At 44.4% G+C, this 144,179-nt stretch overlaps 1 protein-coding gene across 1 annotated transcript; it reads left to right on the top strand.

Moving 5' to 3' along the window:
- The first annotated feature begins 42,337 nt into the window (after positions 1-42,337).
- MRPS9 (mitochondrial ribosomal protein S9) lies at positions 42,338-132,069 on the top strand. The gene is made up of 11 exons (XM_088454165.1): positions 42,338-42,536; positions 70,517-70,696; positions 103,615-103,677; positions 106,051-106,081; positions 109,276-109,355; positions 123,515-123,603; positions 124,418-124,493; positions 127,945-128,113; positions 128,951-129,059; positions 129,921-130,090; positions 131,815-132,069. Exons 1-11 carry the CDS (start codon positions 42,435-42,437, stop codon positions 131,904-131,906), a joined length of 1,161 nt encoding a protein of 386 aa, XP_088310291.1. The 5' UTR covers positions 42,338-42,434; the 3' UTR covers positions 131,907-132,069.
- The last annotated feature ends 12,110 nt before the right edge of the window (positions 132,070-144,179 follow it).

The following is a 144,179-nucleotide window of genomic DNA, read 5'->3' as shown; positions in this document are numbered from 1 at the left end:
AGCAGAAAGTAAGTTTATTTGACTTTGTTTTTCATGTTTATCTTTGTGGCCCTAACTGCGTGTGCATGTTTTCTTGTATGGCCTGTTTATTATTTGTACTCATATCTGCATGTGCATGTTTTCATGTATGGCCTGTTTATTCTTTGTCCTCATATCTGCATGTGCATGTTTTCTTGTATGGCCTGTTTATTTTTTGAACTCATATCTGCATGTGCATGTTTTCTTGTATGGCCTGTTTATTCTTTGTCCTCAAATCTGCATGTGCATGTTTTCTTGTATGGCCTGTTTATTCTTTGTACTCATATCTGCATGTGCATGTTTTCTTGTATGGCCTGTTTATTCTTTGTCCTCATATCTGCATGTGCATGTTTTCTTGTATGGCCTGTTTATTCTTTGTCCTCATATCTGCATGTGCATGTTTTCATGTATGACCTGTTTATTCTTTGTACTCATATCTGCATGTGCATGTTTTCTTTTATGGCCTGTTTATTCTTTGTACTCATATCTGCATGTGCATGTCTTTATTTTTTGGGGTTCAACAATTAGCCTTTAACAAGGTGATGTTCTAAACTAACCTCAATTTGTTTTCCATCATTTAGGGGCAGAGCGAAGACTACGGCGTCATCGCCGTCAAAGAAGGCGCTCTCATCCCCTCTCCCCAACCCCCAGCCAAACATCCTCTCCCCAAAATTCCCCCTCCTCCCCAGCCTGCCCAGACCCTGTAGCCCATCCCTCTGTGCTACTTCCCCTCCATCCCAATTCTCCCTCCCCTCCAACCACCCCTCTCTTGACCACCCCTTCACCGGAATCGGTCATCACCCCTCCCACCTCCTTGGGAAATTTGCAAACCTCCAAGGAGGACGAGGGAGTTGTTTCGGGGACAGCCGTCATTCTGAACGGTATGTTTCCCTTATATCCTTTTTTGTTGTTTAAAATGTGTTGATCTAATCCTGTGTCTGTGCCTTTTCCTTTTTTTTGTTTGCCAAAAGTTTTGTTATATATCTGTTTGTATTTACATTTTACTGCTGATTTCCCCATACACATATCCCACATGGCAAAACAGTCAAACTTGTCTGTATGGTTTTTTTTTTGTTTTTTTGTGTGTCCATTTTTTGGTCCTTCTGGGTTTTGTTAAAAATGTGTTTTTGATCACACTATTGTCATTTTTTGATAACTCTCTTTTGCTTGTGTTTTTTGGGAGAATCTTAAATTATGTAGTAAGCCCCACAATTTTCTAACCCACAGAGGACCAGAGGCGTTTGGCGGATCTAGCCGGGTGCGTACAAGTGATGCGGGGCCACGTGATCGGCCTGCTGGTGGTCCTGGATCATATGGCAGGGATCCTGCGTCCATACATTTTGATTTTTCTTTGCAAATTATTTTTCCTAATTAAAAAGTTAAATTTTGAGGTCAGTCTCATTCCTTGTCTCCAAATCTTAGATTGTTTACACTTACATAAGTAGACTCTTGCAGCAAGTATTTGCAACTAATGTCACTAAGATTGTGTGTTGTTGATTTTTAGAAAACAGGCACATGAAACAGCTAACACTAACAATCGGTTTGGGGCATTTTTTGGGTTTACATTTTTTCACTTAGTACATTTTACATGTTCCAATTTTGGGTGAAACCTGCTTAGACTGAGATTCCAAAGCATACTGATTCTACATAATACCTTTTGGTGTTGGTTTGGACCCAGAAAGCATAGTTAAATATTGTGCAAATTGCGACATTACAGGATTAACCCTTATGCACATTTAACGTGGGTGAACCTGGTTACACTTGCTTGTAATGTTCAAGAAAATTTTGGAAATTACAAAATCAAAAAATTTATTCACCACATAATTAAAAAACAAAAGTGTTGGGTCACAAACAATACACACAGTGATAACAAAATGTAAAAACCATCAAACACCATAAGAAAAAATTAAAGATAAATCAAGAACTGGTTGACGAATGAGCATGCCAACATGATTCAACAAATGTGGCGTTGCAATATTGGGTCCAGAATACATATCCAATGTGTCCCCATGAAGGTTTGTTTTGGGTAGCAGGAAGTAGTCATCGTTTCAGTCCAAAAGATTATGAAATCAAACAGAAGATGGGAAATAATAAACAAATTAATTAGATGGTCTCCAAAAATCCGTACCACATTGTGTCAAAAAACTTCTTTTGTGCCAATCATTACCTAAAATATCTGGCCACCACATCATCACGTATGGCCCCCCCACATACTGACCTCCGACCAACCTCGGGGGGGCCATCCTCAGGCAAGGCATCCTCTGGCTGCATTGGGACACCACTCCTTATGGCGATGTTGTGAAATATCCCACACAGGACCACAATTTTCGAAACCATATCCGGCAAATACATGAGCTCGCCACCAGAGCGGTGGAGGCATCTGAATCGGCCTTTTAAAAGGCCGATACAGTGCTCCACCACTTGCCTGGTGGCTGTAAGTGCGGAATTAAAATTACTTTGTGGCCCTGGTGTGGGTGCCAAATAAGGAGTGAGCAGCAAGGGCGTGCAAGGGTAGCCACTGTCTCCTGTGAAAAAGAAGTGACAACATCAGGATCACTGTGTATCAAGCTTAACATTGTTATGTACTAAAGGTCTCCACTTACCCAGAAGCCACGCATCACCAGCTTGTAGGTTGTCTAATTTTTGCCATATCCCTGATTGCCGGATGACGAATGAGTCATGTGCACTCCCGGGTAATTTTGCATTCAGGGACAGGATCTGGAGGGAGGCATCACATACCACCATTACATTCAGGGAGTGATAGTGTTTACGGTTCCTAAAAATGGCCTCCAGCCGTGCTGGAGGCTGAAGTGGTATGTGAGTACCATCCACAACCCCTATGATGTGTGGGAAGCCAGCTATTTGGTAAAAATTGGCCTTGGCCACACTAAGGGCACCCATATCCAAAGGCATTTGAATAAAATGATGGAGGTGCTTGAAAAGGGCCTCCATCACTGCCCTCAGGATCCTGGAAAAGGAGGATTGGGAGATTCCCGCAACTATTCCCACCGTGGTTTGAAAGGATCCTGAGGCACAGAAATGTAACACCGCCTTAAATTGCGTAAGTGGTGGTATTGCTGTAGGACTGTCAATTTGCCGCTCAAGATCACTCTCTATTAATGAGAGAGTGTCTATGACGATTTGGAGCGGAAGACGGTAGCGTCTTAACACCTCATCATCGGGCATTCCAAAAAGGGTGACACGTGTTCGATATATCTGGGGCCTTGCACGCCTACGATGCCTATGCCTGGGACGAGATTGAGGTTGGTCGGCTTCCGGGAGCATGGCCACAACAATCCGACCAAGATCAACCTGAAATGGCAAGAATTGAATGTAAGGTTTGTTTGCCCCCCAAAAAAACCAAAAATACTTATCTTTACGATACAATCCAATGATGCTTACATGCCGGGGTATTGTCATGATTTACCAAGCCTAAAAAAAAAAAAAAAAACAATGGCAAAATTTTGGGTGGTCATTTAGGATTCTAAATTGGGTAAAATACAAAACATAAAAGGGGATAAACACACATTTCTCCAAAGAGCAAAACGACACTGCACAGATTACCACAATTTGGGACCCAAAAAAACAAACAAGATTGCGAACGGTAAATCTCAACCAATTTAACTACAGAAAATAAATAGACAAAAATGCGCTAATTAGTTCGCAATTACAATACAGAAAAGAAGCAGACAAAAATGCGCTAATTAGTTCGCAATTACAATACAGAAAAGAAGCAGACAAAAATGCGCTAATTAGTTCGCAATTACAATACAGAAAAGAAGCAGACAAAAATGCACTAATTAGTTCGCAATTACAATACAGAAAAGAAGCAGACAAAAATGCGCGAATTAGTTCGCAATTACAATACAGAAAAGAAGCAGACAAAAATGCGCTAATTAGTTCCGACATTTAGGAAACACAAAACCAAAGGTAAAAACTGTAAGGTGAACCCAAGTTGCGAAAAAAATGACATGAACATTTAATAAACAAGTGAAAATCCAAACTTACCAATACAGGATATATAAGTCACCGGAGAAAAAGGTCGTTGGGGCAGAGCCAAAAGAAACCTACCAAAGGATAATTTAAAAAAAATTAGAGAACAAAATTAAAAAAAAAGAAGGATAGCCAAATTGAACAAAAGGAAGACGGCCAAAAACTTACAAAAAAAATACACGACAAATAAAAGAACCACACCAAAAAAAGCGAACGGAAAGATAAACTCCAAAAAAACGCACAGAAAAAAACGCCAAACACCGCCAAATCCAAAACCCGCCAACAATCCACTCCTCCAACAACCAACACCCGCCACCTAGACTCGAGACAGCCAAAGCCATAAATAGTGTTTATTTTCCCGCTCAAATTAAGGAGGGCTCATAGGAACGCACAATCAATGATGCGGCCGAAAAATAAGGACGCATGTATAAATACGTCACGACCCAAAAAAAACGGTCTGGTGTATTTCTTGTTTTGCTATAAGAAATGGCTACAGACCAGCCAAACAATGGCCAAGAGGCGGCCGGTAAGTTTTTCAGGCATTTCCAAACAAGGATTATTTTGAAACATAATATAGTGAAAGTTTGCACGCTACAATTTCTCAATTTTCTAACAAATAGGTGTGGAGGATGACATGGAAGAGGCTGCTGGGCCCAGTATTCCGGGCAAAGCAGGGAAAAAGAAAAGGCAGCCACAATTCACAAGAAAGGAGATGGAGGTTTTGGTTCAGAAGTGTGTGGACATCCTGCCACAGGCAGACAGGAATATGGGTGCAAGCCAGAAGTGGAGAATGTGGGAGGAGATAGCCAGTGCTGTCAATAGGGTGGGTGATTATGTCCGTCTAGCCCGGGATGTCAAACGGCGGTAAGTAAAAACTTGACCACCCTAAAACCAAAAAAAAAAAAAAAACAGGAATAATGGCTACTTTTTCACCCACAGATGGCAAGACTTCAAATATCGCCTGAAACAAAAAATGGCGGACAGGGCTAGGCATGCAAGGGGGACAGGTGGGGGTCCCACCCCTGTGTCATTGGAGTTTAATGATTTGGAAGAGCTGGCACAGGGGTGTGTGCAGGATGTGGAGGTGTTTGGCGTGTCCAACATGGATACGGACATGCCAGACTTTGCGGCTCCTCATGTTGTCCCAGGTAAATCTTGTGATGTAACAACTCTGAAATGTTATTGTGACAATATGTAGATTGTAATGTTCCTCTTTTCTCTTTTTTCTCACAGAGACACAGGCGGATGAGTCTGCTCCAGAGGGGAGCCTTGGCCGCCAAATTTCTGCTGGCTCTACAGGGGAGGAACCAGTACATCCGGCTGAAGACCCTGCAGAAGCCAGTCCTGGGTAATCCCCCTCGCAGGCAGTGACACTCCTCACAGAACTCAATTTTAAATCGGATTCCCATAGGGATATTCTGCAGAGGATGGACGCCAGTCTGCTACGGGTGGCTGAGGCCCTGGAGCAAAATGCGGCGGCCAACGTGACCATTGGTCAGGCCCTGGCTGAAAATACCAGGGCCAACATCCGAATCGCCAATGTCCTGGAGCAGCTCGTTCGTCAGCACATGGTGGAGCCGACCTCCCTTCCTGCCGGAACATCAGGATCCTCCACCTCTGGCACAACAACAGCCATTCCTCCAAATGTGCCTAGCCCTGTGCCTAGTCCAGAAGCCACAACATCTGCCTCTGGACAGGCCAGCCAGAGGACATCCTGGAGCCGGTCTGGCGCCCACCCTACCCCAGCCAAACGGGGGAAAGAAACGATGACAGCACTGGCTACTTTGCCCACACACCTTCTGTGCTTGCCCCATATTCCTTTCTGGCCAAAACTTCCCTCTCCTTTCTTGTGAATTGTTTTTAATTTTTTTTCTGTTTGTGTACAAAAAATATCATTTAATCCAAAAATAGGTCTCCAATATTAGTGGGTAACAAGGACCCCAAAAATGTACATGACAATGCACATGATTTTTTGAAAAATGTGTTTGGCAAATAAAACCTAGAAATTGTTCTCAACTGTATTGTGACATTAATTGACAATTGTTTTATAGTTAATTCTGGCCCACAAGGGAAAAACGAAATCGGAGTTTGGGACTTTCAAAAAATCAAGGGTTAAATCAAAATGTTACTTTAAACAAAACTTTGGAATAAATGTAAAAAAAAAAAAAAAAAACAATGCAAAAGGTTACAAAACACACAAAGATGAATACAATATTGTTAGAAAATGCAAAAATAGAAACCAAATTGTAAAATACATTACTACCAAAAAACGCTAATTGATTGTGTAATCCTGAAATTAGCAGCCGAGATTTTCAGCTGCGTACGGTTTTGTGCTATTCCAAAGTGAAAAAAAACAAAACAAGCTGGTTTTCAATCCAAAGTTGATTGTTTATCTGACAAGCCGTGATAAATCGATGAAACATCGAGGAGGCCCGGGCCAGAGGACAAGGCCATCGCCATTGTGGTCGAGTAATCCAGACCCTAAGCTGTGCGAGCAGTTTGAACGGAAAGAGGATCAGCCAGTGACGTATGAGTTGGTAGGAACACATTGGACGTTCGCATGAGCTAATTTATGTACGCCCCAAAAACGCCTCGCCACGCCTGCGTTTTTCCATCTCCACCCCCGTCAACGCCCAAAAACGGCCTGTTCTGTCAATCACATTTGACATGTCACTTTCTGTTCGCAATTTGCCGAACGAGTGAAAAAATGCTCGCAATCTGCCGTACGCACATGCGCAGTGTTACACCGGCGCATGCGCGGTTTTACAACATCGGAGCGCAACGAGCGTACTGCTGTTAACGAGCGGCTCTGAATGAGGGCCAATGTCCCAATATTTATGCACCTAACTGTATATATAATATATAAAAAAGTCCTTTATAGAAAAATGTCAGCAATGAAGAAACACTTGCTGACAAATTTAATAAATAATTTGTTTTCTATTCTACAAACTGGTGAGTGCAGCCTATTTTTGATATTGATATATATATATATATATATATATATATATATATATATATATATATATATATTAGGGGTGTGCACCGGCCACTTTTCGTGTTTTGTGTTTTGGTTTGGATCTTTCTTCGTGTTTTGGATCTGGATTGGTTTTGCCAAAACCACCCTTCCGTGTTTTGGGTTCTGGGTTTTGTGTTTTGGATCTGTATTTTTTTTTTAAAAAGCATAAAAACAGCTAAAATCACAGAATTTGTGGGGTTTTATGCTCCTATTCAATTATTAACCTCAATAACCTTCATTTCCACTCATTTACCTAACACCTCACAATATTGTTTTTAAGGCCAAAAGGTTGCACCGAGGTAGCTGGATGACTATGCTAAGCGACACGAGTGGGCGGCACAAACACGTGGCCCATCTAGGAGTGACACTGCAGTGGCAGACAGGATGGCAGTTTGAAAAACTAGGCCCCAAACAGTACATACTGCAAAGAAAAAAAAGAGGTGCAAGATGGAATTGTCCTTGGGCCCTCCCACCCACCCTTATGTTGTATAAATAGGACATGCACACTTTAACAAACCAATCATTTCAGCGCCAGGGTCTGCCACATGACTGTGGCTGAAATGATTGGTTCGTTTGGGCCCCCACAAAACAAGCTGGCAATTAATGTGTCCCTGCACAAACTGGCTCTATGGAGGCAAGATGTCGTCCTCATCCTCCTCATCCACCGATTCCTTGGATAAAACAGGAAAAAGGGATTTAGGTGTCCCTGGACTGCTTACGGTCTTAGCCAAAGTTTCTGAACTCGACAGTAACTTTTTATGAATGCGCTGCAGGTGCCATATAAGGGAGGATGTTCCTAGGTGGTTAACGTCCCTACCCCTACTTATTTCACCTTTACATATGGTACATATGGCAAGACAGTTGTTGTCCGGATTTGGATAGAAATATTGCCAGACCAAAGAGGTGGAATGTTTGGTCTTCTGCCCAGGCATGACCGTGATGAGCTTTTTCATCCCACAGACAACAACTGTCTCACCCGGAGCCTGATTTAAACAAACCACATCACCATCAGAATCCTCCTCGCCAACTTCCTCCTCAGCGCCAGCTACACCAGTATCCTCATCCTGTTGTACTTCAACAGTGACATCTTCAATTTGCATATCAGCAAGTGGACTGTGGGTGCTCCTTTCAGCACTTGCAGGGGGCGTGCAAATGGTGGAAAGAGCCAGTGCTGGGAAGGTCAGGCATCGCAACTGCCACCACACTTGGACTCTCCTTGGGGATTTGTGATATCGTCTTAGAATGCACAGTTCTTTGCTGTGCTTTTGCCAGCTTAACTCGTTTGATTTTTTTAGCGGGAGGAGGGCTTCCATCGTCATGTGAAGCTGAACCAGTAGTCATGAACATACTAGTCATACTAGTATGACACACACTAGTCATAGGGAAAGACCTTAGCCGTTCCTTGCCACTCCGTGTCATAAATGACATATTGGCAAGTTTACGTTTCTCTTCAGATGATTTAAATGTTTTTTTTAAGGTCATTTTCCTGAACTTTGTCATTTGGGATTGTATGTGGCCTCTACTATGACATTGGGCATCGGCCTTGGCAGACGACGTTGATGGCATGTTATCGTCTATGTTATGACTAGTGGCAGCAGCTTCAGCACTAGGAGGAAGTGGTTCTTGATCTTTCCCTATTTTATTTTTATCGGAGAAAGTTTGGTCCTCCATTTATGTTATATCGATTTGATATATACGTGCGGCTAAGGCGCACACAAACACAGAAAATATTTTTTTATTTTTGCTGGAGAGTAGTGCACTTTGTGGGTTACACCACCCTTTAAGAAATAAGCCAGTCGGCTCTTTACTTATGGGACACAGGCGCACGCTTGGAGCTGCTCCTTTGTTGATACACGTGCAGTCACAGTGCACACAATTCACAAACACAGAAAATATTTTTTTATTTGGTTTGGAGTGTACTTTGGGCGTTACAGCACCCTTTAACGGACAAGCCAGCCGGCCCTTTACTTATGACACAGGCGCACGCTTGGCGCTGCTCCTTTGTTGATGCACGTGCGGCTACTGCGCACACAATTCACAAACACAGAAAATATTTTTTTATTTTGTTTGGTGTGTACTTTGGGGGTTACAGCACCCTTTAACGGTCAAGCCAGCTGGCCCTTTACTTATGACACAGGCACACGCTTGGCACTACTTTGTTGATGCACGTGCGGCTACTGCGCACACAATTCACAAACACAGAAAATATTTTTTTATTTGGTTTGGAGTGTACTTTGGGGTTTACAGCACCCTTTAACGGTCAAGCCAGCCGGCCCTTTACTTATGACACAGGCGCACGCTTGGCACTACTTTGTTGATGCACGTGCGGCTACTGCACATACAATTCACAAACACAGAAAATATTTTTTTATTTTGTTTGGAGTGTACTTTGGGGGTTACAGCACCCTTTAACGGTCAAGCCAGCCGGCCCTTTACTTATGACACAGGCGCACGCTTGGCACTACTTTGTTGATGCACGTGCGGCTACTGCGCACACAATTCACAAACACAGAAAATATTTTTATTTTTTTTGCACTTGGGGGGAGCACCCCTGATGGACAGAGCACCCCCTGGACAACACTACAGCACCCCTTTAGGACTGGGACTCTGCACAGGACTTTGGAGTGAACACAGCCCCTATGGACAACTGACTGCACAACACAGTCCAGCCAGCCTCTATGGACTTTGGAGGAGTGGACACAGCCCCTATGGACAACAACAGCACAGCACAACACAGCCAGCCCCTATGGACTTTGGAGGAGTGGACACAGCCCCTATGGACAACAGCAGCACAGCACAACACAGCCAGCCCCTATGGACTTTGGAGGAGTGGACACAGCCCCTATGGACAACAGCAGCACAGCACAACACAGCCAGCCCCTATGGACTTTGGAGGAGTGGACACAGTCCCTATGGACAACAGCAGCACAGCACAACACAGCCAGCCCCTATGGACTTTGGAGGAGTGGACACAGCCCCTATGGATAACAGCAGCACAGCGCAGCACAACACTACACTGCACTACACTACACAGCCCAACCAGCCCTAACTCCCACCCTCCCTCTTCACTGTCCACAGCCGAGTGAGAAAATGGCGCCGACGCGGGTACCTTATATAGGATCCAAAACCCGCGAGACCCGGAAGGCGGGATGATGAAGTTTTGCCTCGATTTCAGATCCGAGTCAGGCGGGAAAAGTCGAGCCTGACTCGGACCGGCCTCGGATCCGGGGGGGTCGGGGGGGTTCGGATTTCAGAAATCCGAACCCGCTCACCCCTAATATATATATATATATATATATATAGATAGATACATACATATATATATATACACACATATATATATATACACATATACACACACACACACTCAGAATTAAAAAGCTTTCATTTACTATTTGCAGGAGCAGGCAGTGCTGGGATGTGATGTGATGTGCAGGGCTGGGCTGGCAGGCAGGGGCCAGGGAGGGAGGTTCTTCTCCACTGGCTACCATGGTCTTTATGCCGGGGACTTCAGACTCCTGACGGTGCCGTGGAAACAGCAGGAAGTGCGGAGTCGCACCAACTTAGAGAAGAGGCGCCGGGGTGTGATGAGGAGAGGGAAAGGGAGGGACTTCCTCTGCCTCTCCTCCGACCCGACTGCCTCCTAGCTTTTCCCGTGGCAGCCACCACCATGCCTTGCTTGCCTGCTGTTACCAACACTGGCCACGGGTCCATTTATTGTGGCGGGCTCCAGTGCAATGCACTGGCTGCACCGCCGCTAGTTCCTCATGACCCTGGAGCGGTCCTGCGGCACCCCCTCAAATCTGTGACCCGGTTCACACATTCCCCTAGCCCCCCCTAGTTGCGGCCCTGGTCGGTGCACGTGCGTTAAAGGGAGACGCAAGGAATTGTCGTATACTGAGATTTAAGCACACTGTAGTCCTCCTTATTTGAGAGAATGTTCAAGTGATTCCATGTTTGACCACAAGCTGGGGTACTGGAGCATACAATATCTATAGCAATGAACTGGAAAACTTGGAAAATGAATTGATACAGCACTTTTACTTGTGAAATGTCAACTACACAGACTGTTTATGGACAGTATCTCCGTGGACTAGAGGGGCCAATGCTATATCATAACTGAGGCCTGTCTGTGAACAGAACAGTGTGCTGGTGTTCAGATCTCGCAACAGATATGTGGCATTCTTGTCACAGGTGGCTGGACTGGATCTGTCTGGGCTCTTTCACAGGCTAGGCCTCACTGTGTCTCTCTCCAAGGCTTACCCCAGGTACTGGCAGCGCAGCTCCCCCGGTCTGTCCCTCTGCAAGGTGTCGCAGTTCAGAGCCTCTTCACTCAGCTGCTGATAACTACAGACCACGTTCCTGCAGCTATCTCACACTGCCCCTTTTTCTGCTGCTTCCAGCCTCTATCACATAGGGCCAAATGTAATAGGGTGAGAGTTTAGAAAATTTGAGAGTTTAGCAATAAAACTATCACACTAATGGGTCTATTTACTAAGCAGTGTTAGGAGACAGAGTGAAAAGTGATAAGAAAGTGATAAGGTGCCAGCCAATCAGCTCCCAACTGTCATCTCACTGGTTGTGTTTGAAAAATGACAGTTAGGAGCTGATTGGTTAATACTTTTTCCCTCGCAATTTTATCTCTCATCAAGCTTTGACACTTAGGCCCCTAAATCTTGAGAGTTTTTTTAGTCTGAAAAATATGCACGTGTGTATGTTCTGTGACTTTATAACATTGGCTGAGTTTAAAAATGTGAAAGTTTTCGCTCATTTTCTAAACTCTCCCCCTATTACATTTGGTCCCTAGTTTCACTTTCAGCTCTGCACTGAAGCAGACCCTGCTCAGTCTCCTGGGTTCTAGAGTCCCTGCTCACTGCAGTTCCAGAACATTCCCTAGCACAGGGCAGCAATTAAAAGTCCACGAATATTGGGGTCCTTATGGGGTATCACAGGTGTATTTATACATTATACTTTTTATTACCATAGCCAGCATATGTTATTGTCAATTTTATTGGTAGGGGCACCCATGAATTAGTTGCCCTGGGGCCCCCACAAATCTTAATCTTGCCCTGATTAGGGGTAGCAAATCGACAACATGCCATAGTAGCTGTTTTCCACTGGACAGGCCGCTACCTTGGTCATTACACTTTTCCATTTGCTTGTTTCTCTTACCAAAGTCTTCCTATAGCTTTGCCAGCATCTATTATTCTACTCTCTTCTGCTGAACTGTGTAGCTGGTTACTGTTCTGTATTAGATTCTTTATGCAACTATTGTATTACACATGCTGTTGCCTGGTATTTCTGCATTCAATTATGGAACAGTATCTGCTGGTTGCTCTTGGTACCGCATCCATAATCTCTTCACTGGTACATTATTGTGGTACCTTCAAATTAGTCATTTGTAGTTTCTGGTCTCCAATTCCATGTGAAACTACCTCTGATAAATGAGTTCCTGGAGGCAACCAAATACCGGTGAACACATTGCATTCTATGGGAACCGGAATTACTATACTGTAGGTTAAATACTCAAGGTTGGTGCTGATTTATCGTGTGGAAGAGTTGTGTAAGTACAATTAGGTTTGTGACTAGGGGAACCCAACAGCTACTATATCTTCCAAAACAATTGTTATTCTTTTTCAGGTGTTATAGGTACAGAAGATGGTGGATATCTATCTGAAAGGATAAAAAAATGCACTTCTGGCATGTCTAAATCATAGGCCTCATACCCCAACAAAGAATGCATTAAGGCTAGCTATTTATTTGTTCTACATATAAACCACATAACATAAAATGTTGTGCATATTGACTCTTCCTATATTGGTATTAGGCATCATTTAATTGTTTGTATTATTTGAGAAAATTTAATTGATTTTGAATTTGATACAAAGGTTGCACATGGATGGTAGCATTCAGTATTACAGGACATCAGAGACACCAGAGAAAAGGCATACAATTATAATACTGTGCATAAACAAAACAACAATACATTAGAAATACCAAAATGTATTAAGGCTATTTTTAAAGATCTGTGAAAAATAATAATGATGGCACACTTACCATAATAAAATATTTTATTTGCTGTACTCATTTTATATGACTCCATTTAAATAGCTAAGCAACTGTACTACATTGTATGATGGATGCTCTGTTCAAAAATATGTGTAAAGCCAAACAAGTGCTGTAAAGTTTTTCATGATAATTTGCCAACTGAAAAGTATAGTTCTCTTCCTTATGAATTACATTTCACCTTAGCTGGGCATCAAAAGCAACATAGAACTTCATATAAAACTAATTTTACTGAAAACTAAAGTGGTAAGAACAGTTTAGATTATGCCACATTACAGTGCCCCCTTACCATTTTAACATTCACTACACACCTCTCACTAAAAATGGAATGTCACCTCATTCAGGCTGGGAAACAGGTTAAAGCCAATTGCTTAGCAGGCAAATTGGTAAAATTGGTACGCAACTATATAACGTCCCACCATAGCATTGGCACCCACTATAGTTACGCCCATGAGTAACAAACATTTAACAGTTTCTAAATAAAGTAAAAACCCACCTTTGACAGTGTAAAGGTGCATACACACGGTACAACTTGAACAACCATAGATATCGTTGATAGATTTCCCTCCAATTTTCTGTAGTGCAGGGCAAACAATTTTGGTTGTACACACTGATAGATATCTATGATAGATATTTCAGTGAAGCAATCTTTTACAGGCAAATCTTTACAAAATCGTCCAAGTTGGCCTGCATACATGAAAGACAGGGCCGGATTAAGGGGGGGGCGACAGGGGCAGTCGTCCCTGGGCCCCCACACACAGAGGGCCCCCACACCAGTGGCAGATCCAGGGGGGGGCGATTGGAGCGATCGGCCCCCCTAGCGCAGTCCGGATCATGCGCTGAGCCTGTGCTGTGATCGGAGCCTGTGTAATGCGCGGGCAGCGCATTACACAGGCTCCGATCATAGCACAGGCTGAACCACAGCCTGCTCATCTCAGTGCATGATTCGGGGGGGGTGTCAGTGTCACGCTGAGGAGGCCGAGTGCACAGCCAGCCAGCTCCCTGCACCCTGCTGCTGCTGCAGGTCAGCTAGAAACCACCCCCCTGACGACCAGTCCCCCCTTCTGTTTTTCCCAAAATGGGGACAGAGCCAACATGGCAAGTGAGCAGCAGCCTGCATAGAATGTAAGTTTACTATAGTCTATATGTGTATATGTATGTGTTTAAGTGTATATATGTGTTACTGTATACAGTACTGTATATGTTAGTGTGTGTATATGTGTATGTGTTATTGTATATACAGTATGTGTTAGTGTGTGTGTGTATACTGTGTATGTGTTAGTGTGTATGTATGTGTTAATGTGTATATACAGTATGTGCTAGTGTGTGTACACTGTGTAGGTATATGTGTTAGTGTGTATGTGTTTGTATATACTGTACATGTGTGTGTTAGTATGTATGTTATAGAAAACATGTTTGCTACATATGTATTATATGTGTGTGTCCGTGTTTAACGTGTGGCGGGGGAAGGGGTATGCTCCATGTGGCTTGGTGGTGGCCCCCACAACTTGGTTGCCCCAGGGCCCCCACAAGCCCTAATCCTGCCCTGATGAAAGACCATAGATATCGTTATCGTTCATGCGGGAACGCGCATTGTTGGTCATTGGTCAATTGTTCACTGCATAAAAATTAATGATATGAGCAATTTATCGTTGAACAATATCAGTATCGTTCATATTGTTCAGGAAAATCATCCCGTGTGTATGCAGCTTTAGTCTATCCCATCTTTCTATGTGAGTTTTTTGCCATTGAGTGGTACATGGGGCCCTTACATATGTTGCTATTGAGCACACTAATGGTAATGACTAGTTATACAGTATCATGCATCCTGCAATGTAAGGGGTGCAAATATTTTTTTTTGTACATGCAGGGTAGCCCACAAATGCTGAGCAGCCTTATTTTCACACTGTAACATCATTTAAGTTTGGACATGCCCCTCTCAAACAGGACCAGAACTAAGGGTATGCGAGCCAGTGGCAAATGCAGGATTTCTAGAAGGGGTTTCCAAATGCTTGATTTTAGAGTGAGTGTAGCCAGTCCATGAAGAGGGCATAATTAGCACTTATCCAGCTTTAATATGCTTCATACAAAGTGTATTGTGTGTCATAATTCCAGCATATACAGGACCAGCGATCACTGTAAGCACTAGGGACCTCATTCAGAGTCGGTCGATGCGGCCGCACGGTCGTACGCCACCGATGTTCACTATACTGAGCATGCATAAAGTTTGCAATGCGCGTGCGCAAACTAGCCGCTACGATCAGAAATTTCTCTCTCCTTGAACGCAGCCAGGTCAGTAGTTTGAGTGACAGATTGAGGCGTTTGTGGGTGGTAACAGGGGAAGGTGCTTGAAAACGGGGGAGTGGAGATCCGAACGCAGGCGTGCCTAATTATGCGAACGGCGTTCTATGGGAGTGCATACGGTGTATGGGAGTGCATAATTAACAAAGTAGCGTCATGGCACATGTGACATGGGAGGTTTTTACACTGACATGATCGTAGAGCTTAAGAGAGGGTATGGTCAACCTTAAGCTCTACGACCAGTTCCGATGATTCCCGATGGTCTCAATTAATCCTTATATGCCCGGAGATGACGTGCAATGCGTACGAGAAGGGGGCGTATTTTTTTGAATTCCGGCCGCTTCCTCCCCTTGGTCAGCCAGTTACCGATCCGAACTTAGGGACGCAACTTGCGAGGGAATCATTTGCATATCCGGCCCCTTTTCCCGTACGACCGTGCGGCCGCTTCGACCGACTCTGAATGAGGTCCTAGATGATGTGGCAGCAGGGCCATCCTGCCTGTGGTAAATGTTTTTATGATAAAGCAGCAAAAGAAAAGCAAAGTATTCCTATAATGGGGCACACACGGACTAATCTAAATGAAACAACAATATTTGATGACCCATCAAAAAGAGAATATAAGAAATTATTAAAATATAACTTTTATTGTGTACTAATAAAATAAATAGGCGAACATTGTATTATGTATAAACTGATTAATAAAATCAATAGTCTCCACTAAACCTAGCTGTATCAAAGTGTGTTGAGAACTAATTACCACATATATCGCTATCGTTTATATACTGTGAATCAATCTACATACAGTATCCTGTGATAATAAATTAAAGTGTATGCAGGGTACTGGTCATCAATAAATAGTGAACCATTAAATCTAACTATATCAAAATGTGTTGAGGATTGATTACCACACATATCACTATCACTGATATATTATGAATCATTTATCATTCTGTCTACTGTGATGATATAATGTGTGCAGGATTCTGACCTTCAATAAATTGTGTGCCACATTATTGTGTCTGGTTCCACTATATTGTCAGTAAGGCTGAGTAATTGTGCCTTTACCACTGGGTGCATATCATACACCGTACATAAGGATATAAAGTGTCACTGTACAGAATCAAATTCGTACTAATTAGGATATCCACAATATTATAGAATTTAAGTATTGAGGCTATACAAATAGCAAACCAACAATGTCACTATTCACATACTGGCGCCAGACAGCGCTCAGAACGAATATTGAGACATATGTTTATACACTCTCATATTAGTACTGTGAAGCGAAAGGGCTCAGACAGGATAAATAAATAGACCTTATTCCTCTCTTCTATTGCAACACTTTAGAACATTGTATCAGTTACGTTATTAGAGGATATTAAATAATCATCCCACTTGCTGTTATTATATCACATATATTGTTGCTGCACATAGTTTCATAAGCAGTGTAACTCTGCCCAAACAATTAACTATTTATCTGGGAATGGCCTCTCCTATTTTCACTATTCTTATGGTAAAGTGTGATCACCCTGCTGTTCTATATCGTTAATTCTAACAAGGTTGCTCTATTAAAATAGGCAGTCACTCATTATCTCAGCTCTGCTTCCCACCGCTCAGAGATAACCACTCTTATATCACAGTCCTGTGTAGTCCAGTATGACCAGCCTGCTAGTCTCTGCCGCTTCTGACCAACAACGTGGTTCAGCCGGGACCCGGAGCGCTCTAATGTACAATCACTCGTATAACAACTTTGCGCTCCGCAATAACCCAGCACATCAGCGGCTCGCATCACACATAATATTCATATAGATCTTTATTCATACACAGTAGGTTAGTGTGGAGACATGTGTATTAAAAATCACAGAGCACGCTATGCATCGCATGTCTCTGCATTCCTAACGCGCGTTTCGCCCAAAGTGGCTTAATCATAGGTGCAACCTATGATTAAGCCACTTTGGGCGAAACGCGCGTTAGGAATGCAGACACAGGACTGTGATATAAGAGTGGTTATCTCTATGAGTTAAGTTAACAGTGTGGGCAGAGCTACACTGCCGGAATTAAATGTGTGAGAACAAGATATAGGATCGGATAACAGCAAAAGAGATGATTGCGTAATACCATCGAGTAATATAATCATCTTTGCACTTACTTATTGAGAGTCTAATAAATGATTTTATAAGAACATCATGTGAGATGAAAACCATGGCTGTACTGTGTTAGCGGTGGGAAGCAGAGCTGAGATAATGAGTGACTGCCTATTTTAATAGAGCAACCTTGTTAGAATTAACGATATAGAACAGCAGGGTGATCACACTTTACCATAAGAATAGTGAAAATAGGAGAGGCCATTCCCAGATAAATAGTTAATTGTTTGGGCAGAGTTACACTGCCTATGAAACTATGTGCAGCAACAATATATGTGATATAATAACAGCAAGTGGGATGATTATTTAATATCCTCTAATAACGTAACTGATACAATGTTCTAAAGTGTTGCAATAGAAGAGAGGAATAAGGTCTATTTATTTATCCTGTCTGAGCCCTTTCGCTTCACAGTACTAATATGAGAGTGTATAAACATATGTCTCAATATGCGTTCTGAGCGCTGTCTGGCGCCAGTATGTGAATAGTGACATTGTTGGTTTGCTATTTGTATAGCCTCAATACTTAAATTCTATAATATTGTGGATATCCTAATTAGTACGAATTTGATTCTGTACAGTGACACTTTATATCCTTATGTACGGTGTATGATATGCACCCAGTGGTAAAGGCACAATTACTCAGCCTTACTGACAATATAGTGGAACCAGACACAATAATGTGGCACACAATTTATTGAAGGTCAGAATCCTGCACACATTATATCATCACAGTAGACAGAATGATAAATGATTCATAATATATCAGTGATAGTGATATGTGTGGTAATCAATCCTCAACACATTTTGATATAGTTAGATTTAATGGTTCACTATTTATTGATGACCAGTACCCTGCGTACACTTTAATTTATTATCACAGGATACTGTATGTAGATTGATTCACAGTATATAAACGATAGCGATATATGTGGTAATTAGTTCTCAACACACTTTGATACAGCTAGGTTTAGTGGAGACTATTGATTTTATTAATCAGTTTATACATAATACAATGTTCGCCTATTTATTTTATTAGTACACAATAAAAGTTATATTTTAATAATTTCTTATATTCTCTTTTTGATGGGTCATCAAATATTGTTGTTTCATTTAGATTAGTCCGTGTGTGCCCCATTATAGGAATACTTTGCTTTTCTTTTGCTGCTTTATCGTGATTATTTATTCCTGGGAGCACCTCCCAATATAAGACAGATAGTTTAATTATTTGAACAATTGAAAATTGGGAAGGATAATTTAATTAACGAGTCTGTGCGGATATTCTTTCATTACTGTAAATGTTTTTATTTCAGATGTGGGTACCATTCCAGAGTATTGGAGCAAATCTGAGGGAGCAGCAGAACTTAGCACTGCCCTGCACATATACTTTATGTACATATTGGTCTCCTTATGCACCGGATAGTGTATAATATAAAGTTTTAATAATTAACTTGATTGATGGTGTATAGCTGTGCACCCCTAACAGTGCATGTATTCCAATCTCCTAGTTGGTGCACAGGTGTATTTATTACTGACTGACACATATTAAAAGATCCACAAGTGGTGCTAATTATTTGTGATACTGAGAAGAACATGCAGTACATGCAGAAGGTTATTCGGAGGAGTCTAGAAGCCAAGCTGCAGGGGGTGTCGGTGAGTTCAGCTCTGATCCCGATTGGGGGGTTTCTTTGCATCCCTCTGAGGGTGACAGTACAGTTAGTTCAAACTCTGAGGTGCTAGAGTGGTCACGCGGGGAGAGTAAGCGGATTAAGACAAAAGGTGCCTCTCATAGGAGGGCCTGTAGTTCCTCAATCTCCTCTACGGAGTCTTCTGAGTCAGGGGAAGCGGGGTAGAAAAAGTGGTGTAAACATGGAAGCGCAAGTGGTGGTCTAGCAGTTCATCATTGTCCTTGTATCGGGTCCACTTGATTTGGTAAAATGTGCTAACACCGCAGTTTTAAGAAGTTTGCGGCCTAGAATTAGAGATGGGATTCATGAGGGGAGGTTTGTCAACATGTTTGCGTTGACAAGTAAGACTAAAAAAGTGCTAGTGGCTGTGAGGTAAAAGGCTGGCATAGGTGAGGAGACTTACATGTCTTACTCTAATTAGCAAAAAGGCATGTTTGTATTTGCGGCGTGCTATTTGTAGACGCGGCCTGAAAAGCACATGAATTTTTCTCCGGTATATGTATTTGATCCATGAGCTGGTGCATTCTGCTAGAGGCTTTGCTTGGCGGGCTTATGACGAGGAGTTCAGGAGACAGCAACATGGGAGACATATTATTGACTTTGGTGTGAAGTATGTCAACGTTTTTGTTGAAGTGACTCAGCCTCAGCAGTTTCATAGGATTTGGGACAGCAAAAACATCTTTCATCGAGTGTCAGACCCCTGGCCATGGAAAGTGCTTTGCATTCAACAATAGGACCTGTGCGCGTAGATCACGGTGTCGTTTTCGACACCTCTGTATCCGCTGAGGGGGATCACACCCTATTAAGGGTTGCTCACATCCGGGGGGAGGGGGCATTGTTGGCAAGTCCCAGGGCCATGTCTCAGTGGTATCTGGATCTACAGTAAGTAGGGCTCCCACTCCCGTCAAGGTGAATGAGTTGTCCGGTTGGTTGAACCCTTATCCTCTGAAGGAGGTTGCAAAGTTTTTGAGGGCAGGTTTTTCTGAAGGCTTCACATTACCCATTGAGGGGGAAGGGACAGTTAGGAATTTACGTTCTGCAGTGAAGTTGCCGGGGTTGTTGGGTCGTATGAGCGGACCTTTCCAGGATACCCCTTTTCCTGATTTAGTTTTATCACCAGTGGGTCTTGTACCTAAAAAAACACCAGGGAAATATTGTTTAATACAGCATTTGTCGTGTCCTTGGGGTTCGTCTGTCAATGACGCCATCCCGGAGACCCTTGCGATGGTTGTGTACCAGTCTTTAAAGGAGGCATTGCAATTGGTTCAGTCTCTTGGCAGGAGTTCCCTCATGTGCAATGAATCTGCTTTTCGTTTATTGCCCCTTAAGCCTGATTTTTTTTTTATGTTTTATGTGTTTTAAACTGAGTGACAGTTTTTAGGTGGACAGGTGTCTGCCAATGGGGTATTCCATTTTCTGTGCGGATTTTGAAAAGTTCAGCGTTTTTTTTGCACTGATACGTTTCTGTGGACTCTGGCGAGAAGAAGTTAGCGCATTATTTGGATGATTTCCTTTTTGTGGGTCCTGCGGGGTTGACCCGGTGCAGTAGGCTTTTGTCTAGGGCATTTTCGTTTTTTGATAGGTTCGGAGTGCCTATTGCAGCTGATAAGACTGTTGGTCCCACGTGTATCGTTGTTTACCTGGGGATACGTCTGGTTATTTTTGTCGATTACCTAGCGATAATTTTGTTTACGACACAAAATTGTTTTGGCATTAGCACACGGGAGCAAGCAACACCAATGTACGTAGGCCTGGTCATTTAATTCAGTTGTCTGGGGAAATGCGGAGATGTTGGCAATCTGGGAGAAGTTTTTAAATGATTTCAATGGCATTCGTGTCTGGATCTCTCTGCCTGTTTACAACATTATTCTTCTTCAGCTGTTTACTGATGCTGCTGGGACTTCTGGTTTTGGTGCCTATTTTGGTGGGAGATGGCGTGCAGCCCCATGGCCTGCAGAATGGGTGTCTGACGGAGAATTTGCTTCTGTTGGAACTTTTTCCTATTATGGTCGCCTTAGAGCTTTGGGGTGGACAGCTTAAGGATAGGTCTATTATATTTTGATGCAACAATCTCAGGCTAGTACATGTGGTCAATAGGCAGCTGTCACGATCCGCAGGATGGTACAGAGGTCCGTCCGAGCTGCACGCTGTGCCTGGCTGATGTTTGGGCATGCCGATGGTTCTTTGTGGCTTCCTACTCCTAACAGATTTCCCCAGCATGTTGACACACAGGCCGCATGCCGGAGTTCCCTCCTGAATGGAGATATGGGCACGGCCATCTTGGACTCTGTCATCTGACGCTATGCCTCCATTCAGAACACTACCTTCTGACCTGCTGACCGCAGTATCCAATCATCAGGGATCCTGCCCTATAAATTCCATTTCCTGACTGGCCTTTGTTGCCAGTGCAACACTGCTTATCGCTGAAGTTACAGCTCCCGGATATTCCTTATCTGAATAGTGAAGTCCATCCTATTCTATTTCCTTCATCTGGAACCAGACTCCGATAACATCTGCTACAGTCTGGAAATTGACATTGAGAATTATCTCTCATATCACCATCAGTCCCTACGGATCAACTACATTAAAGTATCACCATCGGTCCTTACCGATCAACTACACTAAAATATCATAATAGGTTCTTACCGAACAACATTAATATTCTTCAAACATGGATCATCAGCAAATCAATTATTATTCTTCAAACATCAGATCTTCAGCAAATCAATTATTGTTCTTCAAACCTCGGATCCTCAGCAAATCAAATACTATTCTTCAAACATCGGATCTTCAACTAATCAACTTATTATCCTTCAACATCAAATCCTTATTAAATCAAGTTATTGCTCTTGATCATCGGACTCTTATCAAAGCAAGTTATATTATTCAACATCGGACTTCTGTCAAATCAAACTAATAAACTCCCAACTCAACTTATTAATAAAATAGACTTTCTTTATTCTGTCATCGCCTTCGGACACCTCATTCACTACCATATCCTCATATCCCTATATGAGGAGGTCCTAGTTAAAGCCATCCAAGTTTATCCACACTCCTTCAATCTCTCCTTCAGCCTCCCACACCTGTTCCTATCCAAATCAATCCTCAGGCGTGCACAGCAGCAAGCATCTGGGTTTCTGGTGCTTAGCCTTTTAGCACAAATTGTACTTAGGTGTTTACAGTACAATATTAGTTTTTCCAATAAAGCATGTTCCTGGGGTTGACAATTGCATAGCTGATGCTCTCTCGCAATTTAACTGGTTGAAGTTTTGCGTTTTGGTTCCGTGAGCTAATGTGCATGATGATCTGTGCCCTTCTTATGTCTGGCAGGTTATCCAGCAGACTTTGAAGGCCTAGCAAAGAGGTCCTTAGCTCCATCTACTTTTCGAGTTTACGCAGCAGCGTGGGAAGAGTGGGAACGATTCACCAGTAGGCGGGTCAGTCAAGGTAAGCTTCAGAGTGATTTTATTCTTACCTTTGTATGGGACTGTTAGTTGCAGGGGCAATCAAGAGCTGCTATGGGTTCAATTCTAGTGGAGTTTTTTTCTTCAGTTACAGGGAAAAAGGGATTTCACTAAATCGTTTTTTCTTTCTCTGGTCATGAAAGGATGGTCCAGAGTGATCCGCCTCCCCCTGACTCATGGCGGCCCATCAACGGGTTTTTACTATGGTGTTTGGTTGAGGTGCTGTCATTGGTATGTGTGTCGTGTTATGAGGCGTTGCTATTTGTGTTGGCTATATACCATGGCCTTCAATGGTTAATTTCGGGTGTCCGAATTCATTGCGTCGTCAAAAAGTGTGCCCCATCCTCTCTTGCTGAGCCATATAATGTTGAACAATGAAGCTACGCTTTGCAGGGTGCAATATTCGAAGACAGGTCAGAGAGGCCTGGGTGTGTGGATTACTATTAACTGCTGCCAAAGAAAAGTTTATTTGTGCTGTGAGTTTGGCCGCTTGTTATATGAGATTGTGTCCGTCCTGTTCTAGAGCCTAGTTGATGCATCTTGATGGGTCCCCAGTCACCAGATATCAATTCACCTGGATCTTTAAACATTGCATCATGTTTTGGGGCTTTTCACCGGCCGATTTTGGAAAAAACTTGTTCCGGTTTGGGGCGGCGTCAGAAGCAGCTGTGGCGGGGTGGTCGGTCACAGATATAAATGTTTTTGACAGATGGAGATCTGGTGTATATCATCGATACATCAGATTTTAGTCCGTTTTTCTTTGATTTTCTGCACTCCTGACTTGGGGATTAGCTACCTGCCATCCTTTATGGAGGTCTTGAGGAATTTTTGTTTCCTGCTGGGTGCCTTAAGCCCTGGGTTTTATACCCACCTGGACAGGTTTTGTGTTTTTGCTTCTTGTCAAGTCAGGATTCACGCACGTTACATACACATTTGCTCACATGTCAAAATTAACAGTTTGTGGTCTTGGAAATTTTAGTTTAGGGTTTCTGTTGGCATATACTTTAGTTATGCTGGACATGGTTTGTATTTGTGTTTCTTTTAGGGTGCCCTTTGAATTCCTCTTTTATTTGGGTGATTGGCAATTCTTTAGTTTTCTGGGCATGGTAGTCTCAAGAATGGCTGATTATGCCACATATCCCGAACTTCATTTTTTCAGATGGATTGGTCAGCGGGGGATGAGATGAGAAGCATTCTGGGAGTGGTTTTGGCAGGCAATTTGCTCTTATGGTAGACCCCTGTTTGTGCTGGTTCATCTGGGAGAAATAGACCTGACCTCCAGGACCTGTCTGGACCTGAGGGTTTGCACTGGCATGGGGCCTTAAACCCTCTTGCCATTGAGGCCGCTATGTGTCACGTTAAGGGCGGGTTAATTCCGTTGTTGGGAGGGCCCTTTTTCAAGTTAGGGGTTTTGTGATAGAACATCAAGGAATCACTTTTAGAGATACTCCTCTCTACAGAGCTGACTGGGTGCACCTGAACGGTATGGATATTTTCATTGACGACCTGGTTCAGGCGGTTAGGGCTCTTGATGTTCCTAGGGTGGTTGAGGACTTCTTTGGACTAACTGGGGGAAATAGGGGGAGGGGAGGTTTTTCAGTGAATTTATTTTTTAATGCACGTCATATGAGTATGGTGGCGGAGTTTCGGAAGAACCTGGTGGCAGTTGGGATGGCCTTCTGGAGGAAAAAGGCTATTTTGAAGCTCCTGGGGTGCAGGTGCTACAGTAGGGTGATGAGGGGAAAGTACCCTGTGTGGTATGCTCCAGGTGGGCTCCCTTTCTCACATGGGGAACCAAAAGGCTGCACCTTGGGAGGTTGTAGGATGGGCAGACAGCCACCATCTGTGATTTCTGTCCCCAAAAAGGGGGAGCAGCAGTTGGCTCTCCCCTTTTTAGAGGGGTTGGGCTGAGTTTTGGCTCATCCCTCTTTTATATGTTTTGATTCTTGTATTGGTGATTGGTTATGTTCATTTGGCTGCATCTCATATGCACACATATTCATTAACAGGCCGTCCCATTGGCCTCTATACTCACGTTACAATACTTCAGTAAACATTTCTTTGCATTAAAATTTGGAGCAATAATAAGAGCTGACAATTCTTTAATTGGCAATCTGGTGTACGTGTCGTTATTTTATGTTGAATAAGAATTGTTGGGTAAGAAGACTGAGTTTGGACGATAGAGGTTTTATAGTGTGTTTGTGTGTGTGTGTATATATATATATATATATATATATATAAAAAATACATCAGTATTCAGTAATCTCTTTTACAGGTGCACACAATGCAGAAATATGCGGGTCAGGACTTGATGCGCTTATTATGGGTTGCTGTTCCGTTCAGCAGTGATGCAGTTAACCCGAGCTCATTGGTAATTCCTTTACAATTCACATTAAAGAGGTTTTTTATTGGAGGTCTTGCTGAAGGGTCTAGTAAAGTATTTGTCAGCGGCTCCTAGTAATAACTCAGCAAAAAGACATATATCAGAAAAAAGCAGCTAGCTTAGCTGGAGCAGCAAAGAGCACCTAGCATTCAGCGTTTATGTTGTCCCTCTGTTTATTAAAAACGGATGGGAGCACTTGACAGAAAAATCAAACTTCTGGTCATGGCTCATTAATCTCTGTTGTATCTGTCAGATATGTGTGTCTGGAGTTTTAACAAGGCTGTAGGATTTAGATTACTGGTGTGCCTTGAAATAGTATCCAATTTGTGTGTTTGATAGAGGGAGAGCAATGCATATAGAAAATAGGTGGTTTATGGCCTTTGCTTGCCACTCTGTGTTTTCTCTCTTCAGAGCAGCCAATTCTGTGTAGTCCTTGTCAAACTGTTAAAATATGAGTTATACTTGAAATATTTGTGTTATTGGTACTCTTATAAGTCTATGTATGTTAGAAGTCAAATCCATGGACCATATAAAGGCACAATCTCCTTACTGAGTGCTTTTCTACAAGTCACAATGCTTAGGTGACTTCAGATTCAAGGCTCTATTATTGTATAAAAAGCACATTAATATTATACTGGTATTTGCAGGCATGAGGTGGGATTGAGGTGTTTGGTACCATGTCACATGGTAAGCTAACTAGCAAAGCTTATGACTAGATAATTTAACCCTGTTTGAAATGTGAAAGAAGGGGAGGTGGCCCAGCAGCAGGGGGGATATGGGAGGAGATATGATGTGATCAGATGCAGAAAGTAGATGTCGGGTCTCAAGAGGTGTATCGCAGCCACAGAAGAGCGGGAAAGGCACCTCTCCAGCCCAACACCCCCGGCAACGCTTAACCTGGTTACAGCATTGCACCAGCCTTTGCACTCTCTGGCACAGGTGGATGTACAAACTGGAGCACTCTCCAGCACAGGTGGTTGTTGAACTGTTGCAATCCTAAGCCCAGCTGGTTATAGAACGGTTGCACTCTCTGGTACAGGTGGTTGTAGAACTGTTGCCCTCCTCTGCAAAGGTGGTTGTAGAACTGTTGCACTTATTGGCCTCGATGGTTTTAGAATAATCGCACACTCTGGCACAGGTGGATTTAGAACTCTTGCCCTCCTCAGCAAAGGTGGTTGTTGAACTGTTGCCCTCCTCTGCAAAGGTGGTTGTAGAACTGTTGCACTTCCTGGCATAAATGGTTTTAGAATAATCACACTCTCTGGAACAGATGAATGCAGAACTGTCACACTCTCTGGCACAGGTGGCTGTAGAACTGTTGCCCTCCACAGCAAAGGTGGATGTAGAACTCTTGCCCTCCTCAGCAAAGGTGGTTGTTGAACTGTTGCCCTCCTCAGCAAAGTTGGTTGTAGAACTGTTTCTGTCACAACCGGGCACTACGGACACCTCTGTTAAGGCCAAGAACCGGGGGGTTAGAGTAGTAGAGCAGTAACTGATGGGGGTGACAGTGGAAATGTCTTCCTATTGTGGCTAAACCTGCCCAGAGGCGCGGAATCTAACCCACTTGGTGGTCTTCACGAGTGACCTCTCCTATTGGGATTTGGGTTTCGCCGCACCAAGTGAGCAGGTTGCGGCCCTTTTGACAGGTACCTGGGAGTGGCAGAAGACAGAAATAAAATAACACTAGAAATTTACTGAAAGCTGTGGTAACACTGGAGATAACTAGCAATGGGACATACTGGGGACTTCGTAGAAATAGGATGGCACTGGGAAACACTGGAAATGGAGGGGTACTGGAAATGCTGGAAATTAACCAGACACAGGTTTGCTCTGGAAGACACGGAAGATCCTGAGACTGACTTGCTGTGAGGAACACCGGGAATGCAGACACAGGGATGCACTGTGAATTGATATAGATATAATAGCAGGCTTGCTCTGTAACTATGTGAGAGATGAACATTTAACTCAGGAAAATCAGCATGAGTAAACTCTGAATACTGGTAATCAGCTTACAGCTGAAGCATGTAACACAGGGAGAGAGCTGGACATGTAACGCAGAAAAATCAGCATGAGAACAAATAATTATAACTCGGAATCAGTATGAATAGCTGAACTGCACACTGGAGAGAAAATCGCTGGAAAATACTGGAAGTTGAAAACAATGGGGAGCCTGGAGTGAAGAAGTAGTACTCAGTCTCTGGAACACTGAAGACTTGAAGAAGTTAATGAAGACATGAAGTTGATCAGGTGACTTCCTGTTCTTGGAGTCAGACCTAAATACCACTAGGAAGTTGGTCATTGGATCTGGAGATCAGCTGAGTGACCGCAGGCCTACCATTGGGAGAGACTAGTCAGGTGATATGGAGCAACATGGCTCCGCCCATGCTCGCTACCACAGGAACCAGGATGCATGCACCGAAGCCCTAGCAGACCCCGGGGTGAATACTCTGTCACCACTCACCTTCACTGCCAGCGACTGAACACCTAAGCCCAAGGACTCCAGGCGGAGGTGAGTAGCGGCCGATCCTAGGCCGCAACCTGACAGTTGTCCTCCTCAGTAAAGGTGGTTGTAGAACTGTTGCCCTCCTCAGCAAAGGTGCTTGTAGAACTGTTGCACTTCCTGGCCTAAATTGTTTTAGAATAATCGCACTCTCCGCCACAGGTGGAAATAGAACTGTCACTCTCTCTGGCACTGATGTTTGTAGAACTGATGCACTTCCTGGCATAGGTGGATGAAGAACTGTCACACTCCCCGGCACAGGTGGATGTAGAACCAACACACACCCCAGCTCAGGTACATTAAAATCTTGGCATTGCTACAATATCAAATTTGCAAATACCCTTTGTGTCTAATTTATGATTACCTGGTTGACCCGTTAGAATCTATTATGCTCTAGCTGGAACATTGGGCTTCTAGTAACCTGTAAAGCTCATAAAAACATGAATTTGTGAGTACTGTTTAAAGTCTTTATCAATCATTTATTAAGAACAACTTAATAGGACAACAATATTATTATTTTTTAACAAATATCTTTTCAATTAGGTCTCATGTGTGAAATAATGAAAATGTACTTGGATGGCAAAATGTAGTGGATCATTGGTTGAATTTAAATCATAGCAGTTAGTTAGGTAGCGTATGCACCTTTTATAGTGTTGTATTAAAGGTTTCTTATTTGAAATCATTCTGAAATTTACAAATCGACGGTCAATGCAAAAACTAACTCAAGTTCAGTTAAATGTTTTTGTATACTAGAAACCAGCAGGTCCATAACATGTAAAACAGAATTGTGAGTATTTTTATAACCAAGCACAGCTGGTGCACTGAGTTATAGCATGCAAAGAACAGAACATGAGACTTATTTAACTAGGTGTAAGGTTTATTTTTCTTTCTCAATTCTTTCTCTTCGTGAAAAAAGGAATAATAATTAAGCTGCACTTGACAAAGACCACTCACACAGCAGGAACATTGTTTGTCATATGGCTGAAAAATATAATGTTCTAATCAAGCACCAACTTTGCATTAATTTTCACAAGACTTGATATTAATTAGCTTTGACTGATTAATAAAGTGGGTGCAGTGTGCCTTGGCACAAACCCAAGATGGCCATGGATTTAGTCAGCTCTGGCTCCAAAGTCTCCCACCATTCTTTCATATGCCTACCTGTACCTCTATAGTGTGGACTTCCAGTCTTCCCTGTTCAGCCACAGCACCCAGAACCTGGCCAGCTATAAAAAGAATTGGACCTGGGGAAGCTGTGAACTTATTTCATGTGAGCCCCTCTTCAATGTCTTGCACCACATAGTTCCATGGTCCTCCATCCCCCCTACAGGTAGTTTCAGGCTTATCAGGCACATTCCCAACCCACCAGGCAGGGCTTAAGCCCAGGACCATAGCAGAAAGGATGTGCCTGGGTGATGTGGGAGGCATGGCCAAATCGTAGGGGCATTGCTACAACAACCAAAAAATAGAATGAAAACACTTTTTAATGCACGTCGAAGATCTGGGCTTTTTTCCCCATGCACAGCAAACCCAGGTTCCTGCCGGACCCCTTAAACAAGCCCAGGCCTGGGTAATTAGTATCTGCTCCCTCTCCCCTCCCAACACCCCTAGTTAATCCACTTACAAATTTTTTTTGGTCCAATGAGGTGAAGGATCACTGGAAATATCCACCTAATTTAACAATGCTAAAAAACGGTTTGATTGTTGCTCTCCAGTTTGACCAATCTGATTGGGCCAGAAAGTTGAGAGGCCTCTCCTATTCACTGCTGCTCTGCACAGTGGCCATTGCTCTCTGCATTGAAGGGGATATTATTAGCATAAAAAGAGGGTGCTGTGATCAAAAGTGCCTGGCATACTCCGATGGGGCATGACCAACTAAACTTTATTTTTTATAAGGTGGGGAAGGGGTTAGATTTTAATTCGCTAAGCTATTCTGAATAAGTAGAGATAAGAAGGAAATAAAAGCTACACACTCTGGGCCTAATGCTGAGCGCTCGCAAGCAGGTCGATGGTGCCCTAGTGCGCATGCACACGGTGGAGGGAGCTCCGTCGTGCGCATGCGCGAGACCCGCATAGCGACAGCCAAGCCGTTGCTATGGGTCTCGCACCAAAGGGGGCGTGCTGTCGATGGTGAGTGACAGCACGCCCCCCTTTGGTGGGCGTGCCGGGGGCGTTGCTGCCCAGACGGAGGCGTTCCATGGGAACGCCTGCCATCTGGGTCCGGCCCCACTGACATCACTAGTGATGTCAGTGGGAGTGCTTTTGGCTCTGAGAGCCAAAAGCACTCCTGGGCTTGCGGCAACGAGACCCTACCGCAGGGTCTCGTCGCAAGCCCAATGGTCGCGATGGTCATAACCATCGCGACCATCTTTTTGGCCGCTCGCATAAGCTGTGGGTGGTCACCCACAGCTATGCGAACGGCCAGGAGGCCGCTCCATTTTTAGGTAGGAGGGCCCTGATTCAGAGCGAGCGCTCTGGTCAGAGCATCTGGCTCTGAATCAGGCCCTCTGGGTGACCAACGTGCATACAGAATAATACTACAAGTAGAAAGCATTTAGGGCTGATATGAATATATTACCAGTCTTTAATTACTTGATAATCTTTACCATAAGCAAGTAAGAAAAATTACCTATTAGTTTTATTATCACCAATGTAAATTAAAAATGCATCTATACTTAAAATGCAATTGAATAGCTTTGAACACCTTACCAGTAGTGGTACGGCTAAGCAAATAATATTAATGAACCATACTAAACATATTCCACTTAAAAAAAGTGCAACAGTTCTAAATTAATTTTGAAACCTAATTTTGAGCTTGTAATGTAATTTCTTTGGTTTTAGAACAATTTCTTGTAATTTCAAGAGCACTTGTTGAATAATTTATTTGACTGAACCTAATTAATTCAATAGCCTGTGCTTAATAATCTTGTCTTATAACTGTCTGAGATCAGAAATTCTCCAAATTAAAAAATCCGTTCTTATACATAGTTTGAAAATAGTGGCATTTTAAACTTCACTACATGAACCAATTATTTTTTTCTCTTTACAATTTGTTTATGCAGATCAATAGGTGTAAATATTTTATGATATTAAATGCCATTTAGTCCCAAAGAAATTTGCGGTTGCTGAAAACAATCGTTTATGGATAAAACTGTTAATTTTCTGCTTTCCAGCTAAATTTTTACAGAGCAGGAAAAAAAATCTGATATATTTTCATATGCTTTAATTTAATGCCTCTGCAACAAGACATTAGTTATGCAAGTCCTGTTCCATAAATTAACAGTAATCTACATGCTACCATGTTAGTGTTTTTGACACTACATCACCCCGTATATTGATATGTCAGAAAAACATCTATTGTTGGGGAAGCAAGAAAAGTGTAGGCGTGCTGTTTCATAACTAAAGGGTGCTGGTCACTCATCATGGGTGTCATAGTGCACTGGAGCCTGATTCCTACTTATCAGGTCCAACTGCATTTGTGCTCCGGGTTGCAGGAGTCCAGTTGCGGGTAGGCATCAACTGGCCATCGTTGCAGTAGTCACCCTCATTGCCTCTCCAAACCTCTGCGAGAACTGCCGACATCACCTTTTCTTCCAGCAGATGACTGCAGCACCAGTAGGGATGCTCTGCTGAAATTTAATAGGACCATCACATTTGGTGCTAAATTCAAACCCCCTCCCTATAAAAGGAAGTCTTTGGGCACTATTTAGTGCCAGAGTATTAGGCTCATAACCTGTAAGTCGGCGTCTGGTTTATTTGCCTCCCAGTGTAATACCAAAAGTTCTGATCTGGTCCGTCTGACGATTTTTCCTGTCTGCTCCCATGGTACTGCTTCTAGTGAGTCTGACTTTGACTACATTTTGACCTGATTCTACCTGTTCCACGGAATCGCATTGCCTACAATGTTCAGACCCTATTTTGTTGACTACGCACCAGTACGCCTCACGGTGACTAGTCACACTCTCTGCCCTCAGTTCCTCCTGAGTCCACCAACCCCGTACAATAGGACCCCAGTCAGAGAGCCGCAACCTGTATTTGGTTAATCAAAGTCCAATCCCCTCTGTGGGGGTCGCTGGTGGAAACCAACGATATGTTAGACTCTGCGCCTCTGCTCTGGATATTAGAAATCCTACAAGTACGGTCAACATCCATACCATCCCTGTGAGAGCTGTGACAATGGCTTATTGACAAGCACTTCTGATGCACTGGACATCTATTTCCCTCCCCCTGCATACTTTACAGCCTAGCAATATTTAACCCTCGGTCGCCCGCACACACGCTACAATTATCGGGCCGGCGGATCGCCCCGATAATTGTAGCGTGTATGGCCAGCATTACCCATATTGTGTAACCTTTTGCCATTCAGTTATTGTGGAACTACAGGTATGTCCTCTATGCTTATAGTTCTACAAATTAAATGTGGAGCATGGGGGCAGTTGTAGGAATATATTGTCTGACTGAACTGGATAAGCCATCACCCTGCCATAGGTTATCTCTGGTTGTAAAGCCTGTTTCTTCCTTCAGTTCTGGACATTTTTCTAGAATATATATATATATATATATATATATATATATATATATATATATATATATGTGTGTGTATGCATCATACATGTTTACTTTTGAATAAGTATTTAAGGGAGATTGTGAAAGCACAATCTATGCGCGCGGAGTTAAGGTGGACGTGTATTGCTACATCTAAGAGGCGTGCCATAAAATTTACTTACATCCAAATGTAAATGAGCTCCAAAGCAGTTAGTAAGATCTACTTGATAAAAACACCTGATACTTTTCAGGACTTGTGTTTTACAAGTGGTTCCATAAAAGTGGCCATGAGAAACCTTATATGAAAATACATGTAGCCATAGGGTTCATTGTGCCTTATAACCAATGCAGGGACATTACACTGACTGTACTATTTGAACAGTGGCAGATTTTACCTAAGGGCTGTGGGACTACAGCCCCCCCCCAGTAAAATCCACCAGAGACTGCTTAGCAGTGGGACTAACTTCCCATTGGAAGCACTCCCTGCTGATCACGGCTAGACAGACAGTCCCACGGGGAGGAGTTTTCTCCCCCTGGGACTGCCATCCTTAGATGGCAAGAGCGATACAGTCCCCATTGCTGGCAATGAAGACCCAGCATCAATCTTTACAGATTTAGGCACTGCCGTGTCCCCGCTGGGTGAAACTATCTCGCATATGCGCAGACTGACCGTCGCGCATGTGCATGACATAGAAGATCATCGACGGCAGCAATAGGTTGCCAGCAGCTGAGCGGTGGACGCTGATGACGAGGGGGACATTGCTGGACCTCGCCCGTCAACTCTGATGCAATCATGTACTCTTTTGCTTCTCAATAAATGTAATGTGAGCCTAAGCACCACTGTATAGGGGGATACGTTTAAGATGCCGGCGGATGTGATCCCGGACGTCAATATACCGATGCCCGGCACAATGCCAAACATGTAAGGAAACCGATGTCTGGCATCCCGAACATAAGGCTGCGGGTAACTATTACACATAGCCTGGGGATGGGGGGTGTGATGAAAAAGTAATTTTTTTCTTAAAGAAGTGGGGCCTGATACAGAATATAATGTCAATATATATGTGTCTCTCTGTAGGAAGGTGTATCTGTAAAATGTCATGCTAAAGTCTAATGTGAGGTGTCAAAATCCTTAATGTAGTTCTTTGAAGCTGGGATGAATGTTAGAAGGGCTTTCCTTCCCATAGCATCATAAAACTTGGTCAACTGTTAAAATCTGTGGTTGTGAGTATTGAACACAAAGTACAGGGTCTGTTCATAGCCCCAGGGGGCCAGGTCTATAGACCCTGGAGTCAGGATGTGCAGCTGGCATAAAAAAGAACCTTAAATTGACCTGTATAAGTGGTACGAGTTTGCTGTCCCACAACTACAAGCAGATTGGGTGAGCCAATTGGCCACTCTTTGCAGGGAGGGTTGGGGGGGGGGGGCGAGGGGGAAAATAGCTGGGCACCCACTGGCTCACTGCACAGAGGGTGTGATTCTCTGCTTGAGGCGGTCGACAAGACACAGGGCACCTGAATTCATCATTGGGAAGGCCTCATCCCAAAGCTGTGAATAGTCTGTTTTCTCCCACTTTATTATTTTCTTTGGTTTGCTTGAAATTGTGATTAACTGTATTTGTGACTTTTTGTAACATCCTTATATCCCTTGTAATTTTTGTACATAAGCTTTGAAGATATTTCTTGAATTAAACTAAACTAAATTTTAGTTCTTGGGATCTGTGTTTTTATGACCCAAACGCCTCATGTTTGGCATGTTACCTATGTTTAAATATTGATAAGTTGTGTGTACAGGTGAGAGCAGAAGCTTGCATTATACTTTAGCGTTAAATTGGTCTTCTGCTGGTGGCAGATACCGGAGTTAAGAACCACACGCGCTGAGCTATTGGTGTAAGGTCACGACGGCGACTCTCAGATTGTCGTATCTGGGAAGAGTCGTCACGTGACAGGGGGGTTAGGTTTAGGAAACTCCGCAGGTGGGTTAGGCACCATCGGGCGGAGGTTAGGGTTAGGCACCACCAAAGGAGGGTTAATATGGGGAGGGTGGGGGGAGAATGGGAGGGTTAGTGTACTTAGGGCCTGATTCAGAGCCACTCGTAAGCGGCTGCTCGTTCGCTCCGAGTGATGTTCGCACAACTGCGCATTCGTATGGGTTGTAATACACATGCGCGAACCAGTTATTGCGGTCGGAAATTGTGTGCTCACAAAATAGCGAATGCCTGCCAATTTAAGTGACAGAATGAGGCGTTTGTGGGTGGTAACAGGGGAAGGTGCTTGAAAACGGGGAGTGGAGATCCGAACGCAGGTGTGCCAAACGGTCAAAACGGGCGTTTTAAGGGTGTGCATAATTAACAAAGCAGCGTCATCGACCATGTCACTTGGTTGTCTTTTAGCCTGAACTGCTCGCATGATTGCGGTAGGAAAATGCTACCACAAGCACTGCGAGCAGTTCAGATGCCTTTCGATGTACTCGATTAATCTAATAAATAGCGGAGATGACGTATGATGCGAGCGGCCAGGGGGCGTTTTTTAAAAAATAGCGAGCGCATGTTTCGTTCGCTCGTTCAGACATAGAGGCGTCAACAGACCGCAAAGAGCGAGCGCTCTATTTAAATATCTGGCCCCTTTTTCTGAACAAGCGAGCACAAATAGCGTCCGGCTCTGAATCAGGCCCTTACTTCACTCCGTGACAATTGGTTAGCAGCGATGGGATAAAAAAGTGTATTATTTTTATAAAAACAAAGTGAAAAAGGGAGTACTCGGAGGGAGGAACCCAATTTCACCAGATTCCAGAACTCAAAGCTTATATTAGTAAAGTCACAGAGTGAAAGCAATTTCTATTCCCCTCCCCTGTCCTTTTATTTTTATTTCACAAATCATGCCCGTGAACTACAGAAAGCTCAAGAAAGAAGAGCTTGTGGAACTATGGGCCTGATTCAGAGCCGGACGCAATTAGCGCTCGCTCGTCCAGAAAATAGGGGTGGCTATTCAAATGAACCGTTCGCTGTTTGCGGTCTGTTCACGCCTCTAGGTCTGAACGAGCGAACAAAACTTGCGGTCATTTTTTGGGAAACTGCGCCCCCTGGCCGCTCGCATCCTACGTCATGTCCGCTATTTATTTGATTAATCGAGTACATCGACCAGGGTATGAGCTGCTCGCTATTCTTGTGGTTGGTTTTTGCTACCACAATTTTGCGAGCAGTTCTGGCTATAAAATAACCCAGTGACGTGGTCAATGACGCTGTTGCTTTAATTATGCACACCCATAAAATGCCCGTTTTGACCTTTAAGCACGCCTGCGATCGGATCTCCACTCCCCGTTTTCAAGCACCTTCCCTTGTTACCACCCACATACACCTCATTCTGTCACTCAAATTATCAGGCATTCGCTATTTTGCGAGCACATGAATTTCGACCGCACTGACTGGTTCGCGCATGCGTAGAACGATCCGTATGAGTGCGCAGTTGGGCAAACATCGCTCGGAGCGAACGAGCGGCCACTTACGAGTGGCTCTGAATCAGGCCCTATGTGTGGAGCGGGGTCTGATCACTTACAATCAGACCACTGAGCAGATGATTCAAGCCCTCAAAGACGCAGACCAGCGGCAAGTAGTGGGAGGGGGTCAGTTGGACTCCAGGTCTGTTGTGGAGGGGCAGTTGACACTGGATGGTACGGGGCCCACTCGTCGTAGCTCGGACTACTCCAATACCTCCAGTGGAGACTCTCCCATGGATCGGTATCTGCAGTAAGTTCTGAAGTATGTGAAAGAGCCCGACCCGACTATGGTACTGCAGCTGGTGGAGAGGTTCCATACTACAGTGGCTGCAGAGCATAAGGCCACAAGGGACCTGGAGGCTGCGGACCGCAAAGCTGCCATGGACCGGGAGACTGCAGAGCATGAAAAGGAGGCTGATCGCAGGCTCCAGCTGGAGTTAGCTAAACTTGCCCATCAGCCTGTAACCGGCGACTCAAATGTCCATCGACCGCGTCGAGTAAAATTTCCAGTGATGGAAAAGGAGGGTGAACTGGATACTTTCAGGACTTTTGAAAAGACTTGCAGTCAATATCAATTGGACTCAAATCTGTGGGCCAGTTACTTAACCCCTGGCCTAAGAGGGCGAGCGCTGGATGCGTTCGCCGACCTTCCACGGGAGATGGATGAGAATTATGTTGAAATCAAGAAGACATTGTTGGCACAATTTAACATCACCCCGGAAGCTTACAGGCAGAAGATCATATGTCTAACACGTTGCGCCTCTGATACTTATGCAGGACTGTCCGCACAGCCAACAACCTTCCTGCAGCAATGGCTGGATGAAGGGCAGGTGACAGACTTTGAGGTGTCAAAAGGACCTCATTCTGCAGGATTAGTTCATCTCGATGTGCCCAGCTGAAGTCAAGGAGTGGGTCCTGGATCGCGAACCCAAGACGGAGAAAGAAGCTGCCAACCTGGCAGATCAGTACACTGCTACCCAGAACACAACTGCAAAGAAAAACTGGGGATCGCCAGGGCAACCCGCCTGGAAGGTGAAGCAACATGGAGGAGCCGTCCCATCGCCTTCCCCTGCAGCTGCGGTGCCTGTTTCAGCACCAGTAAAGCAGGTGGAGGAAAAACTGGTTTGGGCCACGGGACACCGGTGTTATGTATGTGATGACCCTGGGCACCTCAGTGCCAGTTGTCCAGTAAAGAAGAAGATAACACCATCTCCTGCATGGGCCTCACCAATGAAACCCACACCTGCAGTTTTGTATGCACGAGGATCGCAGGAGGGTGCCTGTGTAAACTTGCAAACTGTGGTTGTAGGAGAGCAGGTAACTGTGGGGCTAAGGGATACTGGGGCTGATTTGACTTTGGTACACCCCATGTTAGTGGACCCGGAGAGCTTTATTCCCGGAAAGACAATTGCCGTACGCTGTGTTGGGGGAACCCACTCCAAAGTAGCCCTGGCTCGGGTATACCTGGACTGGGGGGTGTGCAGAGGTTTCCGGGAGGTAGGTGTGTTGCCCCATTTGCCTGAAAATGTGTTGTTGGGTACAGACCTGGGCCACCTATGTGACTGAACCTGATGACTCTAGCGAAATGTTACCAGTTTCTCCCTCTAACCCCATGTGTGAGAGGGGGGCAGTGATTTCATGTAATGTTGAAAATACTCATGTTGATTGGCAGGTACCCAGCGAGGATACACCAGGTTGGATTAATGTTGGTAAGGCTGATAATGTATTTTCCTGTGCCCCTGTAGAAGGTAATCTGGCTAATACGTGCATTACTGCTGGGAATGTGTCTATGTGTGGGAGGGACCAGGGAAAACCTGTGTGCATTACTTATATGTCTGCTGAGGGTGCTGCCTTACATGTGTGTATGGTCACTGCACGGTCTCAGACCAAACATTTAAAGGGAGAAGTAGGACACACTGCAGCTGTGACCCCCCCCCCTGATTTCCCCTGTGAGAGCAGCTCACACACACAGGAAGAACTCCACCCACGCACTGAGATTGCCTTAGAGAGTCTCGCTTTTCAGGCAGAAATCCGGGTTGACCCTCCCTGCTCCCCCTCAGAGCAGAAGCTGAGTCAGACAAAACACAAACACAGCGTGTACTGGGAGAATGGTTGCTTGTACATGGAGCACTCTGTCCATGGTACCATCCCAGGACAAGTTACAGAGCGACAGTTGATAATACCCCAAACTTACCAGGAGAGTCTTCTTAGGGTAGCGCACAAAATACCCCTAGCAGGGCACCTTGGCATGAGCAGGACCAAGGCATGCCTGATTCCCAAGTTCTACTGGCCAGGCATGCTGCAGGACATACCAAACTACTGTATGTCCTACCATACCTGTCAGTTAGTGGGGAAGTATGGGGACATAGGGAAAGCCTCCCTTATTCCCCTTCCCATTATTGCCGAACCATTTGAGCGGGTGGCCATAGACATTGTAGGGCCCCTTGCAATTCCCAGTAGCTCAGGCAAAGAATTTATCCTGACTGTAGTAGACTATGCCACCCAGTACCCGGAGGCTGTAGCTCTCTCCTCCATTAGGGCAGACAAAGTAGCGGACACCCTTATCACCATCTTCTCCCGGGTAGGGTTCCCGAAGGAAAAGCTGACCGACCCGGGCCCGCAGTTCATGTCCAGCCACATTCAGAGCCTCTGCAAAAGGATGCAGGTGAATCACCTGATCACCTCGCCTTATCACCCGGCTGAGAATGGACTTGTGGAGAGGTTTAACTGTACCTAGAAGCAAATGCTCCGTACAGTTGTGGAGTCCCAGGGAAGAGACTGGGAGCGATTCATGCCGCACCTCCTTTTTGCATACGAGGTACTGCAGGAATCCACTGGCTTCTCACCCTTCGAACTCCTGTATGGACGCAAAGTACGCGGTCCCTTGGATTTGATCCGAGCAGGCTGGGAAGGGATAATAGCCAACCCAGAGACATCGGTCGTTTATTAGGTCATGCAATTTAGAGAAAAGCTGCAGACCTTGATGGGGTTGGCCCAGAGCAATCTTAAGGCTGCGCAAACCAGGCAGAAGCTCTGGTATGACCGTAACGCTAGGGTCTGAAGGAGGGGCAGAAGGTTCTAGTATTGATTCCAACGAGGCAGAACAAACTGCAGCTGCATGGGAATGTCCGTACACGGTAGTCCAGTGCATAAAGGATGTGAACTATGTCATTGCCAGAGGAGAGGGCGGAAAGAGAGTCTATCATATAAATATGCTCAAAGTCTACCACGACAGGGACCCATGCCTGCTAGCAGTTTGTAGCCTCCCGGAAGAGGAACAGGGACCGGACCCACTGCTGGACCTCACTGCCGCTGCAGCATCAGATGGTACCCTGGCAGATGCCCAGTATGTTGAAGAGTTAACCGAGGTGCAGCGAAGTCAGCTGTCTGACATGATGCACCCCTACCAGACCTTTTTCACAGGAAGGCTAGGGTAGACGCACCTAGTCACACGCAACCAAACCCCACTTAGACAGCCAGCATACTACAGAATTACCTTAGAGGTGTTACAAGCAATGAGGCGGGAGGTGGATGAAATGCTGCGCCTAGGGGTCATATAGAAGTCATGTAGTTCGTGGGCTGTGCCATTAGTTCTGGTCCCAAAGAAGTGTGGGGGCATACGGTTCTGCATGGACTACAGAAGGTTAAACGAGGCCACAGTATTTGATGCATATCCCATGCCCAGGATGGATGACCTGTTAAGTCAGCTGGCCTGGGCAAGATACATCACCATTATGGACCTCAGCCGGGGTTACTGGCAGATCCCTTTGTCACCCGAAGCCCGTGAGCGATCTGCCTTTAATCTCCCCATTTGGGCTGTATGAATTTTTAGTCATGCCCTTTGGGATGAAAAATGCCCCAGGCTCGTTCCAGCGCCTGGCTAATCACCTGCTAGAGGGCCCGGGAGGGCCTCGCAGTCGCGTACTTGGATGACATTGCGGTGTTCAGTCAGACCTGGGAGGACCACTTGATCCATTTGGAGGAAGTTTTGAAACAGATCACTGGGGCCGGCCTGACCATTAAACCAGAGAAGTACCGGCTGGCTATGAGAGAGGTACAGTACTTGGGGCACAGGGTAGGTTGTGGTAACCTATGCCCAGAACCAGGGAAGGTTGAAGCGATTGCTTCCTGGCCTACCCCTACCACCAAAAAAACAGGTCATGTCTTTTTTGGGGACCACAGGGTACAGCACAATTGCAAAGCCTCTGATGGATCTCACAAAAAAGAAGCTTCCCCAATTAGTAAACTGGACCGAGGCGTGTGAACAATCCTTTCGCCAGTTGAAAACAGCCCTGTCTGAAGCACCAGTGCTGCAGGCACCTGACTTCCGACGCAGGTTTCTAGTGTAGATGGACACATCTAACTTTGGGCTGGGGGCTGTGCTCAGTCAGGTTGATGACCAAGGTGGGGAACACCCCATTATGTTTTTAAGCCGGAAACTGCTTCCTTCGCGAGGTAGCATATGCAACCATTGAAAAATAGTGCCTTGCCATAGTCTGGGCCCTCCAGAAACTGCAGTCCTATCTGTATGGATGCGATTTCACAGCAATAACAGACCACAATCCGTTAAGCTAGCTTCATCACGTCTCCGGTGACAATGGAAAGTTGCTCCGATGGAGTTTGTTGCTCCAGCAGCACAACTTCTCCATCCAGCACAGAAAGGGATCCCAGCATGGGAACTGCGATGGTCTGTCTCATCAGGGAGAAGACAGCAGCCCATCCACGCAGGGTACTGACAGCTGTCAGATCACGGCACGGCAGTCTATGGCATGCAAAGCCAATGCTCCCATACCTGTCTTACGGACAGAAGTGTGATGAAAAAGTTAATTTTTTCTTAAAGAAGTAGGGCCTGATACAGAATATAATGTCAATATATATATCTTTCTGTAGTAAGGTGTATCTATATAAATGTCATGCTAAAGTCTAATGTGAGGTGTCAAAACCCTTAGGGTCTAATTCAGAGTTGGGAATAGAGAGAGATATCTCTTTCAACTGAACATCTTGGTGAAACCATGCTGCACTGCAGGTGGGGCAGATTTTAAATGTGCAGAGAGATTTAGATTTGGGAGGGTGGTGTCCAAACGGACTTCTAAATTGTAGAGTAATAATAAAGCTGTGCAGTATTTGTGGGCTACATGTAAAAGCAGCCAGTATTTACCCTACATGCAAAAAAAAAAAAAAATTATGTATTTACACCCCTTGCATTGCAACATGGTTTGTCCAGGTACACAGTTAAGGGCTATCTCTCTCTTTATTCCCAACTCTGAATCAGGCCCTTAGTGTAGTTCTTTGAAGCTGGGATGAATGTTGGAAGGGCTTTCCTTCCCATAGCATCATAAAACTTTGTCAACTGTTAAAATCTGTGGTTGTGGGTATTGAACACAAAGTACAGGGTCTGTTCATAGCCCCAGGGGGCCAGGTCTACAGACCCTGGAGTCAGGGTGTGCAGCTGGGCATAAAAAGTAACCTTACTTTGACCCGTATAAATTGTATCAGTTTGCTGTCCCACAAGTACAAACAGATTGGGTGAGCCAATCAGCCACTCTCTGCAGGGAGGTTTAGTATCCCCCGGGGGAAAATAGCTGGGCACCCAGGGATAAAATAATGTCTCACTGGATAGAGGGTGCGATTCTCTGCTTGAGGCGGTCGGCAAGACACAGGGTACCTGAATTCATCATTGGGAAGGCCTCATCCCAAAGCTGTTCTGTCGTGATCGGAATGGTCTGTTTTCTCCCACTTTATTATTTTCTTTGGTTTACTTGAAAATGTGATTAACTGTGTTTGTGACTTTTTGTAACATCCTTATATCCCTTGTAATTTTTGTACATAAGCTTTGAAGATATTTCTTGAATTAAACTAAACTAAATTTTAGTTCTTGGGATCTGTGTTTTTGTTTTAAACGCCTCATGTTTGGCATGTTACCTATGTTTAAATATTGATAAGTTGTGTGTACAGGTGAGAGCAGATGCTTGCCTTACACTTTAGCATTAAATTGGTCTTCTGCTAGTGGCAGATACCGGAGTTAAGAACCACACGCGCTGAAGTATTGGTGTAAGGTCACGACGGCAACTCTCAGATTGTCGTATCTGGGAAGAGTCGTTACGTGACAGGGGGTTAGGTTTAGGAACCTCCCCAGGTGGGTTAGGCACCATTGGGGGGAGGTTAGGCACCATCAAAGGAGGGTTAATATGGGGGGGAGAGTGGGAGGGTTAGGGTACTTACTTCACTCTGTCGGGATTCTGCACGACCGAGATGCCGGCGTTGGTATTTCAACCGTCAGCATCTCATACAGCGGCATATCAAACTCAACCCCTGCATAGTCCCTAAGTTGTCAAACCCTGCTCTAAGCTTCTTTTTTTTTTTTTTTTTTTACACAATTGCTAGATAAATGTAAAGAATGAGTATGGCAGGAGAGCAATCAGTACAGGTCACCCATGATGCAAAACTAAATACTGTAGGTGGCCATCCTAATAATTCCTCAAATACACACTTTTTGCATAATGTTTGAAAAACATTGCAACAAAAACGTCCATCTCCTTACTATATGGAGATTGTGATTATACAAGTGTGCTAGTTATTTATTCCATAGTAAATAGCAAACAGTAGGAATATAAATCGAACGAATTACTTTCTCATATCTGTAATGTACCAGTCTCCTACACTTAACTAATAGACCACTTTCACATTGGACAGTCACTTCCGCTGTGGTTCCCGGATGTAGTAGTTGGATCCTGAAACCACTCTATCGCTTACTGACAAGCTCCGATGGCTTCTCCTCTGGCTGCAGTTCCGTATCCGGGTTATCACCCCAATCTGTCCTCAGCATGGCTGTGGTCTGTCGCAGCTCGGGGCTGGGAGCTTCTACGCTGCGAGCGTTGGGAGCGTGTCCTTGGAAGCCGGCAGTGGCGGCTGCAGCTTGCTCTGAGGTGGGTAATGCGGGCATCCTGGTCATGAGTCTATTGGTAACAAGCAGTCGCTTCCATTGTCCTTATAAATGGCAGGACGATCCCTGACCCATTACATATCACCCACACCGACCTTTTATCACGTCTTGTGTTACTGCTCCGGGTCACCGGCCGGGGTTAGAGCCGCGTACAGTGCATACAGTTTACTAATCACTGGCTGCAATGCTTTGGTCTCATTCATACGGGCTTGCAGCACGTTCAGGCTTATACTACACCATTCATACAGTTATTACACAGATGCCGTTATCACAAGAATCGTAAAAAGAATGTCACTGACACAACAAAGATGACAGTATTATGTGGGAGAAATAACACTAACGTGATGCACATTAATGGATATGTTGGATTAAAAATCGTTTAGCATCAAATAACCAAAAATGTAACCGTATATTTAACGAGTGTTTTTGTTTCATATGTTAGAAGACGATAGGTGATTAATATAAGCTATATAAGTTTGTAGACAGAGCTGCTTTAATAATTACTCCCAGACTGGGGTATACCATGCTGTCCCATGGATTTGCCCATTCTTGAACCATTTTTTCCTTGTATCTGTGCTCCATTTACTACATAATTGTACAGTTCTAAATGAAAAGTGCAGCTGCTGGCAAGTTAATAGTACAAGAATGTATCTCACCATTTCCCCCATCTTTATATTTTACTCTAAACTCTTCTATATATTTAGAATGGATTGGGTGGAGACAGTGGCATCACTATGGGGGTTTGACCCGCACCGGGTGACAAAAAAATAGTGTGTCACTGAACAGCCCTGCTGTGGTGATGGAGACGCGTTCATGTGCACATCGGGATCCAGTCAGGATACCAGCGGATGGGAGACTGGACGCCAGTATACCGATGCCGGAATCCCGACGCCCATCAGAATGCCAGCGCCGGCATCCTGAAAATAAGTATGCGGGTTACGGTTAGCGTTATACTGGGGATGGATGGGTTCAGTTTAGGGACCTGCCGGGGTGGGTTAGGCTGCGGAGAGGAGGGATTACTCACCACTGGGGGGAGGTTAGGGTTAGGCACCACCGTGGGAGGGTTAAGGGGGGAGTTATGTACTTACTGGCCCGTCGGGATTTACAACGTGGGGATGCTGCTGTCATTCTTCTGACCCCCGGCATCTCGTCCGCCGGTAAATCATACCGATTCCGTTCACATCATCCTCATTGTGCTGGGAGAGGCATGGGGCTTCCCAGCAGCTCCCAGAGTGCTGTGCAAAGCTGCAAGCCCTCAGCAGGACATGTCACGCCCCTTAAATGGCACACATCAGGGGGCGTGAACAAGAGACCATGCCCCTTTCTGCACGCACGTGCTGATGGAGTAGATTAGTGCTGCAACAAGTGACACCTCACTCGGTGATACCTCTGGGTGGAGGTGACTCTGGAAAGAGAGATAAGGGTGGAACGTTTCTTTGACATGTGGGAAAGTTATATATCCACGTTATATATTGACATGAGATGCCAAATTCACCATTGTTTAAACAATACCTCATGGAACCTATTGCGCATAATAGACAACTGCCAGCCTGTTGATCTTTAACCGTCTATCGTTTAAGATAATGGACGGCACAAAGTTTCTCTGGGAGGGGGAATAGAGTTTATTCTTATTTCTCTTTCTTACTACTTTTATTTTTGTGTATTACCATTCAATAACATCGCTGTTTGATGTATTGATTACTATTGTATGTTGTGACAACAATAGGATGTTCTTGCAGGCATACTAAAAAATTTTTTTTTAATTATATAAAATATCTGCTTTCTGTTGTTACTTGTAACATTATTTCAATGTATGTTTTACAACATTTATTTTTTCACTTATTAAAATTTTTACTGTCGTTATTGCTTCTTATTGCACATATGACTTCTAAATCTGGATTTTTTTTTATTGAAGCACTGACTTCGAAAATTTGAATCACCTAAAAGGCATTCTATAGCTTTGTGTAAGACAAGAGTGTACATGTATGAAAATGGCTGGCTGTTGCCTATATGTTATTTGCCTACAGATGAGATGGGAGCAAAAATAAACACTAATGAGATTTTATTCAAAGATGAATAGTAATTTGTGGACGTTAACTTGTCTCTTAAATTTAATGACCCCAATTATTGAAGTGGATGATAATCCCTCCAAAAAATAAATAAATACAATTAGCTTTTTCTAACCATATTTTTCATAACATTTTTGTTCTTGTCTATACCTTCTTACCCATTGTTGACAATGCACATCACCCATATACTGCCACCAACAATGGCAAACAGTGTAGTGATGAAACGTAATGAGACAGACTGTACAGGAGAAGGTCTTAGATCTAAATAAGGAGTCTCCTCTTGAGTGATGATTGGTGGAGGGGCTCATACCTTTCTTGAGAAACTAGAGCAGTGTTGGCTAACCTTGACACTCCAGCTGTTATGGAACTACATAACCCAGCATGCACTGCTACAGTTTTGCTTTTAGGGCATGCTAAAACTGTGGCAGGGCATGCTGGGATATATAGTTCCACAACAGCTGGAGTGTCAAGGTTAGCCAACACTGAATTAGAGGAATCTGGGATGTTCCTAATTCTCTGAGTTCATGGAAATTCAAAGTTTCAAGCACTGTTTCTCAATCTTTGTTTTACTGTAGCGTATAGTACAGTGTTGGCTAACCTTGACACTCCAGCTGTTGTGGAACTATATATCCCAGCATGCCCTGCCACAGTTTTAGCATGCCCTAATAGCAAAACTGTAGCAGTGCATGCTGGGTTATGTAGTTCTATAACAGCTGAGTGTCAAGGTTAGCCAACACTGGTATAGTAGGAAGCCACTAATACCCCATTTCCACCACACTTTTAACCCGGGTTATTGCAGGGGCAACCTGGATCGAGGTTTGGTGTGAAAGGGTTTCAGAAAAATTACCCAGGTCGAAGTACCTGGGAATATGACCCTGGTAGCTACCAGAGTCGAACCCGGCACGGTCCCGGGTAACGGTGCGACAGAGGTTATATGACCTGGGTCACGCTAAAAGCCGCTGATTGGAGATAGAAGGTGCGCTCAGAGATGTCATATAACAAAAAAAGTCAATTTCGAATGACATATAAGTTTTGCTAAGCAGACACGGGTTCAGTGTGAATGGGTCTGACCTGGTTGGAATCGTGTTTGAAAACCTGAGTCGGACCTGGCATTTTGGTGGAAAAGGGGTATAGGTGATAGAAATGTATAGTCTATTAATGTGTTTTGTATTTTGCTGTAGCACTGCAGATTAATTTCCTAATAATGTGACTACTGCACATACTGTATAACAAGAGATATGGTAAGAACTTACCTTTGTTATCTCTGTTTCTACGAAGTCCATAGGGTCCACAGGGTTGACCTTGGGGTATAGGTTGGGAACCAAATCCGGGCACCACGCAGTTAAAGCTTTTAGCTCCCAGGATGCACTTGGGTCCACTCTCCCTATAACCCCGCCCCCCAGCCAGAGGCACCTCAGATTGTAAGTAGCCAAAGGCCGGAGGAGGAGAGAAAAAGAGAGAGAAAACTGGAACACTCTAGAACCATACTCACAGAAAAGGAGACGGGAAGCCGGTGACCAGTAACACAGCCCATATGAAGCCAGGTGCGTCAGGGCGGGCGCCCTGTGGACCCTATGGACTTCGTAGAAACAGAGATAACAAAGGTAAGTTCTTACCATATCTCTTGTTTTCTACTTCAGGGTCCATAGGGGGTCCACAGGGTTGACCTTGGGGATGTCCCAAAGCAGTTCAACCAAGGGTGGGGACGCTCCTGTGCTGAGAGGAGAATCCGTCGCCAAAAAGGAAGCATCCTGAGAGGCAAAGGAAACCAATGCCTAGAACCTTAAAAAGGTATGGACAGAAGACCACGTGGACACCTAGTAAGGCAAAACAGCCGAGGCGCCACGACGAGCCGCCCACGAGGGTTACACGGCCCGAGAAAAAAACAAGCCTCAACGACAGAAATGCCCACCCATGGGTAGGCCCCTGAGGAAGACATACGAGGCCATCCAGTCAACATTTCATTATAGGCCGGCCATCGTTTCCTGTTAAAACCAGAAACCGCAGACCACCAATAAGGAGTCCGCTTACCATAAGGAACTTGAACGGATCACATAAAGCCAAAGAGGCCGGACCACAGTCCATGAGGCCACAACAGCCGAGAGGACTGGGAACTGAATGGCCATACCATAAGTTCCAGAATAATATGGAACCTAAAAACCACTTTAAGAAGAAACACAGGGCGAGAGCAACTCACACCCTGACATGATGCCCTCCAGAAGAGGGAGCCACATGAGAACGCTCCCCATTCAGACACTCTCCTGGTTGATTTAAACACCCTGAGAGAGAGAGAGAGAGCTTAAACAATAGACCATGTAATGGCTATCACAACCAGCGGTTCCATGGACTGTCCCCGGAGGGAACAAAGAACCACTACTAACTCCCCAGGAGTCCCTAGGGAGGATAAGTGGAGACATAATCCAGAAAACACTCCAAAGGATGAACTGGATACCAGAGCGGAGCAATTCCATATCTTAACCATACCGACAGTGTAGAGATCCGCACTGTCAGGAAGGCCAGGCCAAGGGTGAAACCCAAGCCAGCTGGAAGGAATGCCAGAATATCTGGAAATCCTGGACACCGGAGGATCGTATCGACAGGTACGATACCATAAGAATTATGTATGCCACAGTCCGTGGCAGATCCCAGCAAAGTCTGGCCTATCTGCTCTAAACATCTCAATGAAGACAGAGCCAGGGAAGCCCGAGGACCACAGTAGGGGCGCAGTTAAAGACAAGCGATCCAGATCCAGGGAAAAACAAGGACCCTGAGACAACAGGTCCAGATAGTGAAGCAGTAGGAACGGAGCATCGAGGAGGAGACTCCGAAAATCTTAGTACCAGTGATGTCTGGGACGACCTGGAGCCCCCAGAAGGAAAGCCCCTCCGTCTCGAATTAAACTTCCGAAGACCTCGAGGAAGAAGGGAGACCGGAGGACACAGGTACACAAAGTGGAAGGACCACTTCACTGACAAAGAGTCACTGAAGGTAGCTTCAGTACTCCTAGAGCTGGACTGTAACACCGGTAATGTGTGATCGAGTCAGAAGGCCATGGGGATCAATCCCCTCAGGGAGGCCCCCTCTGCTCACCAGGAGTTGAAACCTCTCTTGGAGAAGAGACTAGTCCCCGGGATGCACGCCGTGACGGCTGAGGAAGCCCGCTTCCCAATGGAGAGCTCCGGGAATAAACACCGCAGAGTTGGCCAGGAGAAGACCCTTGGACTATGTCAGAATGGGTGACATTCCTAACATTGCCACCCAACTACCAGTGTTGCCTAGATGGAAGCCACTGTTGTGACACTGTCGGACTGAACCTATTCAGGTTAACCGTGACAAATGGGTTAGGCCAGAGTGAAAGTCCAAGACAGCTTAAAGTATCAACAAGGTAAGTGGCAGGGCAGAAGCGACAGACGTCCAACTGCCCCGAAATGAATGCGGACCAGACACTGTCTTTAGCAAAGAACACCCTGGACGAGATGGCCATAGCCACCCGGACAGAGACCAACTCGCCTCCGTAGAAAGTATCATCGTTCGAACAGTGATCCGATGGAAAAAACTCGATCCATCTGGAGGGGAGTCAATTATGGCAAGGCCTGGAATGGAACTGAGCACATTCCACCCTACCAAAAGGTAGACACTCTGGTAGACCGCGCATCACAAAGAGTAATGACATATGTCGACTGCGTAGATATCCGCACCCTCGAAGTTGAAGAGTGGAGATCTTGTCTTACGCCAGAAAAATTCTCAGATTCTGAGAATCCAGCAGTGCTCCCAGATGAAGAAAACCCTGTGAGGGATGCAGGGAGGACTTTTCTGTGACGAGAAGAAGCCCCGGTTATCCTGACCTGGCGGTAAAGTACCTTGGTGATCCTGCTAAAAGTAGGAGACCGTCCAGAGAAAGGAGCATTCGGATACACTGAACAGGTGAACTGTCAGAAAATCCATAAAGCTGGTAAACCCCGGTGGAGTTGAGGACAGCCCCAAAAGGCAGAGCCCGAAACTTACAAGTGTTGCTGTGGCACAGCAAACCTGAACCCATGCTGATGAGAGGGCTCTGTATGTACCCGTAGGTACGTATCCTGAATACTCGGATATACCATAAAATCCCCAGGTTCCAAACATCGGATGATGGAGCATGGACGATTCCACCTGAGTCAAGGCACCGTTGGAATCTGATTCAGGGATTTGAGACAGAGTATAGGCAAAGGAGGACCAGTCGGTCACCGCCCCAAAAAGAAAGTAGAACAACCAGTCCCTCACTGAGATAGTGAGGTTGGCCGAAATAGCTCTGCTTACCACAAAGACTGTATAGCTTTCTGGGATTGTAAGGCCCTGATCAGTTCTGAAGAAGGGCCCGTGTACCAATGCCTGTGAGGAGGCTGCATGAGCAATGAGAGGCCGTTGAGAATCAGTACCTCACTCTGGAAATTCCCCAGATGTAGACCTGTCCCGTCAGGCTGAGGGTATATCCTCAGGTGTAGAAACAGGGTCGTCCGGAAGTCCAGGACTGCTCGGTACTGGATATGGTGGCCCCCGTGGAGGCCGACAGCCTAGGAAAAAACAGGCCTTTAGGCTGACCCTGAGGACAAAAAGACTTAACAGAGTTAGTCCGAATGTAGTGGGAGTAGCTAAAGACGGTATCTCCCCATTAGTGATACTGCCAATGATGCAACGATCTTGTCAAGGTCAGGACCAAACAAGAACTTCCCCCTGGAAGGAGTGTGCACCTCTGCTTTCCCATAACGCAGCCATAGGGTACTGCGGCGGATACAGATGCCGCCGAAACCCTGAAAGTTAGAAGACCGGCATCCCATGAGGTAATCCCACATATGACCACTGCATATTTTGTGAGCGGCAAAAAGATATTTGAACCTCAGACGTGTTGGAGGGGAAAAACGTCACAAAAGCATCACCATGCGATGGCCATGGTAGGATGGGCAACAGGCCCTGAAAACGAGTACATTGATTTCAGGCAAAGTTACCACCTACGGATCCGTAAAATCCGTCCAGGCCGGGATGGGAGGCGTATTAATGCCTGTAACCCGATGATTAACATACAAATCCATCCCAGAAGGGGATTTCCATTACTTGTGAGGACCCTCAGGGAATGGGAAACAGGAGGCCTTTGTGACTCCTCGTATCTGGGGACAGCCAGACTCCCGCTATGAGATCCACCCGCTGGGCAGAAAACGGGAGATGTATGATACAGGTGCAGGATCGACATTCTCTATATCCAGAATGAGCCTGGCTACCAGCCCCAAAGCAGGGATAATAATACTTGAGATCGGCTCCCCCCCATGTGAGAGGGAAAGAGCCGAATATACCATCCAGTTCACGGCAGAGCCACTGGTCAGTAACCACAGGGCGTATATCACGCCAATTAGTATTTCGTATAAAACGACATCCACCAGGGTGGCCGTTGTGGTAATCCCTGCAAGGGGAATGACAGACCGATGTGGTATCGGAGGTAATTCATGTACTGTGAAAAACCCCGGCAGGGAGCGATAGTCTGTGACACAGGGGTAAATTGCAAGAAATTGCGAGATACCCCGAGTTCAAAAGGGCAGTATGGTGAAGTAACTCCAAGCGAGTGACGACAATGGGGCCCGCCCGGCGATCCTCAAAGGAGAGGATCCTGAGAAACAACGCCCTTTAAGGGGGTCGTGCAAGGGGCCCGGCCCCAGATGGTGCCGCATACGTAAACCTTTCTGAGTTAAAATCCTCCGCACTAATTCCTGCAGGCTATGACTTGCAGGATAGCAATAATGGGTGCAGTATCGTGTGCAATCTCCTGGTCAGATATATCTGACTATCTTGACGGAAATATTAAGCAGCGCCATACCGGTCCTGACTGACGCTAAGATTAGCTGCAGGAACCCATTATCAGCGTACGCAACTCACAGTTCCATCTAAAATATGGCAACATGCAGCACGCAACAGTATGTGACAAACCTCACAGATATTAACAAATATATATATGTGAGGTCTCAGAACCACCCCAGGTACACCTGTATTAGGGCAGATAAAGAAAAGGGATAGATATACACTGACAGGTGAGAGAAAAAGCAGACAGTCAGCACTAGCATAAGTCACATACAATGCAGAAAAATATATATACATACATAAGCATGACATATAATATACTGCACAATGTCGCTACATTCAACTGCCCAGATTCAGTGTCTGGGAAGGCTATAGCGCTGTGTACACTCACCCAAAATGGGCAGGTACGCAGGGGGACTGGGCTCACTGACATCCTAAGAGTTCTGCAGCACCACAGAGAGAAAATGGCCGCTGGAGACCTCAGAAGAAGCGTGGCCCGCGGAGGAAGCAGCTCAGCGACGCCAGACTGTAGTATTGAAAGGCGCGCTGAGCTGAGGGGAGGAGCCGCTAGACAGGGAAGGCTTCCTCCCCTGGCTAGCAATTAACCCCCCGGGATGCCGGCTCCCGCTGCCGCTATAATCCCTGGTGGGCTGTGGACACGCGGGGTATGCCTCCATGGAGGGGGAGCCCGCCGCCACCGCTAGCGCCTCCGGTCTGTCCCCAGAGACCGGAGGCATAAGGCTGCATGTACACGCAGGTCACCGCAAGCGGTGACCACGCGACTTACCTGTCCCCGTCGATCCGGCAGCAGCCCAGGGATTCCTCCAGAGCCCGGCTAGTACAGACTCTGGGGTCCCGCTGCGATCCCCAGATCTGTACTGGCGTCGCAGCGCCGGCGGGGTGTAGGAGCGGCAGCTCAGACGTCCATTGGACAGTCTGATGCTGCCGCTCTGAAGAGTAGTAAAAAAATAATAAAACAAAACTCTTTTAAGCTTAGAGGCTGCTAAGCAGCCCCCCTGCAGTAACGGTGACCCGACTCCGGCCGGGCACCAACTTAAACTGAGGTGCCTCTGGCTGGGGGGCGGGGTTATAGGGAGAGTGGACCCAAGTGCATCCTGGGAGCTAAAAGCTTTAACTGCGTGGTGCCCGGATTTGGTTCCCAACCTATACCCCAAGGTCAACCCTGTGGACCCCCTATGGACCCTGAAGTAGAAATAGAGAATGTACTAACATGGACCATGACATAGACCTGTGCAGTGTATTGGGTACCCGCAGACAACCTTAAATGGGTTGTAACACTCTGCATTCTCTGAGAACATTTTTAAATTCTAGCAGGTTTGCCAAGTGTAGGGGAAGAGAATAGGAATTTGGGGTCGATGTTAAGGTCTCCTGTGTTTCACACTGTGCATGCGACACCCCAGGCAGGAAGGAGGAACTGCACGGGTTGTGACAAGTGCAGAGGTGCTAGAATGAAATCTATAATTATGACTGCTATGCAACCAAGCATACAGAGGTGGGTGATCCAGCTAGTTTGTCCCCCTCGCAGCCCAATCTCTCCCCAGACTTACATTTTTGTCACCAGCCCTGTGGGGCTGCGAACAAAATCAACCTTTATAAATGATTTCAGTATCATCTTGATGCTTGGTAAGTAAGGCTTAACATTTGCAATTAAGCCCCTTAATCTTTGTAGTGTGCTTTGCTATACAATTTAAGTTTTGTATTGAACTTTCTACTTCAGGGTCCATAGGGTATCCACAGGGGTATAGGTGATGACGTCAGGCATCGGGCACCATAGAGTTAAGTTTCAGCCTCCCAGGATGCACTAGGGTCCCCCTCCTATACCCCACCCCCGAGTCGAGGCATCTCAGTTTAGTTTGGTGCCCGGCCGGAGTCGGATGCACCTGTTAGAGGGGGGCCATGAAGAGCCCCTGAAGTTTCTTCAATGCAGCTGTGGCTGCACATCTGGAAGTACAGCATGGACAGTCAGTCCTGACGTCCATGCTGTCTTCCCTACACCCCCGCCGGTACTGATCCGGGGGTGCTGGTAGGCATCTGGGGTCACAGCTAGCGGTGACCCCAGATGTTTAGGACCATGGCCGGAATCAAGGGGGACAACAGGTAAGCAGCGGGGTCCCGCGGTGGGTCCCCGCTGATACATGGTCCCGAGTCCCCAGGCAGGGGGCTCCCTGGGGACTGGCTGCAGCGTGGAGCCAGGTTCTAACCTGCGCTTCCACTACCCCCCTGGGACAGCAGGACCGCGGCAGAGCTGTAGCGCTGCGGCGTCCCAGGGGTTAAATGCATGCCAGGGGAGTGCGCCTTCCCTGTCTCACAGCCGGCGCCTCCCCCGCTGCACACAGCCCTCTCTGCTCTATCTGACTGGTTCTGTGTCAGCGCTCCTCCCCCAGGCCAGCCTCCTCTCTGCTCCTCGGTGGCCATCTTTGGAAGAAGCATGGTGAGCGCTGCTGGACGCTGATGAACGGTGGCATCGCGGTCTGGGTCCCCCTGCATACCTCTCCTCCGTTGGATTAAGGTCTGTGTATGCAGCGCTGTGTCCTACCAGGCTCTGAGTCTGTGTAGTTGAGGATCAGCGCTGATAGTGCAGGAATTGATTTCTTTGCATTGTATGTGACCTATGCTAGCGTCTGCTGCCTGTACTTTCATTTTCTATCTGTCAGCCTTTAACTGTCCCTGGTCTTTCTGCTAAAGCCCTTACGGTGCGGTGCTTGCAGGGTGGTCTCACACTATACTAACGAGTATCAGTGAGAGGGGTCACATATTTACCATTATGTCTGAAAGTGATTTTCCTCTCCAGCTTTTATGTACTACATGCAAGGTACCTATAGCGGAGGGGGACGGTAGTGCGGAGGTACTATGTCGACGGTGTTATTCGTTGACGCGACCAATTACGGTCACGGCTCCGGTACAGGAGCCGCCCTGGGCTTGTTTTGCCAAAGCGCTTCCAACCCTCGTGGGCCAGTTAGCTCCGCAGCCTGCCTTCACTCAGATGGGTTTGTCCCAGCAGTCAGTGGTGTCGTCACCCATGCAGGGTTTCCCAAGACAATTGATGGTACCCCACAGTCTCCCTATTTCCCCTCCTCAGATCTCTCATGAGCCTGCGTGGGTTAATTCGTTAACAAGCTCTGTACAGCAGTTGTCAGAAGTGTTGCAAGGGGAGTCTGTGATGCGGCCTCACAAGCGGCTGGTGGCATCTCTGTCTGCTCCTTATGAGGATGACGACGGGACGTCCGACGACGGGAAGATTCTGGATCTTTCTGACCAGGAACCTCCCCGTCCTAAAGAGTCGGACGCTAAGTCTAAGGTGTATATACCTGGCCTTATTCGTGCAGTCCGTACTGCTTTAGTTATTGAGGATGAGGAGCCTCCAGTATCAAAGTCCAAATACGCCTTTTTCAAGGATGTTAAAGGAGATACCACAGTGTTTCCTCTTTAGGGGCGATTAGTTGACCATCTAGAGGAAGCGTGGAAACAGCCAGGCAAACGATATCAGCCTCAGAGGCGTTTAGCAGTGGCGTATCCGTTTGCGGACAATTATTTTGCCAAGTGGGAGTCCCCTCCACAGGTGGATTCTCATGTGACACGCCTTGTCCGTAGTGCCACATTACCCATGCCATCCATGTCCTCCCTTAAGGATGCTACGGACCGCAAGGTGGAGATCTGCCTGAAGTCCGTCTATTCCCTTGTGGGGGGGGGGCAGCGCGGCCAGCTATGGCCATTTGCTGGGTTGTCAGAGCTATGGAGCGCTGGGCTGATACGTTGGAGGCGTCCTTCGATTCCGACTGTTCGGCTGAGCAGATGGAATTGATCGGCAATCTCCGGGATTCGGCCACTTATATCAACAAAGCGGCCTTGGATATTAGTACCCTGGCATCTCGAATTTCTTCGGCGGCTGTTGCTGCTCGTCGCACATTGTGGTTGCGATCTTGGAGGGCGGACACGGATTCCAAAAAGGGTTTGGAAGCGTTGCCTTTTAACGGAGAAGTTCTCTTTGGTCCGGACCTGGACAAAATTGTCTCCCGTCTGCTGCAGTTCCTTCCGGTTCGGGTAAGTCGTCCTTTCGGCCTTATAATGCCCAGGGTAGGCCTAAAGTACAGTCCTTTCCTCAGGTTTGCAATCCGCAGCGACCACTTTCAGTTCCGGGCGTTACCTTTTGGCCTGGTGACAGCACCACGTGTTTTCACCAAGGTGATGGCGGTCATGGCGGCTTCCCTGCGGCTGCAGGGAGTCCGCATGTTGCCGTACTTGGACGACCTTCTCTTAGTGGCAGGATCTCCGGAGCTCCTTCTGCGCCACTTGGACCTGACCATTGCGCTACTGCAACGGCACGGCTGGTTGATAAACTGGCAGAAGTCCACCCTGATCCCATCTCAGCGGATTCTGCATCTCGGAGCCTTATTGGTCTCGGGACAGCAAAGGATCTTTGTGACGGGGAAAAGATCTCTGCCTTACAGTCGAGGGTGCGCAGTTGTCTGCAGTGCCGCCGGGTGTCTCTGCACTCGGCAATGAGGTTACTGGGCTCCATGGTGTCGGTATTCGACATGGTGGAATATGCCCAGTTTCACTCCAGATCTCTGCAGCACCTGATCCTGTCCAAATGGAATGGACTGCCTCAGAGTCTGAAGTCCCAGACGTTGGTGCTCACTCCGGAGGTTCGCCTATCTCTAGCCTGGTGGTTGCAGACGACCCATCTCAACGGGTCATCCGTTCTGGGTGGCGAATTGGGTCCTGTTCACGACGGACGCCAGTCTTCGGGGCTGGGGAGCGGTCTCGGGTCCACACTTGTTCCAGGGCAGGTAGACTCCGGCAGAAGCAGAGCTTCCAATAAACATCTTGGAACTCCGAGTGGTTTTCAATGCTCTCCAGCAGGCACATCAGGTTCTCCAAGGTCACCCAGTGCAGGTCCAGTCGGACAACGCTACCACCGTGGCCTACATAAACCGGCAAGGAGGAACCCGATGTAGGGCGGCTCCCGTAGAGGTGTCTCGGATTCTGGTATGGGCGGAGCGCAATCTTCCGGCCATATCAGCTGTCTTCATCCCGGGCGTGCTAAACTGGGAGGTGGACTTTCTCAGTCGCCAGGACGTTCATCCAGGGGAATGGTCCCTGCACCCGGACGTTTTTCAACTGCTGGTGGACAGGTGGGGTCTTCCAGAGATCGACCTCATGGCATCCCGGCACAACAACAAGTTGCCGGTGTACGGGTCTCGCACAAGAGACGAAGAGGCGTCTCTGGTGGATGCTCTGTCTGTCCGGTGGACGTTCCGGTTTGCTTACCTCTTTCCTCCGGTTTCCCTTCTTCCACGGGTAATCCGAAAATTCAAACAGGAAGGAGGGACGCTCCTGTTGATAGCTCTCGCATGGCCCAGACGGCACTGGTTCTCAGACCTTCAGGGTCTGTCCATGGACAGTCCTCTGCGCTTACCGCTCCGACCGGACCTTCTGTCACAGGGTCCTTGTCTTCACCCGGACCTGACTCGGCTGTCTTTGACGGCGTGGCTGTTGAGACGGCCATGTTAAGGTCCAGGGGGTTTTCGAGCTCTGTGGTGCGAACCATGCTAAGAGCTCGGGAACAGTCTTCCGCGAGAATATACCATCGCTTGTGGCATACGTTCTTCCAGTGGTGTCGACCGAGAGGTTATGCACTGCAGGAGTTTCGTCTGCCTCGTGTACTCTCCTTCCTACAAGCGGGACTAGACCATGGGCTTCGCCTTGCTTCTTTGAAGGTGCAGGTTTCAGCCCTGTCTGTCTGGTTTCACCGTAGGATTGCTACAATCCCTGATGTACGCACCTTTATGCAGGGCTTTCTGCGAATTCAGCCGCCTTTTGTTCCACCTGTTGCGCCTTGGGACTTGGCTGTGGTCCTGAGGGCTCTCCAAGGACCGCCGTTTGAACCACTGGGCTCTGGATCTTAAATGGCTAACAGCTAAGACCGTTTTCCTTCTGGCCATAGCTTCGGCCAGACGTGTCTCTGATTTAGGGGCTCTCTCTTGTAGACCCCCTTTCTTGATTTTTCATGGGAACAGGGCAGTGCTATGCACTCGTCCTGAATTTCTTCCCAAAGTTGTTTCCCAGTTTCATGTTAACGAGGAAATAGTTGTTCCAGCTTTTAACTCACCTGGCCTTTCAGTGGGTGAGGCCACTTTGGATGTTGTGCGGGCCTTAAGGACTTATGTTGACCGCACTTCTTCGTTTAGGAAGTCGGACGCCTTGTTTGTCCTCTATGGCTTCCATAAAAAGGGTTGGCCTGCTTCAAAGCAAACTTTGGCCGCCTGGATCCGTATGGCTATTTCTGATGCTTATCTTCATGAAGGCCTGCCGGTTCCTCCTTCTGTGAAGGCTCATTCCACTAGGTCTGTGGGTCCTTCGTGGGCAGCTCGACGTGGTGCCTCTGCAGTCCAGATCTGCAAGGCTGCTACATGGTCCTCTGTCCATACCTTTGTGAGGTATTATGCGTTTGACACCTTTGCCTCTCAGGATGCTTCCTTCGGGCGGCGGATTCTCCTTTCAGCACAGGAGCGTCCCCACCCTTAAAGGATACTGCTTTGGGACATCCCCAAGGTATCCTGTGGATACCCTATGGACCCTGAAGTAGAAAATACTGTCGCACCTGTGCTGCAGATGGGCTTTACGCTGGTCACCGGGACCCTAGTGCATCCTGGGAGGCTGAAACTTAACTCTATGGTGCCCGATGCCTAACGGCATCACCTATACCCCAAGGCATCCTGTGGAACCCTATGGACTTCCTAGAAATAGAGATAACAAGGGTAAGTTCTTACCATATTTCATATTATTTTACAGCAAGAGAAATTCTTCTAGAACTGGTGACATGACTAAATATGTGCTCTGTCCTGTGTACTGTGCTTTTTGTGCTATGTGCTTCTTGTAGAATCTGATGAGTGTTATGTATCAATGCATGTATAATAGACGTTTCCTAGGTGAGATGGTTATTATTTATCTACAGTCCTCCACGTGAAGGGTCTTCTCAATGTCTTACAATATCAAGGTCAGAATAGTTTATATTGCTTATATATCAAGCACAACTTACCTAGAAGATGACTAATAGACTGGCTAAGTGCGGTTCCTGGTAAAATGTTGACAGTAAAGAGGTCTACACCAAATGGTCAACATGTGAATGATCGACACAATGTTTTTTCATTGTTTTTTAGGGTTAGACACTAGGAGGGACAGTTGGAGTTAGGCACTTACCTCGATGGTTAGAGTTAGGCACTAGGAGGGATGGTTAGGTTCATGCCCCCATACACGGAGCTATATAGCAGCCGATCCAACGTATTGTAACAATATTGCTGCTGTATCATTCCATGTGTGGGTATGATATCTGCCAGTGCGTGCTCCCATGGGATCGTACATCACTCCTCCAGATCTTTCTGCATGTTCAGTTGATCTGGGGGAGCGATGTACGATCACATGCAGCGCTATGCGGGTGGGGGAGAGGGGTGCCGGTATATCGGGCGGTCGGCCACCCGATTGCTCCGTGTGTGGTGACCACCCGATATGTCAGCCGTCGCATTGCAAAGTGCATACCGCACCGTGTATAGGGACCTTTAGGATTAGGGTTTGAAAACAAATAAAACCTTGTGGCATCTATACTCCTGTCAGCATTTTGCACCTGGTGATCTACATCCATGTCGACCTTTTGTACCTGTCACGCCAAGTGGAAATACACTGTTAACTGTATTTTAGTCATTAACTGGGTGTTTGATAAGTAGAGAATTTAGGAGAGCATTAAAGTTACTCATTGTCTAATGATATTTGATTTTGGAGGGGTTATTGTGTGATAATCATCCTGTAAGTGAGAAAATGGGTTTTTACTCCAGGAATAGTATAACATATATTAAAATTGTATTAAAGCTAGACCACTACCTATGGTTATGATATATATTTCAGCTGCTGCATTGACAATGCATAGAGTATAGGAATAAAAGCTATATGTGATTGTACATGTTTAATTTATGATTTTTATTCTTGAAAGCATATCCAAAGTGTTCCAGTAAGAATAAGACTTTATTACTCTGACTTCGTTTATTTGGTTAACTGCTGTTGCCTGCAGCTTCCCCAACGATGAAATCGCTTCTGCCAACACTTTTTTTTTTATTTGAGGTGTTTAGTTGTATTGCTTGTTGTGGGAGTGGTCCACGTGACCAACAGCGCTACACAGAATGGTGGCAGCAGTGCCATCACCCACTACTCACACCAATGTCACTTTGTGCCCTGTGAACAGACTGCTATATAGCCTATCCTATTCACCCACCACTCGCACCCATGTCACTGTGTGCCCTGTGCACAGACTGCTATATAGCCTATCCTATTCACCCACACCAATGTCACTTTGTGCCCTGTGCACAGACTGCTATGTAGCCTATCCTATTCACCCACCACTCACACCAATGTCACTGTGTGCCCTGTGCACAGACTATGTAGCCTATCCTATTCACCCACCACTCACACCAATGTCACTGTGTGCCCTGTGCACAAACTGCTATATAGCCTATCCTATTCAACCACCACTCACACCAATGTCACTGTGTGCCCTGTGCACAAACTGCTATATAGCCTGTCCTATTCACCCACCACTCACACTAATGTCACTGTGTGCCCTGTGCACAAACTGCTATGTAGCCCATCCTATTCACCCACCACTCACACCAATGTCACTGTGTGCCCTGTGCATAGACTGCTATATAGCCTATAATATTCACTCACCAATGTCACTGTGTGCCCTGTGCACAGACTGTCGCCTATCCTATTCACCCACCACTCACACCATTGTCACTGTGTGCCCTGTGCACAGACTGCTATATAGCCTATCCTATTCACCCACACCAATGTCACTTTATGCCCTGTGAACACACTGCTATGTAGCCTATCCTATTCACCCACCACTCACACCATTGTCACTGTGTGCCCTGTGCACAGACTGCTATGTCGCCTATCCTATTCACCCACCACTCACACCAATGTCACTGTGTGCCCTGTGCACAGACTGCTATATAGCCTATCCTATTCACCCACCACTCACACCAATGTCACTGTGTGCCCTGTGCACAAACTGCTATATAGCCTATCCTATTCACCCACCACTCACACCAATGTCACTGTGTGCCCTGTGCATAGACTGCTATATAGTCTATCCTATTCACCCACCATTAACACCATTGTCACTGTGTGCCCTGTGCACAGACTGCTATATAGCCTATCCTATTCACCCACCACTCACACCATTGTCACTGTGTGCCCTGTGCACAGACTGCTATATAGCCTATCCTATTCACCCACACCAATGTCACTGTGTGCCCTGTGCACAGACTGCTATATTGCCTATCCTATTCACCCACCACTCACACCAATGTCACTGTGTGCCCTGTGCACAGACTGCTATATAGCCTATCCTATTCACCCACCACTCACACCAGTGTCACTGTGTGCCCTGTGCACAGACTGTCGCCTATCCTATTCACCCACCACTCACACCATTGTCACTGTGTGCCCTGTGCACAGACTGCTATATAGCCTATCCTATTCACCCACACCAATGTCACTTTATGCCCTGTGAACACACTGCTATGTAGCCTATCCTATTCACCCACCACTCACACCATTGTCACTGTGTGCCCTGTGCACAGACTGCTATGTCGCCTATCCTATTCACCCACCACTCACACCAATGTCACTGTGTGCCCTGTGCACAGACTGCTATATAGCCTATCCTATTCACCCACCACTCACACCAATGTCACTGTGTGCCCTGTGCACAAACTGCTATATAGCCTATCCTATTCACCCACCACTCACACCATTGTCACTGTGTGCCCTGTGCACAGACTGCTATATAGCCTATCCTATTCACCCACACCAATGTCACTTTATGCCCTGTGAACACACTGCTATGTAGCCTATCCTATTCACCCACCACTCACACCATTGTCACTGTGTGCCCTGTGCACAGACTGCTATGTCGCCTATCCTATTCACCCACCACTCACACCAATGTCACTGTGTGCCCTGTGCACAGACTGCTATATAGCCTATCCTATTCACCCACCACTCACACCAATGTCACTGTGTGCCCTGTGCACAAACTGCTATATAGCCTATCCTATTCACCCACCACTCACACCAATGTCACTGTGTGCCCTGTGCATAGACTGCTATATAGTCTATCCTATTCACCCACCATTAACACCATTGTCACTGTGTGCCCTGTGCACAGACTGCTATATAGCCTATCCTATTCACCCACCACTCACACCATTGTCACTGTGTGCCCTGTGCACAGACTGCTATATAGCCTATCCTATTCACCCACACCAATGTCACTGTGTGCCCTGTGCACAGACTGCTATATTGCCTATCCTATTCACCCACCACTCACACCAATGTCACTGTGTGCCCTGTGCACAGACTGCTATATAGCCTATCCTATTCACCCACACCAATGTCACTGTGTGCCCTGTGCACAGACTGCTATATTGCCTATCCTATTCACCCACCACTCACACCAATGTCACTGTGTGCCCTGTGCACAGACTGCTATATAGCCTATCCTATTCACCCACCACTCACACCAGTGTCACTGTGTGCCCTGTGCACAAACTGCTATATAGCTTGTCCTATTCAACCACCGCTCACACCAATGTCACTGTGTGCCCTGTGCACAAACTGCTATATAGCCTGTCCTATTCACCCACCACTCACACTAATGTCACTGTGTGCCCTGTGCACAAACTGCTATATAGCCTGTCCTATTCACCCACCACTCACACTAATGTCACTGTGTGCCCTGTGCACAAACTGCTATGTAGCCTATCCTATTCACCCACCACTCACACCAATGTCACTGTGTGCCCTGTGCACAAACTGCTATATAGCTTGTCCTATTCAACCACCGCTCACACCAATGTCACTGTGTGCCCTGTGCACAAACTGCTATATAGCCTGTCCTATTCACCCACCACTCACACTAATGTCACTGTGTGCCCTGTGCACAAACTGCTATGTAGCCCATCCTATTCACCCACCACTCACACCAATGTCACTGTGTGCCCTGTGCATAGACTGCTATATAGCCTATAATATTCACTCACCAATAGCACTGTGTGCCCTGTGCAGACTGCTATGTAGCCTATCCTATTCACCCACCACTCACACCATTGTCACTGTGTGCCCTGTGCACAGACTGCTATATAGCCTATCCTATTCACCCACCACTCACACCAATGTCACTGTGTGCCCTGTGCACAGACTGTCGCCTATCCTATTCACCCACCACTCACACCATTGTCACTGTGTGCCCTGTGCACAGACTGCTATATAGCCTATCCTATTCACCCACACCAATGTCACTTTATGCCCTGTGAACACACTGCTATGTAGCCTATCCTATTCACCCACCACTCACACCATTGTCACTGTGTGCCCTGTGCACAGACTGCTATGTCGCCTATCCTATTCACCCACACCACTCACACCAATGTCACTGTGTGCCCTGTGCACAGACTGCTATATAGTCTATCCTATTCACCCACCATTAACACCATTGTCACTGTGTGCCCTGTGCACAGACTGCTATATAGCCTATCCTATTCACCCACCACTCACACCATTGTCACTGTGTGCCCTGTGCACAGACTGCTATATAGCCTATCCTATTCACCCACACCAATGTCACTGTGTGCCCTGTGCACAGACTGCTATATTGCCTATCCTATTCACCCACCACTCACACCAATGTCACTGTGTGCCCTGTGCACAGACTGCTATATAGCCTATCCTATTCACCCACCACTCACACCAATGTCACTGTGTGTCCTGTGCACAGACTGCTATATAGCCTATCCTATTCACCCACCACTCACACCAATGTCACTGTGTGCCCTGTGCATAGACTGCTATATAGTCTATCCTATTCACCCACCATTAACACCATTGTCACTGTGTGCCCTGTGCACAGACTGCTATATAGCCTATCCTATTCACCCACCACTCACACCATTTTCACTGTGTGCCCTGTGCACAGACTGCTATATAGCCTATCCTATTCACCCACACCAATGTCACTGTGTGCCCTGTGCACAGACTGCTATATTGCCTATCCTATTCACCCACCACTCACACCAATGTCACTGTGTGCCCTGTGCACAGACTGCTATATAGCCTATCCTATTCACCCACCACTCACACCAATGTCACTGTGCCCTGTGCACAGACTGCTATATAGCCTATCCTATTCACCCACCACTCACACCAATGTCACTGTGTGCCCTGTGCACAGACTGCTATATAGCCTATACTATTCACCCACCACTCACACCATTGTCACTGTGTGCCCTGTGCATAGACTGCTATATAGTCTATCCTATTCACCCACCATTCACACCATTGTCACTGTGTGCCCTGTGCACAGACTGCTATGTAGCCTATCCTATTCACCCACCACTCACACCAATGTCACTGTGTGCCCTGTGCACAAACTGCTATGTAGCCTATCCTATTCACCCACCACTCACACCAATGTCACTGTGTGCCCTGTGCACAAACTGCTATATAGCCTGTCCTATTCACCCACCACTCACACTAATGTCACTGTGTGCCCTGTGCACAAACTGCTATATAGCCTGTCCTATTCACCCACCACTCACACTAATGTCACTGTGTGCCCTGTGCACAAACTGCTATGTAGCCCATCCTATTCACCCACCACTCACACCAATGTCACTGTGTGCCCTGTGCATAGACTGCTATATAGCCTATAATATTCACTCACCAATAGCACTGTGTGCCCTGTGCAGACTGCTATGTAGCCTATCCTATTCACCCACCACTCACACCATTGTCACTGTGTGCCCTGTGCACAGACTGCTATATAGCCTATCCTATTCACCCACCACTCACACCAATGTCACTGTGTGCCCTGTGCACAGACTGTCGCCTATCCTATTCACCCACCACTCACACCATTGTCACTGTGTGCCCTGTGCACAGACTGCTATATAGCCTATCCTATTCACCCACCACTCACACCAATGTCACTGTGTGCCCTGTGCACAGACTGTCGCCTATCCTATTCACCCACCACTCACACCATTGTCACTGTGTGCCCTGTGCACAGACTGCTATATAGCCTATCCTATTCACCCACACCAATGTCACTTTATGCCCTGTGAACACACTGCTATGTAGCCTATCCTATTCACCCACCACTCACACCATTGTCACTGTGTGCCCTGTGCACAGACTGCTATGTCGCCTATCCTATTCACCCACCACTCACACCAATGTCACTGTGTGCCCTGTGCACAGACTGCTATATAGCCTATCCTATTCACCCACCACTCACACCAATGTCACTGTGTGCCCTGTGCACAAACTGCTATATAGCCTGTCCTATTCAACCACCGCTCACACCAATGTCACTGTGTGCCCTGTGCACAGACTGCTATATAGCCTATCCTATTCACCCACACCAATGTCACTGTGTGCCCTGTGCACAGACTGCTATATTGCCTATCCTATTCACCCACCACTCACACCAATGTCACTGTGTGCCCTGTGCACAGACTGCTATATAGCCTATCCTATTCACCCACCACTAACACCAATGTCACTGTGCCCTGTGCACAGACTGCTATATAGCCTATCCTATTCACCCACCACTCACACCAGTGTCACTGTGTGCCCTGTGCATAGACTGCTATATAGTCTATCCTATTCACCCACCATTCACACCATTGTCACTGTGTGCCCTGTGCACAGACTGCTATGTAGCCTATCCTATTCACCCACCACTCACACCAATGTCACTGTGTGCCCTGTGCACAAACTGCTATATAGCCTGTCCTATTCAACCACCGCTCACACCAATGTCACTGTGTGCCCTGTGCACAAACTGCTATATAGCCTGTCCTATTCACCCACCACTCACACTAATGTCACTGTGTGCCCTGTGCACAAACTGCTATATAGCCTATAATATTCACTCACCAATAGCACTGTGTGCCCTGTGCAGACTGCTATGTAGCCTATCCTATTCACCCACCACTCACACCATTGTCACTGTGTGCCCTGTGCACAGACTGCTATATAGCCTATCATATTCACCCACCACTCACACTAATGTCACTGTGTGCCCTATGCACAAACTGCTATGTAGCCTGTCCTATTCACCCACCACTCACACTAATGTCACTGAGTGCCCTGTGCATAGACTGCTATATAGCCTATAATATTCACTCACCAATAGCACTGTGAGCCCTGTGCAGACTGCTATGTAGCCTATCCTATTCACCCACCACTCACACCATTGTCACTGTGTGCCCTGTGCACAGACTGCTATATAGCCTATCCTATTCACCCACCACTCACACTAATGTCACTGTGTGCCCTATGCACAAACTGCTATGTAGCCTGTCCTATTCACCCACCACTCACACTAATGTCACTGAGTGCCCTGTGCACAGACTGCTATGTAGCCCATCCTATTCACCCACCACTCACACCAATGTCACTGTGTGCCCTGTGCATAGACTGCTATATAGCCTATAATATTCACTCACCAATAGCACTGTGTGCCCTGTGCAGACTGCTATGTAGCCTATCCTATTCACCCACCACTCACACCATTGTCACTGTGTGCCCTGTGCACAGACTGCTATATAGCCTATCCTATTCACCCACACCAATGTCACTTTATGCCCTGTGAACAGACTGCTATATAGCCTATCCTATTCACCCACCACTCACACCAATGTCACTTTATGCCCTGTGAACACACTGCTATGTAGCCTATCCTATTCACCCACCACTCACACCAATGTCACTGTGTGCTCTGTGCACAGACTGCTATGTAGCCTATCCTATTCACCCACCACTCACACCAATGTGGTGCCCTGTGCATAGACTGCTATATAGTCTATCCTATTCACCCACCATTAACACCATTGTCACTGTGTGCCCTGTGCACAGACTGCTATATAGCCTATCCTATTCACCCACCACTCACACCATTGTCACTGTGTGCCCTGTGCACAGACTGCTATATAGCCTATCCTATTCACCCACACCAATGTCACTGTGTGCCCTGTGCACAGACTGCTATATAGCCTATCCTATTCACCCACCACTCACACCAATGTCACTGTGTGCCCTGTGCACAGACTGCTATATTGCCTATCCTATTCACCCACCACTCACACCAATGTCACTGTGTGCCCTGTGCACAGACTGCTATGTAGCCTATCCTATTCACCCACCACTCACACCAGTGTCACTGTGTGCCCTGTGCACAGACTGCTATGTAGCCTATCCTATTCACCCACCACTCACACCAGTGTCACTGTGTGCCCTGTGCATAGACTGCTATATAGTCTATCCTATTCACCCACCATTCACACCATTGTCACTGTGTGCCCTGTGCACAGACTGCTATATAGCCTATCCTATTCACCCACCACTCACACCATTGTCACTGTGTGCCCTGTGCACAGACTGCTATATAGCCTATCCTATTCACCCACACCAATGTCACTGTGTGCCCTGTACACAGACTGCTTTATAGCCTATCCTATTCACCCACCACTCACACCAATGTCACTGTGTGCCCTGTGCACAGACTGCTAAATAGCCTATCCTATTCACCCACCTCTCACACCAATGTCACTGTGTGCCCTGAGCATAGACTGCTATATAGCCTATCCTATTCACCCACACCAATGTCACTGTGTGCCCTGTGCACAGACTGCTATATAGCCTATCCTATTCACCCACCACTCACACCAATGTCACTGTGTGCCCTGTGCACAGACTGCTATATAGCCTATCCTATTCACCCACCACTCACACCAATGTCACTGTGTGCCCTGTGCACAGACTGCTATGTAGCCTATCCTATTCACCCACCACTCACACCAGTGTCACTGTGTGCCCTGTGCACAGACTGCTATGTAGCCTATCCTATTCACCCACCACTCACACCAGTGTCACTGTGTGCCCTGTGCATAGACTGCTATATAGTCTATCCTATTCACCCACCTCTCACACCTATGTCACTGTGTGCCCTGTGCACAGACTGCTATGTAGCCTATCCTATTCACCCACCACTCACACCTATGTCACTGTGTGCCCTGTGCACAGACTGCTATGTAGCCTATCCTATTAACCCACCACTCACACCAATGTCACTGTGTGCCCTGTGCACAGACTGCTATGTAGCCTATCCTATTCACCCACCACTCACACCAATGTCACTGCGTGCCCTGTGCACAGACTGCTATGTAGCCTATCCTATTCACCTACCACTCACACCAATGTCTCTGCGTGCCCTGTGCACAGACTGCTATGTAGCCCATCCTATTCCCCCACCACTCACACCAATGTCACTGTGTGCCCTGTGCACAGACTGCTATGTAGCCTCTCCTATTCACCCACCACTCACACCTATGTCACTGTGTGCCCTGTGATACAGACTGCTATGTAGCCTATCCTATTCAAGGGATAGTACGTCCAAAGCACCTCCCCCCTCCCACTCCTTACCAGCTGCATGCATGGTGCCACCCCTATTTCTTGCATAGATGATGTCATTACATTTTGTTTTTGTTATTGCTCAGGTGTAACTTGACAATTCGAGATGAAACGAAGTGCAGATTATTTTAGGAGTTTCCACTACAAAGTGATGCAGTTTTCCTGAAAATCAATTCAGTAGTTTTGCGCCAACTTGAAACAAATAGACAGACACAACGTTCTTCACCTAGAGGTGTTCCTCCGGTTGCAATTACACAGATGTAATATGAAACTTAGCGTTTACAACTAATGATGATTTATTAATAAAAATGTGTGTGTGTGTAGACGCACACACTATCTGGTATTTTGTCGCAGCAGTTTCAGCCTTGAGTGCAGCATTAATAAGCATAAACGCTTGGTGTAATAGACCGCTTCCGTAGAAATGTGTTCTATCTGTCTGAAAGTCACGTGTTTTAGCAAATATTTTGCTACTCTTCTGTCCTTGGTAGAAAAATAGAAAAAATAAACCTGTACATTTGGACCATACCATGAAAACTGTATATTTGCGCACAGAGCAGTCTTCTGCCATGTGGAACTAAATATCTCTGGGTTGTCCAGGACAATAAATATAAAGCACATGCTTCCAGTAAGAGAGACCCCGATGTTCTGCAAGCCTAGCGCAGTAGCAGCCTTAATGCTGTGCTCCCAGGCTATAGCTGCGTAATGAGAAAAGGGTGTATGTGGATCAGAGCTTTGTAATACTCCGGGCCACTTCGCTTAGTATAACCAATTTGGTGTCCATAGTAACAGGTATTTTTGGTATAACAAAGACCTTTACCAGTGGGTGTTCTTTATGAAAGAAAGGTCAAATAAATAAGCCTCACACATCTGTTCGAATAAAATAATTTACAACAGAGGATGAGTTAGTTTGTTTTTAATAAATAAAAGTATATTCTGTGCTTGCTGGAAAGTAAATCTAGGGAAAAAGAACCACTATAGAAAAGAGAATAGTAAATAAAAACAACAAAGCTTCACATAGACCCAGTCATGTATTTGGCAGCTTGGAGAGGCCGGCGCTGGCAGAGAGGGGAGATCTATTTGTGCCAGGGAGGGAAAAGACTAAACGACGTCTTCTCCCACTTCATTTACCCAATTCTAGATCATTGGGGCAGTGCTTTGTCCAGTGACTTCTTACCACCATATTATATTGGGTCAGTTACATGATATATCGTCTATTACATTACACCTAAAATGTACCCAGGTTATTAACAAGCCCTGCTATTGACAGTGGCCCTGATTCAGAGCCGGACGCTCTGAATCAGGGCGTTTTATTTTGGGTTTTTTTGTGCTGCCTCCTGGCCGCTCGCATAGCTGTGGGTGACCACCCACAGCTATTGCGAGCGGCTAGGATGATGGTCGCAATGGTCAAGACCATCGGGGCTTGCAACGAGACCCTTGTGGTAGTGTCTCGTGGCCACAAGCCCCAGAGAGCTTCTGGCTTTAATAGAGCCTGAAGCTCTCCCACTGACATCACTGGAGATGTCAGTGGGGCCGCCCACAAACGGCAGGTGTTCACTTGGGAACGCCTCCGTTTGTGAAGCCACCCCCCTGCCACGCCTACAAAACGGGGTAAGCTGTCGATCAACATCGTTAGCCGTCCCTTTTGTAGTGAGCCATGGAGCAAGAGAATTTCTCTCTCGCTCCGGGGCTTGCGCACCCGCAGTGCGGCCGCTGCGAGTGTGCAGAGCACACCATCGAACCGCTCGCGAGCGCTCAAGCTCTTTCAAGCGGGTCTGAATCAGGCCCGGTGTTCCTTCTCATTCGTTTGTTTTGCAGTGCTCCGAACAGTGACTCTAATGTAGAAGGAAACTATCTGATCATGTCTGTGTGAATAATTACATTATTACTGAAAAACAACTATTATTTATTTGATTTATTTTGATTTCTGCTTGATTTTTATAAGTGTATCATGGACAGGTTTTTGAATAAGGAAATCCCAGACCCACAAAATGCATAAAACACTTGTGACTTAAAGTTTTATTTTTTTTTTCATTCGCAATATCCGCATTGGATGAAGAAAAAGGAAATTCAATGTGCTGTTCACTTTATAGTCCTAAAAAAACTGGGTTCACCCTAGTTACCTTTGTAGCAGCTATGCTAGGCCGCACCTTTTTCATGTGCACGTGTATGTATCCCAATATTACACTGCTGCTTCTTAAGGCGCACATCCACTACCCGATTTAAACAGCGATTTGAATAAGGACATCGTTATCATTCAGTCGCTCGTTAACTGGGCACAAATTGGGCATGCAAGTGTCTGAAACGACCAGCGATGCGCGCTCCTGCTGGTTGTTTCTGACATCAAACATCGCCGAACATGCCGGTCAATCTGCCGATAACGGGGATGATGGAGGGTGCCTACACTCTATATCGTTCAGTGTAGGCACTGCACAGTACAATTAACGATATCGTTATCGTTCAGTCTTTTCATTGTCGCTTAGTGACTGGGCACCATTAGACACAATAATGTGCTCTACCCTATGGAATATAACAGCCAGTGTGTATTTGTCTGTATTTATTATTCAGTGGTCTGTAAAGCAGTATTCTCAGGGATTTGGGGAAGGTTCCCCAATGGCATTATGAAATATCTGTGCACAGGATAAGCCTGGTACCTGCAATAGGCAATTAACATTGATCTGTTTCATATTACTTAGGGCTGGCAGAATTTATTTTGTCTTAATATTATTTTACAGATGTTCTGAGAAAATGAGGACATGCTGACATTCTGCTTCCTGCATTGTGAGTCCCTTCCTAACCCACAAGGAAGGGACTCGAAAGTACAAGACCTCTGGAAAGCAATCTTTTAGGCATTACTACATGCCAAAACTGCTGGCCTGCGGGGATTTGGCCCATGCCTTGCTGCAATGCACAATGGGTGCCATGAGTTTAGATGTTACTAACCTACATGCTTATCTGATTTAAAAAAGTTTACATGTTCGCTCCACATTATACCTCTAATAAAGTACATGTATTGGGGATTTCTATAAAGTATAGAACAACGAGACTGGATATGTTTCATGGGTTGTACACATTTTTAGTTAGCAACTTTGTGCCACATTCCTCTGGGAAATCCTGGATGGTGAGGTCCCTGGGGCAACGGTGAGGTGGGTGGTGCTATGAATTGTATCATCACGCTCTGCCCATGTACAAAATGCCGAGTTCACTACAGAAGCCCAGGAGACTAGGCACTGACTAATCACATGAGTTCTTTTCGGAATAAGAGATTTATTTTGTGTACAGTAAGATTAGCGTTTTTGAATTTGTTTGTGTATTGTAAAAATATCTTCATATATTCCTATAATGCTGGCACAAGGAAAATTCACAATTGCTGCTTTCATTTTCAGAAACAAAAATGTCTGATATTTGAGTCAATATGACTTATCTTTTCAGATCTGTCAAATCATTTTGTTTTATGTATTCTATTAATTTAATTCATTTTCCCCCATTTTTTCACCCTGCTTCCCCTCTTATTTCGTCATAGACTTCTCGATTAAAACACACCACAACCAACGCACAGAGGAAAAATGTTGCAGCCTCGGGACATGAAAAGTACACAGAGGCTTTTATTAAAAAACAGATTGAAGAGTTCAACATTGGAAAGAGACATTTAGCCAACATGATGGGTGAGGATCCAGAGACGTTTACCCAAGAGGACATTGATGTAAGTATATCTGCTCCGTTGGAGAAGTAATTTAGTGTGGAGCTTCATATTGATAACTCGAACTCTGGTGTAACTGCCCTAACTCCATCTGAATTTTAATCAAACTGTCTGGCTAATAATGCTGGAGTCATTGCTGTACATTGCCAGGGTATTTGTTCTGCTGTCTCTCTATTGGAATAGTCACATTGACTCGTACACTACAGTCCTGTCTACAATCCCCTCCTTTTATTGTAATTACATGTTGATTACATGTTCTGTGTGTGTCATGGTGCCTGTTGTCCAATGCTTTATCCAATCATTTTAGTATTCATCCTAATTCTATGTAGGTATGTTTTATGATTTCTGCAGGACTTTTATGTCTTAAAATGGTCATTAGTAGACACCAATATTTGGATAGTTTGACATATAGCGCCTGATTCAGAGCTGTACGCTAATGCTGCTGCTGCTGCATCTGTGTACGCAGTGGATGTGCGAAAATATGCAAATGTCGCAGACGCTGAGCATTGTAGTGAGACGCCCACCAGCAGCTTTGCAAGTCCACGCATCTGCATGCAAAGATGCAGCATCGGACACCGATCCTTCGATTGGCAGTCTTCTGAGTAACCCTATGGGCACATAGAACAGCTGCGTGTACTGAGACGCCGGAGACGTTTTTATTGTGTATAGGATTGCAGATGCAGGATGTGACACTACCCAGAAAAGGTCACGACACGCCTGCGTTCTTTGCTGCCTCTCTCCGACCTTCCACAAATGTTCCCTGACTGTCAATCACAGTGCGAGTAAAAGTCTCTGCGAGCAACTACACTAAAGTACCTTGACGCATGCGCAGTTTGCTGATTATCGCTTAACTACGAAAATTTCTGCATAGAGTACAACTCTGGGTGCGATTCATTTGCTTTATCGTGCACGATCCCCTATCTTTACAATATTCATCCATACGTTTTTGCGCATGTCGCGCCCAGCTAAACCAGATTAAAGTCCTGGTAAGCATGCCCAAAACTAGGTTTTTCTTGTTGAATTCTGCCCTTCACCTCAGGAGGGTGCAAGAAGAAATCTGTGCGTCCTTGTCATTCGCGCCTGATCACAGCAACAATTGAATTGTTCTGTTTTTCGCCCAAACAATTGAATCTCCCCCTTTGAATCCTACCCATAGTCCCATTCCTCAATGTGAAGCTTTTTGTCCTTGGACAAAAGTAATGTAATGTTCGCATTAACAATGTGTTTTACACTAACTGCTGTCATATTTACCCAAGCAGATACTTTTTCAAATGGATTAAATTGGCCTAGTCAAGCAATCAGCACAGCATATCATAACTGCAAGTTCATACACTAAATAGCGTAAAAGCTATGCTTTGCAGTTTCAGCTTTTTGCCCATCATCATGACTTTTTTTTTACTCATTAGCTCAAATTTACAAAATTGCATTTAGATGAAAATTTACAGTAAACCATAGCAATCAATATGAAATGTATTTCCATCTAACTGTCCAGAAAGATTAAAGCTAATTGTCGTGTCTCACTGCAAATTTTGCACCTAAATGCAATGAAGGTAAACAAATCCTGTTGTCTGTAAGGGGTAAATTTACTAAAGTGTGGGTTTTTAGAAGTGGGGATGTTGAACATAGCAACCAATTAGATTCTACATATTTATCTAGCTTCTTCTAGAAGATATTAGCTAGAATCTGATTGGTTGCTATGGGCAACATCTCCACTTCTAAATACCCGCACTTTAGTAAATATACCCCTGAAGGTGCATCAACACAAAACGATTTTTTGAACGATTATCGTTAACGATGTTGTTTAATCGTTGAAAAAATCGTTCACTTTCTGAGTAAAAACGATGAACAATTATCGTTCATGCGCGTTCACGTTAGTAGTTTGTAGTTCAGTCAGACTGACCAACTCAATGATTTTCATTAAGTTAATATGCAAAAATCGTTTGTAGTTCAAAAAAATCATTCATTACATTTAGTAAATGAACAATTTTAGTTAACGATTTTCGGTCATTTTTCCCATGAAAAATTGAACGAAAATCGTTTGCAAAAATCATTCATTTACTAAATCGTTGTCTGTGTATACAGCTTAAATGTAAAGCTATATTGTATGCTTGTAATGACTTGTAATGAGAAAATAAAAATCATTGTTTAAATAAGATACAGAGGTGATAGGTTTACACAGAGAAGATTAAGTACTGCATTTCATTTTTTACCATTCATTGTTTGGAAATTTCCATTTTAATCCTCTCCCTATGCACCTCATTCAGAGTTAAATGCAATTTGCGTCTAATCGCAAACATAAAATGCAGAGTTGCACTTAGCGACCAACTCTGCCAATGTAGCAAATGTGCCTCCATCCCGATGCAAGTAGCAGATGCGCCAGGAATACAGCAGGGGGTGCGGCTCCTCTGTGAGCGCAAAACATGCTCCATAATACAGTACACATTTTATACAACATTAGAGCATACTTGCCTACTTTTTCAAAACGAGTTTCAGGGAGATCATAGTCAGCAGTAGTATGCATCGCATGAGGGGTGTGCCTTCCTCCGCCAAAATGTCTAGCTTCCCCAATGACCGTATCTATTGCCACTCAGGTGTGGTTTTAAGCATATCACACACACACACGTACTCGTACACACACACACACGTACTCGTACACACACACACACACGTACTCGTACACACACACACACGTACACACACACGTACTCGTACACACACACGTACTCATACACACACACACACGCCCTACACCACTGGTGTACAAAAGTATTCTGAGAAAGGAAAAGAACTAATATAAAAAATATAATATACTGATTAATTAAAATAAAAAAACTGAAAAAAATATGTATAGGTGAGAACATACCATATATGCTAATAACCTACAAAAGATTTGAAGAAATAGATTTTACAGCATACTTTATATGACACCAATACATCATGTCACAAGTCATGTTCTAAGAGCAGCCAGCATTTGAGAAATGCTGAGTGTCATAGACCTAACAGTCCCATGAATGGATGTGGGTATGCTGAACATCAGTCTCCCACAGCAGGTACAAGCATTCGTGTAATGGGCATCCCCTCCTGCTGTGAAGCAGACTATAGGGGAGATTCATTGAGCAAGCAGGGCACCATATCAGCAAGCCTGCGAGATGGTGCAGGACCTGTGCTACTTTAACATGACAAGGAAGTAACCCTGTTGCTGTATAATATACATTGTAACTGGTCACCACCCGTCCCCATGACTGCACGATGAGCACCAGGAGGAAGTCACTCACCGCTCCTTAGACTAGCAATGCTGCAGAGCTTGATCTCTTCCAGGTACTGAAAGCCATGGGCAGGCTGTGTGCTGGTAGTGGGCAGCTAGTTCCCTGGTGGGCAGAGCAGCTGAGTACACAGAGCAGTGCTCACACAGGAGGCAGCAGCAGCACCTGGGGGGCGGGTCATTGTGCTACACTGTTGCTGGAAGTGCTGAGAAGAGAGGTTTAATGAAAGCAGTTTTGTGATAGGCTGGAAGTTGCCTTGTTCTCATTGGTCTGTTGATCAGGGGTATTTTTTAAATTTTCCGGGGCAGCGGGAGACTCTACAGGGAACCAGGAGTCTCCCGCAGGATTCAGGAGGTTAGGCAACTATGCATTATAGTAAGTGGCAAGAATTATAGATAAGTACCAAAGTTGGTTGGAGCATGATAAATATAAAATATTAAGGCTTTCAGCCGGAATTTCATGTATTCTTCATGTTGCTGGTCAGTTTGCTCCATCTACATTTGCAGACTTTCAGCAACGTTATAACCTCCCATCCACTCTTCACTACCCCTATTTACAGATCACTCATTTTGTACAAACCCAATGCCATTCAAGGATTCTTCGCCAGCTCTCCTCATTCGAACAATGAAATATCAACAAATTGGAACCAGCGCCCCTATAAACAAGGATACAGGACTAAATAGACATATACTTTTGTATTCCCTTAAGGCAGACTCACTGTGGATATAATTGTTTTTCTTTCCAAAAGAGAGAACAGTGCTGAAAAGAGGGGGGGTGTAATCCTCTTCTGGTGTCGATACCCTCCTCATTCGAATGTTGGTGGTTGTATTCCATGAGACGTAAGGGGACTATCTCTGTGCTATACCACTCTATTATATCCCCTTGACAACCCCCTAAGGAAACTTTTGAAATAGCATGGGAGCGTGACCTCGGGACACAACTGGAAAATGAGGGATGGTCTTGCATTCAACAGCGGATTGCTCAAGCTTCCATCAGTGTCCGTATAAGGGAAACCTCTTTTAAGGTATACATCCAATGGTACTTGACTCCTGAGAGATTACATCATCTGCATCCGCAGTCTTCTGATCTCTGTTGGAGTAGTAGCGGTTTCTTGGGCACTTTTTTCATATTTGGTGGGAATGCCCTGTGATCCAGCACTTTTGGTCTATGGCGGGGAATCTTTTGACAGTTGTCACCTCCTGTACCGTACCCATGGATCCACTAGTACTTATGAGCCCCTGTGTTCGGCGTCGATGTCCGAGAACAAACTGGTTATACATATGTGTAATGCTTCTAAACTCCTAATAGCCAAGCACTGGAAATCTCCACAATCTCTCACCAGAAAGTCTAACAACAGGTTTATGGACATTTCCTCTATGGGATATGTTACCTCCCTTTTAAATAATACTGTATCCACATACCAGCAGGTATGGAACCCTTGGCTTACTTTCCACACCATCTCTACCTGAAGCCCCCTCATGATACCTTTATTGGGTCTCAGCGCCTTTTCTCATCCCCTCTTTCCTTTTTTTCTTTCCTTTACTGCTTTTTAGAGTTAATTTGTGTACCTTACGATTTAGGAAAAATGCAAAATCCTACTGCATGCCACTGTTTAGTTTTATTGTGAGATTGTCTTGATATCCAGGACGTTCCTTTATAGCAGGGGGTGGCCAACCAGTCAGAGGTAAAGAGCCAAAAAATATCTGTAGTCAAGTTAAAAAGCCGATAGCATGCTAACTGTTGCAAGGGCACGCCCCTTCTATGTGCGCACTTTGGTATTACATTTGCAGGAGCATGACCTTGAGCCACACCCCCATTTTCAGTTACGCTGGGGGCGAGCACATTTTCCCAATATAATTAATATTTTATTTTTTTTACCTTTTTACTTTGCTGTAATTTTTTATTAGTGGACTTTTTGCAATCCTTGTTTTCAATCATTTTTGAATGTCCGTTATGCAATACCCCCCTGTAGTAGTGCCCCTTATGCAGTGCTTCCTGTAGTAGTGCCCCTTATGCAGTGCTTCCTGTAGTAGTGCCCCTTATGCAGTGCTTCCTGTAGTAGTGCCCCTTATGCAGTGCTTCCTGTAGTAGTGCCCCTTAATCCGTGCCCCCTGTAGTAGTGCCGCCTGTAGTTGTGCCCCTTATGCAGTGCCCCCTGTAGTTGTGCCCCAGTACTTATCTCATTGCATCGCCGGCACCACACTGTCAGGGCTCCCGCTGACTGGATCTAACTGGATACAGCAGGCGAGTAGGCTCCTTGCACTGCATCACTGGGAATGTTGGCCTCTGAAGAGATCAGAGGCTTCTTTAGCCTCGGATTGCTTCAGAGGCCAACGTTAACAGTTGCAGTGGGGGTCTGAAGGGGCCACACTAATAAACATAGCAACAGCAGTTAATGCTACATCTGCATAATTGAGTGTGTCTTAGACTAGTTCGGGGAATCGGACGAGGCTGGTGTCTGATCATCATTTGCATCTAAAAGGTTTCAGTACCCGCAAGTTATTTCCATCCAAACAGGTGCATTTGCGCCTTTTTAAATTACTATCTTTTGTGTCGACTTGCCTTTACCATACTTAAGCTGCTTTTAAACCCCTTTCCATCCCCTGTCATGGATCCACTTGGCGTAGGAAGTCACAAGTGCAAAATGTGGCCAGGGTGAAAGACACACATCCTGGAAAGCTGCACATGAGCAATTTAAAAAAAAAACAACAAATGTTGCGGGAGTGAAAACTGCAACTTGCATTTATGTCCAATTTTAAATAAGCTCATATGTATGTACAAATCTGGTAAAAAAAAATAAATAAAAAAAAGGCTACTTTAAATTGTGCATACATTGCAATTAACAGGGCTGCTCATTGATGAAAATCATGGTCTGTTCACATCCGGACAATTTTTAATAAATATTGTTCAATAGGACATTGAATCTGTCATGAACTGAACGTTCTGGAGCCTTGATGCCCTAGATTCTGTGTTGCTGGTTCCTTGCATTATTTAAAATATATAAGATAAATCTACAATCTTTAATTAGATGCATAAAATGTGTGTGATATCCTGTGTTCTTGCCACCGCTATTCTTTTCCTGCACCAGTCTGACAAAAGCCTCTTTGCTATATGTTAATGTTTAGGTGCTCAGGTTAGGTACATGTGATAACGTATAATGCTTCTCTTCAAAACTCCCTACATACATTATACACAGTAATGACACAAAATAATTTGACTAGAATGAAGCACTCTATGCTGCTTTTTAACATTCTTTTGCTCTCATTGGCTCTAGTTCGTCTTGCCCACGTCATCTAGCCCTGCCAACATCCATGTGTGTGCAGCTTTGCAGAATGAATGCTGTAGGTGCCGTGTTCCTAATTAAATGCATCTAAAACTTTAAAAAATAATTTTTCTTTTATTTTTTTTTAATTTTATTTAAATAATAAAAACATTCATTCTACAATAGGTATAGAGTTACAAGAGACTCTTTCTGTTTAGCAACAAAATGCAACTGAAAACGCATAGGGTCAGCTTCAAAGGCTATTTAAAATGTATTGTCTACAATATAGAATGTTTTCCTGGTTTACTTCTACTATCATAGGGAAAAAAGATAAGCAGCACTCCTATCTGTCAGGTGTGTACCCGCCATTAGACTATCTGCAGATGATGGTCGTTCCTACACACTGAACGGCCATCATCTGCTCGTGCCCCCGTGTCCCAGCGTCCGGGGGGCGGGACCTGGCAGCCCGCCCCCCTCCCAACGGCTGCCACTGTGTGTGCACGGCGGTCCGCAGACCGCCCGTACACACCTGCCCATGGACACATATGTCTGCAGACATATCTGTCCATCGGTTGTGCAGCGCAGCCAATGCGATATGGCTGTGAATGACGCCATTCACAGACATATTGTCTGTACACACTGGCCAACGGGCAGCAGATATATTGGCCGATCAATTGATCGGCCAATATATCTGCAAGTGTGTACCCAGCTTTAGTCATCACTCCAACGTTTTACAACATCACAGCATCATATTCCTTGATGAAAGAACACTGTGACTTTCTGAAACGCCCGTGAGGTGGTGTAAATATAAAATCTAAACTGCAGCAGCACTCGACGTCTTACCGACACAATGATCATGTGGTCTTACAGTATATCCAATGTTTCAGTGTAATGTACTGTGTAAACTGTCAAGAGCATATTTATTGTCTGGGTAAGAAATGTACTGTAGTGCCGCTGATATGTGTGAAAATATATATATATATATATATATATATATATATCTATCACAAAACACAATACCTTTATCTTGTGCTGAAAAATAAGCAGCACCTCAAATTAGTGGGCCCCAAAAAACAACATATATTTTAATAAAGATCTGAGGGCGCTAGAAAGGTGCAGATATACAAATGTAGACACTTTCTTAACCGCACAATTAGTCAGTTAGGGCCTGATTCAGAGCCGAACGCTCTGACCAGAGCGCTCGCTCTGAATCAGGGCCCTCCATGAAAATGGAGCGGCCTCCTGGCCGCTCGTATAGCTGTGGGTGACCACCCACAGCATACGCGAGCGGCCAAAAAGATGGTCGCGATGGTCTTGACCATCGCGACCATCGGACTTGCGACGGAGACCCTGCGGTAGGGTCTCCCTGCCACAAGCCCTGGAGTGATTTTGGCTCTATCAGAGCCAAAATCACTCCCACTGACATCACTAGTGATGTCAGTGGGGCCTCCTTCACACGGTAGGCGTTCCCAATCAACATCGACAGCACGCCCCCTTTGGTGCGAGACCCGGAGCGATGGAAAGCCCGTCGCTCCCCGGGTCTCGCGCATGCGCACGACGGAGCTCCCTCCGTCATGCGCAGTGGGGAACATCGACCCACTTGCGAGCGTACTGCCGCTCGCGAGTGGGTCTGAATGACCCCCTTAGTTCCTTGTAGTGTCTTTAACTAATTGACCCCCTTAGTTCCTTGTAGTGTCTTTAACTAATTCTGGTTCCTGGGACCAAAAAGGGTGGATTCTTCTTGTCAGTTCTAGGGATACCCCATCAATGGGTTAAATGAAAAATGGTCAAAAGGCCTCTTATTAGTAAAATACCAATATGTTTATTTTTGATGAAAAAAGTTTTTCAAAAATTTAAATTTGCTTACATCCAATAAAATGGTGACCAATACCCAACGCTTATATGGTGCAGATGTAACTTCACACCATCACAACAAAGGATGTGAGCTCTATGGTTGAAAACCTCACTAGTGGCAGATGGATTTTGGCACCAAAACAGACACTACACATTTCGTCCCCTGCATTGGGACTTCTTCAGGGTTACAATCAAAATTGGACACATTACTCCACAGATTCTTACAGAGAACAATTTCCAAAAAACATGGCCAATAATAGTGTATCAGAATAAGAGAAGTGCTCTGTAAACTTATGTACAGACTAAAGCTCCAAATGTAGCTTCAAATCCATATCAGTTGTGTGCCCAGGAGAAATCTTTCATTGGTGTGTGTGTGTGTTATATATATATATATATATATATATATATACAGTGTGTGTGTGTGTGTGTGTGTGTGTGTGTGTGTGTGTGTGTGTGTGTGTTGCACCTAGTCCACATTTTGGAATACAATATCAAGGTGCCTTTCCCTCCCTGATCCACTTCTTTTGACCTTTCCCATGGTCCCGACTCCATTCTCTGTATCCCCTATAATATTTATACATAAAATATGATGACCATGCCAGCAATGCTTTGAAAAGTTACTTTTTAGCAATGTTAGATTAAGTATTGGGAACAAAATAATTTGTAGATTTCTATGTACATTTAGCAGATGTACAAAAGAAAACTGCATTGGAAACCTCACACACCAGTAAAGACTTAAACCCATTTTAAGCTGCCACTGCATAAGTCTACCACCGCAATGCAAGCAGATTGATAAATAATGCTGTCAGGTTCCCTTCAATTGCTTTTTAATTGTGATCTGAGCTCTTGCTCGGAAACCTGCATGTTCTCCTCCTGCTAGGAGAGAGAATTCTGCAGGAAATTTCTCTAATTGATTTGCTGTGTCCATTCTATTTGCTATATCATTTTTCACAATATTTCATAATTTGTGCTCATTTCTAATGAACAGAGTCATTAGAACAGGCATGACTAAGTACAACTGACAGCTAACATTAGGTGCCAGATGCAGTTTCTAATGCTACGTAGAAGTGAAAAGAACAGTTTAAATAAATTAGCACCTGTACATTAGTCTCACTTGCTGGTAATTTATAAGCGAATCAGTCGAGATGACATTTAGGTAAGTCATTGATCACATTAACAGCTGCCTACCCACTACCCAGCTGGGATAGCTAATTAATAGAGATAGCAGTTCTGACCTAGTGCTTTCCCCAGACCGTAGTGTCTTCTTAGTCTTTGTGATCGAAGCTTAATGCAACACTTTCCTTTCAATATGACCATGTACTTATGTATGGTGCATAGATAGTTATCATAGAAATGCTTAGAAGATTTCCAGCATATGGGCCATATTCAATATGGGAGCGAAAAGTCCGTGTTGGACTTTTCGCTCCACATCGGAGGTTAGAGTGGGGATAAAGTATCGGGCACGTGCCCGCTTATCCCCGTATTCAATTAAAAGGAGCGAAACAGGGACCCAGCGAAATTGGGTCTACGAAAAAAACGTGAATTTTCGGGAAATGTGCCTACGACCCCCCCTAAAGATGTCCAGACATGGGGGATCACTATGGGTAACCCCATTTTTGCCTGCTGAAGGAAGTCAGGTTTTTTTAAGAGCCACTACAGGTGCATATTTGTGGCTTTGAAGAAGTGGTGAAGAATAGCACTTAGGACTAGTTATTTTTCCCCCCCAAAAAAATTATCAAATTTGGGGTACATGAATATGGGGGTAAGCATATTTTTAAGTCCCTAAAGTTTTTTTTAAAAAAATTCTGCAAAAATGCACATGCCGCTACCACCCGCATTCTTTTAAACACCTGCCGCCTACTTGGGAACCCCCCTTGAATTATTTTTATTTAAAAACCTGTTCCTCATTTTTTATTTTTTAATCCCAAAAATGTAATTTTTTTTGGGGTGTCCCTATTTTTTTTTTTTTTTTTTTTTGACACAGTTCATTTTTAAGGGGTATTCCCAGGGGTGCAGGCTATTTTTTTTAAGCCTGCACCCCTAAACCCCAATTCTGCACTTTTTTTTGCCTTTTAAAACACATCGGCGAAAAGTCTTTGAAATTGAATACGGGGATAATTCAAACATGCGAAAATGACGTCATCGGCGATTCCGACTTTTCGCAGCCAAATTGAATATGGCCCTTAGTCTGTAGCGTTGTTCTATTTAAATACTTATCTCTTATACCTCCAGTATAAACCATAGGCCAAAGCTGGCACAATGGACAGGGTGGCGCTTTGGCCTATGGTTTATGGCCTATGGCCAGGTTGGCATTTATAGAAATTAATTCATTTTAAACCATTTTCTGTGCAAAAACTATACTCATTGGTAAGGGAAGGTGAGATTGTAAAGGAGGGGGAGAAATAAAGAGGGAGCACTGCAGTACAAAATAACTTCAGAAACTAGTGTTTGTAATTACTAGTGACCATAAAGCCCATGTTCCCAAATCGCACACCTGGAAATGTATTCATACATATGGCTATATTTTTATTCATTGTTACTATCATTTAGATTATTTAGTGTTATAAGCTTGTCCTGAGTTTTGGAAACGCATCCTCAGGAATTACATAGGACATTAGCTTCACAGATTACAAAAGAAAATATATTTGCCATTCACTCTGCCCCATATTGCAGGGCATGCAGTGTGGGCACCACCCATGCAGTGATTCACTATTTACTGCCCCTCGCTTAGTAATTAAGCAGTTATTTGTAAACACTGGGCAAGATGTTGGCGGGAACGGTCCAATTATCTTTCACTATACAACTTCTTTAACTCGTTACACTCACTCTCCTTAAATATATTCTCAAAATCATACTGCAAGTTACAAGGGCTTCATTTAACGATTTATTGGCAAATGTAATAGCCTGCGATTTGTGCCAAGTAAAGAGATTTCTGCAATTTAGCCTTTAAAGCAATGCAGCTTTAAATCCACAACATATTGGCACTTGCATCAACTTTCAGGCTATTACATATGGCCCTTAATATTTATGGATGTCATAAAAGAAGACCTTATGCACCACTACATATAACTGTTTTAGTATTAGCGGTAAGACAAACCATTATAATTACCCCACAAAGTGATCTGCACTGAACCATTCTTCCCCCACAGCCCAGCTACAGATTGGCCCCATGTGCATGTTATGTACTTACAGGTAGGTGACTAGTATACATATTTAGATACCTGGGATTTTATTTGTGCACATGTACAGTTATAAGTACATTAATGAGCTCTGCAGCCATATAACCTTCAGTAATGACTCTCAATGGCATCATTTTTGCTCCATGCAGAATTCAGAGGGAAAAATAAAACCTAGTTAGCACATCTATTAATAATGGCGAACTGTAGTTGGTAGTCCACATTAGACAATAATACAGACAACAACCCTTAAAATTAAATAGAGTGAACTCCTGCAAGAGTAAACTTTATTAAAATTAAGATGAAAATATTAGGTACATATACTGTAGCATTATACATTATAGTTCAGGTGGAAAAAAGCCACACTATACATGTATCCGTTAAAAACATAATGAGAATTAATTTAGTCTGTTCCTGAAAAACAAGAAGCTGAGGCATAAGGTTATGTTTTATTCATCTAACTGTAGTCTTACTCAGCTGGAACAGAGCAGAGACAGAGGAGGAAGCTATGATTGGGAGGATGGCTATGGTGTTATAAGGGTGGCAGTGCCATATACTGAAATTAGGATATTAAATTGTAGAACATGTACCAAACAGTACACCTTGGAACAATGTTTTTTCATTCACTTAACCTTAAGATCGGACTCACTATGCGAAACATTGTTCCGACGCGCATCGGAAATATATATATATATTGTGCAGATCGTATAGTGCAGAGGTGGCCAACCAGTCAGAGGCAAAGAGCCTAAAAATATCTGTAGGTATGTTAAAGAACAGAGATCATGCGCTCGCCGAAGGTGCATGTGAAAAAAGTATGATGTTTGTAGGAGCATGTAAAAGTGCATGCACAATCACCGTGGAGGTAACTATTAAATTATAGAAATAGCCAGAACAATATTAAAAAAAAATTGAAAAAAAAAAAATTGATCCACATAAAGTACACTAAAACAAGCCAGATCCACATAAAATACACTGAAAAAGCCACATCCACATAAAATACACTGAAAAAGCCACATCCACAAAAAAATACATTGAAAAAAAAAACAGATTCACATAATACAATCCATGTGTCACTCCAGCCCCTCCATGTGTCACTCCAGTGCCACTCATGTGTCACTTCAGCCTTCAATTTGTCACTCTACCAGCCCCTCGTGTCACAACAGCAGCCCCTCCATGTGTCACAACAGCAGCCCCTCCATGTGTCACTTCAGCAGCCCCTCGTGTGCCACTCCAGCCCCACATACAGGGTTGTCTTAACAGCAGTGTGGGCCCTGGGCAAAACAATGCACTGGGGCCCCTACCCACCCATTCACGGGAAGAAAATGTAAATGGTCAATAAAATTAAACCTTCCTGCATGCCCATCAGGCCTCCCACACATGAGAGACTCTGTCTGACTGGTCTGAAGCCAGCGGATGAAGTGAAACTGGGACTGAGGTGTGTAGTTGTCACCGGGGGGACGATGGGGTGGGGGAGGTTAGATCAGAATACAGTGCACCTGCGGCCGGCTTATAAAAATATCACAAATTTACCAACTGCCCGTGGCTGCAGGGGGGCGGATTGGCGGGCCCCTACAAGCTTCGGGCCCTTGGGCAACGGAAGAGCTGCATGTGGCTGAAGAAAAACGGAAGAGCCGCATGTGGCTGAAGAGCCACAGGTTGGCCACCGTTGGTATAGTGTGTACGCCAGATCGTGTGCCCGTGGGTCATCCATCGCATCGGCTTATCAGCAGTGCTACACAGGAGATGGTACGATGCGATGAACGCCGCCATGGTACTACATGCAGCATAGAATGACACATTGCGCTATCGTACACCGCAGTGTGTATGGATGGCGCAATGCATCGCCTCGTCCCGTCGGCTGGGTACACAATCGCATAGTGTGTACCCAGATGTATTTAAAACAGGAACTATGACAATATAAAAATCCGTTGTGGTTTAAAGTTCTATTTATTCACTATTTTAGAGCGAAATCATTGTGTGAACTGTGCTCGCTGACTTTTCTGTATGAAATTCAGTTATTTATCGCGTTGCAGTAACCAGTCAGCATTTCCAAATTAGAGTAGTTTGTGAATTAATTTCCTACTCCATTTCTTCTTAAAATGTGTTTGACTATGCTGCAAGAGATCCGTCATAAACATGCTTCCCTTCCCCATACAGTACACACAAATCACATGGAGTTTTCTTTTTTTTTCTCGTCAATTAGCGTTCCCACTAGGCTGTTTTAGCAGGGGCCCCGCGCCCTGCCCGAGTTCAAAAGGGTAGTTGCCCCTTTTGGCGGCGCCCCACTAAAACAGCCTACCTGTGCCGTCCCCACCCGCAGTGTCCTGTGGGTGGGGAAGATTATGGTGCAGCGATCACCGCCGGTGAATAGATTCAGGGTGCGTGCGCCCGACATCAAGTCACAGAGAGCTTGGGGGCAGCCCGGCGTGTCCGTAAGTGCTGGGCATGCCCCCAAGAGTAATGAAAGGGCACGCAACTTAGACACGGCCCTTTCTTGTGGCCACGTCCCCTTTTTGGGCGCGCACCAGAGTTCCGTTTTTCTAGGTCTAGCACCCTGCCCGGCGCTGGACCTAGAGCCTGATTCAGACCGCTCGCAAGCGGGTCGATGGTGGCCCAGTGCTCATGCGCACGAGGGAGCAGTCTCTGTCGTGCGCTTGCGCGAGACCTGGATAGCAATGGCCAAGCCGTCGCTCCGGGTCTCGCTACAAAGGGGGCGTGCTGTCGATGGTGAGTGACAACATGCCCCCTTTGGTGGGCGTGCCAGGGGCGTGGCTGGCCAGACGGAGGCGTTCCCATGGGAACGCCTACCGTCTGGGGCCGGCCCCACTGACATCACAAGTGATGTCAGTGGGAGTGCTCTCGGCTCTGATAGAGCCGAAATCACTCCAGGGCTTGCGGCAGACGAGACCCTACCACAAGGGTTTCGTCGCAAGCCCGATGGTCGCAATGGTCTTGACCATCACGACCATCTTTTTGGCCACTCGCTATAGCTGTGGGTGGCCCCCACAGCTATGCGAGCGACCAGGAGGCCGCTCTAAATCAGGAAGGACGGTCCTGATTCAGAGCGAGCGCTCTGTCAGAGCGTCCGGCTCTGAATCAGGGCCCTAGAGTGAACACTACCCAGTTTCACGTAAAGAAAGATCCAGGTCAGTTCTGTCCGACTCAGAATATGATGGAAGTATGCCTAGATGAGTAAATTCGCATCTGCGCGTGCGCTGGTTGCCAAAACCTCCCGTTTGCATCTGTGCAAAGAGATCCATACTCAGAATCAGACCCATACTGTATAACAAGCCTTAATAGGCTGCAATTGTGGAGGCATAAGGGAGATGTATCAAGCCTGCTTAAGAATGGGATAGTAGCCACTTGATATAATACATCATGCTTTGCAGTCTCATCCTCCCTGTAATTGCCAGGATAAAAGCTAGATATATAGCCAATGCAAAACAGGTGTTTTCCTGGAAAATCGTGTGTTGTCAATCAGTAGCATAACCCTTATTTAATCAGTAGGCTGGTTGGGGAGTGTCTTTAAACCTTGATTAAGAAAAGATATGCTTAGTAATATATTAATGCTGCACAGATGCCTCCGGTGAGCCAGCTCTGCTTCCCAGCATCCATTTAGCAGGAGCTCCAGATTCAGACTATGATGGATAAAAGAATTTCTGGAAGCTTAGTACAATGAACTTTTCATTTGCACAGTGGCTTGTAATAAAACGGGTTGTTAAGGGTCACACTTTCCTAGTTAAGAGATGCATTTTATTTTTTAACCCCTGGGAATATTTGACACATGCTCTTACTGAGTTCAGTGCCAAGAACACATCAAAGTACTTTTATCTCTGGGATTTAAGCATCTGGATAGGAATAAAAAAAAAAATCAAACGGTATGTAATAGTTGGCTCACTCACTGTCCTGTATTGTCCCTTTTTTAGATTAAACTGTAGCAAAACCATGCAGTATATCTGAGGAACCAGTATATGTGTGTGTGTATGTATGTATATATATATATATATATGTGTGTGTGTACTTCCCTAAATGAGGGCGATTCAATTGTTGCATGGGCGGCATTAATTATAAGTGCCCAGTTTTGCAATTCAATCGTTGTGCGCACTCATTAATTATCGCCCTCTTCACACCCTAATATACCGGGTTTAGCCATGTAAAACTGCTAAATCCGTCTAAAGTCCTGGTTATGGCGCCCAAACCACTGGTTTCTCGCACATTTTTACCTGCACCCTCCTTTAGATGGGTCAGCAATAACATATTACATGAATATTAGCACCTCAAATGAATGTAGTCTCAGCCTTTTGACCTGCATCATAACTCACTCATTTGCTGTCCTAAGATTTGAGAAGTGGCTTTAGCTATCAGTAATAGAATTGAGAGGCATCGGTATATTAACCTGGGTGTACAATACTACTCAGTAACGTTTTGGGAATCAGTGGCTTTTTAGGGGCATATGTATTAAGATTTGTGGCCGGCAAACTTTCTGAGTGTCTGATTGGACAGACCCATTATTACAAATAGAGTGAAACTGCTGCAACTGTGTCAGCTTATATTGCACTGAATACTCGTTTTACACAAAGTATGTGTAATACAATTTGAAAGATGGACTAAGCTTCGCATCTGGGATGCTGTACATTCCGCCACTTATCAAGTACATTCTGGTGATAATATTGCCGGTATGTACCTAGAAAATAGCAAAGGACAGCTCTCCCGATAAGAGCTGTTCATTGCGATAGGGGGACTTCCAGATTTATGACCCAGAAGTCCCTCTGCCGTCCTAGGACGCGCATGCCACAGGGGATGCTGGGAGGGATCCGATTGGATGCCTCTCAGGGGGAAGTCCCGAGTATAAGCCCATAACCCACCGGGTCCAAGGTCTGGAATGTATCGCATTCTGGTGCTTGGTACATATGGAAATGAGGCCAAAACTCCGAAAATGGTTTCAACTGCATTTCACCCTTTAGTACATCCGGTCCTATATGTTTTATTGTTGCTGTCAGAAAAAATGATATATTACATTTGCATCTTGTTTGCTTCGAAGTGCTTATATGGTTGTCCATTCCTCGCTGTCTCTCCATAAATGCCAACTTGAACTGAGACTGAATTTGTTTATATTGTGATGTCTAACTCCCTTTCACCCATTTTTATGGTTTTTATTGACCTCTATTATTAATGTATGGTGCATGTTTCTAATGCCAGTGCTACCTACTTCATTATTATATATTAATAAATGTATGTTTTATACAGATCCACATGTTGTTACTATTTTTCCCTTAATACGCATATAGTGCTCTTCATTTCCTTCTTTTATTTGTGTATATTTGAGCTAGGGGTTGGCATCCCCCTTGAACAGCAATTAGCACTTCCAAGAGGGTTTCTTATCCATTTGTAATCTTTGTATTCCCAAAATTTGGATTTGTTGGAGGTTTGCAATGTTAAACTTTCTCATCCACTTATTACAAGTTATCTGGCTTTTCTTTCCCTTGTTTACGGGCACTTTTCTTGTGCCCTTTCATTTTCTGTCTTCTTTCTTTTATAGTCTTACTCTTTTCATCTGTATTTTGCTTTGGACCTAGTTGTGTGCTCCGAGAGATCTTCAGAGTCCGTCCAAGTCATTTCCAGGAAGTCCCTATGCTATATCCTGGGGCAGCACCACACTACAATAAGGAATCCGTAATGGACATCTGAGTTTTCATCAAATTCCAGAGTTATGCAATTATAGAGCTGCTTAAAAAGTGGTGCTTTGGAGCTATAATACCAAGAACTAGGGATGCGCAGGTTCGGTTTTACTCTGATTTACTCTGTTCTTTTCGCCAAAATTATTGTAAGTTCGGATTTATTTTATTGGCTATCCAAAACACGTGATAGCCAATAAGATGCAGTTTTTGAGATCCATGTAAAACCGAGTAAAACCGAACCTGCACATCCCTACCAGGATCCAATTATTCTGATTTCAGGCTGATTTGTGGACAGGGGGAGGACTAATAGATCAGACAACCGGTGTATACTTAAGGAAATAGACTGGTGTTAAGGAAATAGACTGGTATAATCTGTTTGTATTAAAAGCATGTACTGGGATAATGTGCAAGGCTGGTTGTCAACAAGCCCTTAATACAGTGGTTCCCAAACTGGGTGCCACAGGTTGTTGGTTCAGTACCAAATAAAATAATTTATTGTCAATGTGATAGGCACAACCGGTGCTGGTGGCTGCCAAACATAAAATATTCAGACAAACAGAATCACAATCCTGACTACCGACACATAAGACTAATTAATGGGTCAATCCAATTAGGTGCGAATTGCGAGTAGCGAGTTTGTTTCTTGAAACTCGCAGACTTCACATCGAAGCGCGCTCCCGAGAGTTCTCCAATCCAATTAGGTGCGAATTGCGAGTAGCGAGTTTGTTTCTTGAAACTCGCAGACTTCACATCGAAGCGCACTCCCGAGAGTTCTCCAATCCAATTAAAAATGCCTATTCGCACTACTCGCAGCAGAGGGGTGCGAATTGACTGCCAAATGAGATTTGAGAGAAGTGCGTGAAAAAGTGGGGAGAACATCCTGAACCCCCCCAAAATGGATAATTTCGTTAGCAGGAGCGTATAGAAGGCTGTTTGTGGGCATTAGGGAGGTACTGTAGGTTTTTAAATGGTCTGAAATGGCTGATCTGTGCTTTTTTTTTTATTTATTTATTTTTTTTTTAAATGCAAGAAAATGATAAACTGTTTTTCGTTTACTCTCAAACGAATTAAACGAAAGTGCAAAAAAAAAGTAAGAAAAAGGTGATTTTGGGCTACTTTGAGGGCACCTTGAAAAATTGGAAAAAAAAATGATAAACAATTATTTTTCAGTTAAAAAAATATAGTAATTACATTTGGGGTGCCTAAACTAATGAAAAAGTAGATTTTTGGGGTAATTTGAGGACAATTTTTTTTTTGTAATTTAACTAAGCTAATTGGAAACTTCCAATTGCCTATTTAGTCATTAGGGGGTGTCCAAGGGGTTCAGCACAGTGTCCCGACATTTTAACCTTAAAATAAAGACTTTCCTTTCCATCTCTCACCCTCAGGGAGGTGCGAATGGAAAGATGCGAATTCAGTCTGACTGATTCAGTGCGAGTTGCTAATTGGATTGCAAAATGAATTCGCTATGCGAATTCGAATAGAAAATAGCAACTCGCACCTAATTGGATTGACCCCCTAAAGATGATATATAAGCACAATTTACTTCATTTTTGCTGAAGAAAATTGTGGCCTAGGGGTGATGTGAAAAAAACTGCTGAAGACATAAAAACTCAAAGGATAATTTATTAGCAATGCCCACTCCGTTCAGCATGCTTTGCAGCTATATGGGCTTTTCCACATGGATGTTAATATTGTGGGTTCAACTTGTGTTCTTATACTTGGTAAACACACTCTAAGGGAAAATGTTTATTTTATTTTTGTTTTTTATTTAAATTGCATTTATTTAACAGGCAAAACCAACCTGGTTTTACCTTGTTAAAAAAGTTACAGCTTTGAAAAAAAAAATAAGCAGACTCTCCGGAATCGTGCAGATTCTTGCATCTCTCAGTCTATTGCATTTACTAAAAGTTGATTCTAATTGATTTTTATCAATTTAAAATTGATCAACATCGTTGTGTTTCAGGGGCTAAATCACACATTTACTAATACTTAAAAAAAAAAAAATAATAAATTGTCTGTTGGTAAAATGTGTGATTTAGCCCCAGAAACACATCAATGTTATTCAATTTTAAATCGATAACCTTTCAGGAATTAGATGTAATCAAGTGTCTCCTCTTAAATCCACTGTTATATGTGGACACCCTTTATAATTAATGCGTTGGCCATTACAGCCATACCCATTGCTAACAGGTGAGTAAAATGAAGCATACAGCCATACAATTTCAATGGGTTACTGGACATTAGCTAGACAATGTCTAGATCAGGGGTGGGGAACCTTTTTTCTGCCAAGGGCCATTTTGATATATATATATATATAACATTATTTGCGGGCACGGTGCAGGCCACGCTCCCTCCATGTGATGTCACATGAGGCGAGGCCACAATCGTCGGTGATTACAGCAACGCCCGGAGCATCCTGAGGATGCTCTGGGTAGCTGTAAGGGCAGCGGTGTGACCTTCTGAGCGTCCTAAGGATGCTCCTGGTGGCACTGCTTCATAGATTCTAGTTGAAGGGTGCCATTCTAGGCACACTGTTAGCCAGATGAGGCTTGCAGAAAAAAGCTCCAGGGCCAGACCAAATGACTCCGTTGCCCTTATACGGCCCCAGGGCCAGAGGTTCCCCATCCCTAGTCTAGCTAGACACCAGATGTTAGACAGTCAAAAGATCGACAAACTAAAGGTCGACAGGTACAAATGGTCGACACAATAATGGTCGACAAATGGTTTTTGTTTTGTTTTTTTAGGTTTAGAGTAAGGCACTTACTGGAGGGTTAGGGTTAGGCACTTGCTCCCACGGTTAGGCTTAGGCACTTACCGGAGGGTTAGGGACTAGAAGGGACGGTTAGGGTTAGGCACCAATGGGAGGCTTAGTGTTAGGGTGAAGATTTGGGCTAAAAATAAAAATGTGTCGACCATTTTCATTTCGACCACTTGATCCTGTCGACCGTCTTACATTTCGACCTTTAGTGTGTTGACCTTTTGACAATGTTGACCTTTTGCATGTCTCACATCTGGTGTCTACCTAGTTACTGTCTATCGCTTATACCACACCCAATCTCCATAGTCAAACAATAGCAGCGGAATGGGATGTACTGAACTCCATGACACTTGTCATAGGATGCCGTCAGTCAGTCACATTTCTGCCCTGCTAGAGCTGTACTGGTCAACTGTATGTTATAGTATAGAGACTTCCAGTAGCAACTGCAGCTCTGTATTAGATTACAGAGATTCACATAATGGGACAATCCGAATACATATTGTGCATATTGTGTGAAAAATAGTCTGTCCTCAGTTACACTCACTAGCGAGTTCCTAACTGCCTCTCGAAACAATGTTAACACAAGAAATGTTCATCGGGAGCTTCATGCATTGATTTTTCCATTGCCAAGAGGCCACAAACAATCCTCAGATTAACATGTGCAGTGCCAAACATCTACTAGAAGATTTCTGCCATTGGACTTTGGAGCAGTGGAAAACGTTCTCTGTAGTACAAATCACACTTAGTAGATTTATTCGTACCCAAAAGCCTGCTGGTTTGGTGTGGATGAACTTGACTGGCAAAGCCCTGATCTTGAACATCTGTGGGGTGAATTAGAATGCTGCCTGTGACACAGGCCTAATAGCTCCCAACATCAGTGCTGCACCTCACTAATGCTTTTGTGGCTGAATAAATGCAAAACCCTACAGCAATGTTTCAGAACCTATTGGAAAGACTTTCCAAAAGCGTGAAGGCTGTTGTAACCACAAAGGGGGAACCATCTCCAAATGCCCCTGATTTTAAAGTACAACTAGCACATATGGGTGTGATGTTCTGGTGTCCACATACTTTTGGCCATGTACTTTAACATAAGGGGAATTACAATGTTAGTTTGGTCTTTGGTTTAGTGCTTAGGCTGGCAAATATAAGGATCTCTATCTAGTGTTCACACTAGTGCAGTGGTTCTCAAACTCTGTCCTCAGGACCCCACACAGGTCACATTTTCCAGCTCACCCAGCAGGAGCACAGGTGTATTCATTACTCACTGACACATTTTAAAAGATCCACAGGTGGAGCTAATTATTTCACTGTGATTCTGTGAGGAGACAAGGAAAACATGCACTGTTTGAGGTCCTCGGGACTGAGTTTGAGAACCGGTGCTCTAGTGCGAGCAGGGGACAGGGCACTTACTGGTGAACAGGGCACTTGAAGGCACATGTGCCTGAAAAGGGGGAGTGGTCAATTGGAAAAGGGTATCCTTAAGACGCAGCCCCTTTTAATCACTGTAAGGGGCGTGCCCTGCTCTCGCGGAAATGCTGGGCAGCCCCAAAGCTCTTCCTGCAGCGTGAATAGATGCCGTGCGCGTGACATCTATTCACCTGCCAGTAATTGCTTCACCACTACTTTTCTGCCCTGCAGGATACTGCGGCACCCGGAAGGCTGTTTCAGTGGGGCACTGCCTAGCGGGAACACTTATCTATCTGGTAACAGTTTAAACCGAAATTTCCAGATCTTGTTAGACCCATTTGTATACCAATACAAGTATTCATTTACAAGTAATTGTGTGTATGTATTTTTTTTTCCTATTATTGTCACCTATTCCCCCCCATCCCAATAGCCACATGCTCACATTGCAATACAGTACACAAAAAAGAGAATAAAAAAACCCACAATAACAAAACATTTAATTAGAACAGCACATACTATCTCTATCACAGCACCCGCTGATAAAAGTTGGTGCAGTGCTACTTTGGGCCATGTTTATCAAGAAGTGTTAACAGGATATCCCCCAAAGACGCACATTTTCGGCGGCTACCCTCAAATACTAAGGATCCCCTGAAAGTATATATGGGCGGCCATAGCAGTTTCATGACCAGTTCCCGAACTCAAAAGTAAGATGTTTGCATTCGTGATCACTTAACTTGTAACACATTGCAGGGATGGGCTCATGTCCCTGTATGTGTATTTTGGTACATTTGGGCAATCTTTAATTTTTTATTAATGCGATAAGAAATGATCATTATCAGGCCCAAGTCCCTATAACTAATATGTATGCCCCTTTGTCCCCCAAAACATAGCCTCTCCTCCACCAATAGCAACCTTACAAGGGTGTTCAGTATTGAGTGCGAGAACTTTAAATGAAGACCAAAGTATATAATAGATTAAAATTGTACGTTGTGGGACCTCATAGCATCTGATAAACAAGAGCTGTGCGTGTATGCTGCTCAGTAAGTATTAGCAATACAGGAAACTGTTCTTAGATCATTTTAACATAATACAATATAAGTTATTTATTGCAAGTTTTACTAATGATGAGGGCATGGAAAAACAATGTACTGCAGGCATTGATGTATTTCTTTAGCCAGACTTGGTAAGTAGATCATCACAAATTTGTAATTGTCAATTTTTACTGCTGTGTAATTAATCCATAATTTCCTTTAGGCTATGATTAAATTGTTCTTGCCACATATCTGTCAATGCCAAATTCTTTATTCTAAAAGTCATTATCGTATATCAAAATAGTGAGACCTCGTCCAATTAAAAACGTTTTTTGATCCATCAGAAGCTTAGCTTATATCAGGTTGACAGACACAAGTAAAATAAAGAATCCAAAAATAGCTTTAAAATTTAAGCAGTGTTTGTTCGATCTAATTGTGCCCAAATCACTAATTTCCATATACTGGTGTGGTTTATGAGAAAAAAAACTTTTTTTTATTTCTACTTTTCTTTTGCTAATTTCTTCTCACATGCCCTTCAATGCTGTTACCCACTTTCCATTTCATGTGTCCTTAGCAAGTATTATGGCTACTACAGTATTTAAGTAATAAAATGTGATCTGTCAAAAATACCTTTATGCAGCCCGATTGGCGCAGCGTTTTCCATGATCTTCCTACCCAGACACCAGAGTTTGGGTGGGCCCCAATTCGTTTCCTCCTTTGCTGAATCCCCACCTGAACTCCCCCTTGCTCGTCCCCAAGCTGTTATTTGACATCTCTAGCTATCTAGTCCCTGCCCCAGTGGAGCTTACAAACTCCACACAGTTCGGGCCGTAGTGGTAATCAAACCCATGACCTCAGTGCAGTGAGGCAGTATTTCTTACCATTACATCGTAACAAACCTATTCATAAATATTATGTTTTCATCTTCCCGTACATATGATGGCGGCTGGTATATTTAAATCACGAGGGAAGCGCATTGAAGAAGCTTCACACCTCTATTTTTAATAAAGTAATGTTCTTGTATGAAAAATATTTTCTACTTCAGGGTCCATAGGGGGTCCACAGTGTTGACCTTGGGGTATAACTGGATCTGGATCCACGGGCACCACGCAGTTAAAGCTTTCACTGCTCCCAGGATGCACTTGGGTCCGTCCTCCGCTATACCCCGCCCCCTAGCCACAGGCACCTCAGTTTTAGTTGGTGCCCGGCCGGAGTTGGGTCATCCTATCGCAGTGGGGCTGCAAGAGCAGCCCCTAAGCTTTATTTTAAAGAGAAAATATTTTATTTTTTTACACTATTAGAGCGGCAGCATCTGACTGTCCTTTAGGACGTACACGCTGCCGCTCCTTCTCCCCGCTGGCGCCGCGACGCCATTACAGATCTGGGGATCGCCACGGGACCCCAGAGTCTGTACTAGCCGGGCTCTGGGGACTCCCATGACTGCTGCCGGAAGCGACGGGGATCAGGTAAGTCGCGTATTTCATACACAGTCAGGAGCCTTCGGTCTCTGGGAACAGACCGGAGGCGCTAGCAATGGCGGCGGGCTCCCCCTCTACAGAGGAATACCCCACGTGTCCGCTAGACCACCAGGGAGACAGGCTGGAAGCGGGACCGGCAACCCAGGGGTTAATTGCTAGCCAGGGGAGGCAGCCTTCCCTGTCTAGCGGCTCCTCCCCTCAGCTCAGCGCGCCTTTCAACACGCAGTCTGGCGTCGCTGAGCTGCTCTTATCTCTCGGCCACTCCTCCTCTGAGGTCTCCGGCGGCCATCTTCACTGGCAGGCATCGCAGACTCCCAGGCGATATCAAGTGGACCGGTCCCCCTGTGTACCTCTCCCCTGCTAAAGGACAGTGTACACAGCGCTATAGCCCTCCCAGACACTGAATCTGGGCGGTTGATTGTAGCGGAAGGTGCAGTGAGTATAACTTTTCTGCATTGTATGTGACTATTGCTAGTGCTGTGTCTGTGACTTATTCTCCATTACTGTCAGCTTATACCTATCCCTTTCCTTCTCCTACGGCCCGGCAGGTGTGTGGGGGAAGAGCGTTTTCTGATACCCTCACTTATATAAATCACGTATTTGTGGGGTCAGTCACATACTGTTGTGTGCTACACAGTACCATATCTGGGCTGTTTGTGTCGCATACTGGTGAGTGCGCGGGTGTTAACACCGTAATTCCTCTGGTGATACGTATTTCTTGTGTATTTACTGTATCATGTCTGATGGGGAGACTGAGCGCTCTGTGGCTCCTGTGCTATTTTCCTGCAGACGCTGTGCTGCTGGAGTTGATGGGGAGGACTTATCTCAGGATGGTCTGTGCGGACGGTGCCAGCTGGTACCGGGCCCCTCCAATCCCCCTGTGTCACAGGACGCTCCTTGGGCGATGTTTTCACAGGTGCTGGCGTCCATTGCGGACCGGTTATCGGTCCCATCAACTGTCCCTTCTAGGGCGTTGCCCCAGCACACCATTCCCCGGGTATTCTGCAAATATTGCAGTCTCCCCCCGGGGCCCAGACTGTGGGTCCTTATTCGGGACTGCCTGTGTATGTCCAGTCTCCTCCAGGGACACGACAGTCTGTGGTGCCTTTTCAGAGTTTTACTCCGACGGCTTCTCCACCTTGGGTGGATGTTCTCTCCAGCTCTGTTCAGAGTCTGGCAGCCTCCTCCTCGGCGTTTCAGTCGATGTTGCAAAGTGATGTGCCACCAAGGACGCCCAAACGTCCTGTTGTGAGTTCACTGGCTGCACAGTTGTCGGACTCGGAAGTGTCCTCAGATGATGGAGAAATCCATGAGGACTCTGACTCTGATGCCATGGGGCAGGAGGTGGAAGCTAAGTCCTCCATTAATGTTTCAGCCTTAGTTAGGGCGGTGCGGGCTATCCTACATGTAGAGGATGATGCGCCGGCCCCTAGGTCGAAGTTTCCTAATTTTAAAAAAGCCAAGGTAACTTCGAATGTGTTTCCCCTGTCTGATCAATTAACGGATCATATGGCGGCGGCCTGGCAATTACCCAGTAAGAGGTTCCATCCACAGAAGAGGTTGGCGTCAAATTATCCTTTTCCTGAAGCTCATTGCAGGAAATGGAAGACTCCGCCGGCGGTGGATTCCCACGTCACCCGCTTGATCAAAAGCGCGACGCTGCCATTGCCGTCTATCTCCTCTTTGAAGGATCCCACGGACAGGAAGGTGGAGACTTGATTAAAGTCCATTTACTCTCTTTCCGGGGCGTTGGCTCGCCCGTCCATGGCTGTCACCTGGGTGGCTAAGGCCATTGAGGCCAGGGCCAATGCCTTGGAAGATACCTTTCCTGATGATGCTCCGGATATCCAGAGAGCGTTAGTGGGACAGATACGGGATGCAGCTTCCTATATCGGGGAAGTGTCTTTGGATGCCAGCCTGCTCACTTCTGGGGTGTCGGCTGCAGCGGTGTCTGCTCGGCGGTCCCTGTGGCTGAGGTCCTGGGGGGCTGATGCTGACTCTAAAAAGGGTCTGGAGGCCTTGCCTTTTAATGGGGAATTACTATTTGGTCCGGATTTGGACAAAATAGTTGATACTTTGGCTAAGTCCAAGTCGGCTTTCCTCCCTTCGGCCTCTGCGCCGGCTAAAGTGAGGAGCTCTGCCTTTCGGTCCTTTCGGGTTCCGGGTAAGGCCAAGGGTCAGTCCTTCCCGAGACATTCGGCAACCAAGGCCACACCCAAGCCCAAGAAGCAGGCATGGAGTGCTCGGCGCCCTTCTTCCAAGCAGGAGGATAAACCTGCTGCCTGATGGGACGGGCCTCTCTCTGGGGGACCCCAGAGTGGGAGGCCGACTTCTCCAATTCGCCCAGTGTTGGCACAATACCACCACGGATGCCTGGGTTCGAGAAGTAGTCTCTCAGGGGTACGCCCTGTCTTTTCAGTTCAGGCCGCCCCACCAGTTTTTCTGCACGAGTCCTTTTCTGGACAAGACCAAAGCTGTCCAGATTCAGGTAGCTATAGAATCCTTGCTACAAGCAGGGGTCATTGTTCCCGTTCCGCAGTCTCAGCGCGGGACGGGGTACTATTCTGGTGCAGAAACCCAATGGTTCTCATCGCCCTATCCTGAATTTGAAGTCTCTGAACAAATACCTCAGAGTTCCCAGGTTCAGGATGGAAACATTACGTTCCATCATTCTGGCGATGGAACCCGGGGATTATAAGGTCTCTCTCGATATCCAGGACGCCTATCTCCATGTGCCCATAGCACCGGCACATCAGCGGTATCTGAGGTTTGCTATCCTGAACCATCACTACCAATTTCGGGCGTTGCCTTCTTCTGCTGCTGGCAAGGACTGTCTTCTGCTGCTGGCAAGCTCCCCGGAGGTGCTTCTTCGACATCTCCACCTGACCATTGCTTGTCTTCAAGCACACAGGTGGTTGATAAATTGGAAGAAGTCCTCTCTGGTCCCATCACAACGGATGGTGCGTCTGGGAGCACTTCTGGATTCTTGTCAACAAAGGATTTTCTTGACTCCGGAAAAGGTGTCCTCCCTACAACTGAGGATACACAGTTGCTTGAGCAGTGGCAGGGTGTCGGTCCATTCGGCAAAGAGAGTCCTGGCGTCCATGGTGTAGGCATTCGACATGGTGGAGTTTGCCCAGTTCCATTCCAGGCCCATGCAGGGGCAGATTCTATCGGAATGGAACGGGATACCTCACCAGATCCGATCCCAGATGCTGGTTTTGTCCCCGGAAGTGCGCCGGTCTCTGGCATGGTGGCTTCAGTCAGCTCATCTCGTCCAAGGTCGCCCCTTTTGGATCCCGGACTGGGTTCTGCTTACGACAGATGCCAGTCTCCGGGGTTGGGGGGCAGTGACCGGCTCGTTGTCTCTTCAGGACCGTTGGTCGGCGGAGGAAGCCGCCCTTCCCATAAACGTTCTAGAGCTACGGGCGGTGTACCGTGCTCTACTGTCGTCAGGCACCATTCTTCACGGAAGAGCAGTTCAGGTGCAATCGGACAATGCTACCACGGTACCGTACATAAATCACCAGGGAGGGACTCGCAGTCAAGCTGCGATGTCGGAGGTGTCTCAGATCCTGGCTTGGGCGGAGTGCCACCTTCCGGCAATCTCGGGCGGTCTTCATCCCGGGAGTCCTCAACTGGGAGGCGGACTTCTTCAGCCGTCATGACGTGCATCCAGGGGAATTGTCGCTTCACCCAGAGGTGTTTCAACTTCTCGTGGACAAATGGGGACTGCCGGAGTTGGACCTGATGGCCTCCCGTCACAACTGCAAGTTGCCCGTGTACGGCTCAAGGACAAGAGATGCAGGCGCAAGCCTAGTGGACGCGCTGTTGGTGAAATGGACGTTTCACCTAGCGTACCTGTTCCCTCTGATCTCCCTGCTACCTCGGGTACTTACCCGGATCTGGGTCGGCTGTCTTTGACGGTGTGGCTCTTGAGACAGCCGTCTTAAGGTCCCGGGGTTTTTCTACCTCTGTCATCGGTACCATGCTGAGGGCGCGTAAGCCTGCCTCTGCACGGATTTACCACAGAGTGTGGCACACTTACTTTCAGTGGTGTGAGTCCAGAAACTTTGATCCTCAGGTGTTCAGGGTTTCTAGGATTTTGGCATTTCTACAGTCGGGTCTTGACCTGGGCTTACGTCTTGCTTCCCTGAAGGTTCACGGATCGGCTCTGTCTGTTTGGTTCCAACGACGGATCGCTACCCTGCCTGATGTTTACACCTTTTTCCAAGGTGTGCTTAGGATTCAACCTCCCTTTGTGGCTCCATTGGACTTGGCGGTGGTTCTTCGGGTCCTGACGGGACCTCCCTTTGAGTCTGTTGACCTCAAGTGGTTAACAATGAAAACTGTGTTTCTCCTGGCAATTGCTTCAGCCAGGAGGGTATCCGAGTTGGGGGCACTTTCCTGTAGTCCCCCCTTCCTAATTTAGTTTTTGCCTAAAGTAGTCTCTAAGTTCCACATCAATCAGGAACTTGTGGTACCAGCTTTTCAATCTCCTGATCTTACAGCTGGTGAGGCTTCGTTGGACGTTGTCCGTGCTCTCAGAGTTTGTTGATCGGACGGCTTCTGTAAGAAAGTCCGATTCCTTGTTTGTCCTCTTTGGTTTTCATAAGAGGGGTTGGCCTGCCAACAAACAGACGTTAGCCCATTGGCTTTGTTCTGTATTAGGGAGGCTTATATACAGGAACGTTTACCTGTTCCGGCCTCTGTTAAGGCTCATTCCACTCGGTCTGTGGGTCCTTCTTGGGCTGCTAGACGTGGTGCCTCTGCTGTTCAGCTGTGCAGGTCTTCCATTCAGACATTTTTGAGGTTTTATGCGTTTGACAACTTTGCCTCTCAGGATGCATCATTTGGGTGCAGGATTCTCCTTTCTGCTCAGGAGCGTCCCCGCCCTTAGTTGAACTGCTTTGAGATATCCCCAAGGTCAACCCTGTGGACCCCCTTTGGACCCTGAAGTAGAAAACAAGAGATATGGTAAGAACTTACCTTTGTTATCTCTGTTTCTACGAAGTCCATAGGGTCCACAGGGCGCCCGCCCTGATGCACCTGGCTTAAAATGGGCTGTGTGGCAGGTCACCGGTTTTCCGTCTCCCATTTCTGTGAGTATGGTTTCTTGTGTGTTCCAGTCTTCCTTCTCTCTGTTTAGTCTCCTCCTCCGGCCTTGGCTGCTTACCAAATGAGGTGCCTGTGGCACGGGGGCGGGGTATAGAGGAGGACGGACTCAAGTGCATCCTGGGAGCAGTGAAAGCTTTAACTGCGTGGTGCCCGTTCATCCAGATCCAGCTATACCCCAAGGTCAACCCTGTCGACCCTATGGACTTCGTAGAAACAGAGATAACAAAGGTAAGTTCTTACTAGATCTCTTGTTTTACAAGTACTTAAGTAATAGCCCCCATATAATAGCAGATCAGGTTGTGGGCCTCATTTAGAGTCAGGAGGAAATCCAGCTATAAAGGGTTTTGTAATAGGTTCCGACCTTCATGGAACCAGCAGGATTTCAGCGGGATTGCAGCTAAATTTAAAGCAGCAATCAGTTCTAAGGGATCTACATATCAAGCTGTTTGTTACAAAAAATTATGCAGAAATCTCCGGCAGTCCCCATTATTAGCTGACCCCTATGTACCAAACTCCAAAATACAAAGCTTTTCAGAGTTTGGCCCTGGTAGGTTTACACCATCTTCAGATATATTTTTGCTTGCGTGGGTTTCCTCCGGCACTTCAAAAATATACATCTTCAGATTGTGTAAACTGCTATAAGCCTATGGAGAATCCAGAAGCGGATCTCGCTCTCGCAGCCCCCGCCCAGGCTCCGGATGCTGACACTGTGAGCATGCACAGTCAGCTTCCACAGAGGAAGTCTTTCACAAACGTGAAAGACTTCTACTAAATGTCGGGGATTTAACTCTCCCCTCTGTACATAGTGGAGAGATTTCCATGAAAGATGAAAATATCCCCACCTATATGGATAGAATAATGATTATTGGCACAATCGCGGCAGTTCCGTGATTATTGGCACAATTTTTAAATTTAGCTGAAATCTTGCTGGTTCCATGAAATCGGAACCTATTACATAACCCCCATAGAGTGCAAATGTACACCTGGACAAACAACGCCAGTGAGGTGTTCCAGGGAATTAATGTAGTTAATTCTTGAATAAATATTTGTAAGTTATGTAAATAATGTTCAAATGGTGGCACAGATGGAACCACTGAATGGCAGCCTAAATAATCCAAATGCCCATCCACTATTTGCCCATACCCACCATTTAAAAAGATATGTATTAGAAGGGTGAACAGAACTTATAAGTAAGCATTAATAGGCATAAACATTGGCATATCTCAGCTCACTTTGGGTAAGATTGCCAGTATTCCTCATCACATATGAGTACATCTGAAGGGTGGAATAGACACTAGGAGAATACTTGTAGATTGAATTACAGAAGCACCTATCCTTCTAGCAGGAATGTACCAACATTGCTTTGTCTTGTCTTGTACATCTGCACTATAGCAGTGTCCTATTGGTCATCTAGTTTACAAGAGGAGCCCTAGTTTATTTTATGGCTGTATAGTGCAAATTTAGACTTTCTATAACTTAATATCATAACTAAGGATTTCAACTCTTTGAAGCCTCTGGTACCCTGTCCACCTTGTATTTTGTAAAATTGCAGATTTGCAGAATTTGTGTTGTTTTACCTCCAAATCAACTTTTTGTTAATTACTGCACCCCAATTTTTTTATATATACATATTTATTTTATTGGCATAAAATTACCCCAAAAACCACCTTCCCCCACCCCCCCACACTTTTTTCAATATTTAGTTTTCTTTTTTTTTTTTTTTTTTGAATCTAAATGAAAAAGATTATTTTAATAATTTTTTTTAAGTTTTACCGTAATTGTTTTTTGTTATTTATTCACCTAAAATTACCCCCAAATCACCTTTATTTTATAGGGTTTTTTTCGTACAACAACTGGATATGCCCCTTATGGAGCGTACACACGGTCAGATTTGTCAGATTTGTCAGACTTGTCAGATTTGTCAGATGAACGATTGAACGATTAAACGATTTGAACGATTTTACCAAAGTTTTGAACGATTTGAACGATTGAACGATTTTTGACTGCATTAAAATGAATGGAATCGTCCAAGTCTGATTGCAAACCCATCAGATGTCAGATATCGTTATCTGACAAACGGGAACGCGCATCGTTGATCGTCCATCGTTCAGGCATGTCAGATATGAACGATTTTCCTTCAGATATGAACGACTGAACGATTTTAAAATCGTTATTGTTCATATCTGAAGGAAAAATCTGATCGTGTGTATGCACCATTATATGTAGAAATTACTGACTTTCAGTATTTGTTTACTATTATTACAAAGTTATTTTGAATGGATAGTTTACTTAGCCAGTGATCTTTAAGCACTGATATTATTGACTGGCCAGGGCAGTAACTGTTAAAGAACATAACCCAAATATAGTTTGTATTGCATTGTATTTGTCACTTGACATTTTTGTAAGTGAGTGTAAACTGAAGGGAAGCTCTCGCTCAATCAGGTGTGGTTTTCAGAGTTCTACTTATGGACAGTTGTTGAATTTTACATGCCCATTCTTCTTGTCTTGCAATAGTAATGTATTTGAGTGGTGTCCTGACTCCCAGTGGAAAGGGTATCATACTATAGGTGGAGACATTCCAATTTGCTTGGAGCTTTTTAGTAAATGAGAAAAATGACAGTCCTTGTCATATTCTTGTATACATTGTTTATTGTTCTATTTACATCTGAAATCCTGGTTGCATCGTCATATGCATATTTGCAATTATTAAATAATTGACACTATAACCTGGGTTTATGGATTGCATATGTATACTAAGATGACTGTTACACCAATGTGCTATACATAGTGCCCTATATACCTTGTGTATAGGCGTCCTGTATATTGTGAACGCCCAGTTGCACCCACTCAGTGGAGATGTGGCTGAAAATTGCAAGATCCGCCCCAAAAACAGACTTAGTCCAAGTCTGAATCAGCCCCTATCTCTGTCTTTTTATTTTTAAATATTATGTGCAAGCTGTAAAGTGCGCCAAGAAAAAAAAGCCCCAAAATATTGGATTTACGAATGCTCCGAATAACCACACCATATTTTTTATACACTCTTCTTAGTGCACAACGTGTAAACAATATTTGGTTCTATTTATCTCTCCCAAGAGAATCAACAATCAACCCATAAATACTCTTTAAATGAGATGGTTTATTTTTCACCATTAATAGATGAGCATTCACTTCTTTATTTTACTTACTATATCAATATACAGAATATTATCCACTTTTATTATTATATATGGGTTTTCGCTCTCCATCTTCCAATTGCATAGAGGATTTTGCTACCTTTTGATTCCGTAGTATGACCAGCACAAACGTACTGATCGTGACAACTGCCAAAGAGTAGCGATTTAATAACGTCATATTGGACAAAGTGATATTCCAATAACAAATAGTTAATTAGCTCTTCTGCTGCTAGAGGGACTGTTCTAAGTCCTATGTAAATGTACAAGGGAACTGTTTGTAATACATGCTGTAGTACAGCAATTACATCACTAGGGGTACTACTAGCTGCAAGAGATGATGTGGTCATTCATTTCTTGAATATAAAGATTTTTATAAAACAAAAAATCGGCGTCTGACTTGTGCACAACTCTGAATGGGTAACGTAGGTATGAATTGGTGGAAGTCCACTCAGGGCTTATTCATTTAAGACATCATTTTTCTTATGAGTAACATGTAGGAGGTGTAAGGCCAACTCTGAAAGATCCAGAACTTCTGAAGTGTCACTCGGCAGCTTTCTCGGCAGGGAAATAGTCATGGCAGTAGCCTTTTCCAATGATCTCTTTATTGAATGAAACCTTTATTGATGAGAATGCTTTTCCACATAATCCAGCATGTTTTTCTGCATGAGAGTTCTGTAAATGGCGTATTGTCAATGTTATATTTGCATTTTCTTATTTCAGAAAGCCATTGTTTACCTCTTCCCCTCTGGATTGTTCGACAAGAGAGCAAGACCAATTATGAAGGTACCATTACAATCCTCTGTACTTATTGCATGTATTATAGTATGAGATAGAAGTGACAGAGTAGTTAGATGGTAGCCATATTAACCTGTACGTTTTTTATTTTATTTTACAGTAATGCATTAAGTTATACCTTATAATACTCAAGTTTGAATTTGCAACAAATGACATTGTTTGCAAATTTTCCTTGCCGTCACTGACACTATGCATCCCATAACGGAACATGCGCAGAAGGACTTCCAGGTCATAAACCTGGAAGTTCTCACACCGCAAAGGACAGCTCTTATTGGCTGACCTTTGTGGTTTTGATTGTAGAACTACACGCATACAGCGTTAATGAACATCACTATGCATGCGATAAGTGAAAAAACACAAATATTGGGCCCCACATGAAGAAAAGCACACACATTGGCCCTGGTAGTAAAAAACCAAAAACATTAACCCCCACATGAAAAAAAAAAACACACATTGGCCCCGATAGGATTAAAAAAAAAAAAATAACTTATTGGTCCCAGTAGGGAAAAACACACACATTGGCCCCCACATGAAGAAAAGCACACACGGCCTTGATAGGATAACAAAATACAATCACATTGGCCCCCACCGGAAAAAAATAACACATTTGCTCAAACAGAAAAAAAAAAAATTTAATAATTGAGTGCACTGCAGCCTGCCCTGCTGTGTCACTGCATCAGTGTAGCGGGAGGTGGCCTGCAGCTACGTGACATCATGTTGAGCATCACCGTCTGTGAGTCAAGCCAGGATCGGGCTGCGTCTTAGTCACCTGTAAAAGTCCAGCGCTACAAGGATGCTTCATGGTGGGTGAAGGCAGGGTTGCATCAGAATTTGTGGGGCCCAGTGTAGATTAAACAAGTAGGGCTCCCCAATCAGAGGCGCACATGGGGGCCTGGGGCAGCGGCACACATAAGGAAGGGGGTTGAGAGAGAGAGAGAATAATATATAAAAAAAAACTGAGTGTGTTTGGGCAGCTTTATATACTCACCAGGGCCCTGCAGTAGTGACATCAGATTGGCTGCCTGTCATTACAGTGCGCCGGCTGCGGCAAGCTTTCAGTCTGCTCTGCAATACAGTGTGGTGAACAGTCTCGGGAGCTTCTCTGCTCACCACATTGAATTCCGCATGGCCGCCGCTCTATTATGACAGGCAGCCAATCTGATTCTCTGCTAGGCTGCCTATCACACATGTCACTCCATGCTGCCGGGCCAGCGAGTATGGACAGTCGCCCGGCAACTCCCCCTCTCCTGGTACAGACTTAAGCGCACCCCCCCAAACACTCCTGGCGGCCCTGGATGCGGGTCCCAGCGGCAGCCGCAGAGTGCCCACTATGTTGTGGCACCCTTGTGTAGCCGCTTTGCCTCGAGCTGGCCCTAAGCACCAGCCACGACTCACCATTAAACCAACCCCCGCCCGCTACTGCTACACTTACTGGAGGGGCCGTCGCCACGCTGCGTTATGGACCCGCATATGCCTGTAGTGCCGCAGCATGACATCCAGTAAAGGCACCAAAGAGGTCTGGCCACAGCGGAGCACGTCTCCGGGGACCAACACGATATCGGGTAAAATACGCGCTACAGCACGTATTTGCGATCACTGACGCACATCATTCATCTCTGCCTGACGCAAGACCTTTTCTGGTGCCCTGTCAAATTAGCTATTTTAGATGTGTTTTAAATCAAAGTACAGGTTGAGTCTCCCATATCCAAAATGCTTGGGACCAGGGGTATTTTGGATATTGGAATATTATACCATCATGAAATATCTTGGGAATGGGACCTAAATCTAAGCACAGAATGCGTTTGTTTTATATACACCTTATACACACAGCCTGAAGGTAATTTTATACAATATTTTTAATAATTGTGTGCCTTAAACAAAGTTTGTGTACATTGAACCATCAAAAAACAAAGGTTTCACTATCTCAGTTTTGCTAAACAAAATTTCGTATTTCGGAATATTTGGATGTCGGAAACTCAACCTATACATATAAGTGTATCTAAAAATGTCCATGAATTATTCTAAAATCAGTTGCGAGATACTTATACTGCAGCATCACATGCAAACACAGTAATAATTCCAACTTTGACATTAGGTTTAATATTTTTGAAGTGAGCTACTGTATTAGTAAGACTATATGTAGAAGTACATTTTTAAATACAAATTTGTATGGGTTTCCATATTATAATATAAATTACTTATTGCATGTTCTGGCTCTCTTCAACTTACAGAGATTGCAAATACATTATTTTACTCTGTATTTAATTATATAATATTCTTGCGGATGACGATCATTTTAATTGAGTTATAGCTTTAGTGTGTATAATGTTCTAATACTAGCTTTGTGTTGTTCTTGTATAGCACCCTGATGAGATTTTTCCAAAGCAACTGGGTAAGTGAATGAAATATTTACAATGTACGTAACATTTTTTTATTTTATTTTTGTGTTTTGATCTATCAGCATGGTGGTAATCTTCCCTTCACGTTTTACGTGGCTGTCTTACAGCAGTTGCACAATGAGAAATGCAGTCATATTGCATGCTCTGAGGATTTTTTGTGTCCTTATCCTATAGCAGAGTGGGGTATTTTTCATGTACAGACAGAACACATGATTGAAAAGAACATTCTTCTATTTTATACAGGATTTATTATGTCTGGAAAATCCCTGGCCTCCTGATTATCTGTGGTTCCCTTTCATTATTCATGAAGGCCAATACTCCAGCCTGGAAGTGTGCAGAGGGGCAATCCGCCTTGCTGCATTTTATATTTCTTCCAGTATAATGAAGAGCGGCACAAGTGAACTAGTGATCTATGATCTCTGTGTAACACAGCACTTCTCATGTACACTGGGCATCCTCTCATAAGAACACTTTTTTTTTCCCATGTTTAAGTCCGCCCTTAGTTAAGCTAAAATGGCTGACTGACACATAACCTGATTGGGGATTAGAGATGATATTCTGAGGTTTATACTTTGTAATTTACTATTAAAGTAGGAAACAGTGAGCGTAGTATCCGCATCTATATTATAATCACTGTGGAATCCTAACGCTGCCTACTTGATATTTAGGTTGCATTGCATAAATGACTCCTCATACATTTTAATATATGGGGTTGATTCAATTAGCTCGCCCCTACATGTGAGGGGGGACGAGCTGCTGTTGCAATGGCGGTAGAAACTAGCCCCCCTTGTGGCCTGATCTTGCCCTGGATTCGCTGTTTTTTGTACAAAACCCTATAGAGCTTGCTATTATAACCCATTGCTATTATAACAGCCTTTTTAAACATGGCTGCTGGGGATATTTTTATTTATTAACATTACTGATATAGCGCCTGCATATTCTGTTGCACCTTACAATTGGGAGCAAAATACTAGTAAAACAAGACTGGGTAATAGACAGTCAAAGAGGTAAGAGGGCCCTGCTCAAAAGCTTGCAATCTAGAGAAATTCATATGCTTTCAGAAACTAGCATTATTGAGGTCGGGCACTGAGATTGGGCGATATATAGCCAAGCTCACAGTAGGTATTACAATTTATCCCAACGATGTTCAGTGGGATTGGGTTCAGGGCTCTCTATAGGCCAGTCAAATTCTTCCACAGCAAACTTGGCAAACCATTTTTTGATGGACCTCGTTTTGTGCACGTGGGCATTGTTGTGCTGAAGCAGACAGTTCTCTTTAATATCATAGTAGTATAGTGTTCACTCTAGCTCCGGCGGCAGGCAGGGTGCCGGAGCTAGAAAGGGCAACTTTGTGCGCGCTGGCAAAAAGGGGGAGTGGCCATAAAAGGGGGCGTTTCTATAAGACGCGTCCCCTTTTTCATCATACTTGGGGGCATGCCCGGCACTTATGGACATGCCGGGCAGCCCCCAAGCGCTGCAGACATGTAGAACAGATGCCGGGCGGTGACCGGGTCACTGCACATTTCTCCACCCGCGGGACACTGCGTTCCGCGGGTGAAGACTGCACCCGCAGCCTGTGAGGGCAGGGTGCTTTTTGCCCTCCTTCTGGAGGGCGGGGTGCTTTTTGCCCTCCAGAAGGAGGGCAGGGTGTCGCACCCTGCTAAAACAGCCTAGCGGGAACGCTAGTAGTATGCTGTAGCATTAAAATTTCCTCCACTGGAACAAAGGATCCCATGCCACACCATGAAACACTGCTTAAGATCATTATTCCTCCACCAAGAATTATAGTTGGCAGTATGTATTTAGGCAGGAAGCTTTCTCCTTGCATCCACCAAACCCAGTGTGCTTTATGCCGCTCCAGCCAACATTTGGCATTGCGTATGGTGATCTGAGGCTTGGTATAGCTACTCAGCCATGGAAACCCATTTGATAGAGCTCCTTACAAACAGTTCTGCTTCCAGAGGCAGTTTGGAACTTGGTAGTGAGTGTTGCAACCAAGGACAGACTTTTTTTATCTGCACTACATGTGGCAGCAATTAGCAGCACTGTTGTGTGAGCTTGTGGGACCTAGTTCGTTGTGGCTGAGACATTTCCCCTTTACAATAACAGCAATTACAGATGACTAGGCAGATTTTTAACAAACTGACTTATTGGGAAATATGGCAGTTCCACATTGAAAGTCACTGTACTCTTGTCGCAACTCTCGGATTGGTAGTGGATGCTAACCCGTATTTTGGGATTGGCGAGACCTATTACTGTGGCGCGTAGTCTAACATGCGGCGGTATTCACCAGTGATCCCCGCAAGGAAGTCTGGATTTAGCTGCGTCTGACATGCAGGTCGCGGCCCTCAGACTAGATTCCCTAATATGGGTGCAGGTGTACTCTGGATTGAGCGGAGTATGATGAAGATGTAAAGCGTAGTCGACAAGCCGGATCAAAACCAAATGGACAAGACGGTACCAGGGAGCAGACATATGCAGGTCATGGAGTATAGCCAAGGGTCAAACCAGAATATCAAGCATAGTACCAGGGAGCAGACTTCCTTATATATAGGCAGGGCTTGAATTTAGGCACCTCCTTTGAAGTCACGATCTAAGGTGTCTGGCCCTTTTAAACTATTTCGGGTCGGCACCCACACCATACAACTGACCAGCGCCGCTACACCCAGTAAGTGCGTGACAGTGTTGGGCACGCTGTGACAGCAGTATGACCCTTAGATGTATACTTGGTTGTATGTACGTTTAAACTGTAGATGTGTCTGAAATGGCCAAACACACTAATTAGAAAGGTGCCCACATACTTTTGACCTTGTAGTGTTCAGCATGTTCCATTTAAAACAATAGTAAAAACCTATTTTTGTGACGACAAAACCGAGGCATTTAGTGCAAACTGTTTTCCATGCAAAATCTGTATAACTACAGTAACATTTATTTTAGTAAGGTGGTGCAGGATGGCCTGTCCTTCTCGCCTGGGGTCCCAGACTGTACATGGCATCAAGTACCTGTACTTGATCTCTCAGTTTAAAGAAAGAACCTTGCACTTTCGGTATTAACTATCTTTAAAAGGCTCTAATGACCCTATAACATACATTTTAGATAAAATGATTGCAAGCTGATTATAACTAACCAGAGAAATTAACACCTCTATGTAGAAAATGTCTAAAAGTGATTTTATTTTTCCTATCAGCAATTCAATGGGGAGAAGATAAGCGTCCGTTCCACTTTTTATTTTACACTGGCAAGCAGGAGTTTTACTCATTAATGCACGTGAGTATCTTATGCGCTATGATAAATTGTGTGAACCGCAAGCCAAAGCATTAAATTACACCAGAGACTCTCACAAATAGGCTCTGGGTCTCTCCGTTTTATTTCCAAGACAATGAATGAATGCCTGGAAAAGCTTATTGGGACAGATTTCATGGTGTTGTTGGACAGGGAATTATTGGGCTTGGAGTCTTTTCTTTGCATGGTACTATGCAATGTACTAGGATAAGCAGCTTGGGCTTAGGCTATACCAGTTATTGCATTTGGTTTGAAGGACTGCATCCGGACATGAGAGCCCTGGAAGGATCATTGATCCCAATAATGGCTGCAGAAAAATGTGAGCTCCTTTCGTAATAGCACAATGAAAGAAATACCATGTAATCTAAATAGTCCTGTGACTTTAAAGACTTGTACACAAGTCAACAATTTTAATGTGCTATTTAAGTGTTGGTTAATGCTGCAATAATTTTATAACCGTAAAAGCCAGTGCCCTGGGGATCTTCCATAGTCGTAATTGAGGGCAATGGTGTAATGTTCTGTTGCAAAGTGTGATATGTCTGGTCTATCTGTATCAGTGTATATGTAGGTTAGGTGAGGCCAGACTTGCTCTAAAGTATAGAAACTGACCATGTGTCCAAATGCTCATTACATTAAAGCAATTAGATCAATCTTTAGTTCAGTAGGTAGGAGTATATGTGACTTAAATGTTGTCACTAACTGGTTTCCTGCAACACGGTCTGTAGCTAATACAAGTGTGCAGTGTTTAAATGTACAGATACTTTCTCTATTCACATGGACAGCGATGTGAGATGTGAGTCAGGCCAGAACACTGGGTAATCACACATGCAGTATTGATGTGGCTTTTTTGTGTCTTCTAGTTAGTCTCGGAGCATATCCACATAGCATTATAACTGCAGTTCAGTTAGCATATTCCCTTATTAAGATCTTGCTTCTCTATGGTGAATATGTTGCGATTGAGGTGCACCCTGCTCTAATTTAAGGATGCCCACTCTTCTGTGAGAGAGGAGAGGAAAACACATCTACCATATAGATGAACAATCTGCACCGTGCAAAGCACAATTATCATTTATTTATATGGCGCCACAAGTGGTCCGCAGCGCCTTACAAAGTACATAAACTGGTGACCAGTGACTTACAATACAATTCAGGACAAGGACATTGTTACATTAGCGACCATAACACCCACATAGGCAGTAGAGCAAAGCAGCCAGGTGTTAGGTGTCCTAGTGGGGAGTAAGAAGTAGATGACAGTAAAGTAGGGAGAAGCACAAGAGGGTAGAGTCACGCCGATTCTCCAGATACCTCAATCTGAGAATCACCACCAGTGACTTATGGTTACCTTGGCGTGTGCGGTTAATCAAACTCTATACTGCCACCACCAAAGACATTCATGGGAGTCTTTAGGTTCTCCCCTCAAATTATCCCTGTTCCAGTCTCAATAGGGCTCACAAATTTCGGATTGTTATTGTATAACCATGGGGCATCACTGGCGAAAGGACAGATAAATTACTTTATGCTAAATATTTATTAAGTAACAGATAGTGGGATCTCTTGTCTAATAAGGAGAGAGATTAACTTTTAGTAAAACCTGGAAATCCAAATGCTGAGAAATATTATTTTTTCCTTTTTTTTTTGCCCAACATGCCAAATATATATCATTTTAGGTCATGATCCATTGCACTAAATTCATTTATGGGAGTTCCATTTCCAGCACAAAGATCTGCCTTTAAAAAAGCTGAAGACTGAAACTGTTCATCCCAGAAATATAGCAAATAAATGATTGCCAATAAATGGCAGTGCCTGCTCTGCTTACTGCTGTAGTCTATTTTATTACCATAGTGTGCTAATCGTGCTTAGCCTCTGTTCTGAATGACACTGCTGCTGTCTGGAGTCCTATCTGAGGGTTGATTTTATTTTATTTTGTACTGTTAAATCTCAAGATTGTCTTAATTGCTTCAAACAATAAGGGTCTGATGCAGAATAATGTACGCCTGTATTTGGAGGGTATCTAGTGTGTTTTTTGCACTGCACATGCCCAAAAACTGGGCATATGTAAGTACTGGAGAGACAGAATAGTAAGCATCTGATGCATCTCCACTAATGACAGGGCTCTCATCTAGGCAAAGTTCAGCAAGGGCACGTCAACAGTACTACGGGCTATGCACAGTTGGATTTAAGAGTAGACTATTTCCAGTCGTATGGTGACTATTAGGAAAACCAAGCACACACATGTGTGGGCAAACCACAATACACACGCAGCTCTGCATACAAATGAATATACACATTTTTATTACAAGCACGCAATGCAGGAGCACATACACACAATATTATTCCAACTGCATCAGCCCGTAAATGGTTAAAAAAAAAAAAAAAACAATTGCAAATTTAAATCTCGGCAGTCCTCCTCATATTAGTTGACCGATAAAAGTATATTCCTAAAATTCATACGTGTCCCAGAGATCCTATGCTGAATATTGTTGATCTTCGCTATGACGTGTAGAAAGATATTTGTTCTGGTGATTGTCATAATTGTACATTATATATTTAACAGCAGAATAAATTTGTGCTGCATTTTGGCATTTATACATGTTCGTTCTTCCTCACCAGACACGCGCACACAAATGTGTGTTTATAATATGTTTTTTAATGTAAGTTCCGTTGTTATCAGTGACCTTGAGCAAATGAGTTTTGTGCCCTGGCAGAAATGAAAGGGGTGATAAATGCAGAGAGTGCCTTTGCTGAGTAATAGAGCTGCAGCTCACTTTCCACAGAGGTTTTCTCTCCTGCTCAGCCTCCGGCAGCCGCAGGACCCCTGCTGTTCATTTAAATAGGTATGTCAAATCTGCCTGGAGATGCCGCCGGTTTGATCTGTGGTAATATTTGTGAAGGTTCCATATGGACTTAAGCCCCCCGCAGTGCTAAGAAATAATGTACAACGCTTCATGGTGCAGACGCAAATTTCCTCTGAAAAAGGATGCAGTGCTGCGTTTTAGCTGTCGGAGTGGATGATGGAGAGGACGCGCTAGGCCTGTCAACTCGTTACACGGATGGGTTGCACGCAGCGAGGCTGTGGAAAATCTGTGCCTTTTAACTTTTCTACTTAATCACGGTTGTAGCATTGCCTTTAGACTGTATGCTACATTAATTCTCTTCCTGCCTTCCGCCTCTCATCCCAAGTTTCACTTAGAAAAAATAGAAAAAGTCTAGCATGCAGGTCTTGCCGAGGCCTTATCAAACAGCTGTCATCCCACGAGCCATTTGCATTTGTTTTGGCTGAAACAGAGCAACCCAAGGGCAAGATGTGTTTGTTGCATTCCATCATAATAAAGAAATTACACATTTTGGAAGGAACAAAGCTTTTATTTGTAGTGCTTGTGCTTCAGAGCCATTTAACCCCAACACCCCTGAATGTCTAATGTCATATGCAATATTGAACACTTCAAAGTATCTCGGGCACTTAACCTGCCAGGAATGGTGCTATGGACTTCTTCATGAAAGAGTCATTTCTTTTCTACTTGTCAGTAAATGTATCATATGTTTTCACTTCCTATTGATAGGGAAACACTTATATCAGCCTTCCAGACAGATACATCATTACTTAATTCTTCTTGAATATATTTGCCTTTTACCGCTTCTTAGATACTGTAGTGAGCTATTTATGAAAGTAATAATTAAATTCTCTGCACATTTGTATTGCTTCCTACAGTAAATATTATGTGCAATTGCATGGAAATATGATAAAAAAAAGTTATATATATTTATTTATTTATTATCCACAAAATGATGACATCTAAATGGTGTATAATATTTAGAATTAAAAAAAATATTGCAGCGCTTTCTCTCAACTGGTTATTTTACTTATTAATTCACAGTCTAAGGAGGGGGAGATTTATCAAAGTTTGGAGAGAGATAGACTACCCCAATCAGCTCCTACAGATGTACCCTCATTTGCGTCACAGTCCCTCTTGGCACACCTGGTCCCGTGAGACTCTGCTAGCGATGGGCATCTTTTCTGCCGATAATGCAATATGATGCTACTAGGACGCACTAGGAGACTGTGCTGAATAATTTGATGTGTGTATATAGTGTTCACTCTAGCTTCGGCGGCAGGCAGGGCACCAGAGCTAGAGAGGGCAACTTTGTGCGCGCACCCGAAAAAGGGGCGTGGCCATGAAAAGGGGGCGTGTCTATAAGATGCGTCCCCATTTCGTCATACTTGGGGGCGTGCCCGGCACTTACAGACACACCGGGCAGCCCCCAAGCGCTGCAGACAGTGAGAATAGATGCCGGGCGCATGCGCCCGGCATCTATTGTCCGGCGGTGACCGGGTCACCGCACAGTTCTCCACCCGCGGGACACTGCGACCAGCGGGTGAAGACGGCACCCGCAGGCTGTGAGGGCAGGGCGCTTTTTGCCCTCCAGAAGGAGGGCAGGGTGCTTTTTGCCCTCCAGAAGGAGGGCAGGGCGCTGCGCCCCGCTAAAACAGCCTAGCGGGAACGCTAGTATATATGTGTGCGACTTAGTCTATCAATCAGCATGCAAAGTGCTACGATGCAACGGCCACAGTTTTTTTTTAAACACCTAGTTCTGTTTACAGTCTCAGTCGCACACAGATATACAAATGTCACGTATTACAGTAATCAGCACAGTGTCCTGGTGCGTCCTAGTCGCTTCGCATTGTGACGTACTGTAGATGCAATTTTGGCAAACAAAGGCCTGACGCTAGCAGAGAAGCATGGGACCTGACCGCTCACTCACGCCAGGCATATCGCGCTGCATGGTGTATTGAGGCAAGATAAGCAAGGACACATCTGTAACGGTCATTTATCTCTCTCCAAGCTTTGATAAATATCCCCCCTAGGTTTCTGATTATTTCAAGTTCTGAAAGGCAGGACTGTATATCCATTCAGCATTTCATTACCATAATGGCTAAGAAACGGACTCCAGACAAATATTACATGGTATTAATTAATACCCTATCCACACACCTAGAATTATTCCCTGGACCGCAACTGGGTCGGGTATGAGATCCCAAATACCGACAGTGGCATCCTGACACCCATAAGGAAATAAGGCCTAACCCTCCCCAGTGCCTAACCCTAACCCCCCCCAGTGCCTAAGCCTAAACCTCCCCCCTCCCTCCCGCACCCTAAACCTAACCTTCCCCCCTAGTGCCTAAGCCAGTGGTTCCCAAACTTTTTGAAATCACGGCACCCTAGAGTATCAGCATTGTTTTCATGGCACTCCTCAGTTTAAGTTTGTAATCAGAAAAAAATGTAAAGTGAAGTAAATTGTGCTTACCTGTCATCCTTAGGGCCAGTTATGTGGTGGAGGACAGGTTTGCACTTGTGTGTCCACATATTTACATTACATTGACAATAATTAATTTGATGCTGGATCACCAACCTGAGGCACCGCTGCATGTGTCCTGAGGCACCCCAGGGTGCCACGGTGCACATTTTAAGAACCACTAACCTTCCAGGTAATGCCTAACTCTAACCCCGCACCCTAACCCTCGCCCTAACGCCTGATACTACCCTTCAGGACGCCAGCGGTCAGGATTCTGTAGGGATTTTGGCAATGGTATTTCTGCCTACATCCCCAGCTACTAACACCACCCAACACTGCTAATGGCATAAAGGCCTTCATATGTTTGAAAGTACACAGTCTATATTACATGGTTTGCAACACAGCTGAAGTTGTGACTTGAGGGTTTTTTTAAGTTTCGGGTTACATTTTTGTATTGCACATGTGCACATTTTATCAGTCCTTGTCTTTTTTAGTCACAAAAATGGCTTTCCATTATGTACAACTAGGGGGCTGAGGCTGGGACTGGAATGGGCATGCAGTGGCCGTAAAGTTGCAGGAAAAGTACAATAAGGGTGTGTGGGCATGTAGTTGTTAAGTGATACTGAAATGGCCACTGAAAAGCCTCAAACGCAGCCTCATGGAGGGGTCAGAGTGGTATGTGCTGTGACCCTGGTGTAAGTGACAGTGATGACTGTATGTCATTGGTCGCACAAAGTAATAGCACACCTATTTGTGCTAAGCTCCTAAAACCCCTGCAGTATTGTTTTAAAAGTGATTTTACACTGCAGGGCGCACTCGTTTTTCACAAATAAAGAATGTTTCATATTCAGTTGGGAAAGGGGAAGCCTACACATACATTTTATAATTTGTCATTATATAAGGTGTTTATTCCTTTACTGCAATTAACGATAATTCACCTTAAACTAATTTATCAAATACTGAAAAAATAAAGACACTGACACAGCTGCTTTGGATTAAAGTCACAGTGTGGTGTTTGTGAATATGTGGGTATGTGTATGTATGTATATTGTGTGTGTGTTTGTGTGATAGACGTGGGATTCAATAAAGGATTTATTTTTATGGATTACAAAAAATCTCCAGAGTGCCGCTTTCTGTTTTGGATTTATATGCTGGGTCTGTGCAACCTATGAAGGCTACCGAGGGCTAACTAGAGTGAGCTACCTATTTATACACAAGAGAGTGCCAGGCTACTAGAACTGATGTGTATGTATGCATGTAGATATATCAGGGCCGGCTCCAGGGGTCGGAGCACTCTGTGCTGGCTCTCTTTAGTGCTCCCTTACATCGCGCGTGGCGCAGCCGAAAATGGGGGCATGGCCTAATTACCATAGGCCATGCCTCCTACGTGACATTATTTGGAGGCAATCGGGATGTTGGGGAGGGGTGCGCCCTCTATGGGTGGTGCCCCTGTTCGACCGCACTGGTCGAAAACCCCGAGAGCCGGCCCTGAGATATATATATATATATATCTAACAAAAACGTGGACGGCGGCACTCAGCCCAATAAATACCAGTGCACAGCTGGTTGAAAGTTTCAACGTTTCGAGACTTTAATGTGTCTCGTCATCAGGATACAAAAGTACATATACAATCACTAACCTTAAATACCCGCCACCAACACTGCGTGTGCCTCAATCAGCGGACGTCCAGACAGGCGCTCAAAGATGACGTCATATCCGGAAGTCACGCTGTCATGGTAACAGAATATAAACAATAACGTGAATACATACAACAAAGTCAATATGCTCTATGATCATGCACCAACACACAGATATCAAGAAGACTGACCAAATAGAAATGCACAATAGATACATTATACAAAACAATGCAGTCCCAAACTTTCATTTAAACCCCGAGGGGAAAGAGTTCCCAAATGATGGATCCATCACACCGAGCGAACAATTAGGGAACGGATGGCTATTCATCGGTCCGCCATCAAAAGCTGCTTTTGAAAGCGGTCGCAGTGACCATCCTGTGGCCAGGCATTTTTTGAACATGGGACATGGTCTCTCTACCTTACGATTTATTCTAATAGATCACATACCTGAGTCTATTCGCAGAGGCGATAGGGGTGGTAAATTGTTGCGATGTGAGGCACACGCGGTGTTGGTGGCGGGTATTTAAGGTTAGTGTTTGTGTATGTACTTTTGTATCCTGATGACGAGACACATTAAAGTCTCGAAACGTTGAAACTTTCAACCAGCTGTGCACTGGTATTTATTGGGCTGAGTGCCGCCGTCCACGTTTTTGTTATGTTGGATCCCCGCCGTTGGGATTCCTAGGAGGGCACCGGCTAATTGTGTTACCATATTCAAGGGAGCGCTGCTCATCCATGGATTGTGTGTGTGTGTGTATGTATGTATATATATATATATATATATATATATATATATATATATATATATGTATATGTGTGTATATATATATATATATATATACATACTGTACACACACACAAGTGAGCAGTAGCATACAAAACTCATGGATCCCTGACTTGATCAATGCCAGCCATGAAATAATTATAGGAAGAAATGTCAGCTGGCCATACAAAGACATGAGCATCAGAGTACGTTACATATTACTAAGCGTCTTCAGCAAATACTAATATGGTTTTTCTAGCAACACAATATATATATTACATAGTTATGTCCATTTGCAAGGACCTTTCTTTTCACCCTTGTCTCCATAAATAAATGTTGTCATTTATTTGGTTGTGTTTTACAGTATGTCTTCTAAGCTCCAGGGACTTGTGGAAGCTTAGACTGAAAGCAGTGGTAGCACAGCTGTGAATTCCCAGTGTTTATAAATGGCTCACAGTGTTATGGGTAATGTGGTCCTATAGACTGATTCTTGCTCTCCTGCCTCAGCTGGGGTTTCGTGTAGTGACAGCCTCATTGCTCTTGTCTGTCCTCTGCTCAGTGGAGGGTGGTACTGTAAATAGCATAGTGTTTCTGAGTACTAAATCTGTAAAATATTACTACTATTAGGATTTAAACACTATGTAAATGAATCCTATTTCTGCTCATTACAGAATAACAAGGATGAATAGCAATATGTAAACCTGCATGCCGCTTGTAGTCTACACCTCAAAACAGGTCATGCTTACCACTGTTTCTATTCTGACTTAATTTTCTGTTTAGTAGTAACAATTGCAGTAGATCTACAACAGTAATACCATGCAAACTAAGGGCCTCATTTATCACCGATCTTGTTATCACTCGTTACTAATCTCAAATGATGCTCCTACCAATTATGTCACGTGTTTGAAAAATGACAGGAGCTGATTGGTTGGAGAAACATTTAAGATTAGTAACAAGTGATAACAAGAATATAAATGGGGAACGGGTTCAGGTCTAAAAATGCAAACAAACGTAAGCAGCAATCCTTTGTGATAAAACAGGGAAGGCAAATGCAAGTGCCTAGAGACCACAGGGGTCAATAGGACAGTGTTGCAAGCCAATCTATCCTATAATTATAGTAGCACTGCGTATGCACACCAAATTGCCGTACACATGCCAACAGAGTTGTATTTAGAATTTGACTACTTGCATGAAGTTGGCTGAGACGGGGATTGGACGGGACACGTAGATGTGACTGAAATATGATAAGGGCTTATTCACACAAAATGTGCTCCATACAGAAGGGGTCATTCAGACCCGCTCGCGAGCGCAGGACGCTCGCAAGCGGGTTGATGTTCCCTCACTGCGCATGCGCACGACGGTGGGAGCTCCGTCGTGCGCATGCGCGAGATCCGGCAAGTGACGGGCTCTCCATCGCTCCGGGTCTCGCACCAAAGGGGGCGTGCTGTCGATGTTGATTGACAGCACGCCCCCTTTGGTGGGCGTGCCGGGGGCGTGCCTGCCAGACGGAGGCGTTCCCATGGGAACGCCTCCCGTCTGAAGCCGGCCCCACTGACATCACTAGTGATGTCAGTGGGAGTGATTTTGGCTCTGATAGAGCCAAAATCACTCCTGGGCTTGCGGCAGCGAGACCATACCGCAGGGTCTCCGTCGCAAGCCCGATGGTGGCGATGGTCAAGACCATCGCGACCATCACCATGGACGCTCGCATATGCTGTGGGTGGTCACCCACAGCTATGCGAGCGGCCTGGAGGCCGCTCCATTTTCATGGAGGAGGGCCCTGATTCAGAGCGAGCGTTCTGGTCAGAGTGTTCGGCTCTGAATCAGGCCCAGAGTACCAAACAGAAGTATATGTGTGTTGCTCATCAGCATAGATCTTGAAGTTAACTGCATCCAATATAAAATGTGTCTTGAAAAAAAAACGCATTTTACTGCTTTGCAGACCTGAAACATTAGTGTACTGCAAGTCTGTGTGTATCCATAAAATTAAAGCATGGCTATTTAGTTCATATTTTGAACAAAACCTTTAAGCTTGCAGCCCATTGTCAAGGGTACTCTGCAATCTTCTACACTAGCATGTATGCCCAACACACCATTAAATGGCAGCTAAATGTACCTGAGAGGTGAGTACAGTCTGAGAGGAGAGTACAGAGGGTAACATCTAGACAAGGGCTGGCTTGTGAGCCACACCATACTAGGCCCTTTATAGTCTTGCTTGGAAGCAGCCTTGATGGTACTAGGCAACATTTTTCCAAAATGTACATTTTATTTGCTAGATACACATAGGTTTGCTGCACACAAATGTTAGTGCCGATAATAAAAAATCTTTCAGCTTTGCAGAACTGGTTGCACTCTGCATTTATGGCCAGCTCTGCATAGGCAGCAACATTTGTTTTCATCGGGCTATATTTAATCTTTCCGATTAGATATAACATGCGCATAACTCCACATAGGCCCCAGTATGTTTTCTTATATTTGCATTTTTGGGTCCATCATTGTGAATTGAATGAACAGATTGTTTTAAACAAATATTTGGAAACATGCCTTCTCCTTTTTCCATTTGCCTGCCACCATTATTCTAGAGCACTCGGAACAACAAAACACATTCCAGACACACTAGTGGGATGGTAGTAAGAGTGACATGACGGCCTCTTACTCATTGATCCACTTCATGGAGCTGCTATCTCAGCAGGAAGACTAAAACCGAATCTTTTTATTTCAAAATTATTATATATGAAAATTCACAAATCGCTGCTGGGACCTGGCCCACAACAGATTATTGGCTAAATCCTGATTCCTGGGAGAAGTGACGCGCAAATTAGCAGAGCACCATTATAGCTGTGCTTTGCTCTACTATTCAGTTATCCACTTGGTGGTAGGGATGGACAGTGGAAGCCGATGGTTAGTAACCATCGATGTTAGTGATCCGCAATTAATTTTCCCATTGAATTGCGGGTATTCTTCACCTGCTGACACCTGGAAGTTGTGTCCGAAGCTCAACTTGTGTGAAGCACTGACTGCTTCTGTGCATGTGCACAGTGTCACATTAATTGTTATACTATCAAATGGTTTTGATGCAATGGCTAGTAGCCATCGCATCGTGTGATTTGATGGCTGAAGCCCAGCACTATTCTGTGCTGGCCTTCCGACGTCCACCTCTAATCACTGGTATCTCTGGTGCAAAGTGTGGAAAATAGAGGAGTTAAAGTGCAACATGAACTGGAGTTTTCTGTAAACCCTCAGTTGTAATGTCTGTAAGGTAATAGAGATTTGGCAGTGGCAGCCCTTCGGATACTCTGAGATGGGAAGGTAAGGAGACAACTCTTAACTAGGTTTCTTACCTGTGTGTGGTATGGAAAAAACAGCAGTCTGTTCTGGGAAAAATGTTCCCCGTTACTAAGTAAATGCTGAGTTGGGCTGGCTTCTAATGCTCCCTGACTGTGTGTTGGGCAATCTATCTTTCCTTGTATGTTGGGGGTCTTTCGCTCTCTAGCAGTCTTTTCCTGTGTGTTGGGCAGTCTTTCTCTCTGTGCTAGGCCGTCTCTCACACACTGGGAGATCTATTTTGCTCTGTGTTGGGCATTCTCTCAGATTTGCTATGTTGGGCAGTTTCTATCACTCCCTGACTGTGTCCGGGAGTCAGTCAGTCTCTCTCCCTATCCCTCCCTCCCTCCTTCTCTCTGTGTTGGGTAGTGTCTTTCTCACTCATTGACTGACTGTATCAAACAGTTTTTCTCTCTATCCCTCCCTCTACTTGGCTGTGTCGGGAAGTCTCTCTCGCACTTTCTCCCTGACTATGGGGTCTATTCAGCAATTTTTTTTTGCATAAAAAATGCAGAAACTATAATTTCCGCATTTTTTAAGTCCACTATTAAGCAATGGGTTGATGGAGAAGATAACACAATTATCTTCATTCATTTTCATCTCTCACAGAGTACCGCACTGTAGGGATCAGCCATTGCTCTCTACAGTGCTTTTACGCTTTTTGCTATTCAGCAAAGCAAAAAGCATTAAATTACTTAGAATCCTTACTTTATATAACACCATCTCAGAATTATCCCGAAAACTGTAGGGACAAGGGAAATTTTCCCATAAGTCCCTGCAGGATCTTGTAACTCCGCCCAGTCTCCATCCCTGCTTTGCTGTGACCTCCGAGGGTAAGTACATCTCCTCCAACCTGTCAAAACTGCCTTAATTGATTGACATGTGTACACAGGCTTTATATTAGTCTGTATACATTTATATTTATGTGCTTTTATATTTAAAACTATCATAGAAATTTCAAATATAAATAGCACATAAATATAAATGTATACAGACTAATATAAAGCCTGTGTACACATGTCAATCAATTTGGACAGGTTGTATTTGGAGGCGGTCACCACAAAGCAGGGATGGAGACTGTTCGCAAACGCATCGCTGAGCATGCGCAGAAGAAGGAACAGAGGGTATTGTTTTCGGAATCCTGAAAACAACACACAGGTAGTGTGTTACCGCTGCCGCTGTCCCTGCATAAAAAATTGCTGAATACCTGAAATAAAAGTAATAATTGATAAAAAGAAAAAAAAAAATTCCTCAATAATTTTCGGGGTACATCGTCACTATTGCTGAATAGACCCTTATGTGTCAGACAGTATCTCTCTTACAGACTGTGGGGTCAGTCTAATTACCGGCATATGCTTGAATTTGGGCTGAGAGTGTGCCGTGATGTGCGGTGCCATTAACTGTATTTTACCGCTATGGAAACGGCAACTCCCACCCTTTGCCAGTGTGGCTGTAAGAGCTCATAAGCCCTTGTGTCAGTGTAAACTGAACTTTTATGATTGTTTTGCTGCTACTTCCATTAAGGGACCCAGATGTAATCAGAGGAGTAGATGATTGTGTTTTATGTTTTCCTTGTAATGTGGAAATGCAACTTTGTTTTCCTTCAAGACGTTGCAGTCTGCACAAACCCCTGCAGAGAAACATTCGCATCCATCCCTAAATAAGCAGCGAAAAAGAGCCTCTCAGCTATAGTGGATGTGGGGTAAATTAGACATGCTGGCCTCTACTTTCTTCCAGAGATTGGTAGGAAACTCTAGTAGAGAGAAGGCTGTGTGCATATGCCAACTTCATCAGTGGGCATAAATGCTCAGTGCTCCATGGGCTTAGGGTTAGGCATGAGGTGGAGGGTTGGTGTTAAGGGGGGTATCCACTTAGCGATTTAACCAAGCGATTGCATGATAACGACGTCGTTATCGTGCAATCGCTTGCAAATCGTGCATGCATCGGGCATGTTTTGGTCGGAAGCGACCAGCAATGCGCGTGGTCGCTTCCGACATCGCCCATACATGCTGGTCAACCTGACGATCTCGTCAGGTTCAGCATGTGCGGGGATGAGGGATGTGCCTTGCCTGAACGAGTGAACGTTCAGTCTAGGCACATCGCTAGATATACAAACGCACGATTGCAATGTTGTAATCGTGTTCTCGCTTGTATATCTATAAGTGGATACCCGCCTTTAGGCTGCGGGACGGGAGGGTTAGGGTTAGGCTGCTGGAGGTGTGGGTTAGCTGGGAGTGTAAGGGTGATGATACTTACAGAAATGTGTCTGGATTCTGCCTGTCGGTATGCCACTGTCGGGATCCTGTACCTAACCCATATACAGCTGTCCCAGCTTTCATTACTAACATCCCTCCTTCACCTCGGTTCTCTAGTACTGTTTATCTCACTAGATCTATCAGGAGTTGGTGAGGAGCCCACGCCCTAGCTTCCTGAGAAAGATACATAAAGGATCCTCTGTCTTTCAACAAAAACTTACAATTACAACATTCTTTATAACTTGGAGTACCTACTTAATCTCTCCTGCAGCTTTTTGGATCTTTGTTTGCGCTGGCTATAATGATTCCTCCACGTTACAGAAATTATGGCAATGGGTTTGAACTGAGTAGCAAAAATAGCTTTTCAAGCTGACACTGTGGTGGAGGTGGCCTGTACCTGATGGGGGATGCTGTTGCGTTGTCAACAGTCTAAATGTCGACAAGCTACATAAAGACCCCAGTACTTGGACACCATTGGATCATGTTTTCAGTTGTATTGCCACTGCTTGGAAAATGCTTTAAGTAGCATTTTACAGTGATCGACACAATGGTGTCTAACTTCCGGGGCCTACAGAGAGCTTATTGACTTTTTGATTGTAGACAAGCCCTAGGTATCCCCACCTGATGGACACTGTCGAAAAGCTGCACAAGAGGAAAGGACTGGATACAAGCTGCTATAGAGTAGATCAAGCAACTATTACACATAGGTTTTGGGTTAAGATGAAAAGTCTACACCATGCTGTCAAATCTGTTCCCTCTTTCCCTACTATGTCCAAACAAGGAGCACTAGACCCAAGTGTAATGTCCCGATAGGTGTAAACATGAATACTATGTTACCATAGCCTATTTCTAATTCTGTTACTTTTTTATAGGAGTTTTATGGGAAATATCTGTCCATTCGTGCGTATGATGATGAACATCGGAGTAAAGGCTTAAGCTCAGAAAATGAAACACCAAAGATGTAAGTTTTCATTCAAAATACAAATCTTTAAGCAAACACATCCTAGACAAGTTTTACTGTCAACCACAACTGCATATACACAGCGAGCATTTGGGTTGCAGTTCAGCCATGTTTGTAGTTTTCACTCAGTGATGCTCGGCTTTTATTACCACACATTTATAAATGTAGTAACATCCTTATTAAAAATGCTCAGCACATTACACAAATTCTGTGTACTCCTTGGTATAGCATGCAAGCTGATGAGGCCAGTGTTATGTCCGGGTGACCTGGGCACCATTACAGTATTATATTTAATACTGTAGGACTCCATGTAGCTTGTGTTTGAGCTATCAGTGGAGGACAGGGAAATGGTATTTTATCTGAGATGGGCAGACTATTCCTCCACTCTATCCCAGTGTTAGGGGTACTACGCAGTCTATTTACACAGGAGATGAAGGGCGCTTTGCTGCAGTAACTGCTGATTTTCTATGTATCTTTCCTGGCATAGGTCATCTTTTGATTGGCTGTACCTTGTTTAGGACTCAGCATAGGATTGAATTACCATACTCTCTCTATTTATGTCAGTAGTCCCGAAATTCAACATATAGTTTACCACACTGTCACTTCATTATGCTTCTTAGGTCACTGAAGCTGAACTACTTTTCTCATATAAAGATGCTATTTATAGGAAGCCGTTAAAATTGTGATTTTCTACAGTGTTTTGGTTTATCATCAAGCCACGGATGCCAATATTAGTGATATCAGGTGATGCGTCTCTAATTGCCGGAATAATTAAGAGAATGCGTAATGCTGTGCAAACGTTTGTTTTGTACAGAAGCCTATCTGGCAGAAGGTGGTTGATTAAGGAGGAATTGGAGAACTTGTTAGTAGAAAAATTGTCTGACCAAGATGTAAGTAATATCTGCTTTTATAAGAAATAAGTCAAATATTCTGTGTGTTGATTATCAAAGGGACGTTTGGTACAATGGATAATTATCATTAACCATAAAATATAATTTTCATTTTGGAGGGTATTTTGAATAATTTAAATAATTAGATTGCTTCTTTAGATGTATTCTTGTTTTTGAAGACACACTGTTTTCTACCATGTGTATAGCACAAAGGCAGCATCCATCTTTACTTTACTCTAATAGACAACTGCTAACTTACAGATGACAAGCAAGATGTATAGGAGTATACATACATTTACCTTGACATGGTTATTTTACAGGACAGGTATCATTGTGTATTATCTGAATGCTCTTAACATTTGGGGCGGGATGTACTTATAATCACATCCGCAATGCTGTACATTCCGTCACTTATCAGGTAGATAATGGCAATAATACTGCCGGTATGTACATAGAAAATCACAAAGGGCCGCTATCCCGATAAGAGCTGTCCCATGCGATAAACTCAGGGACTTCCTGGTGTATGACCCAGAAGGACACATGCCATGGGCGGTGCTGGGAGGGATCCCTCTCAAGAGGAATTGTGGTAAGAAGCCCACAGGCTTCTATTGGGTAACGCCATTTAAAGAGGTCATCACCCACCGGGTCCAAGTTCCGGAATGTATCCCATATGGAATTGCGTTCAAAACTCAGAAAACTGGAGTTTTGACTGCATTTCCCCCTTTAGTACATCCCGCCCATAGAAATCCAGTTCATGTAACCCAGGGATATGTATAACTAGAAATGTGTGGCCCACAGTGGTTCAGTATTTGCAGATGATTTACTTAATATGCTTTAGGGGATAGTAAAAATGTAATTCTTGTTACATCCTTACCCTGATGTTTTTGCACTAACCTTTTCTCATATTTGCTTTGAAGGCTCTTTGATCCTACTGATGTTCTTGTATGGCAATGTACTACAGTGGGGCTTCTCATTGACATGTTTTTTATACAAAGCAATAAATACTTTATTTGTACACACGTGATTTGAGCCCATTGAATATGTGACCTCAGAAGACAAGTTATTACACCAGGGTGTATCTTGGTGCATGCTGTGTAATTGTCTGTTTATTATTTTAAATAAGAAAAAGCTTTAGTTTTTCTTTTTCTTTTTTTTTTTTTTGACATTACAGAATATATTGTGTTCATCAGTGGTAACTCTTACCCAATAATTCAACTGTAAGTCCTGAATGTAAGGAAATGCAAGGTGCCAAAGTTGGTGAATGTTTTATAGCCACTTGGAATTAATTACAGTTAGGTTAAATCCAGTAGGAGATGGTAGTTTGCACTGCAGCAAATCCTATACTTGCCAACTTTTTGCCTGGGAGATGCTGGAGGAGACTGTCCAGGTGGTCCATATGAAGGGCGAGCAGTGCTGTGAATCGCGTCGTAGTGGCCCTGCCCCACCCTGTGTGCAGCTGAGGGCCACAATTGCACGATTCATGGTGAATCATCAAGTTATTAAGCCCCTGGACTGCCCACGTCTCCAGAGAAGTGGGCGGACTTTGAAGGTTGGACATTCGGGATAGTAGAGAAGTATGGCAAAACCATTTGTGGGGTGGTTGTAAAGTGAGCTGCCAAATTTACTGATGCTGGATAGTGATATCTTGGCTCATTACCAAACTGCATTGTAAAATAAGGCTGAGCAGTACCTATATTCTACACGCAGAGCCATGCAGCTTCCCCCCCTTGAGCTGGATTTTCATCAAACTCTAAATGAGGCCCAATATTGGTAATGAAACGATGTGACTGGTGTCTAACTTTATTGTAAGTGCAGTTATTGTGCACAAAGGGTTAAAGTGCTGCTGTCCTAGTGAGCGTTCCCAGAGCACATCTTGTCTGGCATTACTATACAGAGATGTTTATTTTCTAATCACTTATTAAAGAACAGGAAAAAAGAATAGCAATAACTGCCCAGTGAAGTGCTTATTATAAATGACTTCATTATCTATTTTGTAGAGGAAAATATACACCATGAATATCCTGTCAGGCAATATTAAATATACCTGTTGTGTCACATTAGCCATTTGCAGAGTCATTCTATAATTCTATTTTCATTATGGATCCGTATTGACTCATCGCCTGTGGTTATTTTGGACCGCACACAAGTTATACCCTAATGCTGGGAACTGCTGCACATTATTTCCCAGTGTAAAAATGATAGGGGGGAGAGGGATTTAGGTGGCCAGCCATTGAAGTTAGATGCTTTCTACAGTAAACCAAGAACATTTTGTTATCGCAAACACAAATCATAGATGCCCTGACGTAGCATAATGCTACAAATATACTTTATAAATACAGTGTGCTAAATATGGCAGGGAAAGTGTGTGTGTTACTCTGTTACATACAATTCACTGATTTCTAGGACCCCCCATGTTGGCTGTATGGGTGGGCTATGAACACAGACTACATACATTGAACTAATTTACTTTTAATCTATTTATAATTTTCTTACATATGTGGAATGTTTCATATTCCAATTACTGTAGTTGAGTATGCTTGTAGTAAGAAACTGAATGAATGTCTGTCTGTTCATCGTTGACAACATTCGGTAGTATGACACGTGGAGGGGAGTTATACAGGGGAACATCCTTGTGCAATGTAATGTTGGCCTAAATAAATAATACTGAGAATGATGTCACTGGGTTCTAGGGAATTGATCGTCTCCTGCCACATGACAACAATGTAATATGTTCTGAGATTATGGAACCGGATTGATTTGGTCGAGTTTGCAGCTAAATTTAAAGCTGCAATCAGTTAAAAGGCAAAATCAGGCTTATAACTGATTGCCACTTTAAATTTAGCGGCTAAATCACTCTGGATCCATAATCTCAGAACCTATTACATAACCACCAATATGACTACACTTTAACGTCTGTAAGCGACTCTTCATAAATGTAATCGTAGATTTCTGCCTTTCGGTAAGGTGGTTAATTGTTTAGTATTAATATCTTGGCAGCCAAAAAAAAATCACCTTTAATGCTGAAAATAATAAACATCTAGTGAGGTAGCCCTTCAAAGATATTAGGTCTAATAAGGTCTTAGATGTGGGAAGACTTCATAAACACCATTTGTAAAAAGTGCGAAAAGAAAATGCAAATTTAATCAGCTGGCCATGGAAAGAAATGCTTGAAGGCTGATATAATTTGCAGCGGTTTGGTGACAAGATCTCTTCAGTTACAAAGGAGTAGCTTAAAACTGCCTTGATTCATTGTTATCTGCAAAGCAGGGACAGGGGGATTCTGTGGAGCATATAAATATATTGTTTCACACTGTTGGAAAATGAACATCCATATGCCAAAGTGTCAATCTGATAGGAATGTCAGTGAGTCCTGCTTTGCCAAGCTTAAGCCTGGGACTATAGCACAGGCAATTACACTGACACCTCCTAATGAGCTTTTGTTTGCCTGCAGTACCTGTATTTTATACAAATGATGGAACGCTTGGTGAGCCTGCCAAACAGCAGCATCGAGGAGGACTTTGTCCTGAAGTATTGCAAAAATCTTGAAGTCCAGTCCAAGAAACACGTGGCTAGTCCTCTGCAGTATGATGAGCATGGGATAGCATTCAGCTCAGGGGAAGGTAACCACACCCAGTCTGTCCCTCTTATGCCTTAAGTTGAGGGTGGGTTAGCCGTTACATTCAATGCTACATGGCTATTCTTTTTACATTATAAAAATATATAAATTATATAATTTCCATAGGGCTTTCTTTATCTGATTGCTGAAGGCCAGTAGACCATAGCATATGTACAGTGCCAGGCAACTGATGTAAACCGGCTATCGATCTCGATATCGATCATCCAGCACACCAACTCACCGACTACTATAGCGACCCGCCTATAGTAACCTGCTCGATATCGAGCAAGTTGACCTGCATGCACGACTGATGGACGATATCGCTATCGTCCATACATGGCCACGCATCGCTGGTCGATGGTGAGTTGGTAGGGGCCAAAAAAATTAACGATGTCTTTCAAAACGCTCATTTATATCACTACGTGTGCACGCACCATAAGTCAAGTCAGAGCTCTGTTCTCCATTTGGTGAGTGGGGCTCCTTGATAACAGATATATACTTGTGTATCTAAGCCAGGGGTTCCCAACCACAGTCCTCAAGGAACACTAACAGTCCAGGTTTTACCGATTGCCATACTTGAGCACAAGTGACTTAATTAGTACCTCAGTTATTTTGATTTAACCATCTGTGCACAATCATGGATATCACTAAAGCCAGGACTGTTAGTGTGCCTTGAGAACCGAGGTTGGGAATCACTTATCTAAGCCCTCAAGTATTCAGGCTTTCTCCTGTCCACGTTCCCAGTGGCACCCTATAAATAGAGGATGATAATATTAATAACCTATAGTAAAATGTTACTCTCAAGGCAATTCTTTCTGACATGTACTCTTATCATCAAAAGGCAATAGGAAAACAGCAGAGGCGACGGTTGTAGTACGGGACAAAGGAAAAGGAAAAATCACCATAAATGGAGATGATTATTTGGATTATTTCTCAGTACTTCAAGACAGGTACAATAAGGAATGTGTTACCCTTACTTGGGCCTAAACTCTGGGAATAGATTTAAAGAACTGAATTAAACCACCACTGTCAGGCAGACTGTAAAAGGTTATTTGTTTATTTTTAAACAATAACCAAAATTATAACTTAAAAAAAAAAAAAAAAACCTTTTGTCTCAAACGTAAGATAATGCTCTCTGTACACAGACAACTATTCTTTCCGGTATGCAATGGTTCCTGAAGAGGGCCAACAGCAGAGATACATACAGATTTTCTATGTCTGTACAATAAAGTGGTTTATTTTTCACTTGTCCATAGACTGTGTGATTTCAGACTTTGTGTAGTAATCTAGGTCTTGTTTGGTAAAGCAGACACTGTTTTTTCTGTTTGATTTCCATAGATTTTTTTTTTTTTTTTAAAACCAACCAGCTGCTGTGGCAAAACATGCATTGTACTGTCCATATGTGTCTCTGCAGCACCCCCTATTGGGAAGCAGTGGAAATACTACCAAAATCCAGCTTAAATATTCTCATGCATTATCAACTATTGTACTAGGGCTGGATGGGCTAGGCTTATGCTTCAGCATTGATGTGTGCAGTTCCTCCATAACTGGCTAATGCATGCCTGATATATACAATTATAGGAAAATTGTGTTATTTTATATCACTATCATGCACAAAGCATTGTACAGATAGGAATTCTACTTGATTAAAAAAGAGTAAAAAGTATTGCTTAAATAATATTGCCAACATCCATATGTCAGATTTGCGATAGTGTATATAGAAATTGCAATGGTGTGTAAGAAGTGTGGGTTGTCAGGAGGTGCTAAATAAACTATACATTTGTGGCATGACTGTTTTTCTTTTTTTCTAGAGAGCAGCTTATGTTCCCATTTCAGTTCCTTGACAGACTTCTAATGCACGATGTAGAATGTACCGTTACTGGAGGAGGAAGATCGGCACAGGCTGGGGCCATTCGTTTGGCCATATCAAGAGCATTGCTCAGTTTTGTCTCTGAGAATGAAATAGAGGCTATGAGACAAGGTGAGGGTCAGGTGCTTATATAAAATAAAATGTGCTACTTGAAATTGGACAGCCATAGCCTTCAGATGGAGTCATATGAATAACGCCTCAGCTGCCTAATTACAAGTGTAAGATTACCGCTAAGCTCCAAAAATGGAACTCCTTCTGGATTTAAAGTGCAAACATGTAGTCATTTCAGGGGAACAACTTCCCCTTATTTCAGGTAAAGCTGGGTACACACTTTCCAATTTTGGCGATTTGCCGTTCCGATTCGTCGGAACGGGAAAATCGTTCAAAATATTGCTAAGTGTGTACAGTCTATGTCGGACGGTGCTCGCTCTCGTGGTTGTCAGCCGCATTGTCAGGTCTGCCCTACATGCAGCCCAACCTGACGATGTGACTGACGACCCCATGCAGCGGGATGGGCAGGGGCCAACATATCGGATGGTTGGGCACTAGATCGTCTAATATGTACCCGTTGTCCGATATGTTGGCCATTTTCCAGTATGGTAAATAAAGAATGAGGAGATTCCAAAAGTTAGTAAGCGACTATCAAGCCTTCTAAAGAGTGGGGAAGTTGCTCATAGCAACCAATCAGCTTCCAGCTAGCCTTTATCAAGTACATCCTATATTATGATAGGTAGAGGTTGATTGGGTGCTATAGGCAACTTCTCCAATGGTCCACTCTATAAAATGTTTGCTACATCTCCCCCCATAGTTATATAGCATAGTTATAGTAATTGGGTGACTCCCATGGTATAGTGGGCATACAGCATGGTCTCAATCCCGATGCAGGAATCATGAGATAGGTGTTGAAATACTGATGCCTATCTTAATGCCGACGCCAGAATCCAGGAGGGCAGGAGTGCCCTTATTGTTAGCTACTGGGGGTGTGTGGTTAGGTTTAGGTAAGTTAGCGGGGTTAGCGTTAGGTTTTGGGGGGTGGGGAGGTTAGGGTTAGGCACCCCTAGGGGGGGGTTAGGGTCAGGCACTAAGGGGTAGGGTTAGGTTTAGGCACGAAGGGGAGAAACTTAGGTTTAGGCACTAACTGGGAGGGTACGGGGTGGGGAGGGTTAGGGTTAGGCTACAAGAAGGGAGGGTTAGGGGGTGAGTAAGTATACTTACCTGACCTCTGTCGGGATACCAACCATCGGGATGCCACTGTCGGTATTGTGACAGGAGGCATCCCGACAGCCGGCATTACATACCCATTCCACAGCATCTATGAACAGAAAAGAAGCACTGTTGGAAGTGCATATTTGGTGGGCAGTATAAATAACAACATTACAGATTTTAAAATGTGGAACTTTTTGTTGAACTTTGTTTTGCACGTTTGTCCGTACTATTTTACTTTATACAAGTTGCACATGGTGTACTATTTTTAGGACATTCAAATACAATTGTAATTATAGTACGGTTGGTAGAATGTAAGTGGGAGCCTGAATTTTGGCATTGTGAGCATTTCAAATGAATGATTTTCAGTGGCAGATGATGAGGATTTTTATTATTTTATTTACAATAAGTCATACTCATTTGGCTGTAACAGAAAGCGAAAGTATTCAAAAGACTTCTTAAAAGTAATAAAGGGTAATACAACATTGTGGTTAACCGATCTATAGACATACTATTTTAATAGTAAGGGTAAGTTTTTCATATTTCTATTCTCTTTTTCCATATTTAATGCATTGTATAATGTGAGAAGGGCTCAGTTATCTAGGCCTTATTCTGAGAATGGTTTCTTTCAGCTGGGCTGCTCACTGTAGATCCACGTGTAAAGGAACGGAAGAAACCTGGCCAGGAAGGTGCTCGCAGGAAGTTTACATGGAAGAAACGTTAACCTGCTGTATGTATGCTGGAGTAAAGCTTTGGCAGCTGGAGAATCTTTGCTGTATTATAGCTTCATTGTGGGGTTTTTTTCTAACAAAAAGTACATTTTTATTTTTTCCAAACTGCTCTCATTCTCGTAGTTTGTATAGTAAGGTGAAAATAAAAATAAATTATGCCTATAAATGTTTGTAGACATTTTGCATAATTTCGTAAGAAAACAGAATAATTATCTACACAAGTGAAACCCTCCTGAATACAGGAGAGTAGCGGGTACCAGGTACTTTGCCTGACCATAATGGGATACACACAGAGATAAAGGTGATGTATAATAACCAGGCCAGTTTCTAATGACCTACTTGCAAACTATGGAGGTAATATGTAGCTTTCATTCTTGGTCCGGTGCCGGATCATAGAAAGGGCACTGTAGCGTGCCCCTCCTCCCCCGAAAAGGGGGGTTTGCTTGCTGTGCTACCCCCAAGCTATCCCCTCTCTGGGAATAAATGCCATGCACTGCAATTTTTACCACCCGCTGGTGGGGACTGTACCCGGCATGTTTTAGCAAAGCGCCAACAGGGCAGGGTGCATTCTGTCCTTTTGAAATCAGACAGGTCACGGGGCCCCGCTAAAACAGCCTAGCGGGAACGCTAAATATGGTTGGTGTCACATTTTCCTCTATCGTTCTGCACACTTTTCAAAATCTCACCAGATTATCGGATTACTCAGACATTTATCTCTGCGTTATGTACATTGTATACAGCAACCACTAGGCTGTGTTTCCAATTTTCGGAATCGGAGTAATGAAACATGTTGGACAATCATCCGACCTGAAAATAGAATGAAAAGTCGGATTTGTAACATGTTGAGTTTACCCAATGGAAGCCGATCATGTCGACAAATTGGTGTTGGCAGAATGAGAAATCAAGCCTTAGATGTATGACCCGCATTAGTTCTGCTACCAGAGCCATGGATAAATCTGCCACCTGACAGGCACTTTAACATTACAGTTTGGATTTAAATATATCTTCATTATGACTTGCTTAGCATATCCAGCCCTCCTCCACTCAGAAGCATGGACTGTCACTGGCGGTGCACCATTGTTGCTCATTTCGATGGTTTGCAAACTCCGTTAAAATGGCTCTAGTCATGTGACAATGCCCAGTGTACAGCAATCATTTATTTTTTGAGTGATCGTAGTTTCAGCTTTATTTTTAATGCTGCACCTTGCAAATATGATTGAAATGATAACAGCACAACTTGGTAAATTACCAGCTATAATATTGTCAAATTCTTGTGTTGTATTGAACTCATGCAGCCTTATTTTGTTGGCCTTTGAAACCATGGTACATAGGAATGTCAGCTGCCAACTGGACTCCAGAAAGATGGTTGCCGACTGTTTCAGAATTTCTGCACAGTTTCAGTGTAACACCATGCAGTGTATATAGGATGTGTGAGTTCACCAATGATCACATGTGTTCCCTGCAGAGGAGTGAGCGAGTTACTGGCTCTGAGAAGCCCCAGAAAAGCTCTCCTAGTAAATGTGAAAAGAAAACTGGTTGTTTAAGCTGTAACTGCAGTTGGTATGTCACAGTGAAAATATATTTGTACAGATGTGTTCACATAGACCTATACTCAAATCCACACCGAGCGTTCCGCCAGAGACCTTCACACAAAATATGCATCTTATTTACATCAGGAATGTGACAAAAGCACAATACAAGATACACTGACGCTGTGTGCGCCTCATTCAGTAATCTGGGTATAAAGGCAAAAGACTGAGTTCTGATACAAGTGAGACGGTCATGCCTCACTCCATGCATAATTATGCTTATTCTGTCACTTTATCCTTTGTGACAAAATGCTAATCCTACGATTCGAATAAGACGCAAAATGATGGGAATCGCTACCTGTGGCAGATGGTGTAAGTTGCACCATGCAGCTTGCGTTATGTGAATCCATAATTTCAAGGTATGAGGACATACTGACTACTTGGAGACAGTGTACTAAAGATAATATAAGAAAAGAAAAAAACTGTCTCTAAACTTCAGAAAATTACACAGTTAAGTATAACAATAAATGGTACAAATTATGGGGAACACCTTGAAGAATGACTTTCTAGAGCTCCCTAATAGCTTGAACATAACCTTAAGTGCAATCATGGAAAACTGCTATTTTTTTACATTTAACACCCTTACTTACCTTTTAAATTTTTTCTGTTTAAGACATTTTTTTTAGCCTTTACACTAATATAAATAATAATTAAAAAATGTTTGTCTAACCAGCACACATCATAAATGGTAAAATGTGTCTGGTCATTAAGTTGCACAGTATGATGATATCAAGGGTTTAGCCAAAATGGCATGGATAAAATGACAAATGACAATGTAAAGGAAACATTTAGGCACACATGTACTGGGCTACGGTTCATCTTTCAGCAGGACAACGACCCTAAGCACACAGCCAAGATATCAAAGGAGTGGCTTCCATTTTGGAATAAGGCTGTAACATAACAAAATGTGGAAAAAGTGAAGCGCTGTGAATACTTTCTGCATGCACTGTAAGACACAGTGAATTTATAGTCTCAAAATGTACAGAGTGACTGTACATATAGTGGGAGATGTATCAAACAGATAAAGTACCATTCAATCAGCTTCTAACAACAAAAATACAGCGCTAAAATTGCAATCTCATAGCAATAGTATGTTTAATAAATAAAATTATAAAACACATGTGCAATAAATTCATTCATTAAAACACCAACCAATCCACCCCAAAATCCTATTCTGTATGTCCTGGGAGGCGTTTTATATCCAATAAAAGTGGTGCTCAGATACTGTGTAATCCAAGCCAGATAATTACCAAGTCCAATGTCCAAATATTGAGGGGTCTTAATTAGCAGTGCTGGCAAGCTTCCGCATACATCCGGTCCCCTGGTCAAAGGTATCGCGATATGCTGGTACAACAGAAGAGGTACGTATAGGATTTATAATTCGCACTCCTTGTTAAAGATGAGGTGGTGGAGGCTATCACAACCACATACTGACGCGTTTCGCTGTGACAAAACCACAGCTTTATCTGCTGTTTTATAGGCTGTTTTTCTCATAAATGACTGCAGCTGATTGGTTGGTACTTTATCTCTACCCATGATTTGATACATCTCTCCCACAGCAAGTCCTAGAGTGAAACAGTATGAACAGTAGATCTGCCCATTATTATGTGCAGCTTGCTGGTCAGGAGAGGACAGATTTAAGAAATGCAAATAGGGTTTGAACAGGGTCACTGGTAATGTGATTGTACAATAAAGATTCTAATTTATTTTATTTATATTGGTATGTATGGATTATACAGTGCTATATTTCTATTCCAGTATTTTTATATTATAGGATAGTTGTATGAATGGGGAATGCAATAAAATGCCAAGTACAGAAACTATGTTCTATCACATACCTATCCTATCCTGCTGGCAATTCTGCCACAGAAGTGTGTAGTGACATTCTGACATCAAGCACATGATATGAGAACTGAAGCAGGTGACGCAGGCCTATGGAGTAGATGATATTAGCATGTGATGCAGATGCTGCTGAGGACAGGATCACAGGCTTTTGAGAGGGATCAGTATTATTTGGTTCAAATCCTGATGTCGGAAGACCGTCAGTGACGATCCTGACAAGGTAAGTAAATTAACTATTCCTAACCCTCCTTTAGGGGTGCCTAACCATAACCTCCCCCCCAGTGCCTAACCCTAACCTCCCCCTGTGTGTGCCTAACCCCCCCTCCTCGCAGCCTAAACCTAACCCTCCCGGGGGGCTGCCTGACCTCCCCCTGGGGGTGCCTAAAAGCCCCCATACATCAGCAATTGATTGCAGCAATCATGCAATTTGCAATCGATTGTGTATAAAAATCTTTCCCTTTTTCAATCCATTGTGGCAATTATGCAATTTGCAATCGATTGAAAAAGGGAAAGATACACAATCAATTGCAGCAATCGCGCAATCACTTGCTGATGTATGGGGGTCTTAGCCTTGACCCCCCCCCCTTCCCCTAGCCTCACCCTCCCGGGGGAGTGCCTGACCCTAAGTCCCCCCTGGGAGCCCCTAACCTATAACCCCCCCTCGTGGCTGTCCGCACCCACGGCCTGGCTTACCTTCGTCTGGTATGCGGGGTCCTGGCGTAGGGATAATGATAGGCGTCGGGATTTTGATGCCTATCATCAGACCCCTGCCAGGATTTGACAGTCGGGAAGCTGGAGGTCGGCATTTCAACCGTCTGCTTCCTAACTACATCCCCTTTGAGAGGTGCGATTCTTTCCAAAATCTACAAGAAGTCCCATCTTTAAATCTCGTGGCATAATCGCCGAAAAATCTGCACTTTTCTAGCATAGACCTTATGTCCCCTCAAAAGTAATTTACTAACCAATACCCCTTAACTTTAGCACAAACCCCCTATTTGAATGCTTTGCACATAAATAGTATAGTGACCACCATTTTTAATAAGCAAAACTAATCTGGTTTTCACTGGAAGTCTGCACTTTTGTTAACTTGGCCTCTATTACAGCATTGCCCCCCTACTCCCATACATTGTAATGTGTGTGACTCATGGTAAACATTTGTACATTATACTTGAAGGATAAGCGTTCATCAAAACTTTGGCTCTCCAAATTATTGCACCTAAAATGTATTCCTCTTACTGTTCTGACAAAACAATAGGTGCTAACAATGCATTTTATTTCCGAGCAGGTTTAGCTAGTGCTGAGATCCTGCCTGACTCTCTTGCAGCAGTGTAGGATGAGATTATCAAGATGTCTATCGGCCAGCTCCCCGAAGATTGTAAATGATCAGGTAATGTAACAGTGACAACCTAATGTTATGGGATTGCTACCTACCAATTTGGTTCTAGCAATGCAGAGTACTGACCCTAACCTAGTGCTGGGGGTCCTGTAGCACACACACACACCCTCACCATCAGGTGGCTCTTCGGGAAGAGTAGGCAGGCCTCCCACAAGTGCTCATTGCCACTCACTTTGCTTGTGAGTGAGCAGTCCCGACATCTTTATGATGCGATTCACGCTTAATGCAGTCATTGTGGCCCTGCCCCCCTGCTTTTCAATGCCACAAGCAAGGAGCTTTAGCAGGAATGGGGCCACACCAATGAGACTGCTCTCTGTATGTAGGCCACCATATTTATTCCACCATAGTAACAATTAGTGAGAGGACACAAAAGTATTTAATCTTTAAATAAAAAACTCCTTTTACATTTTATTCCATTACATTTATAGTAGAGATGAGTGGTTCAGTTTTGCAGAAATTTGAAAACACCCATATCTGGGGATTCCGAGTCCCGGCTCGGGTCTTCCCGCCAAGTTCGGATTTCAAATCGAGGTAAAAGGTCATTTCTTTCTTCCATGGGGGGCACTAACCATGGTATGGGTAAAGCTGGAGGAGCCTGTGCACCAAATAGTTAAAGTGTGACTCAGCAGCACAGTCTCCTCCTCCCCCACCCCCTGCATCCTGCAGCCAAGTTTGTTTTTGGTGCATAATGGAGCTGCAACTGATTGTTTTATTTTTCTTATCACTTGAGTGTCCGGTTGCGCCGCTGCAGAGGCAGCACTCATACCAGCCGCTCCATCACCCTGCACATCCTCTATGCATACTCTGTGTAGTCGGCTTGCAAGCAGCAGTGGGTTGTGCAGTTGGTACTTCTTTCTAAATTAGGTCCACAGCCCTATGGTTAATGTGCCTTAGGTGGTTTAAGAGGGGAGGTCCATACACTTATCCGTGGTATGCCTCAGGGACTCCCATTTTCATGGGTAGCCTTTGCTTATTCGGTGTTCTGGACATCTGTCAGTTTGCAACGTGTGAGCTCCCACTTCCAGGTCTCCTCACTGCAATATACACTCAGAACACACATGAGGGTACCATTTCCTGTTCCAGACTCATAGTACATGACGCATACTACAGGGCACATACCACTACTTATAGGTGTGTATTCACTACCTTAGGTGCCATGCCTATTAACCTCTTCAGGGGCAAATTTTTAAATGTTAGAGATATATATATATTTTTTATACATTTTATTGAACAGATCATAAAAAGTTAACAAAATTCTTTTTATATAAGTGGTGAAAAGCCGGAAAAAAAAAATTAACTGGCCACGTCTGTACATTGGGGGTCATTCAGACCCACTCGCGAGCGGCAGTACGCTCGCAAGTGGGTCGATGTTCCCCACTGCGCATGCGCACGACGGAGGGAGCTACGTCGTGCGCATGCGCGAGACCCGGCGAGCGAAAGACTTTCCTTCGCTCAGAGTGTCTCATCAAATGGGGCGTGCTGTCGATGGTGACTGACAGCACGCCCCCTTTGGTGGACGTGCCGGGGGCGTGCCTGTCAGACGGAGGCATTCCCAAGGGAACGCCTACCGTCTGAAGCCGGCCCCACTGACATCACTAGTGATGTCAGTGGGAGTGATTTTGGCTCTGATAGAGCCAAAATCACTCCTGGCCTTGCTGTTGGGAAACCCAACCGCAGGCTTTTACTCGCAGTTCCGATGGTCGTGATGGTCAAGACCATCGCAACCATCTTTTTGCACGCTCGTATATGCTGTGGGTGGTGACCCACAGCTATACGAGCGTCCAGGAGGATGCTCCATTTTAATGGAGGTGGGCCCTGATTCAGAGCGAGCACTCTGATCAGAGCGTCCGGCTCTGAATCAGGGCCATTGTTCTTTGGTGGTAGAGTATGAAATGATTCCATACATTCTGGACACACTGAATTTTTGCATTTTCCACAAGTGTAGCAGGTGTGCCTGGTACAGTGTTTGTCGTGGCATGGTGGAGGATTTTCAAGATCCTTTTTTTTGGATAATGTCCAGCTCTTAACAATCTTATTTTCCGGTACAACCTTCTGCCAACGTTTTTCTTTTTTTGGTGGTGTTTCATCATTAGAGTTCCTTCCCTCTCCTTTGTTTTGTTTTTCTCACATATTTAAATTAATGTTGCTGCAATTCCTGCTTTGAATTCTAGTAAACTCATGTTTGATTTCTCACCATATTTGAACGCAGTTCTATGGTAACATTTTTGATAGGATGATTGCTCATTACCCTCAATCGCACATATCTACTCCCCCCATAACTTGTTGCATTGGTTGACCGCAAACGACCTTCTTGCTTTAGCATTCTCCTTTAGTTTTCTGTCCCATCTGGAGATGATGTCTTGCGGTTCTATTCCAGCATATGTAGAGATCATCCCATAACCGGCTGTGCGGCAGGGGTATTGCGCATGCGTAAACAGGGTTTATCGCGCATACGCAAATCCTATGAATACTTTTTTCCATCAAATTTTTTTACTGCGATGGTTACTTACCATCGTATCAAAAGTTTCAATGGCGGAAGCCCAGCCATCATTTCATGGTGGGCTTCCGATGTCCATCCTTAGCAAGAATCTGGGAGAAGCGGAGACTCGTGGCATTGAGTGGGAGTGACGCCCTCAATATTCGCCGACAGACGCACTGTGCACTGGCACAAGAAATACATACAGAATATACACTGGCACAAAAATACCCACGAGCGCTAGACACAATACAAAAAACCCGCTAGATGAATACAATCACAATTTTTAAAAACATTTTTAGAGTACGTACCTGTGTTTTATTGCACAAAATTTTAATTATGTTATGTTGAAAAAATACACCACTGAAGAGGGTGAGGCAAAAAAGGGTACTTGTGTACTTTACGGACTCATTGCAGAGAGAACCCAAGTGTCCTACACTCATTATTATTATTATCAATCATGGTAATGTCTAAATCCCCTTCATGAGGAAGACACTGACGTCATCAGCCAGTGTCCAGCATCATTCCCTACCATCCAAGTGGGCATAGAGGCGGAATATAACCTTGTGGCGAGCCACCGAGCCCAAAGCGTGTCGAGCGGACAACTTCCTTCTTTAGGTGGGGACAACTTCCTTCTGTAGGTGGGGACAACTTTCGGTACATGTGTACGTAAAGTACACAAGTACCATTTAAAACATTCATTGGGTTCTCTCTGCAATGAGTCCATAAAATACACAAGTACCCAAAAAAGCATGCTTTGCACTGGCAAGGCCACATATTATTAGATGCCCTTTATTGTACCTCTGTGGGACTAATACCTGATTATCCCAAAGGATAGGTTGCATTTGCCTTGTTGGGGCCATGTTCTAACATAACTGGAGTAAATTTTTTCCTAACCAGAGTCTGGTACAGAAAGAGAATTATATCTGTTGCACAAGAAACATAATTTAGCTTGATTTCAAAGCAATTCCTCAATCTATAATCAATCTCTGTCAGTATTTGGGACGGGAGTGCTACCACAGATCTGTTAGAATTGGAAACAACAAGCAACAAGAGAGAAAGAAGATCTGTATAGGGTGCACTAAAATTAAAATATAACTTTTATTGGTACATATAAAAATACTACATTATTAATCCACAAAAGCAAAGTCAAATATAAAAACCATATAGAGATAGTGTATAAAGTATGAAAATGCGATTTAAAATATAGCAAAATAAAATTCTCTTCAACTGCCGAGTGTCTAATAATTGTCTTCTTTGATATTTAGTGACCACATACTTTATTGATATGCACAACACCTTTAAAATACAATGTGCATACTGTTCAAGGGATAGGTATTTTATATCATATTACACTTAAGTTATAATATACATAATATTTATGGGATAAGTGCAGTATTGCATCATAGGAATTATTTTCACCATATAGTAACCTAACCCATAAATTCTTTATGATGGTATTAGAGGTGATTAACTTCAATTTAAATCGGTTTATCCAAGTTGACAAGGTTATGAATGATTTAGAGGATATTCCGGAATCAAAGGGTCATCTCATATACTCTATTTGTATATCCTCACAGAATATCGTTGCTCCGTACATATATATTGTTTATGCCATTAATTAATTTCACTGTTACTCACATCGCTATTATAATTGTTTCAAAAAGGAGTTTAGTTAATCAAATTCAGGTACAGGGTTATGTCTGAAGATCCTGTGCACATACACCGTGTATGAAGTAGCAATTGAAATGTCATCCTTTCTCATCTAAAATGTTGCTATTAAATGGCAATTTTGTATCTCTTACTATCCTGTGTCAGATACAATTCATATCCAAACACTGTATTCATGCAGTCCGGGCCTGATTTATTGCAATAACAGGTCAACAATATATCCTTTATTCATTTCAAAACAAATAGGTATCTCTCACTGAAACGTGTCAGATACAATCGTTTCTCACGAATAAAATGAGTAGCCTGATGGTATAATTCATATAGCTAGATCAAGTGAATCATAATTATATCAAAATATTGGTCCACTGTGTATCACTCATCAATATACAGTATATGTCAGATACAGACAGTGTATAAGTAGTGTCCTTAAATGTCAGGCTATAGACCACCATATACATATAAGTTCTTAATTCATTTGCATCTTAGAACCAGCTCCAGTATGTTGTCAGGTTTGGATTATTTTTTGAACATGGGATGGATGCAGGAGAAGAAACTGGAATGAATTTGCAGTATTGAAATGTGGCAGGTTTAATAGGAGTATTATAATTCATGAAATGGTGATGAATATACAGTATAAACTGGCAGAAGTCCAAGTGATGTGTGGCTGAAAACAAATGTCTGGCATGAAAATAAAGTCCAATTAGTGAGGCTGGAAACAGATGTCAGCCAGAGAAAGTAAAGTCCAATGGAGGTGTGACGTATGAACAAAGGTCTGATGTACTGGAGTGGGTTCTGAGTCCGGAGAGCTGGAGGGTTCACAAACCGTGGGGTGAGTAACTGGGTATAGCAGGGTAGATGCGGGCATCTGGGAACAGCCTGTGATGGAGACAGGGCAGGAGACGGAGCACTGCTGGGACTGCAAATATAACACCGAGCTAAGGAGCACAGAGAACTCTCACACAGCTTGTGCTGTGTATACGTTGCACAGGCAACTAGAGGGTGTGCTGAACACCCTTATGATAGGCTGCTGAGAGTAAACACAAGATGCTCCAACCTGATTGGCCCATTCAGGTCACATGCCCAAAACCAAGATGGTGGCGCCCAGCAATTCCCAGCATGGCAGCACTGCCAGTCTTACCTGTCACCACATGGCTTGTACCCCTCAGACATCCTTGCGCCAACCTCCAGACACCAGCACCCCCACCAGTAGGACCGCGCCATGCACCCGCACAGGCAGAGACCATGACTCACCAGGTACAACAACTCTGGTCGTGACATATGTATCTCACTATAATGTGTAAGATACCCTTTATTCATTCTACAAAGTATAATCTGTCTGGTTCCAATATACGGTAGTTATAAACTACATCACATCATGTGTATGCCTAGCTAGAGTTTAATGTATTGGACTGTATCTACATCCATGATTAAACTCCTATGGGTGGACACACTTCGAAGCAGCATTTATACATATATAGTGTGCTTCCTTATATTAACTCATTGGGCTATACAGTTGAAGAGGTTAGCCCTATTTGGTCATACCCCCAGAAATAAAAAAAATCTTCCTGAAACACACATTATCTGACATCCATTTTAAAGATATTTGAATAAAAAAGTTTAGTAACAATATAAGTGTGCCCCCAAAAAAGGTTTTCTGTTATGTTTTTGTTCTTTGCAAAAATAACCTTGTTAAAATTTATTGGAGATGTATGACGAATGCACCAGTGGCATGGCCTCATCAGTGAGACATATTTATACTCAAAGACAATGGCGCATCAGACAGCATCACAAAACAGTACTTTAACATGGTCATATCTTCATTGACAATGTGCCTAACCAAGGGAGGGGGGGGGAGAACAGAGGGGTGGTTTGGTAAAGGTAAAAAATCCATATCACAGTGAGAGTTGTTGGACCAGATCATTTAGCCCTTAGGGACCCAAGGTGTCAAATGAAAGTAGTCTGGCACAGAAACCGCAAATAGAAGATATTAGATGCTACTTAATTCGACTGTATAATTAAGACCATATAGAGTTAGTAATTTAAAAATCCTCTCTTCTGCATAGCAAACTATATATATTTCCACCTCTCAATGTAGATTTGATTTCTCAATGGCCTTAATATTTAAACCTGTAATATCACTGTTCTGCTAAGTAGCTAGATGATGTGATAAGCTATGCACCTTATGGCCCTTAAGAATGTTCCATCTGTGTTCTAAAAACCTAATGTGGAGACTATGTGTAGTTCTCTCCACATATTGAACCCCACAATTGCATTCTATTATGTAAATAATGTAGTTTCATCTGCAATTCAAAAACTCTGAATATGAAATGTTTCTTTAGTGCTAAAAGAAGTCACGCTAGAACATGTATTGTTAGGCATCTATCTCTGCCACTTTTATAGAATCCCTTGGGTTTTGGTGGTAGCCAATTCACAGGGTTCGAAAAGGACTTGATGTGGTGTCCCTTTGTGTAGAAAGAAAACTGGGGGCAATTTTATGTTTCAAAGTTGTGCCAGGAGACCAGGGTCACTGTGAGCCTATTCTTGGGTGATGTGTACCTAGCTGGTCTAGTCCTCAGTACGGAATCTGAATCTGGAGGTCTTCTGGCTGTTCTATTGGATTTAATTCTCCAACTTTCTTCCATGATGGGGTACGTCTTTACCCTGCCAGTCTGTTCCATCGCAAGATTGCTCTTAGACAGGCTGTTCAGCTTATTCTCCAGGGGAGTCTGCTGTCCTTCCCCCTGTTGCCCCATGGGGTTAGTCTCTGGTGTTAGGGGCTGTTTCACTTTAATCCATTGAAGCCGATATTCCTTCTTGCTCTCTCTCTCCTGTCCGAAGGGTTTCATCATTTGAGGGCTGTTTCACATTGATTCCCCCAGGACTCATCAATCCTCCGCACCAGTCTTGATTGTTTTCCTATGATGACTTCTCAATTTCATCTCAACCTGGAAATCGTGGTGCTCCTTTTTTGAAGAATGGGTCACTCAACTGTGTCCTTTCATTGCTTCACTGTAAGTGGAGCGAGCCTCCTTTTGACTTCAGGATTTCAATTGGTTCGACTCATTTTTTTTATTGTTTGTCCAGCTTTCCATTGTTCAACAAGCAGATCCTGGACTCTGTTTGAGCTCTTTTCACTCGGTCAGTGGGTGCTTCTTTGGGGCTGGGCAGAGTTCCTCTGTGGAACTACTCTGCCAGTCCTTTGCATGGTCCTATATTCATATGTTCATCTGATGATTCATGTTGGACTCCTTCGCCACTAGAGATACTAGTCTTGGCAACAAGTCCTTTTCGC

This window comes from Taudactylus pleione, unplaced genomic scaffold (genome assembly GCF_031769625.1).
Source record: "Taudactylus pleione unplaced genomic scaffold, aTauple2 ptg000609l, whole genome shotgun sequence".
Lineage (NCBI taxonomy): Eukaryota > Metazoa > Chordata > Amphibia > Anura > Myobatrachidae > Taudactylus > Taudactylus pleione.
Note: the sequence above shows the minus strand (reverse complement) of the source record. Positions and strands in the feature narration are given on the sequence as shown.

Coding starts and splice junctions, on each gene's coding strand:
- MRPS9 (XM_088454165.1), top strand. CDS start 42,435: ATGGCTGTGGTCTGTCGCAGCTCGGGGCTGGGAGCTTCTACGCTGCGA. Junction 129,060..129,920: donor TTCTCAGTACTTCAAGACAG/GTACAATAAGGA, acceptor CTTTTTTTCTAG/AGAGCAGCTTATGTTCCCAT. Junction 130,091..131,814: donor AATAGAGGCTATGAGACAAG/GTGAGGGTCAGG, acceptor GGTTTCTTTCAG/CTGGGCTGCTCACTGTAGAT.